Source organism: Haemorhous mexicanus, chromosome 19 (assembly GCF_027477595.1).
Source record: "Haemorhous mexicanus isolate bHaeMex1 chromosome 19, bHaeMex1.pri, whole genome shotgun sequence".
Lineage (NCBI taxonomy): Eukaryota > Metazoa > Chordata > Aves > Passeriformes > Fringillidae > Haemorhous > Haemorhous mexicanus.
The window spans coordinates 5665063-5807672 of NC_082359.1; the positions used below are offsets into that span (position 1 = coordinate 5665063).

Genomic DNA, 142610 nt, shown 5'->3' on the forward strand with positions numbered 1-142610 from the left:
GCGACCGTCCGAGGGGAGGAAAAGGGGAGGGTTTGCTCATCTCAGGCCTTTGGCTTGAATCCTTTCTGTTTCAGCGAGGAAAGGAGATCAAGAACTCCCGGGGTAGGAAGCGCATGTTAACGCCCAGCGCAGGCGGAAGAGAAACAAAAACATTCTCAAATTAAAAGGCTGCTGTAAAAGCAATGACACTCCGGGCTTAGCCGGGGTTGGTTGGTACTGTGGGTGGTTTTTTTTTTTTTTTGGTGTATTTTTTTGTTTTGTTTGTTTGTGTGGGGTTTTTTTTTGTTTGTTTTTTTTTTGGGGGGGGGGCATTGGTGTATCCTCTATTGCTGCTCAATGACTGGGCTGTGCAAATTGCACTAGGATATTTTTTTGCTTTATCTACAGACAGAGGAAGACTGCCCTGCTCTAGTTTATGTCCAAAAGCTGTATTTACAGGATGCAGGGAAAGAAACAACACTGTTTTCATTTCCATCCAGGATTTCACAGAAAGCAGGGAACACTGGAGCTGTACTCTAGAACTATGCTCTCCCTTACACCTGGAGCAGCCACATTACTCAAAAGAGCAAACATTTTGTGCAAGTAGTCACCTCCAGCTATGCATAAAACATGTTCCTGTCCAGACTTGCTCTCTGTGTGCTTTGTGACAAGGTTTTTGCTTAACGAGACTCAGCAATCCGGCAGCTGCCAGCCCCATCCAAAAGCTCTGCAGCTACACAGCCCTGGCTTCATGGCTGAACCGCTGGCAGAAGAAGCCTTTGGGAAACTGAAGCATCTTTATTCTGCTAGGGTTAAAAGCAAACATACTTGCATTGCAAAACTCACCCCCAGGTGAGATCAGAACTGCATATGGTTTCACAACAGAGTTAAAATGGGTATAGAGTGGTGTCATGCCAAGTCTAAGGCCCCTCCTTGTTTAACACAGGGCAGTAAAGGAGGGGGAGGAATTACCATATGAAGGGAAGGAAGAAACAGTCATAGTCCTGGTCACAACTGCAGAGCAGCTACTCATGTTCAAGTTAGCATTATCAGAATAGTAAAGATAAGATAAATTCTTTCAAACACGGCAAACAAACAAATGCATTTGGATTTCTGATTAACCTCTGCAACTCCTCATACCTTTCCATCAAATCATCATGGCTTTCACATCTGCCAGCAGACACGAACGCCCTGTGCTGTGAGGCCATGATTACCTTCACAACAAACACTGGCTCTTACAGATTCCCCAATCACCAAGGCCAGTGCACAACCTCATCCTGTCCAAGAAAATACCACACCACATGCTTAATTCACATCAGACTCAATGGGATTCTCAGCAGTGCTTACCTTGCTGAACAGGGAAAGGATTATTCATATTTAATCACATGCAGATTGCAAGGCATCTCCTGCAAGGACCTGACCTCCAAGAAGCTGCTAACACCACTTGTCAGCAGAAAGCCTGAAGGAGAAACAGTGAAACAAGATAAACAATCCCTGAAATACCAGGGGCTGCAAGAGGATATTTTAAATCCCATTAGTTATGTGAAAGTAACTACTTGATCAGGCTCACATAGTCAAGAGCCTCTCCAAAGAAATGCATGGTCAAAGCATAGAAGAGCAACATCCAATCCACCATGTTACTGCTCTCGCTTCAGGAATTTTCATGGAAACAACCCTCTGACAATCTGAATTCATTTCCCTTACTGGTGGCTGGTGCTTGTTTCTGCTGGCATACAAAGGCTTGTGAAATACTTAGTCAGGTGCTACTGCAGCCTGTGTGCCTCATGGCACCTCTCCAAGCCCTAATAATCAGAATTTAAAAGAGCTACAGAAAACAAAAGCAACTTTCACAATTTATTTTTTCAAACACAAACAGCAATTGCAGACAGTTTTCTGGATCCTCAGAAGCACATGCTTACATGACAACACTTAGTTCCAACTTGTTCCTCCCTTGCCCCCTCCCTAAAATTATTACGATTACTTTTATTTAATTGGCACTAGACAGCACACTATGGTTTCAGAGACCATGAGCGGTCAGCATGGGGCACATCACTTCCTATTATATATCCTGGGATCAAAGAACCTCTTCATTTCACTGAATTAACAGACGTATTATCACAATTGATACAACTCATCAACTACTACAAACCTTTCCATGCATTATTAATCCCCAGCACTTGCAGTCTTATGATAAAATAAGAAAACTCATTTTCTCTCAGGTTCCCTATCGAGACAAAACAATTCCTTTATGCAAAACAGATCCTGCATAGAACTGGCTTCAAGAAAGGAAAATACTGCAGATTTGAGTCAACATTTCCCCAGCTTTGAAGTGTGTGCTGCAGGAGCTACTGTGATTATAAGCAAGATGATGCTATTCCAAACAACGAACACGATTGCCACTTGAGTAGAGCACACATGCAGAAAGAGCTCCTGTTGCTACACAAGATTATTCACTGAGATTACCAGGACTGAGCCTCTCATAAGCACCACAGAAGTCCTTGTTATGTTCACATCTGCGTGGGCCCGACTCAGCTCAGAAGAGAGTAAGCCCATGTGCAGCATGTACTGATTATCATTCTGCTACCTTGCCATGGTCGTGAATCCCTCACAGCAGGATGTATTACTCAACAAAGCAGCTCCAGTTGACAAACTCTATTAGCAGTTGATGAGGCTGTTTCCCCACCCCCTAAGTGGAAAAAAAAAAGTACCTTACAAAAGGAGAGCAATCCAAAGATTTATTAAGCACCGTTTCCCACCCAAACTCACTTCCAGCTCCCCATCTGGATAACCACTGCTTAGGGAATTTGTGCTCTGCATAATATTGGAGAACTTAGTGCTGTGGAAAACAACATACCAGAAGACTTTGTAATTCCTTCCTTTCATAACCACTGGGGGGAAAGCAGAAATGGAGATTTTTAGGCAAACAAATTTTACAATCTTGATTAAAAACAACAGACAAAAAAAAAAATCATGAGTCATTGAACTACACAGGAAATGCATAACTGAATAAGCTCAGAACCTGACTCAGGACTTTTAAATTCTGACACATAGAAGACAGGACTTCACTGCCTGTATTTCAAATTCATCTTAAGCTTAAAAGCTGTCAACTTTATATCAGCTTGGAAGAAAACAGATGGATGTTGTTGCCTTTTTGAAAGATTGCAAAGGCTCCAGACAAACTGAAACACACATCTATGCTAAGAATTTTGCAGGGTTGTATTAGTAAAACATGAGTCAGGATCTGTCATTACCTTTGGAAAGGTGCCCACAGAAAATGCACAATATTGAAAAATGAGAAAGCTAGACTAGTGACAAACTCTCTGGAGGCTGGACACCTGCTGAAATAGATGGTGCACAGTAATGGCTCCAGGTCCATTAAACTGGACTGGTGCACCTGCAGGTTGCTATAGCAAGGCTCATTCACTTGGCAAATCCCAGCCTAATTATGCACCAGTGTCACAAAGCACTTTGGTGTCGTCAAGCACTTTCCAGCCTTATGTTCTTATCTGGAAACAAATGAGATTGAAGCAGTCTTGGGGTACTCTGTAAAGCAAAAAAGGAAATACAGTCGGCTTGGAACCAAGTGCAAAGCCAAACCATTTACAGCAGAACAGAAGGGACCCAGAAAGACTGCAAGAAGCCTTACAGATGAGAAATAACACTGTCATAAGGTAATGCATATACTTGATAAACTGCTTTATGAGAACCCGGTACGTACAGTGCTACCTGTACCAAGATTTGCAAGAGTTCTCGCCTCATTTTTTTTCAGCAGACTGAAAAATTGTCAGGCTGATTCAGTCACACTAAGAATTTCTCAGAGGCCAAGTCCTAGCCTGCCAATTAGGATATCACACATCCAAGCGTAAGCATTAATTACAAGCAGTTGACAGTCAGCCTTGCCAAAGTACTAAAGTTACTCACACTCATTGAGTAGGCATCTGAGGTTTGTTTTTCAGTTTTAGAGTTCAATAAATCAAGGAAATTTCTTGGGCTTTTGAGTAGCTACTGCTGGATTTGCTGGGGGGGGGGGGGGGGGGGGAACTGTTCCTTGTTTCCCACAGCCCAATTAAGGATCCATGTTGTGCTGGAAGTGCCAGCTCTCAGCACTGCAGCTGCTAAAAGACTATTAATCAGAATTAGGTTTTTGACCCTACAATTACTACTGTCTTTACTGTATCATGCCTATTATTTGCACAAACTTCAACAGATTTCATCTGCCTAGAATTTTTATTTTTTAAGGAGCTAATTTACTCCAAATCATTTCCTTCTGCAATGCTACCATTTAATTATAGAGTCCTAAAAAAGGGGGGAGGGAAATGAAGTCTTGTAAAATACCACACCATTACATGAAATAAGAAACAGGACTTACCCCAGCAATGCATTCCTCCTGAATTCCCCTTGTGAATTGCTTGTCTTCTCTGATGCCAGATCTGTATATGCCCAAAGTCTGACAGACCAGGGAGGATTCCCCTAAGGTCTGACAAATAGCAAGAGCCATTTCACAGGAGATCCATACTCTGTTTCTCACAGTGAAAACAAGAGGCAGTAAAAGCCTGTATGTAGTCTCAAGCAACTTACCCTCTGACATAAGCCTGGAAGTTGATCTCCAGATGCTGCAGGCTGCAGCAGGTTCTGCATGAGCAGATCATTCTACAGGACAGCACCAGTCCTATGTCACTGGGGTGGGAATTAGCAAGAAGCTTAGAATCCGCTTTTGAAGCAGATTCTCAGCAAAACAATCTTATCCAAGTTTTCAAAACCTTGGACATCATAAATTCATGAAATGAAGTAAATCCTTCACCTAACCCCTAAACGAGGAGTTATTTCCTGCTGTGAATAACTTCACTTTCAGGGAAGCAGTGAAGTACCTTGGTAACAACAAGAGTTTGTTCCACATTTTAGGTACAGCTGCACTGTATTGGGAATCTGTTTTGAATGCAAGATCACAAAATTTATAAAAACCATTTTACTTAGCAAGAGCTTAAATACCAGGAGAGTAACTAAACAAGACTGTTGATCAGAGCTGGCAGCTTTGCTTTCCTTGAGAGCTCAGTCACTCCTGTAATTAGATTTCGAGACTGAGGCTATTAAGGATCCCCAAGCTACCTCAATTCTCTTACAGTCAGGAGCTGTTCCAGTATTTGATCTAGCACTTCACTGTGTTCCACCATTGGCTTGCAATTGCTACTATAAAGTCAGAGCCCATTTTTAAGTTGACAGGTTGGAAAGTCCTACAGTCATACTAATCCTAGAGCTGGTCTTCAGTTCCAGCTGACTTACCCCCATTTATTTCAACTGGCAAGGAACTGGTTACAAAATAGAAGTACTTTTTTCCTGGAAAATGGCAAGCTACCTGGCTAATTCCTGCAATGAGTAAGTCTGGACAGAGTGGAGATTTTCCTGAACTCATTAGCTGCTCAGCATTTCAAGCTGAGTTGTGAGTGATCAGTACAAAGTTGAGATTAGTACGTTAGAGCAACACTTGGGGTATTCTGGCATCCATCAGGAAGGACGGCTGCATCCCCTTGCCAATGCTGTCATGGTGTGGTGACCAAGGAGACAATACACTCAATTAAAATTAAACACACACAATTAAAATTGTGCCAAAGCACAGTCTGCTCTTACTGATTTCACGACCCTGACAATCTCCACTGGTTTGCATTAAAAGGTGTTTTGCCCTGTTCAAAGTGGGACTCAGTATCAAAGGGTGCAGCTTACCAAAACTACTGCTATGCTGATGTATCTCAGCAGAGAAGACTCTCTCTGTCATTGCAGCACCTCCCTCCACACAGGACTGAAGCTTTCCCAGGCCCATGAATGAAAGCATGAGAACACGTGACTGCCTCCTGCAGCACACCCTCCCCATGTGACAGTGTGTGCTGATGTGTCTGGTGAAGAGACCACAACTCCCTTCAAGTTACTTACTAGGCCTTCCCCGTTATGTGCCTTGGCACGTAAAAGTCTCCCTTTTCCTGCCTGGCATCCTCAGTTGTCAGATTAAGAAACCTGATGCTGAGTGGCAGTATATTACTACCAGCCAGTCCCCACACCCAAGATAGTAAGACTAGAACCACACAGTGGATACTGCAGTTTTACATTTATAATTGAACTTTTATAATATTCAAGATTAGCACAAGATTCATAACCATAAATTATACATTGTTATCTAAGTACATAAAACGTTAATGATACATGTATTTGAAGTGGCACAAAATAATAATATATCCCTGTTGGCATTCTCAAAGGAAGAGGTGGGTGATGGACACGCTGTTGATCCTACTGCAGCATAGCAGAACTGAGTCAGTGCACCCTGGTCACTCAGGTGGTGCTGACTCTGCCCACCAGACAGGGTCAGAACATGGTGTGGCAGGAAGCCAATGCCAGAATCAGTTAAAGGTGCAAATAAAAAGTCAGGATTATGGCCCTCCCTACTGCCTCAATATGGTAGCAGTATGTCCCCGTTCCCAACCCTGACGCTGTGCTCTTGCATCTCCAGTGCTTTGGCAGCCCATGCACACTCCCATGTTCTCTTGCCACACACAGCTGAGGTTTGTTTTAGTACCATTTAACGTCAATAAGTAACATGCTCTCTTCTTGTTAAACAAAAAGGATCTGGGAAGTGTTTGCTCTCTGGCATGAGAAGATTTATTTTCTTCAAGTCTCAGATCTACTCCAGAAAATAGAGAACAGACTCCAACAGTATTAAACCCCAACAGCATTGAACTCCAACAGCATTATTGTCCAGAAAAGGAAACTTTCCCAATATTCCTCTAAACGTTCAGAGCACAAATATTAGAAAAGCCCATTTTCTTTTGCATGTAAGAATGCAAATAAAATGGGGTGGTCAGATGTACACAAGCTTTCAACAATTCATTATTAAAGAGATGTTTCACTGAATTGTTAACAACCCTGCTACTTCAGTAGCTTCAGCTAAAGCTTTAACAACTTGGTGCCAGGCAATTTCCCAGCTGCCTTCAATGGGCTTTTCAAAAGAAAGAAAATTATGCTCTCTTCCCCCTGGCCTCAAGTAGTTATTGCTATATGAGTTAGTGAAATAGTGCCTTAACTTCAGACAAGAGTCTCACAATGTCATTAACAAAAGCTGCCTTTCAGAGGTTGAAATGTAACCGGACAATAATCAATAAATAACAGTAACAGGCATCCTGCTGAAGTCTCCTCACTGAGCTGGGCAGCAAGTGTGTTCAGCCAACAGAAGGTCATCTGTGCCTTGTACACTTCTTGGAGAAGTTAAAAAGGGACGGGAAGGAAGAGAACAGAGACAGTGAAGGTCTGTCAGAGAGCTAGTTACATATTAAAACCATAAACAGGCGGCTGGGTGAATCCTGGTGCTGTGTATCCATATGGGAAGTTTGCCTGGGGAGGTACTGCACTGGGGCCTGCTGTTAACATCAACTGCTGGCCTAGGAAAGTATGAGACAAAAAGAAAGTTAGTTTAAGATCCCAACCTTCCCTAATGCTAGCTGTACAGTGTGATAGGACTATTAGGCTTTAGCTAAAAATCAGCCCCTGTGCAAGCACACACCAGCAAATCACACTATTTCCCCAACATGTGCCATGGAGAAGGCACCCATACAATCTGCTCTTGCTGCCAGGAAGCTACAAAAGAGCAAGGCAGGATGCAGAGGAAAGATGAATATCCACTGATCTTGAGGTCATAATAAACATGGCTTGTTTTGAAGAGACCATACTGAAAGCCAAACTGGTACCATTTAACCCATGCATGGTCAGATCTAGAGAATAAAGCAAGTCAAGCAAATAGTTAGGTCTGTTAGGTCCCACAGTCTGGAGGGTGCTGCAAAGGGTCCGAACACACCTTGGCAGATTTGTTTTCATCACTAGGCCCAGACATGCCTCATGCATCTGTTAAATTCAGGTTAACATTTATATCAGACAGTGAACCAGTCACATCCTTCCTTTACCAGCTACTTCTAGGTGCTTGTTAGCAGAATGCCTCTTCAGAAGGGCTTCTAAAATAGCATCACACTTGAAGACAGCCATGGTGGCTGCACATATCTTAAAATGCGTGAGCTAAAAAGACAGCCTGCCTTTCTACGTGGAAGAGCAGAAAGCAGACACATTCCTCAGACAAGAATAAGAGGAATTTTCATGCTCTGTAAGTTATTCCTGGGCTTGGCAATACCCTGGTATCCCCTGTCCTATTACCATACTGAAACATGATTCCTAAAGTAGAGATCTGAGCCATGTAAGAGGAGCAATACTTTAATCTCAAGAGCAGAAGTACTGTAAGAGTGAGATGTCACTTCAACAATTTACACAGTTCATTGAGCAGAGACAACCATTTCAATTACTATCTAGTTGAAACCAGTTTTCTTGGATAAAACAAAATCATGTAAGCTGCCTCCACAAAGAGAGACCAGAGTGACAACAGGTAATCAATTAAAACCTACCAAATACTATTGGAGTGGGTTCAGCTACTTGTTCCTCTTCTTTTCTTAGGCTTTCAGAAGCATCAAGTTTATCCACCTACATTGAAGTGAACAGGAGATTTATGAAGACCTTGTCTAGGAATTGCACCATTGTGTGAAGCTTTTCATGCCTGGTACTTCAGCCATCAAGTGCTCCTTTTTGGTCCAAGTTGGACACTACTGAAGTCTGCCTATTCCCAGCAAGCTTAGCTGTAAAACTGACTTCCCAGTTCTTTTAGGTGGATTGCAATAAGCAGCAGCTCTCAAATGCAGATGAGGAACTCATTACCTTCAAAGGAAGCTTTTTTGGGGGTCTTATTCTAGTCACTGCTAACTATGACCCAGAACTCAAACCCAACAGAGCATCCATCATCTCAAATGGGCCTAATCTACATTTACCTATTAACCTGCAATTCCTCTCCCCTTCAGTAACACCTCACAGATATTTGCAAATATTCCAGGCCCATGAAGTTTGATCTAATCTAGGACTACAGTCTAACCTGGCTGCAAGGTACTGGTTTAACTATACTGGTATTCACAAGAGACTTATTCTAGGGGAAACTCTAGAACCGTCATGGAAAGTGGCCTAGTAGTATCAGCTTTATACAGATCTCAGTGCTGTGCCACATAAAGCTCTGTTCATGCTAAACAAATTCGTGGAAGTACTACAGTAATGCAAGAGTCCTAAAAACAATTTTAGATTGTGGGTGTGGAGGGCAATCTGAAGAGCAACAGTACTTTCCTTCTTAGGTTTAACAAGTTGTATCTTCCAGAAGAGAACCACTGGGACTGAAGACTACAAGGCATAAAAGTCACAACTTCACATCCTGGTACAGGCAGTACTAACATTGTGGGCAAACCTACATTTAGCCCAATGCTGTATTTCAGCTGTTCCTCATCCTCCCTTCCCACTGCAAGGATCACATCTGGTCTGAGAACTGCTTCAAGAGGGATCTCTGTTACACTTTAGAGATTTTATCCAGATATGGTGTTTAACAGTTTCCTCAACGTTTTGAAGTTTGCAACTCAAACTGGCAACCTGAGTGGCAGCAGGTCTTTTACTGGTTCAATTACAGCTGTCAGCCTAAGAGCTCTCCAGCATGACACCAAATATTGCTGTCAGAAACGCTATCCAAATTACTATGGAACAAAGCAACTGACAGCTATCCATTTCCAACTACTTGTCCTGCTCTATTTATCCCTGGCCTCGGCTCTCTTGGGTTTGCCTTTCCCTGGGGCTGTCCTACAGTGGCTCTGGCCAGCAGCACAGTCCTGCCCTCAGCTGGGCAAACAGCAGGAATGCTGAGAGCAGCCATCCCCAACAAGGAATGAGCAGCTCTAGGAAAGCCAGATCACATTGGCTCTGCTGCCTAGAACTGGTTCAAAAGGTTTCCAGATGAGTGTCATTATACTCTGTGTGCCTGACTCCTGGGACAGAGGCTATTCTGTGCTTTGACATTTTTTTATGCAGAAAAGACAGATAAGTTCTGGAAGATGTACACACCCCACCAAAACTATTCTATTCTTTTGTGCTTTTGAAGTTAGTTACATGACAATTTTAGACATACCACATTTACAAAGCCCATTCTCCAATTTCATGTTTTGCAGTTAATTCAACAGACTAAATTAGTTTCACTGTAAACCACTTTCACCATGCAGATTTTCCTTCTGGCAAGTTATCCCATATTTAGTACACGATTACTTGTAAATCCAACCAGCAGTTTAAGATAAATTATTTTAGACCTAAACCTCGCATGGAAGAGTTCAGGTAAACTTGTGTGGCAAATTTCTCCTGAGTGAAATATGAGTAGGAGATGTTTAAGATCTGTGCAAGTACTTTCATCATACTAACAGGCAAGAAGTTTAGAGAAGCTTCATGGCACTATACAAACTCACCATCATGCCTGAATTATTGCACACTTTGGTAATTTACAGTGTGAAAAGCAATTTGCCCTTAGAACACATCCAGTAACATAGCAACTGCTTTTCTTTGTTTATGAACAGCATCCTCCCTGCCACAAAATATCTAATACAGTGAAAGGGAGCTTAAAGTAAAGCCTTCCTCAAGCACTTGTTTTTGTGTCCCATGAAGAGGAGAAGAGTCTGGTTGGATTTTCAAGTTGCTTGTGACAGTTATCCTTTTAGCATTAGAAAGTGAACAGGAAATGAGTTAGAGCTAAATTACACTGCTCTTCTGGCAGAAGCTACAGCTAGATTCCTGTAAAAGAAACCTAGGATATTGAGGGACACAAATAAACACAAAGAGTTTGAAATCAGAGTGTCACCTTATAGAACAGTCCATCAACCTGCAAGAAAATTCAGAGGGGAATACTTAACATGACTTATTAGCAGCAACCTGAAGCAGTCACTTTTACATTCCTCATTTTAATTAAGTTCTTTACTGTGATGTCCTATACAATCCTACAGCCTTCCAAGGCAGAATCTTAGCTTAGTATCTTAGAGCTGTTTGAGACAAGCATTTCAGTACCACACATGATCAGAATCTCTTTTCCCTCAGTTGAGGACCAGCTCTTATTATCAGTATTGTGCAACCAGACTATGAATCTAAAATTCTGCTTTCCATTTCAAAAAACCAAACACCTTCAGCAGTCTACTCCTATGGCTGATAAAGGAAAAATGTGCACTCAAAACCCTTGTGCTCCTTTTACTCTAGGAAATAAGGAGACTTTACTTTCATAGTTACACAAAGATAAAAGTGATATATGTGTTGTCCTCACCAAGTTTTTAGTTCATCAGCTACGGAGCTGCTGTGAGAAGCACAGTTGCTTATGTCTACTGCTAAAAGCAGAAGTTTAACTAGACCTCTTCAAGTGCCAAGGCATCTCTACCCTCGAGTGATGAAACCTACAGAACTTCAAGAAGACTTCCTTTATGACGAATGGTAATATTCCAAATATATGCAAAGAGCTCTGGTTTACATAATGCTAATCATACAGCAGACTAAAGTCTTAGCTTTTTAGCCTATGCAATACTCACTTTGGTAAGGTACTCTCTCATCACTTGGATGAAATAAGGCATTGCAAAGTCCATGATGTTATGTCTCCATGCCAACTCAAGGACTACATCGGGGTGCAGCAAGTCATAGCATGTGAAAAGGCAGGCTGCAAAGCACTCCTGCTTGCCTTCTTCCAAGAACCACTGGAGCAGCTTCTCAGCCAGCTCTGCATCTTTGGACTCTGCAGCATACTGCATAGCATCCTACAGAGAAGAACAGTTAAGCTTGACTCCTGCCTGTCAACATCTTGCCCTACACCTTAGATCCATGTTATTGCGAGCCAGATAAGCTGAGTACCTGGCATACCATGAAGTTAGTCTTTAACAACACCAGGCATGTTCTGTAGGAGGCAAGATACCACACACAACAACTCTGAGGTAAGCCAAATACTTTATTAACATCATCCAACAAGCTTCCTACAGACTATGCCCAAATTGGCCTGTGAGAACTCACTACAGGCTTGAAGAGCATACTACAATAACTACATTTAATCTGTACCCTTACAAGAGCCTGTGACTTGAGGCCTATGGAGAATGTTCTATACTGATACAGGTAACTGTACAGATGCCAAAGATTGATAGAGACACATCCCCAGATACAGGACAACATTATGAAGTTAGATTTAAGACATGCATTTGAAATTGCAACCACTTCTGCTTTAAGAGTCTTTCCTTCAAGTGAAGGACTACTAATTAAAACTCCAGATTTGAAACTAACTAACATCCAGGAGATTTATGCAGTGTCCTTAACTCACCTTATACAAACGGTCTTTCTTGCACAGCTCCACACTCTGTTTCCAGCGGTTGTTGCCCTTGTACAAGTACGCTGCAATACGCCTAAATTCAATTAGTTCATGCTTTTCCAGACGCTGAGCCAATGTTATGTTATCAAAGTTGTCATAGGCATCAATGGAAGCTCTCAAACCCTGTTTGAGAGAAAGTTGTTACACGTGCTTCCAGATGGCAGTAGGTGAGAACTAGAGTAGAGAAGCATCTATTCCTAAAGCACAAGTGCTTCAGTTCTGCCAGCTGGATGTTGATACTATAGCTACAACTGATTTACCTGAGTGTTTCATGTGCCTCTCCAAAGGATACTTTCTAACAAAGCAAGATGTTGACCTGGTCGTACCAGCTCCTGACTAGAATAGCTAGCTATCATAAAAAGACAAAGCATGTCTTCAAATAGCAGCCAATGGGGCCAGAAGCAAGTTTATTTACTGAAGTGCTGTCCCACTGAGTACATACCTGATACTGACCTTTGTGAGGTCTACTCTGAGAAAAACATCTGTGGCACCTGCTTTTTTGCAAATCATTGACGTCTCAAGACTCCTACCTGCTAAGGACCTGATTGCACACCCTTCTCTCTGTTGCACTGGAGAAGGGTTATCTTCTACTCAAGGACATCACTGTGTCAGCAGCTTTTTTGTCAGAGGACCATCCCTCAGGCTTAGCCATGTGTTTTTTGGAGCTCACCTGGAAATCTTCCTCTTCTGTTAGAAGGTTGTTTAGAGCTTCGTTAACTCCTTTGTTGTTGTGGTTCTGGACTGAACGCAGGTACGGCTTTACTAGAAATAGCTGATTAACCTGGAAAGAAGATGTTGCCAATACAAGACTAAGTATAGCAATCCTGACACTGCACTCTTCTGAAACAGGTTCCCATTTGTTATTACAGGAGTTTGTTCTTATTGTTAAAACCCTTCAGACAAGGTATCTTGTATTGCCAGGAGTAAAATAAAACAGTGTCCAAGGCCAGTTATGCAACTCTTCTTCATTTCCCCTGTCAAGCTAGTACTGGGCTGCTTCTCGGTCCTCCATACCAGTGGCAAAGCTACTAACAGATATCAACTCTGTTTTCCAGCCAGAGCCTGGAGTATCTTAACTTGAGCAAAAGGACTTTTAGTTGACCTACACTCTTCCAAACTTACCTTTGAGAAAAAATTGACTGTCCTGGTGTGATCCAGTCGTGGAGATAATACAAGCAAGAGATCATTGATCAGCAGAGGTTTGTAGTCTAAGTAGAACTGCAAGGCTTTGTAGTACAGCTCTACATTGGCCACCTGCATGATCAGATACTAGTTAGTACTTTAAACAGAATTAAGCCTAAGGTGCTTAGTTCAGACCACTAACTCAGCACAAAGTTTATGTGACTCCTACAAAACAACAGCTTAAGTTTCCTTCTAGAGGTCAGAAGTTTTACACTTACGCAGAATTCTCGTTCAATCTTATGACTGCTTCATGTACCATCTGCTTCCAGACAGTGAAATCACAGGTTACCGGGGCATTACATATCAGTTCTAACCCATCCACTGCAGAGGTCCTGGCACAGGCAGCCACTACAGTTAATATGACCATTTGTCGACTTCTGAAGCCAGTGAAGACTGCAGCCTTAAGAAGTCTTTAAATTGTGTCCTCGAAACCCCCAAGAGCAGAAAGAGTGTACTCGGTCTTAAATCTTGTTTAAACTACTTCTCAACCCACTATTCTCTGCTGTATTCATGGGACTGCCCACCGCACTTCAGACCAAAGCAGCTGGAAACATATGCAGAAATCTTCCAAAAACAGCTACAGCTTCAGACTAAAACAGCAGTCAGCTCAAAGGTATTAAGGAGGTTAGGCCTCAGGTTAGGCCTCTTGCTTGTGACCTATGATCTTGCGCAGCCTCTGAAAACATTCTGTGCTGGCTGCTGCCACACAACAGAATGCGCTGCACAGCATAAAAGAAATAGTGTAATATCAGATTAATTCTTTGTGTTAAACTGATTGGAAGTTGTTTTAAGTACAGCAGAAAAACTGAGTAGTAACTTAAGCAAACTGTTTTCTAAACAGCAATTCTGTTGAGTGTTTTTGCCTCTGTCCTGAAAGAAGCTTTCAGCACTTTACTTCAGTTACCAAGTTACTTACCTTGGCAATTATGTCTTTAAACTGGCCTTCTTTCCAGGCATCAGTGGGATGATTCATCATAGTAATTATTGCATTGTCATACTCCTCATACTTGTCATACAGGAATACAAGTTCTGCCCAGAGATGAGCCTGTTCTGCAGCTCTGAGCACCTAATAAGAAAAACAAAAAAATGCACCAGGTTTGATTCACTGGCAGCTTCTCACCTTCACTTGCAGCTACCTTACTGCATACCTTTGGAATATTAACTCTAGACCAGAAAAGTTCCAGATGTTCCCTCATTTTCTGAGGCTTGAATTTGGAGTATAAGATGGCAAGTTCAGTAAACATCCCCATGTGAGCACGCTCTAGGCCCAAAGCAGCTTCCAAAAGGGCAATAAGGTCTTCAAAGTAGCCACGGTCCTGGATGTTAGGAAAATAAGGATTATTAAAGCTTGCTAAAATGCGCATTTACTTAAATACAACATGCTTTCACTTTCTCTCCATTGAAAGTGCTTAGATTTTTGATTCCAATGAGGTGAGAGAATTATAAAAGAAGGCACAATGGAAACTATTACCTTTCCATTTACTACAGAAAAAAATGCACATTGCCACTAAGAAATGAAGATAGAGGGAAAATGAATTTAAATATTAGCTCCCAGGGTATCTTTTTTTTCTGTGACCACTTTATTAGCAGATACAAGTATGCTGTACAAGTCTTCTAAAATATTGACAGTTACCTGATAGTAACTGATCAGCTCCTCAAGTTCATCAGCATGGATGACTATGTGCAAGCCACAGATCTGTGCCAAGCGGAATTCTTTTCCATCCACGCAGGCAAAGCAGACCTGTCATACAGTCAGCAAATAGTTAACAGAACAAGGCTTTACTAAACTTGAGGTTTACTAAGAGTTCCAAATAGGTACTTCCATAATACTTGTTCTAGAATGAAAATCTACTAAAACCCACAAGTTTAAGTTACCTCCTTCCAAGTTCTTGTGCTATTGGCTTTGCGACCACTGTCCACTGCTGCCTGATACTCCCCAAGGTGCACCAAGGTAGATGCCAGGCGAGCAAAGTTGGATACATTGTTATAGAGAAGTTTTGCTGCTTCATACATCCCCTCTTCATAACAGCGATCACCAACCTGAATGAGGAGTCCAAGGAAAACAAAGGTAGCAGCAAGAATGAGGGGTCAGCTAAGCAGCAAGTCACACTTGGAAACTGTGGATCAAGACATACCTGTTGTATATGGGCATTATTAGGGCCACTTATAAATTCTTCCAGTTCTGACAGACGATTAGTTTTTGCTAAAGCAAAAATAAGTTCTGTCTCTACGTAAGACTCTCTAGCCTTCTTCCTGGCCATCTGCAAGAACTTGACTAGGTCCTCCCAATTATCTGGAAGAGAGCAGAGATATCTAAGATCCTATGTTTAGTCATTCTGTATTGTTTACCTTGCCCACCTTAGGGACAGTTTTCACTAGCAGGCTCAAATCTCTCCTCTACCATGATAATAAGCCATTTGCACTCGAGTTATGAACTCCCTGTCAGCCCCAAGTCATCTTCAGGTAAGACTGGACTTCTTGCTACCATTCCGCAATCCAACTGGCAAGCAACTCTGCCACATACAGCTAAATAAATACATTTTACTTAGTGACAATTTGGACTGTTATCCAAAGTATCTCCACAGAGAGATGTTTGGTGTAGCATGACAGACAATCTTGGTGACAGGGATTTCACGTAACATTGACTCATCCATTCCATGTATTGACTGTTCCCATATTCTCTGAAACAGAATTCCTAAGTTTCAATAGTCCCTGATGGTCAATGTAAATGCAATAACCTAGCTCACATCCAAGCAATCTGAAGTTGAAGATGCTTTGCCTTACCATTTCTATTAGCTGCCTGAACGACTTCCATGTAGGCAGATGGATCATCTGCCTTTATATACGAGTCAATGGCTTCCTTCACCAAGTCCTTCTGGAGCTGTGCTCTGGCCAGTTGGCTCCACACTGCTGGTTCATTACATCTCTCTGCAAATTCATAAGCACGGTCTAAGTTGCCAATGTGCTCAATCAGCACCTGTTTGAAATTGAAGTTCCAAGTTAAAAATCTAAGTTTTGTACCACTGTCCCTTCTAACAGAACTCTTTCCTCAAGTATATACACTGCTCTGTGAAGCAATATGAAGCTAACCGCTCTTAGAACAGCCATTTCTGTCCAGGGAAGCATTCTACACCACCATGCAGAAACCACACCTCACCTGAATTGCTGAAGTATTGACATCAAATTTTCTGAATATAGCAAAAGCTTCCTCATATAGCTCATTACTGATGGCAATGTTTGCAATATCTGGGGCATCATAGTTATCCAGTCGATTGATGTATTCCATCACTCGGGTGCGGTCAGCCTTAATGGCAGTCAGGATCAGCAGATTCTGGAGATTCCTTTGGTTAACAGAAGGCATAGGCTATAAGCAGTGCACAGCAACACCTGCTTAAGTGACATGGATTGTACACGTGAAAAAATAAACCCACTTATTGTCACTAGAAACAACGTTTCATCACCAGATTGAGAACCACTGACATTTAGCTTCAAAAAGAATGTGCTTACCAGTATTAGTGTTCTCCGGCCTCAACACATCACTGCAAATTGCACAGTGTGAACTAGCTCTGTTCTTCAAGTACAAAGCACACCAAATTCTAGCTTTTCACCTAATTATAAACACTGAAGAGTCTTTAGGTCTTGCAACCAAGAGGCCCATGACAACCTGGATCATTCACAACCCAAACAAAGGTACTGAACAGGCTAAACTTGAGAACAAAGCTCTCCTCTTACCTGTGTTCACTGAATACAGAATTATCCAAGACAATTTTTTCCAGTAACTCAATCAGTTCATTTGGCAGATCAGCAGTCATGAAAGCTTTCACAGTTACAGAAACTTCCTCTGGATCCTGTGTCTCTGATAAAGCTGTTTGGACAACCTACATTCAAAGGCAGGGAACTATTAAGTGTTTTCCCCAAATTAAGTATTTGTCCATTTGTCAAGTTATTTGTCCAGTGAACTACAAATTGAAGCTTCAGAATTTTGAGAGCATTTTGATAATGACAGCAAGAAACAGCTATTATCTGTATTTTATACGGAAGTAAAATCACATCTAACATCAACGGGAAACAAATTCCCTAGAGGAAGGTCATTCTCCAGGACAGAAAAAATATCTTACTGGTAGCTAAACCTTCATGGTCAGAATTAATACCTGCCACTCCAACTCTTACAAACTTCTGTATGGTATGATGGGGCTCTAAAGGGTCTTGTGGGAGAAGAATGATACTTTAATGCTCTGTAATGTTTCTGAGACATGCTGAGGTCTTCACATACTGGAAGCTGAGCCTTTTTGCTGTACCTGGTCAATAAGCTGCCGCCTGAATGGGTTGTTTTCTTCCAGTACGTTTGCCCAGAGCTCGGGGTCCTTCCTGCGCACCAGGTAGCGAGCCTCGCTCTTAAACAGGGAGTTCTCATTGCACACCTGAAGGAGAGGTTACAATTATTGGCATTAGTGTTAAGGGTCAGTACCACAAGACAGGCTTAGCTAGCTATGAACCAGACAGTCTAGAAGACTGACTAGAACTAATTTCTGACCAATGCTAAATGCCACAGACAAGTTCTTACCCAACCTCTGATCTGGAAGGCTCATGGAGAAGGTCTCCAGCAGAATTTCTATAGCTTCTCTTGGTTTTGCCCAACACAAACACTCTGACTGTGGCTTCACAGTAACTATTTGCTTCTGGTTGAAGTGAAGACCTGCAGAAGCCTGAAGAACTTGAGTTTTAAATCTAGAAAGGGGAGCCACTTTCCTGGGCAGTGCTAAGTAGTGAACTGAGGAATGGTGCAGTTGTTTAATGCTAGAAATAAGTTATGTATTTGGTATCATTAGCTTTACATGTGTTTATGAGTGCTCAGAATAGCAAGTGGCTTGGATTCTCTTGTTAAGGTGTTAAGTGTACAGAGTAAATGTGAAATTCCTTATAGAAGTGCACCATGGGAGTTACAAGTCATGATCCTATTCGTACCACCAGCTTCAACTTCCAGATAGAAGAGTAGAAACCTGAAGGCCTAAGTCATCTTACAGCAACAGCTCACATTGCTAGTATCCAAATAAGTCCATGGAATCTCAATTACTGTGCTGTAAGCAAATCAGTATTAACACAATTTTGCTTTATGCTTTACATTTATCAGTTGCAGGAGCTGATCCTTCTTCCAGGAGACAACAACATCTCAAGAATAATTCTTACAGGAAGAAGATCTTTATTCCACAACCAGAAACACCTTCTCAGAACATCACTTCAGGGAAGAAACCAGTACAGACAGGCTTTAATGGCTAACTAGAATGGTAAAGTTTATCCTAGCAGCCTCCTAGCAAACAGCAACTCAAAGCCACCTCCGTATCCTGAAATAAAGGAGACAAATGTAGCCAGCCCTTTTTTAACAGCTACAGTAGAAATATTACTTAAAAATTAAACACTTAAGGCTGGAAAGTCATCCACTTTCATCCAGTAGCAAGCCTGGATTATACCACCATTCTAATGTTCATAGCTGACATTCTCTGCATATACCAATATGGAAGTGCAGGTAGGAGGAGAATGTTTTCTCAGCAACCACAAGCACTACTGGCTTAATCTGACATTAAGCTCTGGTGTTCACATTGAGACCGGAAAGTATCTGAGAACCCTGAGAATTTCACCTGCCCTTGAAACTCTGACGGATGTTCTAAGAACAACAAGCTTAAAGATAGGAGAGGAATGCTATTGGAGTAAGTCCTTGTAGTTAAACTGTCAACATTTATTTTCCTCATTTCTGGTTAAGTATTGGAGCAAGTCTATGGGTCAATCACAACAAAGGAAAATTTCCCTGTTTTAGTTTCAGGGAAATTTTTCTTTCATGGTAGGGTCAGGCTAGATGACAGCCTGCTCCTCCTCCTGAGTCTTCAAGGATCAAAAAAATCAAATTAACAAAGCTTTAATGGTAGGCATATTCATTACGTGGGCCTAATAAACAAATGAATTTCAAGCAGAATCAGTGGGAAAGACATGGATTGTACTTCAAAGTTCCAAGTTTGCACATATAGCATAAGTTCTTCTCATCAGCATAAAAATTACTGTCTCCACATAGAAGATTCCCACCTGCCTCAATTCCTGAGTGAGACTGCAAGACAGGATTTGGCAAGTGTTAGACTAATAGCCAGACAGGCTTCCACTTCAGGCAGCAAGTACTTCTTTAATGCATGCTTATAAAATGCAGTTTTGCTAACCTTTATGAGTTCCAGATCACACTGCCCCCTCTCATAAGCAACGCAGGCCAGATGAGGGTCCCTCTTTTCACAATATTTGCCAACTACACGGCTGTCATAGTAAGGATTCTCACGAAGGAAGCGCTCTGGATTATTATTACTGTCAATGTAGATTTTGGCCAAAGCATTATGAGTTGCAGGTTCTTCACAGCCTTCATGAATCCTTGATTCAAGCCATGGCAACAGCAACTTAAGCCTTTGAAGAAGCAAACATTTTAGGTTTATAAGTCAGACTGAGGTATGTTTTACAGCTACCATTCAGTACCTGGCCTTCCCTTCAAACAAGCCTGCTGGTCAAACTTAAAAGCAAACACAGACCAGCCAGTTACTTTTTAATGAGTCTTAAATGAGTGGAAGACAGATCTGCAGCTTAACATCAGGGAAGGTTGCAGATACCCCTAGTTTTACAACCTCTCAACTCCTGTTGTATTAGCTGGCAGCTCACACTTAAAGCCATTTGTTCATTTTACAGGTAGTTAGAAACTAATTACAGAAGCTGCTGTGGGCCTGCAGCTAGACTGCCAAGACAGCTGGATCCAAATTTACTCCAAAGGCACATCCCATGGCTGGCTGTATGGCAGTGTTCAAAAGCCATGTTATACACGATGCAGTGCTGTCAGGCATTCCTACATGACCCAATCAATCAAAAGACCGACCAGCAAATTTGAACTGCTTTTCTACAGAGAAACACAAAACAATTTATCATTTAACAAAATTGCATGCAATTCAATTTGTGTATAGCAGGGGCAGGGAAGCCCGACACTGGTGCCTACAGATGCATTTTCATTACCGATTTCTTTTTTCCACTTCAGCCACCAGCTCATCAGTGGAGAACTGCCCTCTCACCACCATGATCAAGTTCTTGATGACATCTTCAGAACAATCTACATCAAGAAGCCCTCCAACCACGGCTGGTATCCGGCTAGGATTCACCTAGAATAAGCCACCATCATCGAAATTAGTTATCAGCATTACTAATAATGCACCCCAGTCTTCCATATGGGGAAGTTCTAGATAACAATTTCATTTATGCTTCAGAGCAGAGAACTTTGAGTAACCAACATTCGTATATACATTCCAGGAATAATGTTTTTGTGACAGACAAAAGGCTTAATGAAGAGCCTTTGCACTGGAGGAGTGAGAAAAAAGAGGTAGCAGATTATGCTCTAAGTCCTTATAATGAAGTAAAGAGCAAGTCCTTACCTTCTGTACATAGATCTCGATATACTTCTGTAGATTATTGCGATATAAATAGAGCACCAGGTCATGAACAAAGTCAAACCGATCACAGACAATGATCAGAGGAAGCTGATCTGTGAGCTTTGCCTCCTGTATGTTGTGTGAAAGAGAAAAAATGAGAAAAGATTGTTCACAGCCACGCCAACCAAACTTCTTGGTGATTCCCTCTATTAGAAAGCTGCAGTTCTGCTGCTAAGCAAAACATAGAAAAGACACTTCAATCCCCGGGGCAAAATACTTACCTTCAGGAAGTTCTTCACTCGTTCTGGGTTATAGCAGTTACTTTCACGGCAGATTCTTTCCACTTCCTTTATCTGACCAGTCTTGCAAGCTGCCTGGATGTACTTGAAGTGAACATCTGGATCCTGGCTAAAGTTTACAATGGAACCCAAGAAATAGAACAGTCCTGGAAAGAGTCACATGTGTTTAACATTGTTAGAAGTGAAGCAAGTGATGGCTGTATGGGCCTCAGCTTGTGACTTAAGAGTTCAGCCTTGCTGACAGAGTAGCTTTCAGTCAAGTGCAGGGAGTATCAGAAAGATTCTTTTCCCTTCTTTCAGGCTTCATCTTTCTTTCTGATCTTTACTCAAGAAGAGTTATGAAACCATCTAGAACAAAACTACCCCTAGAACTCACTGTGATGAGCTCACTTTCATAAATGTATCCTAAGATCCAGCCATGTGAAAAGTACCTTTCCCATAAAAGCTACTATCCTTACTATTAGCTTCAATCAGTCAGCGTTTCCAAGTAAGCTGCTTCCCTCTAATACTGTACCTTCATAGCTTTTGAAAGATTCAAAAAGCTCCACAAGAGACTGGGTGCCAAGCTGTTCATGGTATTTAGAAGCAACTTGCACACAGAGCTGTAGGTTTTGCCGAATGTTGGCTGACAGCATGGCACGCAAACACTCCACAGAGTCTTCAACTGAGAGAGAGCCAAAGAAGTTCACAAGCCACTGCAAAGAGACAGAAATTTTACTCAGTAACTCACACAGGATTTGACTGATATCTATAAGATGGGCCAACCAGAGAGTTACTACCCCAGCCACTAGAGAGAAGTCTTCCATGAACTAAGACCAAAGATATAAAAACAAACACTCACTGTATTTACAATCACAAAAAATGCATTTGGAAATAATACTTGAAATGCCCACCTGGGGAACTGAGGTCAGATTTAAGCCACTGAAAATACAGATTAAAATTTAATCATTAACTGGACAAATGTTCTTGAATCACAGCTAGTCACGCTACTTCAATACCTACAACCCATTTCATGGCAGCTGCAGAAGTGCTAAAGACTGTTCACATCACTTTCTTATTCTGGACAACACTTACCTCAGGATTCAAGAGGTGAGTATGAACAACGGCACGTTTAATATCATAGAGATCCGTGTAGTGTTCCAAAGCTCGCTGGAGCAAGCCTGCCTTTTCACACAGCTGGGCAACATGAGCACGGTCATAGTGTGTAAACATCTGGTTTCCGAGAATGGCATCTGCAACCTAGGAGGTTACATTTCATATTCACTGTCAAGAAATCAAGACTGCCAAGAGAATCACAATCAAGAGCAGCTTAGCCTACAAGTTGTTGAGAAGTCACAGCAGTGACTTACTTAGTAGACTTTGATGTTACTAAAAGACTTAGAGATAACAGTATCAGACATCCTATTCTTGTGCAAGTCCAGTACTGTCTCTCCCTTTTTGGGGGAACTGGGTCATACCTGTGGGGCATGAATCAAATTCATTTCCAGGAGACGGGTCTGAAGGTGGCCTTCTGCAGGGCGGTTATTTTTCAGAGCATCCAACAAAAAGGATGTGCACTGCTGTAGAAGACTGTGCTCCATGAACACATCCACAATCTGTTGAGATTGGACAAGTTACAGAAGAGGGGTCTATATACACACATGTACATTCTTCTGTGTATACAAAAAGCCTGGCTAGACAGGTGTCCTGGGGTGATGTTATGATACTGCATCCCCTATTGTCTGCTTTATGCCAAGATCCTAACTTGTCTCAAACTGAAAGAACAGGCTATCACAGCACCTACCATGCTGCATTCCCTTGTTTTCATAGTATTACTGTCATGGTAATAGAGAGACAAGTTCCACATTTCCTTTTTCACTAGAATGGAAGAAGTGCATTACTCTGAGCTATTATGCCAGACTTTACCACCCACTCTTATTTAGTTCTACCACAACATGCAAAGCTCATCCCTTCTCCTGCTGGGATAGATGCTAGAAATAAAGCCAGAACTTTTTCCAAGTAGCTTCATTTTTTAATAATGCAAAATGTTCCCTTATTTCTCCATTCATTTAACAAGAAGTGGCCAATGGCAGCCAGAACTGAACTTAGGTTTATTTGTTCATCTTCCTGTAAATTCTCTGCATGAGGAGATATATGCTCCATTAAAGCCAACAGTAGGACAGTAACACTTTATTGCTTAGACTAAGATTGTGGTAGGTTTACTATCAATAAACCAGAAAGCTTCCATTCGAACTTGAGAACACACTTGCCTCTATAAAGACTCAATGATAACCACACTTAACTAGACCATTTAGTCACTCCTCTAATCAAGATGACAAGAGATGTGAACCAGCCTTACCAGTCCCCAGAATGGTACTACACTATTCCCTCTGTCTAGAAAGGGACCAGTACTCTTGTAGGCATCACCTGGTTAATGTTAGCCAGTGGCTCCTCATCCTGTACCAGCATCTGAGAGAACTGCAGGCCTTGTTCTGGACTGACTCTCATCACACTTCTCAGCAGGAAGATCCAGTCAGGGGTATAGCCAACCTAGAGATTTCAGAAAGTCATACATATTTAGGAAGCTTCACACTTCTGTTAAGCCTTCAGATTCTTTACCATAGGGACTATAAACTGCTGTGAGTTTGCAGTGGCCATGCCACATCTTCCAGGAATTCTCAGACAAAAGCATTTCTTGTCTGTTGACACAGACATTCAGTATTCACCTACGTAGTAAATGAACTTGTGCCAGGGCAATTCTCTGGATATATAAGAAAACTGCCTGGAATAAATTTTTCAACAGTCCTAATGCCCTATTTATTAAGTCCTAAACTTAAAAGTAGGCATTAGGCAATTTTTCTTTTTTAATGGATTACAAAACTAAGTCTGAGGAATTCAGGAAGACTCTTATCTTTATTCTGTAGAGTAAGCTTAAGCCAGTCCATTAAATTAATACTTCATAAAATTCTGGACGTTTTGAAGTTTATTTTTTGCAGACTTTTTAGACCATAGTAATATACTATGATTTGCACAATGGACACATTAAACCTAAGACAGAGCCTGCAGTTTGTAATAAATGCTTTACCTTCTTAGCATACAGCACTATTTTCTGGAATTGGCCAGTTTCAGCAAAGCACTGAATCACTTTGTTTGGCACATTAGCTCGAAGGTAGACGCTGAGTGCAAGGGTTGGGTCAGCCGTCTTCACCAAGTCTCCCAGCTCCTCCGAGCACTCCAGCTGAAGTCAGAAGTGGTATTTTGTCAAGCAGAAGAATTCAGAGTTGTAGCATCAACAAAAGTGTTGTTCACACTCAACTGTGAGAAGGCAACAGAAGTAGGCTAATGTCAAGATCGAGCCTACCTTGTCTTCCTTCAGCCACTTCTCCAGAAGCTGTTTGCGGCCCTGCTGCAGGACGGGGCGACAGAGCTCCAGAGATTCAAACTTGTTCAGCTGTCCCTGGTCGAGCAATATTCCAAAGTACTGGAGCAGGGGAGAAGCCTGCCCAGGCTGAGCTGGTACACTCTGGAACTTCCTAATTGTATCACTGGTACGTAGAATTCCCTGAATGGGCACAAGATGGAGAGAAGCAGTGTTTAATTAGTGAAGACTGAATAGCATTAGTAAAAAAAGCAGGTTGAAGGATAAACTGAAGCATCTACTGTTAAACCTTCAGGATAGAGACCATCAAATCAATGACTTTCTAGCACAAAGTCAGTGGCTACAGAAAGTCCAGTCTGGTTAGACATGGATAGCAGATGCTCCTTTACAGCATACAGGGGAATGTATTAGTCAGAACCACTACCAGACTGCAGAGAACTAACACTGCATTTATGTTTTGAATGTCAAGCTCTGAAATACAAGTGAACTAAGCAATCCACTAAGCTTAGGCAAGCTTCCATGATTTCTAAGCTTTACCTTTGGAGTTACTTACCTTTGGTGCAGATGCAGCTACTTTAGCAGCATCTGCATAGTTTCCTTGAGCAAAGAGTGTGTTGAACTTTCTGGCAAATAACTCCTCTGCCCCTGCTAGGTTACTCCGTATAGCCATTCGCAGTCCCAAGTCAGGATTCTGGAGAACATTTGTAGCATAGTTCACAATGTTGTCTTCCTCAACACACACAGAAAGCACCTGGAAAGGACAAGAGGCATATTGAGGAGTACTGTCCTTTCCACAACTACTATGAAATACAACAACAAAATGGCTATGGAGCTCATCAGTGAAGGAGTAGATTAATAAAAAGACAAGTTCTTCTTCAAATGGCTCTGCACTAGGATACATAAAAAACTGATTAATCAAATAGTCACTGGCTCTCTTCCATGACATTTGTTGCATCAAGTCACTCCTTAAGTTTGTTACATTCCATTTGAACTTTAGAAGGCTCAGAAACATAACGGTGGATTTGTTACCTGTCCTTTTTTGTTCACACCAATAATGCCTGAGGTAGGTTCATGAGGAGCTGTGACAAAGATAGTATCAGCACTAATACGGTTCATGTAGATGCATACTCCGGACTCCAAATCATACATGTGGATATATCCATACTTCGTGATCAGATAAATCACACCATGCTTAATTCCAATCTGCCAAAAGACAGGTTTCTTTTAGTAAAAACTAGTAAGATTGTAACACTAAAGACAGCTGCCTTTAGCCTAGTCACAAGAAAGTACTGCAGTGACATGCCTTTGTACTGACACTAAGAACAAATATAGCTTGGGGCTTCTTCCTTTCAGACTCAAAAGCAATGAACAGCTTTGCTGGCCATTTGCAGGCATAGCTCCAGTGAACAGAGGTTGAAAAGAAATTAAAATTCATCTGCAGCAAAGAACATACTCCTCATCCTAATAAGCCAAGCTGAGGAGAAAAGTTTGGGCATAATTAGGATTCTAGTCTAGATATGTTCAGAAATACTAATGAGATAATCCCATTCTCTTCCAACAAAGCACCAGCAGAATCTAAACCAAACTCATCCACTGAGTACTCCAGTTTATCTGTCAAGTCACTGAAACTGGGGAGGCTTTCAAGTCAAAAGGGTCTTCAGACATAAAAGTACTCTCCCCTTGGAACAAGTCTTTGGATGTTTTGTTAATTAAGCCTTAAGCTGAAGTATAGAGCCACATGAATCCTGCCACACAGGCACCTTAGTTATGGGCATCTCTTGGTCTATTTGACATGTCAGCAGTCTTATGCTTCAAGATAGTCTGATTTTATGACACATTTCTAGTCCTAGAGACATGCTAGGTGAAATTTGGTCTGTGATAGCAACCAGCTCTCTTTCCTAAAGAATCTCCCATATATGCCCCAAATTGCCTTTTCTGTGCTGCTGTGACTACAGGAGGTATGCTAATATTCTTATCTAGAACTTGGAACATTAGTAGGAAGCTGAATAGCCAAAGTGATGTTGGATACATTCTCCCTGAACACACTCTACAGGGTTTTTTTTTTTGTGGTCTGTTTCATTGGTTTGGGTTTTTTGGCAGAAGTTTCATTGGGGCTTTTTGCTTATTATTTTTTAAAATACAGGAGCAGTCCATATATATAAGTTACTGTTTTAATGTCCATGCTACCTCCCACAAACCCACTAACACCCCTCCCAGAACTAGGAAGAATGACAGCAAAGCAAACTTTGCAACAGATGTCAGCTCCTTGCCAGGCTATAAAGCTCATTTCTTTTGGAAGGTCAAACATTTACCTGCATTGCCACAGGAAAGTCTGTCTGTGCCTCAGGTGGGAAAAACACATCAACAGCTTTCTTAACAAATGGCTGATTTCCAGTAGCTGGCTGACCTACTTCGATTATGTGGAGCTAGGAAGAAAAGAGTTCATGTCACAAGATTGCCTGCAAGTGCAGCCACATGAAAGAACTTCCTTTCCTCAGATATGCTACTGAAGTCATCTGCCACATTTGGCCAACACAGTCTGGGGAGCTGTGCTCCACATATTCAGAATGTTAAATTTTCTGGAACCTGATAAATTAAAAGCTGGGAGAAGAATAAAAAACCCAAAACAACCACTCTTTTTATGAAAGTGACTATTCCTATTCAAGACAACCCATTCAAGATATTTTGAGTCACGCTTGTCAATTCATCAGTTTTGGAGGACAAGACTAGTAAAGACAAGGCATTTACTGTGGTGTTACCTCAGCCAGCACACACTACTCAGCAGTTGTAGCATATCCAATGCTACTAAATTCCACATTCAGTTTGATGCCAACAACCTACCTATGGCACTACAGGAACATAGCTGTAGACTTTACCTTGCCTCCTGCAGGACTCCTTACAGCAAAACAGAAGAGGGTAGAAGGTTTGGCATTTCCCTCTATTTTGAATTCTGCAAAAGCTGCTGCATGGCCTTCTATAGGTTGGGAGACTTTTCTATCAACAGAGTACAGCTGCATTGCACCAACCACACGATTTTGCTAGAGAAAAGAAAAGGTCAGCTTTTAGAGGTAAGATTTCAAATGTTTGTAGCAAGACCCTTGCAACAGTAAACTAAAAAGCAGCAAATGCCTCTCATCCCCTCCTCCAACACTTGAACCAGACTAGAAGTCAGGCTATTTCTACACAAAAGATAGTTCTGAATTTTTTATTTACAGAAACCAAAGTTAAGCAGCTATTAAGTGAAATGGGGCCAGGGCTCTCCCAATTACCTTCATAACATATTGCTGCCAGGGAACTTACCTGTGCTGAAATTCCTATCAGCAGCAGCCATTTTTGGTGTTCATCTGTTCTGTAATTGATGATTTGGCAGCCTGCAAGACTAGCATGTCTATCAAACATCTTTTGGGGTTGTGATTCTCCCTCCATGCTCCAGTGGTACACTGCTGTCTCTGTCACCAAGGCAACTGTATTCACAGATATCCATTTCCAGAAGATCACTTCCTCTGCCATGGTGTGAGCTTTCATTTTACTTTTCATCTCAATGTTAAAGATCTGAAGTGTTTTCCCGGCTAGTATGACAAAATCCAAGAAACATCACAGATCAATTACCACAATGGCCATCCTGTAGTTTGCCCATTTACAAGCACCCAGTTTAAGCCACTGTTCCAGTGGTGCTACAGACAGGGTTAGCGTCCTGTCACATCTCAGTCTCCTTTGACACCTGACTCTTTAACAGAATCCCCTCTCCACCCTCAACACTTGTACCATCCCAAAACCAAACAAAATCTCCTTACAGACACTCACACAGACATTCCAACAACTGACAAGCACAGACACTTCAATTTACTATAAGCTGCAGTAAAAAGACAGTCTAAGCTACAGAGCTTGTGCAAACTCTTGTGCTACCAGTTGGCAGCACTGGTATGCCAAGTTACAGATGTCGAGTAGATGTCACTCAGTATAATTAATGGAAAGAACAGCTCCACTTTATGTCAATTTAGTAGCTGCTGTAGATGACCTGGACCGAGTCAAACAGCATGAGACTTGAAACAGCTTCAGACAGCCAAAGATCACAGCTCCCATTTTGTTTTCCTGTTGGATGAACTGCCCACTGAACTAAATTGGCTTCCTACAACAACTATCTACTGGAGAGGGCAGTCAAAAGTTCAGAAAGTCTATAGGAAGGTTTGGAGCTTTAGGTCCAGTTAAGATTACTTCTTCATGATTTAGGAAACTACACTGCAGGTTTAGGCTTGATTTTAGTAGTCCTTTTAAACAACCAGAAGCCCTACCCTGCTAAGTAGGCTTAAAACCAATGCTAATTGAACCAAACTATAAAGAATAAGGGAATTGACTCCTTTCATGAAGTCAAAGTGATGTTTTATTTCACTGCAAATGAGACAACTCAGCTCCAGGAATATTCTTTTCTGTTCACAAGACACCCACTCAGACTGCTGGAATACTGGCTTGTAATGCCATTATTTCTATCCCCATTTCAGAAGCATTTCCTGCTAGTAACACTTGTGACTGCCAAACTGGGAGATGTTCGCTGATAGATAAAGGCTGCTGGCCATAGAAAAATCGTATTCAGGAGTTACTAATCCCAAGTTAATATGTAACTGCTATATAATGTTTTAGCATAATTCATACATAAATTGATTATGTTAGTTTAATGCAGTGCCAAAGACAATGCAAGACTTAAGAGCTATCACACGCAGCATTTGCTGCCTGGTTTAACAGCATTGAGAACTGTCAACCTGATCAACAACATCCTCAGAAAGCTTGCTAGCTTCCCTGGGACCAAAAGCAGCCTGCTAATGAACACTTTGCTCTGCACATGCACTTACTCTCTTGGACAACAATTTGTCCAGCAATGGCCAGGTGCTATCAAAAAATGGATTTTCAACTCGAACAGTGTGCAGCCTCACATGCAGCCGGGAGACAAGTAGTTCTGGAAGGGCTCTGGTCACCATCTAAACAACAATCCCAGTATACGCACACAGAAAAACTGCTCTTAAGGACAGACTTCCTGAATAGGAAACACTATGCCTTTCCTAGGTTTAAGAACATAGGAAAAACTGACAAACAGCTAAGAGCTCATGCTTGTCTCTTTATTAGACTAAATTTGACTGTTATGTCACAGTTGGAAATTGCTTCTATAAGCTTCACTAGGCAGTTTAACCCTGGATGTTGGGAGCTGCAGAAACCACTGCTTTGCAACTCCCTAAATGTGGCAACATATATTCAAACTTCACAGTAACTAAAATTCATAGTAACTAAACTATAAAAAAATTCTGTTATTTGGATTGAGAAAGGATCTGCTATATAGTCATAGTGAGGGCAAGTGTGCATTTGAGTCTTATGTCTACTTGAACACTTTATTAGGCCAAGATTCCAGACAAAAAGACTTCAGGTTTTTCTGATCACACTACCAAACTGGTGAATCTATTTAGACTATACAGGTGTAATCAAGTAAGGAGATTTGATTTTTGAATAATAGCACAAGAACTTACATTACAGTTGATTGGAGCATGACATTTCTCTATTACACAAAGAATGGAAGCACCCTCGAATGCTGCATTCTCCACTTACACCCACTGCTGAGCACTCCCAGTACAGAGCAGTGCAAGAGGACCAAGAACACAAGGACAATGCATAAATCTTGATAAGCCAGGAGAATGCCACATGCAATCCAGAAATGAAATTGTGCATACTGTACGTCGGCTAAAATCAAGAACCATTTCATTTCTTTTTCTGAGGGTGGGTTTCTACATTTATTGCTCAATAATCCTAGGATTACGAGCAACTGCCCATCATGGCACACTGAGTCACAATACGTAACCATTTTGACTATTGAAGCCTCACTCGATCAGCAGGGAAAAGTCTGCAATGACAGACTGACTTAATCCATGTCTTCAGGTTATCATGGACAGCATATTGGTTAGGTAGCTCTATTAACCCTCTTTTCTACCCAACCTTCTGATCACTAGATTATTTATAGAAGAGATAATTAAGTTTGCAACACTTGACAACACAACTTTGCATGTCAACATAACATCATTAACTCAACCTTGTCGGTTCAGAGGACAGATTTACTCACTCTGAATGGACAGAACAATACTCCTTTTGAACAAGTTCTAACTGGCAAGAATAAAGCTGTATTCTTTGAAGCTGATGATAATCCATTAAGTTAGTATACTAGTTTTCAAACCTGATTATGTAGTTTCCTTTTAAGAAGTAGATGAAGCTCTGCTAGTGTAGAGAAGGCACTTTCCTTGCCAATACAATCTGTTTAAAGGGGTCCAAGATAAAGGACAGTAAACTCATAACAGATCTGAATTTTTTTTCATTATTATCTTTACCCATACCCAGGGTAAGGCAGTCCTTTGCAAGATGCATAACTATCACTATAAGTGAAGTCAAAGATTCACTTTAGTTCTCACCTGATGTGAGTATAAGCCTGAGATCAAAGAAGAAAAGTTAAAGGTTTTGCACCAGTTCTGAGGACAGTTTCTTGGACCCCTAAGTAATTTCACCATGATTTTTCACAATAAAAAACACACTTAGGCAGAAATGAATAGCACACAGGACATGCTAGCAGGTCTCTCATAAAAATATTGCAACTTCATTTTGTCTATCAACTGTACTTCCATCACATATACACACAAACATTAAAAGCACACTCTCCTCCTTCACTCGGTACAGTCAATAGTCAAAACAGCCAAATGGTTAGAAACAAGCCAATGGAGAACATGATCATTGTAATACCAGTTGAGGATTAAGATTCCCCCACCTGGCCATGAAGTGAACTGTCAAATGGCTACCTTAAAGTTCAGTTCTTTTTATGAGATGGGACCATTCTGTACTACCAAACATACAATGTCAGGACAAAGTTCACTCACCATCTGTTTAGATAAGATGCAGGAAGAAAAGTACATAGTCAGTAAAAGTTATTAAATACCAGATGTTGGTCATTTGAGAAAAGAGCCAGACATGAATTAAAAATTACTTCTTTGAGCTCTGAGTGCTAATTAAAGGCAGTAACAACACCACAGGTAGCAGTAAAGCAAAGGTCTTCTAGCTGCAAAACCTCATGACTGTCAAACTTAAAATGTTTTTTATGTTCAGAATTTTACATTTACTGGCCATCCTTATGACATTTTTGTCATATCTAGTAAAAACTTCAGAGCTACAAGAAAGGGCCAGGACAGAGCAGAAAATATGGCTTTAGACCCCTACTCATCTATACAAGTGTCCATTTTGTTTATAATACCTGATTAAAGGGAAAGTATACCAGATGCTGACCTGGTCCTCAGTGAGGATAGGAAGCTGCAGTACCAGGTCCAAGCAACTCACATCCACTTGGAGGCAAATCATCCATAGATTACTGAAAGATCTACTACCAAAAATACAGCATGCAAGTTCAGGCGAGAATTCTTATCCTCATATACATTCCTCTTAGAAGGTTTACATAAAGTTTAAAAGCATGAATAAGTAGTACAGCTAAACAGTAGTTTTCATACTGCAATCATAAAGGGTGACTCACCTTTGAGCGCTATTACTTTAGAGGCTGGATTCATGATGGCACTTTCTGCAGAAATTGGACGTCTGATGGGTGTTGTTGGATCACTCATGTCAATGATCACTACTTGTGCCTGCTCCCCTACTTTCTCCCTTATGCAGATGAACTTGTCAGACTCCATTGTTAGGGTGCTGAATCCAATATTTGCCGGATTAATGCCCAAATTTTGGAGCTAGAAAGACAAGAAAAGAGTACTTTACTATCCTTTCCATGTTGAAGGTCTAACTCAAGCCTCTATGTCTAAAATCTCCTCCAGAAGGAAATGCAAGACTGACAAGTTTCTCTGACTAGAGTGTACACTATTGAACTCTGATTTATCTTCTGAGTCTCTTTGCTCCACAGGCAAAGAACTACACAACTGTCAGCATTCAGGTCCTAAAAACATTCTGAAGTTGTATTATTGATGCAAACTAAAAAGAGTTTTAACTTATGTGTTTATTACTTAACCTGGTTCTAGTAACGTGATAAAGACTACACCAGCAGTAGCACCACTATTCCAGTTTAGCAAGGCTGGTAAATTTGATGTTCAAAACTTAATGTTGAATGTCATTTGACAATGTTCAGCATCAGAGGGTAGCACAGAAAGAATCAATTACCCTTATGCAACACCCTCCTAGCAACAGCGTACAAGGAAGTCTAAACAGCAGGTCTCAGTTGGCCTACAAGTGGACTTGTTCATCTTACTTCACAGAATACCTAATTCTTACCAGCGAAAGGTAAGAAAGTTGTGTTAAACAATCATTTAATCTCTCCTTGCCCAAGATGTCATGCCATTAGGCTCAACAACACAGGCAAGGGTTGTGATGCAGGCCCCTTCCAGCCGTACATTCAGCTCAAAAAACACAACTTGTGCTCAACCACACAACAGCAAAAACAAAGTAGTTACTCTAATTGTAACCTGGAGTCATTCTGAGCTGCCAAACAGACTCCCCTACAAGACAGCTATGTATATATAAAATTTTAATCCTTTTATGTTCACTTTATTTCCATTCACTCTCAATTTCAGTTAACAGGAGGAGGTGGTAGTGAACAAATATCACTGTTCCATTGGTCCACAGTAAATCAGATTTAGCTATGCAGCACAGCCTGGTTTGGTACATCTGTAAGCTGCATCTCATATAACTGTAACAAGCCTGAGCATCTGCTCTATGCCCCAAAGTGATGATTTTCAAGCACAGGAACTGCATCAGCTTCACTGAAGCTTCTCAAAGGATTAACCTATACTGCTTTTCAGTGCACTGCAAGTGAAAAATTACTGCCCTCAAGGAGACAGAATAGAGTCTACCACCAGCATCACTGAGTCATTATGCTCCTTTGATACCCACCACCAGGAGGCTCAGACAATAGACTAAATCCCTTGGGCAAGAAGTCCCATGATGGCATCACAAACACTGTTTTAGTGTGTTTGAGCTGGGTGATCATGGCTTGTTACAGATTCTGTAATGCTACTCACTAAATCATAAATTGCACATGTAACAGAGATACCTCTAAGTGTGATGTGTCGGGACTGTGTCCAAGAATGCCTCAGGAATTGTTTGTTTTCTGTTGAGCTGACTAATGAAGAGCTATTCCGCTCAGTAATTGCTAATCTCAACAGACTCAACTTTCAGTAATGTAATATAAGCCAAATGTACAAATGCATAAAAAGACATTCACTCATTCCCGTAAGTGTTTCTCCGCAGAATTGAGAGCCATTCAGCTAACACCTCACTTCAGGGGTAAATACTTAATACACAACAGTAAACTTCAGCAGGTGCCATTCATTCCAAAAGAGAATCAAAGTTTAGGCACAAGGTCATCAGATCATGCTTGTACCCAGAGTTTTGAAAACAAATCTAACAGGTAGGTGGCTAATACATGCTTCTGTGTCAGGAAGGAAAGACGTTTTCATATCAAGACAACCTATGTACCTTTCATATGTAACACACAATGTTTCAGCACCCAATAAACATGCAAGTTGTAGCTCCATCAACTTCTGTGACCTTGAACAACAGAAGAATAAATGATAGGCTCTTAATTCCACCGTTCTTGCTTGCTTGCTCTACACCAGACAATGTCCACATATTGCCACAAATTACATGCTCACATATTTGACACTTAAGCATTTTGATGTTGAGTATGTTCTGAGTCCATCTGCCACCAGAGTACAGTCCATTTTAAGACACTCATTAAGAGTCACAAGAGTAGTCAAGAGATTTAACTGCAGCACAGCTAAGTTCCTAACTTGATTTAATTAATCCAAATTCAGATGAATTTACAGAGTATTGAAGCAGAAACACAGCTTTTTCAAGGTCTCTTCTCAATTAGTGTGCTTCAGTCTGACCTACTCTTCAAGAGACAGCCCCTGGACACTCATTTTGCAAAGTGAGAACCTTGAGGCATTTCCTTGAAGTTCAGCTTTAAACCCACCATTATTCAATTCAAAGTCTGCTCCCTGTTGAAGAAAACATTTTGGGTATCTTTACTAAGACAAGTACGATTTTGCATGACACTCTGGTATTAAAATTTCCTGCTTTAACATATGATAAATTTTAGCAAAGGCATCAGAAAAGGTTATGCTAAATTCTGCTGGAGTATCACCGCCATCATTATTATTAGGGAAACCTGTCACATCTTTCAGAGGCTAAATGCCAGTACTCCCTAAAGGATGGTCATGTGAATACTGCAAGCCTCAGTCAATGACGACAACACTTCACAGTGTAACAGTCTGAAAACACTGAAGACTGTTCCTACCATTAGGGGAATGGTATGTATCCTCCTGAGAAATGTGAGGCACTGTAAGGCATATTTATTACTGACTATACAGAAGAATATGAGCAGAATCCCTCTACCATCAAATAAAGTACAACAGCCAGCATCACTTTTACCCAGGATGGGACAAATCTTCCATGATGATCTGAACAACGTTGTTCCAAAGCACCTTCCCCCCTTCCTCAAGAATAAAATTAGTATAACTTTACTACAGGAGGTAGCACGCACTTAGCTATGCATCCTAAAAGGCCTCAGGTGAAGATGCTACAGGTCATTACTGAGGTTCATATTAATTAGCAATTTTTCAGTTTATTTTCATAAAGGAGAGAACAGGCCCCTCAACTACTACTAAATTTTCATTTTTTATTATGCTTCTTAGGCAAGCAGTACCCTCTCTCAAACTAAGGTTGTGTTTTTCTGAAAATAAAGATTCATCACTACACAGTCGTTCCAGATGTATTTATTATGATTTCCATGATTCCATTTACCATCATTTCCATTATTTCACCCACACATTACTTTTGGGGAATCCAGTTAAGCCCTACCAAGCAGCCCCATGCAGGTTACAGCAAGCCTTGCTGTAGGGGAGAGGGCAACATTCTGTTCCACAGGTAACAGCCTAATGGCTCTCCTGCCCTAACACCCATTAGCTACACACAGAGCATAGAATCATTTTCATTATCAGGCTGAATGAACCAGATAAACAAGGGTTTTTGCTTCATAGATATCTAGTACTAGTACAGAGTGGATTAGATACCATAAGACCTTCAAGCATTTTATGGATATTGAGAACTTACTGACATGGTAAAGATTAAACTAACATGTATTATTTGTTTCTCAACATAAATGAAGACAAAAAGATATTCAGGATGAAAGACCATTATTAATATGACATTTAGTCTTTCTCTGTTATTTACCAGCATTGTACCATTTGCTAAGAAATTAAGTCAAGATGTCTTTTACACAAGAGCTCTACTAAATATTGAGCTTTCTAATGCATTTCCCTTACTGTGGAGTGCAGCAATCCAGGCTGAGCCAGCGCAGACCAACTCAGATACCGACATCTCTAGTCTTCAAACTAAGTCTGTTTCTCTAATGGGAAATAATTAAGCCTTACTGTCAAATACTGACACTCCAGTACTTGGGACCTACCATCAGTTAAATGCTGGAGTCAGAACTCTGTGAATTTAGTATATCTTCAGAGTTTAGTGTAAGAATCCCAATTCAGCTTCATGCCACATAATTCTAGCATAAATATCTAGCATAAATACTTGTTAGAAGTGATGAACTATTGTTTCTAAGGCCATTAGAAAAGAGTAAGACTTGGACAGAGGCTGAATGCAGCCATATAAAAACTGCCTGCTAAAAGCTCTGTAAGCACACATCTTTTTAAACATAATAGAAACCAAGAATGCAGTAATAGTTTCCCATAACTCTTACTCATGTTACTACATAAAGCTCTAATCATCTCCAGTAAGGATGTGCATGTAATTGTTGGGCATTCCTGCTCAACTGCTCACCCTCACCTCATCTCCTGCTATAGTTCCCATTTTGACAGCTGAGGGACAGCAAGGAAGTATGTAAGACCTAAAACATGCAAGACCAACGGTCTGAGCTGCAGCTGCAATTAGGCTTTCATCTACGTTGACAGTAACTCCCTACACAAAAATCTATTTCTGTACATTTGTGATGAGGATTGGATCATCTATCAAATGAGTTATCACCACCATGTGCAGGGCACTTCTGAATCCAATGAGCAAACTTAAGCTCTTCACTGAATAGCTGAATCAAGTTATAATATTTAGCCCTACCTTTTGAATACCAATCTAAAAAGTCTCTTACAGCTTGCAAATATTCCTGAGTGCTTCTTAAGTGCACATGTCCAGCCAAAGCAAACTTATGAAAACCATCCAGCACAGTCATGCCTATTGCACAACAGATAGTAATTCTTAGTAAGACAAGTAAGACTATCCAAACAGAAAATGGTTTTGTCTTGAAAATTATGGAAATCAATCGACATCCTTTATGCTTAAACCAGGATATTTTAGCTTGTCAGTGCTGCACCAAGATGTGCAGCACTTACAAATTGAGAGCATATCATGCACACAAGTTTTCTCACAGTAGCTGGCTGTGCTCAAGAGGCTGTATCAGTTACTGAACAGGCAGCAGAACTATGTGCCTGTGCATCGAAGGGATGATGGCTCCAATCTTGGAACCCGAGATCTTGCTTAAGCAACAGTTTTCCCCATAGACAACTGAAGATTTTTGCTAGTGAGAAAAAAGCTCAGAGGCACAAAGAGACAAAAGCAATGACTAAGTGAAGGAAAAGATTAATTTTAGATCAGGAACACTTTGTTCACTGGATTCTAGTAGTACTGCTTCCAGTCTATCTACAAGTATATTTGGTCTTTTACTGCACTTTGATTATAAACTACAATCCTCTTGGAAGAGATCAATCTGATAAATAATTTATATTTCACTGCAACAACAGAAATGCTGGAGTTAAGAACCTGATTAAATCACATTAGCTTAAGTAGTATGCACGAGTAACTCACTGCAGCATAGTAACTTCTGTATGCATGAGTAACTCACTACTTGGCATAGTTTGCACTGCTGCAGCTGGGCAGTCACCAGACAGATAAAAACTAAGTCCTTGTTTTATTCCCCCCTCCCTTGCTACAGAACTTAAACTCCAATATCCTCTGCAGAAAAAATTAGCAAGATGAAAGTTCTTTACAAATTTGTGAAGACTCATAGTGACAGAGTTCATATCTAAAAATAACTGTTCAATTGCATTAAATGTAGCTAAACAAAGAGACTGAATTCCTTCTACCACATCAAGACCTGGATATCTTTTTTTCACTGCAACTATTCTCTATCTTCCAGCTCACACACGACTTGAACACATGAGCTGTAACAACTTCAAATTTAACATGCCCTGTGACTGGCAGTTACTCCTCAAGCACAGGCTTGGAGCTACTACAGTTAGAAGGATGATCAACACAAGACAAAATGAGCTGCACAAAGAATGTAAACAGTCTGCATGATCCCTAGCACTCCTCCAATTCTACATGGACCAAGATCCCTGTTTCACTTCACACTACCATTTATCCACTTCCAGCAAGAGAGAGTGGGAGAGAGGCATTCAGTATTTAGCACTGCAACTTATGTTTAGCTTCTCTGGAGAGCACTTTCTGCACGGTTCAGTTCTTCTTTTAGTAAAGTACATACAACTACCTCGGGAAGACACTGAACTTAAGGGAAATAATGTTTCATCAGCAACAGGCTGAACTTGGAATTAATTATAGCACTAACTGATATTCTAATCACTTACAGCTGTATTAATTAAAAAGGCTACAGGTAGAAACAGTACACAGATTGAATTAAGGCACAGAAAGATCTTACAACTTGGGATCACTGAAACACACAACAATTACATGGAATTTTAACTTTTTTGGCTTTATCATAAAGCAGCACAGTAGATTTACCATATTAATTTAAAATATGATCATTTAACCATAGTAAAGACAATTACTTGAAAGGAATGTGAGGGGGGGAGAGAAATTAATCTGATAAGGCTAAATATGTGTGACAGTGTAGTATTATGAAAAGAAGGCCTAATGTTTTCACAAATTCTCTACCAGACAACAAGCACCATGTAACATTAATTCATGACTTTTGATTCTAGTTTACAACATCCAGTGAGTTAGAGCTGATGTAACTGTACTGCAGATATCCAGCCAGAGCAAACACTATGATATCCTACATTCCTTCCATTTTCCCTCCCTATTTATCCCACCATGTAGGGACAACTGCAGAAGCAGCATGAGGAGGTTACTGCATGCCTACTCCCAGCTACTACTGATTTCAGTCTGACTTCAGCGGAGTACTGCTTTAGGGCTTCTGCAGTCAACCTGGGGTAGAAGCAGGAAAGAGTGAATGCTGAAGAAGTTTGTTCCTACACGGACACCCCAGGGTTCTCCCTGCTCCTCCATGCAGCTTTCATGCTGAGAAAAAGTAACTCAAGCACAGGTTTAGCCTTTTCAATAAGATCAAATTGCTTAAGAGCAAAAAATAGAGTATGACTTCAGTACAAAACCCTTGAAAAGCAGGTGGGCAGGCCCCTCACCCAAACCTGAGGTAGCACAATGCTGATATTGGCAGTGTTGCAAGACACACAACACTGGTAATCACAGAAACAGTCATTTAACATGCAAAGCAGCACAGGACACCTCTTGCATATTAAGTGGTATGTCCTCACATTGCTATTGTATAGATCAAACACAATCAGCAGGATTGGTTATGCTTGCCAGTTTTAAATGGTGAGAACTATATGCTCTCTAAAAAGAGTCTGACAACAAAATCACTTTGATCCCAAGTTTCTTACTTAGACAGCTGTTCCGCAGCTCTTATGAACCTATCTGAGATTACTATAATCACTGCTATAGTGGACACTGGCAGGGAGGGGGTGGTAGAATTCTTCACCATTTTAAACTCTCCTAACCCATGAAAACTCAGAGGACATAGGTTTGTCTCCTCCCTTGGACAAAGAGATTAGATATTTCTGGAATTCACTCTAATTACTGGTTTTTTTCTGGCTAGAGCTCCTTCTAGGGTCACCAGGGCAGTTCTTCCAGTTAAGCAAAAAAATACATTCCAAAGGGAGCTGAAGTGACCATAGCCATTTCCCAAGCTGAAATGCCCAGAGTGGCATGCAGTCCACACTGGGGGACGATACCTAGTTCGTATTTTGAAATGGATGCCTGATTTGACAGAAAGGGGCGGTACAGCGACAGAAGGATGACTTGCCAAGTCCACTTCCTGTTCTCTCATTCATTTAGCAAATTCCTTTAATTCCTGCCTCAAACTGCACGTTCAGAGACTGCTGTTCTCTCATTCCATTTACAATCCTCCCTCACCACCAGGTCACACGGAAACACATAAACCGGTTTGTCTGCGCTGCATCCATTAGCTAGGGATCTTTTCCAATGCTAGCGTTATGGTTTTCACAGGATATTAAGAACAGAACCATGTCATTTTGGGGGAAGATTCTTTTAATATTGTTATGTTTGGAAGGAGGGACAGTGGCTGTGCAGCTTCCAAGTCCAAATGGTTTCTTGCACTTCATCTCAGCAATTTCCTCACAGCTGCACAAAAAGAGGTTCCCAGGAACCTTCGCGATCCAGAGGCTGATGGTCGCTTGGGTGAAAGGGAAAAACCACAATCCGCCTTCAAGACTGCGGCGTCCCCCCAAGCCAAGGCGGGGGAGAGCCCGCGGTGCCCGGGGCGAGCAGCGCGGCTCCGGCGCGGCGCCGCCCCCTCCCCGGAGCGGGAGGTCCCTCAGGCGACGAGTGACTCTGCACAAATCGCGGCCGCTTCGCACGCCGCGGGGACGCAACTCCGGGGATGGAAGGATGGACGGACGGACGGATGGATGAGCAGAAGCGGCAGCTCGGAGTCCGCACCGGGGGCGGGCTCGGCCCCGCACGCCTTCCCGCGGCGCGCAGCGGGACGGCGGCCGCGCTCCGCAGGGAAGGAAGGAGGGGACGGAGAAGGTCCCCCCGCGGCCTGGCCCCCTCTCCCCGCCCTCAGCGCTCCCCCGGCCCGCCTAGGCCGCGGCCCCCCCCCAAAGATGGGGTGAGGCAGAAGAGGGGGTCCCCAACCCTATGCCTTTTCTGCTGCCCCCCTGTGCTCACCTGGAAGTGCTCCTGGAAGCGAATGGGCAGTATCTGGGCCATGGCTGGGGGCGAGGTCCCCGGGGCAGGGGCGCGGGGCAGGGGCGGGTGGTGAAGCGGGGCGGCCGCCGGTGCTCCCCTCACGGCGGCGGAAGCGGCGCAGGCGCGGAGCCCTCGCTGGGATGGCGCCCGGCGCGCCCGCCGCCCTCCTCGGCCTTAGTGCGGGACCGCTCACTCGCCAGGATCACTCCGCACCTCACCAGCCTGCCAGGGTCTCCTCAAATAGTCCCTCCCTTTCGCGCTTCTTCCTCCGCCCATCGCCGCCGCCTCTCGCCCGCCCTTACCCTCCCGCCTTCGTCAACCCCGCTATCTCACTACTGCTGAGGCCACGGGCTGGGGACGGGGCTGTGAGGAGCGGGTGGTCCCCGCCGCGGCTACGGCCAGCGGAGAGGGGCGGGAGGGGTTGTCAGAGTGCTGGTATCCTTCCGCTACTGCCGCACACGCTCACATGACGCGCCCCCCTCCCCGGCTCCCTCTGGCGCTGCCCCCGGCCGACCCTTACCCCGGGCCGGGGCTCCTCCTGACCCCTCCTCACCCCGGCGCCCTGGGGCTGCCCCCTGACCCACCCGATCCCCCGGGACTCCTCCCGACCCATCCTCACACCGGCCCCCAGGGTTCCTCCCGGCCCACCCTCACACCGGCCCTGAGGGGTTCTCCCTTCCCTTTCCCACAGCCGCGCGGCGGTGCAGGGGCGACGCTCCCCTCAGCGCTCCGGGACTCCCGCCGGAGGTGAGGACTGAGACGGGGAACACCCAGGACCTGCCTGGTGGGCACTGGAAGCCGGGAGCCGCCTGCCTGGCACCTGCCGTGGTGGCTGGCTGTGCCAAACTGGGGCACTTCTCTTCCTTGGCAGCCCCAGAACCCCCAAAGGCACTAGGTTCTGGCTGGGTCAGGTGGTTGCTCTTGGCCGACCACCCACCGACTTACCCTAGCACCATGTGGGCTTTGCTCCCTGAAGTCATGCCCAGAGGTAGGTGAGGGGGTTTATGACCAGTTAGCAGCTATGAAAACCATCCAACTGTTCTGCCCTGTTCAATTTCTAAATAGAAGTAGGGCGCCTTTCCCAAGAGTTGACATTGTGAGTTGGAAGCTCTTCAGTAACCGAGAAGTGAAGGGTCCAACATGTAGGAGATTCATCAACCTTTTTTTTTTTTTTTTTTTTTTAACTCTCCCTCCTAGTCAGTCCATTAGCATTAGATGGGGGAGGTGAAGTTAATGTTAGTGCTATTATACTTCTCCTAAATTACAGTAATCCTTTGAGGTGGAAACAGCTGCAGTGGTACTGGCTCCAGCACTTTTATCCAGAGCGTTGTATTGTTCACATTTTCCCAGAGAGCTCAGCTCTGGGAAGCACAAGATTATAGGAGAATCTCTAATATAAAGCTGAACAAAGGACCCCTGAAGACTCAAAACCAGAGGCAGATTAAAACAATTTCATATACATTACAATTTAAAACCTCATTATTTTCACTTAACCTGATTCATTTTTAATACATGGGAATTACCAAAACTGGGTTAAGTTTCCAAAGGGATAATAGGCATGGCTTGCTGAGACACCTGGGCTCCTACTGGCATACGCAGTCACAGGCTGCAGCCATGGGGATTCCCTTGGTGAAGAATGGTCTGCAGTGGGACTGAGGAAATGCTGAACAGCCCATTGAACAGGTAGGTAGGAATGAGGTGCTGCTAAAGCCCCATCCCTGCAGAAATCTGGGATCTGTAGCTCTCCCCAGAGGACTCAGGATTTGGGTTATGCACCACGGTCTGGTCTGTCAAAAGAATGAAGAAAAACTGGAGGTAAAGTGGAGACAACCTTTATGTGGTCCAAAGGGGTTTGAGTAGCATCTGCTCTGTAGGTTTGTTAGTTGCAGTTTAATTTTGGTGGATTATGAGTTTCTAAATGAGGGCAAGTCAGCAGTGCTGCAGAGACAGACTACCAGTGGGACATCAGGACTTATCTGTCACCAGCCCATTTTGGTACAGTGAGCATGTTCTGTCAACTTCCCTCCCTCACATTCACTTTATGGATGCTAATTAATTACATCTAGAGCTCCTATTTTTGCTAATTTATATCTATTTCTTAAAATAAAAAAACAGCAACAAAAACAAAAAAAACCCCAAACCACATATTTTCATCATTTATTGTACAAGTTGAGTAGTACCTCTTAAGTAGTGTACATAGTTATAAGAGATATATTTTTATATTATTAATATTTTAATAATCTAAAAAGAAGCAAAGACAAAGAAGCAACATATTTGTCTCTGAAATATTTTTATTAAGAATTACAAATGCTCAGAAGTCACTGTGTACTGTGTGCAATCTTAGTAGTCTGGCACTCGACTGCTGCCATGAGCTAGAAAGATCACTGGCTAAGGAAACTGAGGCTCTTTTAAAGTGTAATTAAAATTAAAGGTCTGTGTTACTTCTTCACTCTAATTTTAATAGTATAATCCTTCATGCCCACTCCCAGCTGGCCAAATCCTAATTACAGCATCCCATAATTTCTGTAGTAAAAAAAGTATCTCACTTTATGTAAAAGTGCTTTGCCACACTTCTGTCTGCTGATGTCTTTCTCATTTGTACCTTCCTTGCACTGCTGTGTTTAAATATCTGTCCTTTACAAGACCTGGCTTTGCTGATCCCAAGGGTTGGATTCTTTGCAGGTGTGATTGGCTCTGAAGAGTGAGCTGAAAGCGTTGGACATTTTGGCACAAATCAAAAAAATAGGAAAAGTATTTTGCCATCTTTTCTGCACTCTGCAGCCTGCTGAGCTTCCACAGCTAAAGAAACTGACCTCTGTACTGTCAGCTGTGTGCATGGATGTTTTAACTGAGCCTTTTAACCTTGTTTTCTATATTTAGTTTGGGGTCTCTCAATGAAAAGGCACTACTAGCCTTATTTGAGGTATTTTTCCTACAGTCTATAGTCTGTTAAAAGGGAATGTAAAAGGTCTCTAATGGTTTGCTGTGTTAGTGCCCCTGTGATTAGCTGACTGTTACACCCCTGCTCCTTTATACAAGGCAGAGCCACAGCACTCAGCAGCTGAGAAGGGTGTAATCCCTAGCAATCCTTTAACAATGCAAATGGAAAAGCTTCTGGTAAATGTTTCCCTATTTTTTTCAGAAGTTGATCTCATCCAAATATTTGGGTTTCTGGCTCATCCTATGGATGGCAGCCCGATACTCTTTTTCCAGTGTTTGAGAAGAGCTACATTCTTGTCTTGGAGGGGCTGTTATTTACATGAAAAAATGTTATATGTGTGTTCCCAGTGTTCTTCCCACAGAATCAGCCAAGGAAGTCTCACTGAAAAAGCACTGTGCATTTCTCTTAAATGTTTCTCTCAGGTTCTTGCCCAACAACATCCGTTCAAATCACTGGTTAACTACACAAGTGCTCGATTTCCAAATGTTTGGCCACTTCCCTGTTTTGATTCAAGAAGGTAAAAAAGTCACTGGCACATCTTCTGGCCTGTATGAGAAAGCATCCACTACAGGAGACCTGCGTGAGTGGGAACACCCAAACACTTGGAGTGTTCCTCAAATTGCAGCTCCAAGATACAAGGAATCTGTGGGTTGGACTTGCACATCCTTGTGCATGATCACTGCAAACTACTGGAGAGCTGCTGCATGTGGCAAAGCACTGAACACAGGGTGTTGGTCCACATCTGCTCTCAGCTGAGTGCTGCCTGGCACTGTCAGAGCATCAACGTTTTGCCTAACAGATAAATGCAAACCTTAGGAATGCTGCATCAGCAGTCACAGCACAAAGATGTTTTAGTGCAGCAATGACAGTGTCACAACAACTCATGAAGTTCTGATTTGGTCTGTCGTGGAGAAAATATGCATTTCATGCATCTCAAGGCCCTCACTGACTGCTCTGTTTGCTTGAGAATCCAGTTTGAAATTGTACTCCCTTGTTTTTCAAACCACACCCTTGCTCCTTGGACTCCTTTCCAGCTTGTCTCCTGGAGACGGCGGAGTCTGCCCCTTTCCTTCCCTCTATCTCTTCTCTGTCCTTCCAGCAAACTTCTTGGTGCTGAGTCAAGAACTGTCTTCTATCACTGTCTCCCTTCCAGAACTGACTCCTTGTACATGTCCCACGGTCCTTCATTCTACTGCAAAGCTCCATTCAAATAATGCTCTTTTGGCCTGGAATTCAATTATCCTTTTCCATCTGTTCTTACTGAATGCATAACTCTGGGTCATACAAAGCACTCTGAGGCTCTGGATGAGTTTCTTCTGTGGTTTTTGTGAGTCATTGTGCAAGCTCCTGAGATCAAGCTGGTGAAAATTGTGATGTTTTTGAAGTAGTTATTTGAAATGTAAAGATTATGTTGTAGAGTTGTTAAATATGTAATTATTTGATGTCTAATTCATTCTTTGACAAGAGAATGGTGTCATACATGCTTAGCATTTCAAGAGAGTCCTGTTTTGGTGGATTTTACTCTTGACGTATCACTTTATGAATTTACTTCAGTATGTGAGACTCCATCCTGTATTCCCTGCACATGAAAGCTCTGCTGGAGATTGTCATCTCCATCTCTCCATCATCTCAATCAGCAGAATCTAATAGCATGTAATGTCAGAATGAACAGGAGTGTCTAAAGCAGTGCAGGCTGGAGGTCTTTAGTTTCCCCACAGAGGATGCCATGGTGATACACAATTTACCTGCCATGTGCAAACAATATGCTTCTCTTGCCTTCCAGGAGCATTTTGTTTGAAGAAGCCATTTCTGTTCATGAACAGAATGCCAGCATTGATGCTCTCTGTGCATTTGTAGAGTTGTTTGCTCCTCCCTGGGCACTGCTGTTCTTCAGGCTCTGCAACACAGGTGCTGAATTCCTTGCATGGCAGTTTCTTAGCTGAAACGGCAACTCCTCCAGCCCAGCCTTGTAAAACCAGGGGTGTAGTGGTCAGTGATGCAAAGCTGGATAAAGGGCAGGGGAGTCAACATCTGTCTTCAAAATCCTGACAAATGCATCAGGGCTGCATCCTACATCAACCTTTTTAGAAGCTGAATCCCTCCAGAGTGTTTTCTCTGGCAGCTCATTCATCAAGCAGGTAGAGAGTGAATGTGTTGTTTGAAAGTATGAGCAATGACAAGAGATGAGGTAGCCCATATAAATCCAGCGTGCATCCCTTGCTAACTTCACTAGGTTTGGAACAACAGAAACCAAGCTATGTTTGTATATAGACCAAGTAAAATTTTAGCCTAAAGGATGTGATCCTTAATTACCATTTAGGAACAGAACTAGTCAATGTGCCTAAACAGGGGGTGGGAAAGGGCTGGAAAGGACCTGAAGGGGTCTTTGGTTATCACAAGTGTCCTACAGCCAGGCCAGTATTGTCCAATTGCAGATTAATAGGGTGATTTGAGAAATGCTGAATAAATTGACTGTTAGGGCCTTTTAGCTATTTCCTTTGAAATAGACCCTTCAGAGGGAAAACCTCAGTGTTCATTTTCTTAACATTATTATATTATCCAGGAAAGAGAATGAAGCCAAGAAAAGCAGAAACCAAATTACATTTGAGAATACACTGGTAAATCATAGGGATGGTAAACAGACCTTTTATTTTCTAAAGGGTATTTACAATATATTAACCATTCTCCTACTCCTGGAAAGAAGTACTCTATAAAATCATCACTGAGAATTTCCCCCATCCTCAAAAGGAAGAAGTCTTTATGAGTGTGCTTTTGCTATGTTTACCCATGTCCTTTTCCCCAGCACAGCCAGTTTTGAGACCATTGGCCAAATTCAACCATATGTGATAGAGAGGAATGAGCTCAAAGATACTGGATTCCAGCAAGTTTCATGAAAACAGGCAGCCAGAATGGAGGGACTTTTATTTAGAAGGAATGGCTGAAGTGGGAATTCAGCTTTTATTGGCAAATTTATGAAGCAGTCAGTGCAAATCGTGAAAAAAAAAAAATCTTTGACCAAGGACAGTACCTTCTTGAATTAGTTTTATTGTTCATGAAATATTTTTGTTCCCTTTCCTTATGCCCTTTTATATGAATCTGTACCTTTGCATTAGCTTTAAATACAGGTTCAAAAATCCTCTCCCAAAACTACCATTATTTTCTGAACTGTGTTCTCCCCTTCAAAACCAGGTTTTTGTTAGACCATGTAATGCTGTTTTATGTAACACAAAGGCCCTGGGTTTTTTTTCTATCCGCTTATAGGACTTCGGGATGCTGAAGATAAAAGTCACTCTCATTTTTTTATTCACTCCTGGCTTTCTCCGTCTGGAGTTGTTTATGGAACAGGTTTTAATGGACATTCTCTGCATTTCTTGCTTCCTAATGACATGTATGACCTGAATGTAACAGACTGGCTCTTCTGGAACTTCAGTCTTAACTGGAATACTCAAGATGCAAACACAAGACAAAGATATTTCCCAGAGAGGTTGGAAAATCACACATCTACTACCTTTTAGATTATTGACAACAAGCAAGATGGCTGAGCTGTAATAAAATGTAGGCAAGCACAGCCTTACAAGCTGGAAGTCCTCATAATGAAATGTCTACCTAAAAAAAAAAAAAAAAATCCTACTAGTGCTCAGTGCCTAAAATGCAGAAGCAATACATAAGCACTTTGCAACCCTGTCACTAGAATGAATTTAGATGACACGAGATGAAGACAGCCATGCCCCTTTATGCCAGAGCTTTCAGTGTAACTGATGCTACTTGTGTGAGGGATGTTGAAAAAAGGGAGAAAACCTGTGCAGAGGCCTTAACAAGCACCAGAGGGAATTCACAATGCTGTCTTTTTAGAGTATAATTAATCTTTTTAGAAAGATCTTCCTGAATTTAAAGAGTATTTGGTACTTTCTACTTTTCTAAAGGCCCGAGGGATGCCCTGAAACATAAAAAATTACATCATATTTTTGGCAAACTGTGCTGTTCCAGATATGCAGTGTATCTTAAGCTAACAGAAAAAATGAAAGGGGAAGCATACGAAGTGCTAGCTAAATAATTTATTTAGCATTTTGTTGTCGTGTTTGTTTGCAGATTTTTGGTCCTTATAATGAAAAAAATGTGATCTAATTAAGTACTAATTTCAAAAAGAATACATGAAAGTTGTTATGGAGTAGCTTTTAGTTGCCTCCTTCTTTCTATACCAAGCCATACTGCATCCAGGAAGCAAAGGGATGATTTCTACCTCCAGTGCCAGAATTTTCCCTCTTTCATCTTAGCTCTCCTCAAGTCATTTGCTCCAACTCAACCAGAGTCCAGTGCTTAAAATTCTGGATGGAGTAAGGCTCGAGCTACAGCACACCAAAAGTGAGTCATCTTTGTGTGTTTCTACCCATATAATGAAGACTGAAACATGTTAATAATAAGCAGCTCTTCTTTTGTTTCTTTGGTCAGGCTGAAAGAGGCAAACTAAAGAATTGAAAGAAACATGTTTAGTGTTAAAAAATAAGGACTTTCATGGGCCCCAAAGATCTTTAAACATGTGCATATTTCTCTTCTAGCTCATAATGGGACTGAGACAGCACATGATATGTTGCCTGATGCAAGAACTATGTTCAGTTAATGCATATTGCCAAGTCTGTGTCTGCAAACACGAGCTTGATTTGCTATGTCTGGGCTGTGACTGGTCATATTCCTTTTCACAAAGGCAGCAAAATAGAGAATAAATAGTAGAAAATAAGGAACTCTTGAGCTTTTTGATCAATTCTAGAACAAGGGTGGTCAAATCTAGGCCATAGGATTAAAACACAGCCTGAATCCATTCTCATTTGTGACATAAACATTTTGGAATGATCTGTCCTTTCCCAGTCCACCCACTCATGTCAAAAAATGATGTGGTTGGATGTGCTGATGATGCCAAGGTCACGGTGAGCTGTGGGCAAGGTCTGGTTAGGCAGGGCTTTCTGAAGTCCTGCCTAACCAGAGACCTGTGTGTTAGACCTTTTCACTCGTGTGTTACCTCCTCAGCTGCTGGGTTACAAAACAACAAGGCAGCATCTATTACACTGCTGATCTCAGATATCACTTCCTCTGTCATCTCCATTCATAGTTACATATGACATGCAGAATTATTTTCAGCTCTACTTGGCTTGCATGTAATCCAACTTTGCAGCTCCCCTCTGATACAACAGCAGGAAGAAGCCACCTTTTGTCCCCTTGGGCCAGGGGGACATGCCAAACATCAATGTGGATGTGTTCCTGAAGACCAAACTGCTTTCTCTAAGTCTGCTCACAGACTTCATAATCCATCTGTTTTCTGTAAAATGCAGTTATTTACAGCAAAGTTCACTTCACAGTACAGTAGCTGCTGTTTATGTTGCTATTTCTGATGAGGCTCAATATTGTCTATTTTTCATTCTATCTCAATGCTGCCTTTAATTGCCTCTTTCCAGCAGATTTATGTATTATCCCTCCCGGCTGTTCACACACAGACTTCCCCTTACTTGGCAATCTTCCAGTCATTCCATACTACAGAGGTACTAAAACAGCAGAGCAGTTGATGAGAGTTAAAATAAAACTGCATTAGGTTGTACTACATGGCCTACAGCTGACTGAGCAATTGGGCAGCAGAGCGTCCGAGACTCATCAGAAGTTCTCTTCCTTCTCTTGATTTCTCATCTTATACTTTTGGGCAGGTACAAAAAAAGGTGGTAGAGGCTTAACAAATGTATCTTGAAATGTTATCTAATGCCTTTATTTGTCACTACTCCAGGGAAGGGTATCTTGGAATTAATGATTCTCTCAAATAACAAACGAAAATTGTTCTCACAGGAATCAGCTTCATAACCCTGACACCTGAGACACGTGGGGAAGCAGAGACATTCCCTGGAGATCTACTGAGGTCATTAACACAGCCAGACTGACTCAGCAGTACATCTGCATGTGCCCAACTGCAAAGATACAAGGAAACTTAATGGTTTTAATGTGGTGCTCAACATAAATACACACCTATTTCCTAAATAAGTACATTGCTAATTTAAGGCTCCAGTGTCTTGCTGTTTAATGCACCCAGACCCCGCTGCTCTGTCATTGCCAGTAGCTGCTGGTGTCCAGTAACACATGGAAAACAGCAGTGTGGGGCTGTGTCCCACAGAAGAGCTGCTTTGGTTGTGCTCTTCACCCTACCTCACTTGGGCACAGGTGAAGCCCTTGGGCCCCTGGCAGGCTGCCACTGTAAACCCAGCACAGCTGGCTTGAGTGGAGAGTAAGGCCTCAATATTGCATTTCAAACACCGATTAGTAAAGCAGGTGATTGTAAAAAAGGTGTTTGTTTAGCTTATGGAGATTGGAAAAGAAAACAGCTCCAGGAATCCAAAGCTGGAAATGCTACAGCAGTCAGGTACATGGGATTCCTCTGAACGAGCTTCCCTCCCTCCACCTTTGGCTGAAAGTCTTTCTCAGACAAGTGCTCAACAAGCAGCTGAAATCCAGCTCAACAGAAAGCTGTTCAAAAGGGTCAAGATCAAGTATTCAGGCAGTAAAATAAATACCTGGAGATGGAAAAATCTTTCTCTGTTTTTCCTCCCACATGTTTTGGAATTATTGTGCCAGGAAATTATTAAATCACACAAGTTTCAGTAATGAATGTATTACTTGGATGGCATGGAAAATTGCTGAGGGATATAGCTTATGGAGAGTAACTTTCCAAAGTCAGTGACGAAAGATCTGATAGATAAGCAGGACCACAACTCATATGGACTTCTGAAAATAGTACTGGTATGGGAGGATATTCTTCAAATTAATCCAAGTGAGCATTAAGAGGAGGCATGTGCATAAGAATCAGAGGGATCTTTGTTCAGTATTTTCTGCTGTCATTCAACACAAAGGTTCCCAGTGATATTTTGGTTTAACTGGAAAGACTGACACCTTAATTAGAAAAGGGACAAATCAGGGCTGCTAAAGCACTTCTGTATCTAGAAGGCCACATAGAGGGTGGCACATGTGCATGGCCTTGGTGGCACATTCCATAGTCTTGCTGCCCTCGCTGACCCTGGCAGGCTGTGGGACACCCCAGGGCTGGCCATAGGTTTGTTCAAGTGACAGAAATTCAGCAGCTCCTCAGAGTGCTGGCCTGGGGTAGAGCTCAGCACTGGCTGGTGACCACTGTCATTAACAGAGAGAGCAGATTTACAGTTAATGTGGAGGAAAAAGAGTCCTCTTGCATAGACATGCCAAGGAGGCCCACTGTGTTCCACAAAACAGCCACAGCTAGAGCTGGAAGCCCATTTTCTAGAAGGTTCTGCCTTGCCAACAGCAAAGTCACAGTCCATCTAGACTTTTTGTAGTGGAGGCAGGGCTGCACAGTCACTGTACTTAGTAAACCGTGCCTGGCATTCAGGGATCTTCCTGATTTGGCAGCCTGTTTATTCTGGGGCACTTCCCTGCTTGCTTTCAACTAAACCCTACCAATCCTTCAGTTCTAGCCCCAGTGGGGTTTGGCTTCATATTTTCACAGTTTGGGAATTTGTAGTAAATTTATTTGGAAGCAAACAAACCAACTAACCAACCAACCTACCAAAATGAAATTAAAATTGCAGAACTCCCTCTTTAAAGCCAAACGTCTTTTCAGAAGCAGGGAAAGTGGCCGGCAGAACTATGGGGTCCTTCATTCCAACAGCCCCTGCCCTGCCTGGTGTTATGTACTTGGATGAGCATCCTTTACCTCCCCTTCCTCACTCCCTCCCCAGGAGGGCAGGGACTGCACTGTAAGCAAGGAAGTCCTTGAAAGAACACAAAGGGTTGAAATGCCTGACCAGCCATGAACAAACAGCTATGGGAGAAATATCCTTAAAACTCTGAAACTGATTCTTATGCCAGCAGAGCAAGCAAACTATTAATATTCCTAGCAGATATCCAGAATCCACTGCACTGCTCCATTCTCTGTCATCTCCTACTGTGCTCTTTGTACTATTTTGATTTCTCTATATGCAACAATTAAGTGCAGAGATGGAAGCACTCTCAATTCCCATTTGTTGAAGAACTCTCAGCAAAAAGGCAGCAAACCAAAGTTATCTGAATTTAAAAAAATAAAAAATCTGTCAGTCTATTAACTTTCAGTTTTTCAGAGCTTTTGTAATAAATAGCACTTCTGAAACTGTGTTACAGTATCAAACAAAATTAAACTCTACTGAAAAAAAATTCAGAAGCCAAGTTCCTTCCTTCACATACAAGTAAGAACCTACCTGAAGGTCAAGACATTCACAAGTTTTCTACCATCACCAAATTTGGGACCACACAAATACCACAAGAGGGTTTTCAAAAAGGTTTGTATCTTTTTTTGCCTTACTCCTGTTTCACCTGTCCCACGTTCATGCATACATCCAGTTCCTGATGTTCCTGATAATACCAAATACTAGGGCAAGGTTACTTTTTAAGCAACATCTGGAATTATTTTATCATCACAAATAAATTCTTTTGTAAAAATAAATGCTGCTTTACATTCCTCTCTCAGGATCCAAGAGAATCTACTCAAGAATAACACAGAAATGTCACACCCTCTTTTATTCTCAGAAAACAAAACCCACCAGCTGCAAAATTATGTCCATGCTGGTACAAACTTAACAGAGTAGGTCCTGTGTTTTAACAGATATTAAGGGGAAAGAGCATCAATGAAGTTGTAATAAAACAATTTGGGAAATAAATGCAACAACTCTTGATGAACAATAAGCACCTTTATTGACTGTCTTACCATTCAACACTCATTCCATTCAATCTCTTCAACTGCTGAACTACAGTTCAGTTTAGCATTTAAATAAAAGATAATGCAATCTAACTTGTACAAAAAGTGTTATACCTGGGTGGCACAGAATTAAAGTTCTATTTAAAAAAGCCATAGACACAAATAATTACCTCCTGTGGTTTGAAAATTAAGTCCTATGTATTTCAAAGTAAAAATTAACACATATCCTCCATATGATGTTATGCTTGTAAAAATGCCTCCAAAAATGTTTGTTCAGAAGGCAGACTGGTCGGAAAGTATTTTCTATTTCACCATTTAACAAATGACATCACTTCACAAGAACTACTAGGCAGCAAAATATTTCAGGTGAATTTCACACATTAGAAGAACCCCTGACATCATCATATCACAATGATTTCAGTAGGGGCCATACAGCTCAGCACAGCACAAAAATCTGTGTAGTACAGTCTAAAATTCAGCTACACGTCATTTGTTACAAGATTTAATTCAATGCTCAGGAAATTTAAAAATCAAATACACATAGGAGTCTAGTCATCAGATACTGGTTATTCCCATACTTTTTCCTTGCTGCTTTTAGAATTTTATATCTGAGTTATGAAGGGCATATGCTACTTCCCAGTGTTTAAGATCTCTTCAAAATTAATTAGCAAACTTTTTGAGAAACTGGAAATTTGCTTTTTATAAAGAATACTTAAAATGGGTTTTTTTGGGGTTTTTTTGCCATCTTCTTCTGACCTTATCAAACTTCTACCCAAGCCAATAAAATTAACCAGAGCTATTTTGCTGCAGGAACACCAGCTTATATGCCAACATGAATATGCAGGCAAAATAATTTATTTTATCAAAAATTAGCACATGAGTGCAAATAAAACTTCTTCTGAAAGTCCTGGACTCTACACAGTTTAAGTTTTTCAACAGTATCCAAGAAGAAATAAAAGTCCATCTGAGGAAACAGTAAGAAAAGCTACTGAAGTAAATCCTTCACTATACATGCAAAATGGCATTTCCTGGAAAAACAAAAATCATGTGGTTATTTTCCTTTATATTTCCTTTTCCTGTAGGATGGAAAATTATTCCAAGAGATAAAAAACATCATCACTATTATAAAATAGTGGTGTCTCCTCATGTCAGTTGGACTGAAGTTTGTTGTCAGCAAAAATCAATATGAAAGCAGAGACAAGCAATTCAGTTTGTAGCAGAAAGTCTTTTATAACCATGCACCATCTTTTTACCCCTGCAAAAGAAACCCAGTGTGGGAAATGATCCTTTAAAACAAGGCCATTAAAACCAAACAAAAATAATCAATAGAGCAAGAAAACCTAAGCAAAGGCAGGCACACATTACTGAGGCAGTGGATGGGATTGTTAGGAGGAGTTAGACCTCTGTAGAGATTCCACATGGCTGAGATCCTGGGTTTCTACTCTGCTTGGATCAGGGCATTCTCAAAGCACAAATAAGGATTTATTTTTTATTTCCCTTCCCTGCCTGTGCTTTTAAAGGCATCAAAGATATCCAGGATGCATTGATTATTTCATAAGGCCAATACAACTAAACATTTGCTCAAACACTTGAGTTAATTCTGTGAAGAAATCATTAGACTAAAAATGGAATAGCTTACATCAGAAAGGCAGCACAGTTCACCTTTAAATCAAAGATGTTTGCTTGGATTCAAGCTTCAGATTTCTTACTACACATAACACAACCAGATCCTCCAGTGACATTTTTCCTCCATGTGCCATAACTTACTCAAGAAAGTCTCACTCAGTGTCCACCCCTGTTATCAGAGCCAACACAGAGTTGTGACATAGTTGCTTACAGGTGAAGGCAAATTTCACACTAAAAGGAGTGCTAATTAAACAAATAACAGACTAAACCAGGTATAATCAAAATTTTGATCTTCCTTCACTGAGGTACTTAACATATGAACACTAACAACTATATAATTTACAAAATAAATGCATCAACTGCCTTGAGACATCAAATTATATAATTAATAAATATTCTAACAGAGTAAGATAATTAATCATGGTAGAAACCCAAATAGTAAAATGATATATTAATATTAATAGGCTATTTATAATTCTTTATGTGCATAAATGATCCAAACGGAAAAATTAAAAAGCAATTAAAGGTACTCAATTGCTCTTGAAGTTTTATGACCCTCCAAAAGAGATGTTTTGTGGGGGGGACTGAAATCAATGCCATCAGTAACAAAGGGAACAGAGGTTCACTTTAAATCTAATTCACCCTCAACCCTGCCTGTATGCCAGAAATAGTATTTTTTCCCATAACACTGTGTCCACTAAGTGTAGCTTTTGTAGTGACTTATTTTTCTACAAGTGAACACAGTAAAACAAGAAAGGCTCAGTTTCTCTTATCTCCTTTAACAACTGGATGCACCTTGTGGCAAGTGAGCTCAAGGAAACACATCCCTTGAAAAAGGAATGAGTGGGGTGTGAATGTGACATCTGTGAAGGGGACAAGCTTGACAGCCCTGAACACCAAAGTCTCTTTAATTCATAAGGCAATGTGGCACTAGCTCAAAAGAAGTAACAATCTCTTCCTAGCCACACACTGTCACCTGTGATGTTCCAGTACTGACACAGGTCCCTTGGCCTCTCCAAAGAGGAGCACCTTGCTTGCTTTCAAGACAGAAAGCTCTCACTGTCATGTCTTCAGGCTGGAGCAGAATTGTGATTTTGTTCTACAGTGACCCTTACAAAAGAACAAAACAAAGTGAAAGCCCAAATTCTATCTGGAAGACTCAAAAATGCTTTTGGGTTTTTCTTCATTTGCAGGAATTATTCATACCTGCTGAGCCAACACAGATGCATGTGAACCATAGTGGAGTTTCTTAACAGTCACATTACTCAGCAAAGTACAGCATCTGCTCCATCTGTAATCACATCTGAAATAAATGCTAAAGAACAGTCTTCTACAATCTGTTTGTGCTACCAGATCGACTCTCCATTTCTAAAATGGAAGCTGATTTTTCAAATAACCACCTAAATGAGTAAGGTGAAAAAGAGAAGAAAATTAAAAACAAATAGTGACCATTTCTGGAAAAGAATCTTTGAGAGCACACACATTTAAATCCTGATTTTGTTACCCAAACATTTTGGGTCACTGCCAATGAACATTTCTTGCAGACCAGAAAATACCCTTAGAGATCTTTACTGACAAGACTGTAAAGGCAAAAGTATTTAGTTACCCAAACATAAAAACCACAATCTGTGGATACACCATTTGGGCAAAATCATCTCAGGAAAGGGAACACACAGAGGATATTACCATTACTGCATGACACCCTTGATATTTTACAACTTCCACAGAACAGTTCATTCCTTAAGCCCCAGAAATGCCAGAAGAGTCGCTTAAAAATATTTTTACAGCTGGAAATCAGCATTTTTCCTGAATTTAACATATCTGTAGGTAAACAGAATTAGCAACATTTCTTCTGAACAAAGTAGCACATTCTGTTCCCCCTGCCCCCTCCCCAAAACAGAGGCAAAAATGCAGTTCCTTTTCTCATCACAGCTCCCAGGCCAAGGACACTGCAGCTCTGTGGAGTGTGAATCCCTCCACGCACACCACGCAGTTACACCACTGAGCAGGGCATCCTGACCCAGTGCTGGGGGATTCACTCCACACGAACTTTTCCCATGTAGACTAAGAGGAAATGTAAAATATTGTGCTGACTTAAGGCTATGTAATTTTAATGACAAAATCCAGTAACAGAGCAAAAAAAAGGAGAAACAGATACCACCGAAGATTTTTTTTAAGAGATTGGCTGAGATGAGGGATTCAGGATGAACCAACACTGGACAACAGAAATTCTAAAAATCCTTTAAAGCTGTCGGACTTTCCTATCAGTGTTTTTAATGTTGACATCCAGTGTCTCTACTTTCTTTGTGAGCCGATCCAACATATCATCCTGCTCTTCTATTTCAGTCTGCAGGCCAAGAGCAAGGCTCTTCAGGCGACTCAGCCCAGAAGACATCTCATCTGTCAGGGCAGAGAGGGACCACAAGGAATCAAAGTGCTGTAACACAGATTATCTACATGGACACTATCAGGATTCCTTCTTCTGCAAAAGCCTGGGTTAGAAAACATTAGATATAATTCCTCAAGTCTGAGTGTTACTCTGAAATAGAGGAAGCACTGGGATGTTCATAGTTGTACCAGAAATGGTCACTTCCTCCTTTTTTACATTTTACATTTGGTGTTAAGCAAATGCTTAACACCAAACTGGATCTTTATCACATGACATACCCTGTAATGTAGTTTTTACTTTTTTTAAAAAATGTATTTCTTAGAAAATTGGGTACATATATTCTCTGCTCAGCATAGACAGTATGCTCACTACCTCAATTGTTTTTCTTTAAACTTCATGCAGAGATAAGACCAGTGCACTGAAGATTTAAGCAGTTATTTATCACAGATTAAAAACTCCCATTTCTAGATTTTCTAAGTGACCAATAGGTGAGAATTTCATTGCATGATTTTTGGTATAAATGCTTCTTGAAGTTAGTAAGTTTTCCACAGCTTGTGAACAGAAAAAATGGGCTTCCATTAGCTCTTATGGCCGACTATTTCTCTTGGATTTATTCCTTTCTGATTTTTGCCCAACATCTTCTTTCTAGGTCAGTTACACAGTGACACATGTAAGCAAACAGGCACTTTTTTCTACATGCTACAGAACAAAGGAAGGCAAACTCAGCTGAATGGTTTTGCGAAGTAATAAAAGAAATGCAGCAAATCCACAGATTAAATATTTAGTGCCTTTCAATTCTTAGCAACTTTTAACAAAACATGTACTTCAAGAGCTGTGCATTGCTTTAAATTATTTGAGTCTAAACTGATGTACCATGTAGATAGTTTTGAAATGCAAGTACAAGAAAATTATTTTTTTAATTATAATCAAAATTTACATGTTAACTAAACAAAAAACTGATGGCAATAAATCACTTAATAATTCTATCTGGCTTAGGAATCAAAAGTTCCCAGTTGAATGACATCAAACAGCTTCAGTTTCCTCACTCACCTAAGTTGGTATCAATTTTCTGGTGGTAAGCTCGCAGTTGTTGGTTCTTTGGGTAGGCATCCCTTTGCACTGAAGAATCTAAATCTGCTTTGCTGAAGTCATTGTCTGTTAAAAGTATAGAGTACAGAATATTATATAATGAAAAAAAAGCATGTGGGAAGAGGTTTTGAGGTTTTAGTAAGGCTGTTAACAATCAGTTTACACACAGCTGCCAGGTAATCACATAACCAGAGTACCAGGAAGAGTCCGGGACCATTGTCTATAGCCGGCTCTCAAGATGAACCCTTCAGCTACAATGACTCTCTTTTGGGCTGCCACTTGTAGTTGTGGCAGGGAGTCGGGAGAGAAAAGCAAAGCGAGCCCCCAGCGCCCACCCAGCGGGACCAAGCGCTGGGACGGTCACCGGGAGCCGCTCTGCCCTCTGCTGGACAGAGCTCGGCACTGCATGGAGCCTTCATTCCCTTACTCATACATCATCAGCATCATCATCGACATCCTGCTGCTTTGCCACTCTTACTCTGTGAAATAACCCAGGCTCACTTGATAAACTAACAGTTATTTAGTAGGGAAAAGCCCTCGCAGAAGTTAACAGATTGAGAGGAGGAGGAATGAGGCCAAACTCCTCAGACACCACCCTCTGAGAATCAAGAAATAGCTTCTGTGTGAAGGGTTAGATTCCTTGTCTGAAATAACAAGGACAATGTATCTGAAAACGATGACAAACAATGGCTAAAAGGAGACCCTCTGAGCGTGCAACATTTTGGCAAACTTAGGGAAACCCTGTCTGCTCACTGTGAGCATTCTCTGCAAATATAAGCACTGGGTGCTTTTAGTCTCTAGCAGGTATAACATCTTCACTATGGAGAGAAAGAGTTTAATGGAAACAATTCCCTAGAATTCAAAGCATGAAGGCTGGGATACAATCTCCAGATGGTAGGCAGCAAAGTAAGTCAGCAGGTGGGCAGGCTGAAGGGTCTCTGCCTTCATCACTCTGCAAGTTTGTCCCACATAGATGACAGGCATTCAGTGTAAAATAGAGTTAACAAACCTGAATAATCTAGCTTCCTCAAATTTGGATGGCTTTCCTGGTATTTTGACTCTTGTTCTTTACTAGACATCATTGCTTCTTTTAACCTAGGAAGAAAAAAAAAAAAAAACAAAAGAAAGCATTACTAATGACTTTGGCATTAAAGAAAACAGGCAGCTAGACCACCTCAGGAAACAACGGAAACAATCCCCTAGAATTCAAAGCATGAAGGCTGGGATACAAATCTCCAGGAGATTTTTCAGGAGTTTACAGCAGTTTGAAAGAACCACCAGATGTTTTATTTCAGAGATGCTGTGGGAGACAAGTCCCAAATAAAAAGTTTATGTCACGTACCTGCTGTTAGCATAATATTCAGGGGCTCCATTCTGCTCTGGCTTGCTCTCTGGTGGTTTGGCTTTGAAGTAGTTTACCAAGCCCCCCCAAACACTCTTGATGCTGTTGATGTGCCTTTGGCTCGTTTTCAAGTCCTGGTCCATTTTATCCACCATCTGCTCTGTGCGCTTCAGAGCCTCTCCCTGCCGGACGAGCTCCTGAGGGGCGTTGACAGAGAGAACAGATTTGACATGAGACATTGACAGAGAAACAGGATAAACTGAGACACCAAGCAATTAACACTGAAGGTGACACTGAAGAAAAAGAACAGCGTTCCTTCATCTGCACAGTTTATTTCTGAGGGCAAACAGCTTTTCCCTTGCTTCCCCTTCCTCCAGGGCACTTCCACCAACAGTTGCTTGTCAGGCACTGCATTAGGCAGCTGTAAAATCCTCATCCCTGTGACACACTGGGTTCCTGGCACTGACCACAAACAATCCAGGACTTTTCTGTACTCATCTTTTGTCAAGCTGACATTTTCATCTATGGCTGACCACCAGACGGGTGATGTGGTGGAAATGCACAGGTTTATGGCAGGGGAATGAGCAAGCAGGACAATTTCTAATTATGAATGGCACCTTAATTGGGAAGGGATTCTACTTTCACCTTACTGGGATGTTTCTGATAATTTAGAAATAAAATAACCAAAGGAAATAAACACAAACAGAATTTCTTCAGACTTCAGGAATATTTTAGTTAATTTGAGCAGTGCAGGATTTAGGAGTTTTTATATAGAGAAGTACATTATTTTCTAATTCAGCAGCACAAGCACTATTCCAAAGTAATCCAAAGGTTAATGCTAGCAGGAAAGTTGCCTGCAGCTACCACCAGTGCAAAACAAAGAACTTGTGTTCGTATTCTTGCTAAAGGCTGGGAAATTTTAGTCGAACATTCTTTTTTTTCCCCCTCGCAATAAAGCACAAACACACAGACTTGAAGTTTTACCACAGGCCCTGTGTCAAGCCTGAATTCTTGATTCCTCACTTGTGATTTCCCGCACAAACAAATCACGAGTCTGAAAGTTCACAGAAGTCCCACCAAGAACCCTCTGAGCATAAGGACTGGCTGCAGCTTGGGGATGCTCTGGGGTTAATTTAGGCAACCTCATCACCCAAGGAACATCCCATTACAGCAGGTGACACAATGGACAAGAGCTGAGCCCGGGCACTAAGTGCTGAAACAGAGCCTGAGGAATGAAGGAAATGATTAATCAGGGTGAACCGAAGCACATCACAAACAAATAACAGGGAAGGCCCTTCATCTAACCAAGCGAGCTGCTAAAAACTTTTTAGTCAGCTAAAAATCAGTAAGAACTGCTGAAAGCAGCTGAAAACACGGCCGAGTCCCAGCCTCAGCACTGCTCAGACACACAGGCTGTAACCGGGATTTTCCCCTCGAAACCCAGAAAACACAGGGACAGGTTGGCTGGAAAACCGCGACTAAAGAGGGACTTTTCAGGAAACTGCCAGGGGGACAGGGAGAACAGGACTCCCCTCCCGTTTGAGGGAGCGCAGGGGCAGCGCTCGGGCCCTGCGGCCGCTCCCTGCCCGACCCACCTCGGAGGCGGCCACGCCGATGCGCTCGGACTCGTAGAGCAGCGACAGGGAGCGGGAGGTGCTGTCGGCGGTGGCGGCGGTGCGGCGCAGCACCTCCTGCTGCAGGTACCGCTGCCGGTCCGCGCCGCCCGCCCCGCCGGGACCCGCCGGCGCCACATCGTCCTCCTCGTCCTCCGCGAACGGGTTGTAGCTCCTCGGGAGCGCCGACATGGCACCGCCGACCGCGAGAATGTCCGCGGGGAGTCCTCGCCCCTCACGGAACCCCCCGAACCCCCGCCTCGGGCCGCGGCCGCTCCGCTGCTTCCGCCCACGGCACCGAGCGCCGGGCGGAAGCGCTGGGCGCAGCCACCGACCGCCTTCCCCCCGCGGGGCGGGGAGAGTGCGCCGCAGCGCCGCTGGTGAACAGGCGACTGCTGGGCGGAACCACTGCGGCGGGGGGGAAATATTCGGAGGGATAGCTGGGCTGGGAGGGCGGGCCACCGGGCGGAAGTGAAGCCGCGGTGGGCGCCGCCATCTTTGTGGCGTGATTGGTGCTCCGTGCTCTCGCGGGAAGCGCCGGTCTCGAGGGCGGGGCGGGGCGAGCTGGCCGGCGCCGTTCCCGCACAACATGGCGGCCGCGGCGGTTGCGGCGGCAGCGGCGGCTGCGGCCACGGCGGCCACGGCGGCGGCGGCCGGGACGGCGGCTGCCACGGCCGGGACCGCCGCGGCTCCCTCCGCGGGCCCTGCGGGGCGCGGAAGCAGCGCGGCCACGGCGCGCGGCTTCTACTTCAACACGGTGCTGTCGCTGGCGCGGTCGCTGGCGGTGCAGAACCCGGCGCCTCTGGAGAAGGTGAGGGGCGTTTGTGGGGAGCGGCCGTCACGCTGGGGCGCTGCGTGTGTGCAGGCTGCGCGGCTGTCACGCGTGGAAGCCGCGTGTGGCGGGGGGGCCGTGCCGTGGGAGGAGTGGCCCCTGTGTGCACAGGACTCTCGAGTAGCCGCCCGGCGCCGTTCGTGCCCCTTTTGGGCACTGTTCGAGTCGTGTGGGGGGTGTCCGGCCGCCCCTGGCACTGTCAGCTGTGGGAAGCGGGTTGGGGGCAGCGAGCGTGCCCGCGGGCCGGGAGATGCCCCGGGGGCTCTGCCCTGCCCGGGCGGGGCTGTCTGTGTGCTCTGAGGGGTTCTGTCAGCCCCGCTTCGTCCGGCCCTGCCTTCGGGGCAGCTGGGCCTCAGGGATGCTCGTGTGGGCCAGCCTGAGCCAAAAATTCGGGTCAGCAGCGCTCGCTCGGGGCAAGGAGCTGGATCTTGCTACGTGTCCCCCAAATCTGTAGAATAGAGTCTTGTGGGAATAATTAGTCTCAACCTAATTAGGGCTGGCTTTCCTCCACGTATCTGTTAAATCTAGGCGACACAATCAGTGCCGGGTGAAATGTGGGCGAGCTAAAGCTCTGCTGAGGGGAGAACGGCGGGGATCCGTGTGTGGGCAGTGCCCCCGCGGGGCTGCCCCGCTCCCCGGGCAGGTGCTGGTGCTGCTGCCCGTCCTAGGGATGGACAGCCTGCTGGGCTGGGTCTGGCCACCAAGTGACAGCATGTCCGAATTGTATCAGGCAGCAATCGTGACTAAATAGCTGAGAAAAGCTCTGTGCCGATGAAAACTATAGTGCTTGTTCTGGGCCAGCTGTTGCATCCTTCTTTTCTTATTTCTTGTTCTGGAAGTGTTCCACTGGTGTGGCAGCCAACGGTGAATAATTTTTCTGTGCCCTGCTGTTGGTTCACAAATATCCAGGGTTTTAATTTTTTTTTTCCAATTTGACAGAATACAGCAGTTTAATTATAGTAACAGCTCATATCTAGCCAGAGTTGCTCACTCATGTTATTGTAAATATAAGCTGATGTGGAACACATGTATCAGCAGTCATCTTCCAAAGTTCATATTTCCTCTACTATATTTTATAGTGAGCAAGAGGATTATCTGTGTTATACTGCAGGTCTTGAAATTAGGATGTCCGGCAGCTGAAGGACCAGAACCTTGAATTCCACTGAGCATCCAGTCAATTTTTCTAATTCTCTAGGGATGTTGTTTCTTGCTTTAGAAGTTTTGAGGAGGGATGTTCAGAGAGTTATCTAACTAGGAAGTGACTTGGCATTCAAACATAGATGAGTCAAGCATAGTTATTTATTATGAAGGGCCTTTCTAGATAGAATTTATTAACATTAAGAAAACAATTAACATTAAGGAATATTAACATCAAGGAAATTTGTAAAAGACAACATGCTTGTTGCATTCCCATTTGTTAACAATTCTGTAGAAGAGCAAAGTATTTGTGAGGTTTGATGTGTTCTTTAAATGTGTGTTTGTTAAGTATGGAGTAAAGTAATAGGTGAATAGTGTGAAAATATTAATTCTGAATACTTAATCTGTTATGTTGAAAGAATTTGAGCAGGAGTCATACACAGGTTGGTTACAGTTAATTGTTCAGTGCTGTATATGTAGGAGGCAGTGGTGCAGCTGTAATCAAAACTCCATCCACCTATTTTTTATTTACAAGAATTGAGTAAATATAATAAATATGCCTGCTGCATGTTTCCTGCACATCTGAAAATGAAGTAGTGGAACGAAGGCTTTATCATACTTCAGCACTTTGATCAAGTGTTGAAGAAAACCTTTAAATTGACCCACGTTGTAGTAAAAATGTTTGACATCCACTTGAGATTTTTCTGTCTTTTTCTGGTTTCTGTCATTCCTCACTTTTTCCTGGCCCTTGGATGTTCTCAGTGAGATTGATGACTGAAGGAGGGTAACGTTGCCAAATGTATTCCAGAAGGTGGAGAGACCACTGTGTGCTTCAAACAAGCTTCAATTTGGTTTCCATCTTGTTCCACTGTTCTTTCCTTCTGCTGTTTTTTAGGTACAAAAGCTGCTCTGTATGTGTCCAGTGGATTTCCATGGGATTTTCCAGTTGGATGAACGTCGCAGGGATGCTGTTATTGCTTTAGGAATCTTCCTAGTTGAATCTGACCTTCAGGTATTTTTCCCACTTAGGCTCCCTATTTGCCTTCAAAGATCTTGGATTAATTCAAGTTTAGTTGTTCAATGGATGAAAAGTTGGTATTTGCTCTTCATAAAAGCAGATAAAAAGATCAGAGATAAGAGATGGATGCTGTCAGCAGAGCAAGGAAATACTGTTAAATGTGATAGGCAGTAGCCATGGCACTGCCACAGCCAAACTGCTGCTGTGTTTTCTGGTCATCCAGGCTTAAGCAGAGAAAGGAAAGTGTATTCAGGAGGATTTACTCAAACCAGGTGTGTCATTGCATGTTCTTCCCACACGTTCCTGACTGACAGGGATGCTCCGATGCACTCCTGAGGGCCAGGTTTGCAATAGGCCCTTTCATGCCAGGATAAACAGACAGACAGGGCACACAGGCTGCATTGTACACAAGCATCCCTTCTGTGTCTGCCAGCAGGGCCAGCACAAGCTGCTTCTCTTCCCTTTGACTGCTGGGCCTGGTATTGTTCTGTGTAGAGGAGGGGGAGCATGGACAGATTCCCAGGTGCAATGCTGTTAGACCTCACTTTAAATTCTCCCATATTGCTAAGGTTGGCATCAAGCCTGAATTGCCTCCTGTTTAGTACCCATGTGCTGTGGTACAGCTTGCATGGATATTATTGACCTTGTTCTTTTTTCTTTTTGTGTTTGGCTGGGGTTTTTTATAAGGCATCTGTGCTGTGCTTTGATTTGCAGGTGAGGAAGCTGAAGTGTTACATGGATGTGTTAAGTGGCTTGTGTAAGGCCCTGGGATGAGTCACATGTACTGGCACTCTGAATTTCTAGCTGTCTTAAATTTATTTTGGGAGCTTGCTGTCAATTAATAAAGTGTTTGGGGTTAGCTACTGTTCTGGAACTTTCTTCTCCAGCTTTTACAGAGAATGAACTGTTGCCTGGAGTGAAAGGCTTGGGTTTAAGGCATTGAATTGGGTTACTTTCATTTGCTTGTTTTGAAATCAGTTTTGCAATAGTCAAGAAGCCTGTGGAATAATCATTAGAAGCAAGTTCTGTGTGTGCTAATGTAATTTTACCATATCTCTAAAGTATCTTGAGATTATATGGTTCAGCTTTTTGTCTCCTTTTTAAATAGAATATTTTTTCTTTAGCACAAAGATCATGTGGTTCCTTACCTTCTGCGACTCCTGAAGGGCCTTCCCAAAGTCCAGTGGATAGAGGAAAGCAATGCACGGAAAGGCAGAGGTGATGTTTGGAGCTTTGTATCTTTGTCATGGAATGCCAGCCAGGAGGTAGAAATAGCAAAGGTTGTTTAGGACATGGTTCAAGGGGAGGGTAGAAATCCTGCTATGTTCTTACTTAGCTCTTGGCTTGACAGCTTTTAATATTGATTTTCTTTAGAAGCCAGAGGAAGTTGAATAAATCCCTGTTTTCCTGCTTTGCTGCTTTTGATGAATTGCACTTTCCAAATAGTTCTGTGTTCAATATATTTTGTTACTAAACTGGAGAAGGTTGTCTAGTAGCTGGAGTAGAAGAGTGGAACATGAGATTTATTGTTCTACTTTTAGCTTTGATGCTTAGTTGCTGTTTAAACCACTTCATTCTTTGCTCCCTTAATGTAAGAATACTTTCACAGAGTATTGTATAATTAAGGTTTATTTCCAATAAGTTGAAAACCTGGCAAGGTTTTTAATTCTGATTGTTCTTTTAAAATTTATGCTGAAGTTATGATGGTTAGAGTGCTTCTAAATTTTGTATGTAATACTATTTTTGTCTACAGTCTTCCTTAGAGCTTTATGACATGGAAGTCACTTGTGTCCTCTTGCTTTATTATAGTTTTCTCTCTATGTTGGTTCTCTCTAATGAGGCTTAAGTGGCTGATTTTCTCTCTATTACTTTGCAGGTTTGCTTCCAGTGGCAGAAAACTTCAGCTTCTGCTTAGTGACCTTGTTGTCTGACGTGGCTTACAGGGATGCATCTTTCCGAGAGCAGGTGGAGTTGAGTTTGTGCTGTTGTATTACCCAGATCTCCAATGCTGCAATCCTGACAAATGTCTGGAGAAGAGCACAGCTGCTCCCTGCCAGCAAGGGGCTGATTGCTTCAGCGTGTGCACTGATGCTTTAATTTGCTTGTATTAATAGTCAAGTACCTAGAGGATATTCATAGGTCTGCAGTTACTTTTGGGTGTCAGTTGCTGAGCCCAGAGTTTTAAAATTCCAGTTTTGGTACTGAGGTTGGGAGTGCTGCAGTTTCATTGTGTAGTACTTGCAGCTCACTGCAGACTTTACAGGAGAGACTCTGCAACCTGAGTGAGGGCAATGTAATCTTTCAATCACACATTAAGAAATCTTCACTGAGGTGCTTACGTTAATGTTTACAAGTTTCATTCGTTATAATGATCTGGTGTAAGGTAATGATATCTGTTTACCAGAAGATATTTTTGTATGTCTGTCTTGATGACTTTAGATCGTGGATACAGTCCTACAAGTAATGCAGTTCCTGTTGGGAATGTGCCAGACACCACAAATGCACGATAAAGGTAGTGATAAAATTATTACTGTATTTCTAACTCCTGTCCTCTGAACTTCTCTTGTGTGTGTTTGCTGGTTATCAGGATCAATCCCGGAAAGTGAGTTTTGTCTTTCAGCTTCCCTCAGCACTTCTCTGTTGTGATTGTTGCTGACTGGAAAATATGGAAGCAGAATTGTAATTGTAATTTGGGAAGCTTTCATGGTTTTTCCTCTGCTTGTACAAATGAGTTGTTGTAAAACAGTTTAGGTGAAAGCAGTTTGGTGAAGTGGTAGCAAAACCATGAAGAGGAAGTTTTAAGTTACTGTTAATTGCTGTTACATGTGTTTTTCTTTTCCAGAGTATTTATGCAAGTATGCAGTGCCCTGCCTGATAGGAATTTCTCGAGCCTTTGGTCGCTACAGCAATTCAGAGGAGGCTCTCCTTTCAAAGCTTTTTCCTAAAATTCCCCCACATTCCCTGAGAGTTCCAGAAGAGCTCGAAGGAATTCGCCGTCGATCCTTTAATGATTTCAGATCAATTCTTCCCAGTTCTCTGCTCACTGTTTGCCAGGAAGGAACACTGAAGAGAAAGGCTAGCAGTGTATGCAGCATCACCCAGGTGACTTGCTCCGTGTTGGAGTCGGTATTGAGATGATTTCTTGGTCTCAGTGGAGTTAAGACTTAAGCCTGGTTATGCAGAGAGTCTCTTAACACATTGTTTGAACAGATACAAATGTCTTTATTGTGATTCTACAGCTGAGTTTTAAAATAGTTTTGTAGTTTCTAGAATTACAGAACAAGCAGTGACAGTTAAAGTAGCAAATGTCCTAGTAAATCTTTACATGGAGCATTTGGCAAATCCCATTCCTTGTGTTATTATCATTAAAAGGCGTTGTAATGTATGTCTATAAAATTGAGAAGCTGACACTTAATAGCTAAAGCTTTCACGAGAGGATACAGGAGCTCTTCCTGGTTTCACCAGGAGCTGTAGATGTTCATTGTCTTGGGGGAAGACTGGATTCAGATGGTGGTTTGAAACTACAGTTTGTTACTGGCATAGTTTCATACAGTAGTGGAGTCATCACTGTTCACTTCCCTTTAGTCAAAGACACTGAACTGGCATTTTTTAACTTCCCATTTTTGACTGGAATTGAATATGTAGTTCCTGTTAGTTTTGCTTGAAGCCGTGTTTCATTTTAAAGTGTACAATCTATTCCTTGACAGGTGTTTAAATGTTTTAAATATTTTCTAAAATACTGCTTTTATGCAATGTTTCAGGTTAGTCCTGAACGTGGGCTTCCTGCTCCCAGCTCTCCTGGAGGACCTGCTGCAATTAATTACTTTGAAGGTAGATTACCTTAAGGAACAGTCTGTGATTTGGGGTTTTGTTGCTATTTATAGAAAATTTAAAACAAAACCTTTTGACTCCTTCCTCTGCCTTTTAGAATTCTTAAATTCAGTGGCACATGCTCGCTAGGATTTTTTAAAAAATTGTGGTTTAAAGACAGTAGGAAGTAATTCTTAACAGCAGTAATTCCCAGGCTCTGTTTTTTTTTACTTGTTTCTTGATTCCCTTCCTGCTAGGCAGTGCCTAGTACTGAAGAACTTAATTCAGCTAGGCCAGAAAGATTTCAGGAGATTAGGCTGAGTAACTTTGAGGAACAAGAGTTAATATTGTGCTTTAGTAGACAACTACATTGTTGATCTGGGGTCTGGAATTTTGAGGCTTGTGGCACATTGTATAAATCCAAAACAACTGCTCCATTTGGAGTGACTGTGGTGTCGGCCATTGTGGAATACCCAGTAATTTTCTGAAGCAAGAAATACTAAAGAAGACCCTGGAGTTTTCACTAATGTGCATTGGTTACTGTATCATAAAAGGCCAAAACCTGAGAAAGCTTTGTGAATTAACATGCAAACTCTTAACTCCTGAGCTGTGGTAGAGCTCCATCTGTGAGTTCTAAGTCAAAAGAGGGCTTAAAAATAAATTCTCCTTCATGAATCATGTGGAGGACTCGCTCTGCATCTGAGCTGTTTTGTGTCTCTGGTTTTGTCTGGCCCTTTCAGGATTTTAACAGTTTTGGCTTTCTCTGTTTCTGGGCCATTCTCCTCTCTCAAGCCCTGGCTTAAATTAATTTCTTCCCCATTGCTTTTCTTTTTTCTTCACATTGCTCTTTCTAGAGGCATCTCTTCCTCGGTCATATAATGGGTTTACAGAGTAATTCTTAAATTGCCAAGTAGGAACAGACCTCTTCAACTTCTGTCTCCTGGGTTGAACCAATGTATTCTTCAATGTGTGGTCTTCATGGTTTGAATTAAAAAGAAATAAACAAAACCCAAAGGTTGTGGGTTAGAGAGTTACTATTGCAGTAAGCAGAAATAATCTTAAATCTTTAGGTGGACAGCTTTGTAAAATCTTTTGGATTATTTTAGTTGTCTCTCTGGTAGAGTTATGATTATTCCAGTCAGGATTATATTTTCAGTACTAACTTCTTCCAAATATTTCAGCTGCAGTCAGTTCTTTTATTACTTCTGTTGATATAGTTTATGATAGTCTTGCCTTCTGAAGAAGATGAGTAGTGACCTTGGTTTTATTCTGGCCAAAGCTAACAGATTAAAAAAAAAAGAACTGGGGACCTTTTTTTTTTTTGTTGTCAATAAGTAGTCTTGCTTAAAAGCTGTTAATCACAAGAACATTGCTCTTGCACAGCCAGCTGAGCACTTCAGAAAGGCATGAGATGTAATTTCTCTAGAGGAAACAGAGCCAAGAGCAGTTTGCTGAGCAAGTTGTTTGCTTAATAGAGTACTTAAATCTGAAAAATAATTTGATTCTCTTTGCTTTCAAATTGCTGTGGTGAATTGGTGCCTATTTTAAGATGAACACTGTGCCATGTGTTCATTTCATCTAATACAGGGGAAAACCTTGCAAGATAGTTTTGACTTAACCTGTTCTTTGCATCTCTGTGCTTCTGATCTAAGGGGCATTTACAAATGTTTTCAGGTAGATGCACATCAGTACATCTGGAAAGGCTTGTCAGAAATATCTCTGACATGGACACAAGTTATTGTAATGAATTCTCTGTCGTGATAGTAAACTTCTAATGACAATTGTATCATAGTCTTCTGTCTTAATTTACCAGTAGATGAGCTGAAATGCACCTCTGGCAAGGTAAAGACTGTGTTAGAAAGAACTCTTTTGTAATGGCTAAATGTTTCCATTAAAGAAAGTTAATATCCTTTCTCTCCTCAAACTTGTATTTCTATAATTTTTTTTCTGATCAGGTTCATATCTTCCTGATGGGAGTGCACTGGATCCTGATTATTACTTCTCCACAGTCAGCTCCAGCTTTTCAGTTTCTCCTCTCTTCAATGGTATTAACAATAAAGAGTTTAACATCCCACTGGAAATGCTCCGACAACTGTTGAACATGGTAGGTGATGGCTCCTTATGAAGATTGCAGTGACACTGTGCTCTAGATATTTGCTAGAAAAAGATGCAGTTTGAATTGCAAGTAAAACAACAGCCTTTGTCTCTCAAGCTTTGTGTAATTTTATTTTTATGGCATTTAATGTCATGGTTCAGTAGCATTCTGGAAAGCTCCCATAATAACCATGGAGAATTTGGAAAACTAAGTAAGTTTGTGTCAGTTGCTTCCTTCTTGAGTCTTGCAGACCACTTGTTCTGGTGTAACCTGCATACTGCTTGTTGCTGAAATAGAAGATTGGGTTTTGCTGTGAGAGTGAGACTTTCTGAAGGGTTGGCTGGGAATTCACACAAGTGACAGAAGCTGCAGGCCCTGTCTGCTTCTGGCATCAGCTATTCTGGAACAGCAAAGAGGCTCAAATGTTCTTGTTGCAGCCTTTATTTCATCTGAGGCTTCATAGTGAAGTGACTTGTGTTTTCTGTGCATAAGCAAAATTTTATTCAATGATATTCTACTCCTATCTAGAGTCACTAATAGGAAACATCCTGTTTTAGTTTGGTTTTTTTCCCTCCGTAGGTAAAGCAGATCGTTGAGGATTCTCTTTTGAAGACCTTAGATGCAGTTATAGCTGAAGTTGCAGAGGTATGGTTTTACTACCTTCCTCCTTTAATGACTTTAATCTTAATTTTTTGCCTTATTACTTGCAAAATTAGTATTTTACCTATGTAAAGTGTGCCTTCTCTTTGCAAAACTATACTAATTTCCTTTCTGAACAGTTCTTTCAGTGTTTTAAATCTAGCCTTGGACTGTGTAAAAATGGTAAAGGAGGTGATATTTCTCCTTAACATAGGAGGAAATAGTTATTTTCCTCCATTAGCTCTGTTGTCCTAATAAATTACAGCATTGGCTGCCCAAAACTGGTCTATTGTAGACAAAGGTCTTTCTTGCATATTGTAGTGACATTGTCTTTTTTCACATATATGAAATGCATTGGTTGTTTTCAGTTTGTGGCTTGGAAATCACTGCTCCTCTTTTAGGTGTGATTTCTGTGAGTTTGGCAGTGCTGCAGCTCATGGACTCTCAGAGGTGGCAGATTTGGTTCTTTAGGTCTGTGAGTCCTCGTTTCAGAACAAGGATTTGTTTCTTCTTCTCCCCTCCCCTGGGTGCAGTTCTGTCACAGCCTCCACTACTTTTTATGGAGTTTGCCTCATTTCCTCAGGGCATAAAGCTGTGGTGAAAGGGGTGTGTGCTGAAATGTGTGCAGAAATGACTCTGCTTTGCTCTCAGCCTCCCGTTGAGCACTGCCCTGTTCATAATGTAGGCCTGAGTGGAGACAACTTCAGCCTCTCTTTTTGCCATCTCAGTAAAGTGAGAGCTTTGAGTCCCCCCTTTTTTTTTCTTTCTTTTTAGCCCCATCATCAGAGAAACAGGCGTTCTCTTCAAATCAAACACTGACTGAATTTTGTTAAATGCATTGAATGGCTGTACTTTTATTAAAAGTAGAGGGGGAAAAGCTGTGAGGTTACCTCTTGTACCTGTTTTATATGCTTGTTTACTTTGTGGAGGTGGATTGAGATTTACTTATTTGTATAATGGAAAAGACTTCCTTTTGAATCTAGCAAGTTGCTTCTTTTGTCTTTCAGACGTGTTGTAGTGGAGATCTCTATTACAAAACCTTCAGTGACCCTCTTTACCTTGCTCAGTTTAAAATGCTGAGAGACACACTATACTATATGAAAGGTATAGTATTTATTTATTTTTATTTATCCTTCTTTATATTTAGGATCACAAGCATCATCTGCTTTGTATTGAGTGCTTGAGCATTGGGTTTGCATTTCCAGGAAACTCTACTTTGGGTAATAAATTTGTATTTTGAAATGTTTCCATTTTAAAAAGGTGCAATGAAAGTAGAAAGAATATTTTGGCCACCATTAAAAGGATTAATAGGTGGCATTTGAATTGTCTGTTTAGTGGTGGACTTTTTTATTATGATATTTATCTTTTAGACAGAACATAAACTTGATTAAATAATACAATTTATAATGTAGCAATGACTTTTATATATGCTGTTATTCTAATACACTGACTTCCATCTTCCAGTATAATATTGATTCCTTTTCTTTCTTTAGACCTTCCCAACTCATTTGTGAAGGAAATCCATGATTTTGTGCTGGAGCAATTCAACAGCAGCCAGTCAGAACTCCAGAAGATCCTCCACGATGTGGATCGACTGCACAGTGAACTGAGCCCTTTAAAACTGCGCTGCCAGGCCAATGCTGCCTGTGTGGATCTCATGGTGTGGGCTGTGAAAGATGAGCAAAGTAAAAAAATGCTCTTTGGTCTCTGCAGTGTCTGTTCTTTCTGTTCTAATTTGTAGAAATACTTATGAGTAGATGGTGCTCAGAGAAATATGAAATTACAGTGGAATAATTTGTTCTTTTAGAATACAAGGGTAAAATTTCCATCACAAGATTGTCAGATTAGTTGGCTGGGTAGTTAGACATCTCTTTCTAGAAATGGAAACAGAAACTTCCTATTACTTATCTCCAGGGGATGCTATAAATGCTGAATTGCATGCAGCTATTTGTTTTCTAGTTTTATTTATTGCTCTTAATGTCATAAATATTTCTCAGTGGTTCTTTTAAATAAAACATTTTTTCTTCATTGCTAGCTAGCAGGACTGGGAAGCTCTTACTTTTCCTCTGTTTTCTTTCTTATTGTATAAATCTTACATCTGTGAATATGTGGAGGATTTTTTTCCCTTTGAACATTGCAATATTTAATTTCTGTTCAGTATGAAGTATGTTCAAAATCAGCTTTAAGTACTGTCATTCTTTCAGTCACAGTGTTTGACAGAGCTGTTTGGTGCAGGTGCTAAGTTTCTAAAACTGTTTTTGTAGAAGCAGCACTAGGTCTTATACCACAAGATTGAAGCTTATAAATTGTCTCCATTATTTTAGAAATTCCAGTAAGGATTGGGTTGTGTGTGGCCTAATAACAAACTAAAAATAATTTTTTCTGTTGGATTTTTTTATTTAAGGTGCAGAAAACCTGTGTATCAAGTTATCAGAGAAGCTACAGTCAAAAACCTCAAGCAAAGTCATAATTGCTCACTTGCCACTGCTAATTTGCTGTTTGCAGGTCTGTCTTTACAGTATTTGTCATTAATTACTGCAGTTACTCACTGTATCAGTGGATGAGAATTTGGGGAGTTTTACAGGTTGCTAGAACACTTTATCTGCTCTTTTTATTACTTTCCATCCTGTGTTCTATATTTGGATTTCAGAGATCTGATGTGAAAACTAGGAACTGCTTTTAGAATTTTCTTAGCTCAGCTCCTTCTTGAAGAATAATATTCATGAGGGGTTTTTAACCAAGATTTGATTTTTGAGCTTTTTAGCTTCTTAGTCTGTTACCCAAATAATTGAAATATTGGGACTGGCAGGTCACTGAGGTTTTAGATTAAGCCTTGGTTATTCTAATTTTGTCTTCTTCGTGGGCACTTATCCAGTCTTACAAATGTGGTGTTTTTCACCACATAAGTTGTAAGTTATCAGGTTCCTGTTAATGTTGGCACTTGTACAGTACCTTTATTTTTGGAGAATGCAGTTCATTTCTTGGAAGTCCTGTGAAAACACCCAGGAAGAGAGCAGCAAGGCTTGAGTGGAATAACCTAAAACAGTTAGAGGCTTAAAATATCTTAATCTTCTGCTAAAAAATGAACCTCTCAAACCTGGGTAGGATTTGTTTTGTTTCCTCTTTGTATTGAGCTGAAGTTGCAAGCTTGCAGCTGAAATAAAAATAGTACTGTTTTATTCTAAAGCTATGTTTTGTTGGTTTTGTCTTGGTTTTTTTCCTTTCATTTTTAGGGTCTGGGTCGTTTGTGTGAGAGGTTCCCTGTTGTGGTTCATTCTGTCAATCCATCATTGAGAGATTTTCTTGTGATACCTTCTCCAGTGCTTGTGAAACTTTACAAATATCACAGCCAGTATCACACAGGTAAAGAAAAAAAGCCCATGCTCCAGAATTATTGTTTTCCAATTTTTGTGGCTTTTTCATACTTTTTGGTATTTTGTGGTGATGCAGCTGTAGGTGGAAATGGGGATGGAATTGTGTAATTTTTTTTTTGGAGATGGGGAGGAGGGAAACAAATGAAATTCTGGTAGAAGTGTATCTAAGGGTAAGCAGCAGAACTGCTGTGTCTCTTCTGCTGACACTGAGCACTTCTGTCTTGAGTGAGACTCTGCAGCCAGAGCCAGTGCATAATTATCCTCACAGTGAGGGAAAAGAATCACATACCCAGTTGGAACCTCCCTTGTTTTGAGTTGAGGCTGTTGTGTCTAATTCTCCTACAAAGGCTGCTTGTCTGCCCTGTAGCCTACTTTGCAGCTTGGGAGGCAGCCACTGGCTCTGTCCAAAGCTGCTGCTTCAGAGTGAGCGAGGTCATGTTCCTCACACTGCCCATACCCATCCTCTGCTCCAGCCGTGTGACTGTCTTGGCATTTGGCAGGTTTTTGTTGTTGTTTTTAGATTTTAATATTGAGTGATGATTTCCAGAAGAAAAATGTTCAATTCAAATCACTTGCTGATGCAAAAGCAGCATTGTAATGCTACAGCAAACCAGAAAAGTAGTAAGTGGCTAAATTTAGGAATAATAATTTAGGAATAGTCAAATGCAATAATGGCTTGTATAGCTCATCAAGTGGTATTGATTGCTGTACTCCTGTGTTCTTAGTAGGTGGGAATGACATTAAGATTAGTGTCACCAATGAGCATTCAGAGTCTACTCTAAATGTAATGTCTGGCAAGAAAGGTCAGCCATCCATGTATGAACAGCTGCGTGACATTGCCATAGACAACATCTGCAGGTAAGAGGGGGCTGGCACCATGCTGGACATGTGCTGTTTCCCTGGCACCATGCTGGACATGTGCTGTTTCCCTGGCAGAAAAGTGCTGTGCCCATTTAGAAGGTTCTGCTCTGTGCTGCCATGAAGTCTTTGTGTCCTGTTTGGTCGGGACTTCAGGCATCTCTTGGTTCTGTTTATGTCCTAACTAAAATTCTTATTCAGTCTTACTGTTTTGCTTCCCATGTCTGCTGGTTACTATTTTCAGTAGGTAGGTGTTTTTGTAGATATTCAATAGGGTTTTTTTGTTTTTAGCTTAGGTTGTCACATTGACTGAGCCTCATGTAACGGAGGGATTGTCACACGCTCGTGTAGGCAGTGATTATTCTTCCCTTTTAGCTGCAGAGACCTAGAGGGAAGACATAGTTGGTGACTAGAGACAAGGAATTAAAGTTTCAAACCTGTGGATTCTGAATTTTCCTTACTGTATATTCCTATCATTATTGTTTCTGGAGAAAGCAGAAGTAGAAACTTGGCTCATTTTTTAAAATGCATCTACAGTGTTCCTTGGCAGTCAGTTCTTATTCTCAGTATAAATCTGCTTCCCTTATATATAGATATCATGAATTACAGTAGTTAAAAGTGATATGTTTTATTGATGCATTATGTTTTTTCTGTCCATTTTTGCTGCAGGTGCTTGAAAGCTGGCTTGACTATAGATTCAGTGATTGTTGAGGCCTTTCTTGCCAGTTTATCCAACCGTCTGTACATCTCTCAGGAGAATGATAAGTAAGTTGTCAGTCAGTCATAAAACCAATTTTTCTTTCACTCCGTGAATCTGAGACTTATTTTAAGATATAAGTACTGGCAGTATTATTTTAGAATTAAATGTCTCTGAGAATAATGGGCTTGTGCATGGGGTAAGATCTTCCCTTGCCAAGTCTTTGCAGAGCTGAGCTCGTTTTCATATTGAGAGGTATGGATTCAGTTTTAGCTGAATCAGCAAATCTTTGGTGAAGATTAGCCAATTTTGAGTCCTCAGCTGAGTGATGCTTTCTCTTCAAGCTTCAGCTGTCTTTTTTTGGCTAGACACATGTTGTCACTTGTGGCATTTTGCTCTGCTTTAAAGAGCCTCACTAACCAAGAAGTCTCATGAGGGAGGTTCTGTAGTAGCTGGTCTGACTGTCTTAGTATTTTGCCCATAATTTTTGCCTTTTTTAATGTTGTTTTTAGAACAGTTTAATCATGGGTTAGTGTGGACTTCCTCAATAATGAGTTTGGGAGAGGTTATTTTTTATTTTGAAAATCAGCTGGTGCAAGTATATCTTCTAATGTTGGGGATGTATAGCGTGGCAGTATTAAAGCTGCTGGTGATGTTTAAATTTAGTATAGGAACCCTTACTTAACTGAAATGTAACTGAGGTCTTGATAACTTGTTGAACAGTTCCATTTATCAAGTTGGGATTTTTGTTTGTTTTCCTAACAGGGAAGCTCATTTAATTCCTGACCACACGATTCGTGCTCTAGGGCACATTGCAGTGGCACTGAGGGACACCCCAAAAATGATGGAACCCATCTTGCAGATCTTACAGCAGAAGTTTTGCCAGCCACCTTCTCATCTTGATGTACTCATCATTGATCAGCTTGGCTGTTTGGTCATCACTGGAAATGTAAGGAAAGAATTGGCCAAGAGAATGCCAGTTCATGATTCCTTCCTTTAGTTAAATGGAAATATATTTTAGGAAGTGCATGTGCAGAAGGCTTTTAAGGCTTCTCTTTTCTGCACTACAGGTAGACACTTGTACAGTCTTTGTGATATCAGACAGCAAAAGCTGTGATAATGTGTAAAGTGCTCTCCCTGTAAAGAAGATGAATCCCCACAGAAAATAAGAGTCTTTTTTAAAAAAAGACTATAAAGCCCACCAAACTCAATGTTTTCAAAAGTTACTAAGTTTTTTAACTTGGCCTATCACAAATAAGTGGAGAGTATTTTCTTTTTGTATCAGGAATTAACTTTCAAAGTCTTGTTGGTTCATACATTTAAAAGTATGGAAGATTGTCTTCTTCAGTCATATGAAAATTAACTGACTTTTTCCAAATGTTATTTGTGCATCTGAAAAAGCAATTAACTGTCAGAACTCAGAAGCCTGAAAAAATGGTTTCCATCAGGAAGGCAGAATTAAAGAACATAATAAATTTGCTTAAATTTGATCCATTAAAAACATTCACAAAAGCACTTGTACTGTTTGCTTCATGGAAGCTGAAACCATTGCTCAGGCTGTGGCTGCACACTTATCTGAAGAACTTGGTAGTACTTGAGTATTTTACAGGGCTGATCTTTAGAGAGATTGTATTCAATAAGCTTTACTTAGGGATTTGGTTTTGGTTTTTTTCAGCAATACATTTATGGTGAGGTGTGGAATCTATTTCAGCAAATCAGTGTTAAAGCAAGCTCAGTTGTTTACTCTGCCACAAAAGACTATAAGGACCATGGATACAGGTAACACTTAGCTGTGTCCCTTAAATGTGTGAAAACTATATCAAATACCCTTTGGGCTGCTTTGGGGTTTTTCACTTTTCCCACTATCAAGTTTTATTACAAGGTTGTAAATTGTACTGTTCTTTGATGTTAAAAATAAATATGTTAATTTAGAAATAATAGCCCTTCAAAATGCAGAGATTCCTGAAAATGCTTTTCACCACAGGTGGCATTGATAACTTTTACCTCTGGAAGGAGTGTTTGTGAAAGATAATTGGCATTGATGACTTATGTTATCTGTAATTACAGTAATTAATTACTTAATTACAGTAATAATTACTAAATCTCTTAGCCCAGAAAAGCTGAGAGTGTGATTTGTTTTCTTTTTAATGTGATCCTCGTACTTGTTAGGGGTTTAATGCAAACCATTACCAAATTAATTCTTTGTATGTAATTTATGCATTGTTGTCCCCACTAAAAGTAAAGATGATCACAGACTCTGTTGGTACTTGGGGTGGGCTGGATACCTTTCAGTGCAGAATGGGAGTAGCTGAGAGGACTGTTCCTGTCAATGTGTTTTAACAATGCAGTCCCAGCTTCAGCAAATGATATGAGTTGTGATTCTTCTGCTCAAGAGCTTTCCCAAAACAGAAACACTGCCCTTGGTTGCTTTTTGACTGCTGCAGGAAAGTACTTAAAGTACTTTCCTTGTGGCCATGACGGCATCATAAGTGGAACATCCTCCAAAGGCACAACTTAAAAATAGTTTTTCACTTAAATACCAATTGCATTTCAAGTGTCAGTAAAGTGATGTGCTGCTCATAAAAACAGCAAGGAAAAAAAAAAGGGTGAGAATATGTCAGTAGCCTTATTACAAGAGTTACTGTCAGTATTATGAAGAAAACACTAACAATAGAAAACCTGAGGAATTGCTTGTTCATAACTGTTCTTTCTTCTCAGGCACTGCTCCTTAGCAGTCATTAATGCCCTGGCCAACATCGCAGCCAACATCCAGGTGGAGCACCTTGTGGATGAGCTGCTGATGAACTTGCTGGAGCTCTTTGTTCAGCTTGGGCTCGAAGGAAAGAGAGCTAGTGAGAGAGCAAGTGAAAAAGGACCAGCACTGAAGGTCAGATATGCACTGGTTTTTAATTGTGTGCAGCTGTGCTTTATGTGGGTGGCACTGCTGAGCACACCCTTGCTGTGCTAAGCCTGAGAGTGCATTCTGGTGGTGGAGTGTTAGTGCAGGTCTGGATGCCTGACCGATTGTGTGGAGTGTCCCACATAAGACAGGGAATAGCTGCAGTTCAGCTGAGACTGCCTGGAGTGTCAGAGCTGCAAAGGGAAACATGGGATGCTCTGGAATCAGTGTGGAAGCATGCTGCACTGACTGAAAGCTGTGCAGCTCTGCAAATGGAGAAATGACAAAATTCAGATGGACTGAGCTAGGAGGCAGTGTTTCTTTAGTGTGAAGATCCTGAGAGCAGTTCTCACTAGAACATTCTACTCAATGCAGAGTACAAGTTATGAAAGGTGTTCTGAAGACTTCATTTTCAAGAAGAGATAAACAGGGTAAAATACTGCACATGCTGTGCTCTCCAAACAAAAGCAAGCTTTTCTTTGTTAATTTTCCTATGTCTCTTCTTCTCAACACACTAAAATTTGCTTGATAACCATTAAAATGTGATTTTTTTGGTTCTGTTTTCAACCACTTAAAAGTGATTTCTGTGAGGAGAAGAAAAAATATCTTATTTTTCTTTTGCTATTGCTGATAGTTAACATGGATGTTCTCTGAGTATGCCCAAGAATGGAAATCAGTCCATCTTTTTCACCCTCAGTGCCATGTATTAGCATAAAGAGGCTGATATGCTGATATTTCATTTTTTTTAATAAAAAGTGCTACTGGAAAAATGGATTTTCTACAGAAACTGTGTAGTTTTGCTGGGTTCTGGCTATTGCAGTTAGTTTGTATCTCTGTTCTGACTGTGAAGCAGTGAGTCAGGTGCAGTGGATTGTCCTGAAGTTAACAAGAAAACCATGGTGACTTTTCCCAGTTGTCCCTACTCCTTAGAGTGTCTTCTGTGCTATTATTTTATTCCCTTCAAAAATATTTTAAGACCCATCTTTTGTTTGCTTTATCTTGCCTCTCCAGGAAAGATAACTGAAATTTGTTTTACTTGGGTTGTACCATTATTGTTTCATCTGAAGACTATTTGGCTTTGTTTCTCTATTGCTCTCTTCTTTCCTCCTTTGTTTTTCTTTTTAAAATTGCTTCCTTTTGGTTTATTCCACTTCATGCAAAGCTGTAACCTGTTAGCCCATCTTCCCTGCCTCATCTCTGTGGGTCCAGCAGTCTCTCCTGTAAGGAGGGAACTGGAGCATTCCCTCTTTCCCACATCTGCTGTGGAGGGATATGGGAGGTGGGAAATACTTCAGAGAGATGTCTCAGTGTGGTGTGTGTGCCATCACTATTTGCCTGATCAGAAAAGGTGAGAAATTATGTGCTGTGCTCAGTGAATGTTTTCAGTTGTTTAATATTCTCCTTGGCCAAGAGCAAACACATTTTAAAAGTCCTAAAAAGCCAAAAGAAATGGATGTTTTCCTTATCCTGTTTATATTTCAATGGAAAAGGCTGCTCCTCCTGCTTAAATAAATTCTTGGAAACTCTGTCTTTTTACAGGCTTGTTATTTTTGGCTTCATTTTGATAGTAAAATGAAACTTCTGGTAAAAATTTGATACTTGTTTGTGGCCACCCATTTAATGTGATCATTTTTCTAGCAGTTATTGAATATCTGTAGACTGTGTGCTGTGAGGGGAAAAATCCTTTCAGTAGTCCATGAGGAAAACCTGAAAAGCTTTGTTAAAAGATTCCAGGGTGTGTTCAGTCCTGTGGATTTCATGGGTGCTCTCCTGACCACCCTGTGCACATCTCTTTGAAGATACAGAGTTGTAATTGTAATTCTTGATGCTTCAAAATATGTCTTTTAGCAAATTCTTTAGAAATGCTTTTGTAGATGTTTTGAGCATTTTTTTTTTTCTTCTCAGGCCTCCAGTAGTGCAGGGAATCTGGGTGTGCTTATTCCTGTCATTGCTGTGGTGAGTATCCAATGGATGATTTGTTGCAAACAATAATTTTTCTTGCATTTATCAAATACTGCTGCTATTTCAAGCAAAATGGTTTGGTTGACTGGTAGTGCAGAGGTTACCATCCAGGAGAAATGTAGTACTACTGTAAAATAATACACCTAGCTCTAAGTGGGGGGAACATTCATTTAATAATGGCAGATCTCTTGCAAAAAAAGAATCTTTTGTGATTTGGGGTTAGATTGTTTCAAGCCATGAATTCAGGAGATTCTTGAGCTAAATAATACTGCAGGGAATATTACTTTGATTAGTATTTGGCCTGCAGTGTAATAAACAGCACTATCCGTGGCCTGAGGAGAAGTGAAAAACAAAAGTTAATAGTAACAAAGTAAAAAATATTAGTTTGGCAGCAAAGTGAATTCTGCTTCTTAAAAGGAAAAAAAAAAAAAAAAATCATTGATAAAGAAGGGGGTAAGTGTCCCATGTCTTAAATGAGAATTGACACTCAGGCTGAAAGCATTTTAGGGAATGGGCAAGGACACTGATGGCCATGCCAGACTCATTTATTCTGAAGCATACCTGTGTTCACTCTTGGATGCCTTTTTTTCTGGAGAAAAAACATTTCTTTTAACAACGTTCAAGTGCTAATTGAGGAAAAAAATTGCAGATCTAGATCTCCAATGGAAAATTTGATACGTCCAAGGCTTGTTACCAGGTCAGTAGGTCTATTTGCCTAGCTGCTGTAGCTTTCACAAAAAAAAGTCACATCTGAAAGATTCATAGACAAACTTCCTGAAGGACAAAAGGCATCATGCTGCTTGTTTCCCTCCTGAAGCTGAATTATTCTGTGGAGTTTTTCCTGCACAGCTGCTGAGGCAAAGGGGAAAAACATATCCCATGCTTGCAGTAGGGATGTCTGCTTGTAATTTGTTCATACTGCACATCCATTAACAGGCAGGAAAAAAGCATTCATTTCATACTCTGCCCCCTCAAACCCCTTCACTGAAGTTTGTCAGAGAGATAAGTCTAAAATTAGCACTAGTTAAAGATCAGAGGACTGTTCCTTTCCTCTCCATACCTCTTCCTCTGGTTTTGTACATCAGCCCTTCCCAAATTCAGCAGTGATCACCAGTTCCTTACTTTAAAGAAATGTGTTTATAAATGTCTTGGATCACTGTTAATCAATAGTTGCTCAGATTTTGCATGAGCCAGCTAGTCCTGCATTGAGATGTTCTAGTGGGTGGCATTTTTCAGCTGTCAGTGATGCTGATTTGAGTGAAAGCAGAACCATTCCTTGCACATTGAGAGAAGATTAGTGCTTATTAGAGACTTAATGTACAAGTAATGGAAGTACTTTTCTGTTTCAAATTTTTATTGATGGTATATTTGTTCTGAATAGCTGGGGATAACTGCATTTTTCTTAACCAATGTGACCTTTAAATGCAGTCAGATAGTGCCAGAATCTGAAACAAGAGTTAATGGTTACATTATGGTTGTTGAAGCAAATATTTGACTTTCTTGCACAATGTATGAAGATCATGAGTTTTGAGCAGTAGCTGATTTGCTTTTCTGCTTGACCTCTTTGCCTTGAATAATTGTCTTTACTGAAGTCCCCCAAAACCTGTATTGCAGATGCTCCAGCTCATTCAATCATTGATGGACTAATTAAACCTAGGGCATGAGTATTTCAGCTTTTGCATATGCTTTTCTTTTTTGTATATGCTTTCCTTTTTGAATACAGATAAAACAATAAAATGTGTATATGAATGTTAATTTCTGTTGTGCACTTCCAGGACTGAAAATTGTCCATCCCCTGATGGACTTATAAGACAGGAATAGGGGAAATCATCTCAGTTTCCTGTTCACTGTCAGCTCTTCAACATTGATAATCATCAAATACCAGTATTTCACTGGCTGACAAGTTGAGAAGCTTTGTGTATGGAGCATATAACTGGAGTAGATGCAACATTACAAACAGCAGTATATAAAAGCAAAATTAAATCAACAAATTAAACTTAATATTGAAAACACATCTTTTTAAGAAAAATCATAATTTTTAAAATAATGGTTGGTTTAAAGGTTACTTGTGTGTTTTTCCTTACATAAGGCAAACTTATATATAGATAGAATGATACAGTATTTGATGCTGTAGAAAGTAATAAAAATACTCTCACTGGATTATGAGGCACATCTTTTTAAAAGGTATGATGTAAAGTAAGGTATGCAGAGGTGAGTATGTTCATTGTCTTTAATAATTTGAATGTTTGGTGCAGCTCTGTTCCTTGTACCAGGTAGGCAGTGACATTCTACAGAGTGTGGGTAAATCTTCTCATTTTCAAATGTGGCACATTTGAACAGAATTTGTGTTGTTATCAGAACGATTCAGAAAGTTTGCAGTGACTTGAAAGGTTTCATCCATTAAATCAAGCACGGAGAGTGCACTGGAATATTAACAGAGTGGTTGCTGTAAATGGCTTTTTTTGTAGAGAGGATTAGGTGAAAAGAGCATTTTGCTGACTGCTCTCCCTCTAAAGGGTATTGTGGGGATATTTATATCATTTACCAGGGTGGCATAATTCTGATACCTCTTGTACCAAGGAAGATCAGAGGAAGTATTGAAGCAATACAAGTTAGATCAGGGAAAAGTAGTGGGTCCCTTAGTATTTCATTCCTCCAAGATATTTCTTTCTCCTCATACTTGATACACTGGTCCATGAGGCTCATTGTGTGCATCAGTCTGAATGTTAATACACATCGTGTGTATTCACTGAACATTAAATGATGCAAGCAAAAGAAAGAGTGGAAGCATTTATCTGTTTCAAGTTAGATTGTGTAAAAGGCCTAGGAGAGGCTTAGGTGTCTATGGCTGGTCAGGTATTCAGGATTTCCTTACTCCTATTTATAAACAGACATCCTAGCACAAATTTAGAGCTAGATTTCAAGACTCCAGATAGCCTAAATACTTTATTGATTACATTTTATACGCTGTTGCAAAACACAGAGTGTAAGGTACTTTGTGATTTTTTTTCTTTTTTTTTGCTAGTAATACACTTGTATCAGTACATGGCACTAATTGCAGACAAATTATCTGCTGCTGTGAGTCCATTCATGAGAAGCTACCTGTAGATAATACGTTTTCTTTTTATACCAGTGACTTTTGTATTGGCTAATACGACAATAAATTTTCCTTTATGATACTGGTATTTTAACATATAATCATACAGCCCATGTGTAAGAGAGTGTTGGAGGGTCTTCTCTGCTTTTAAGATGTGGCTGGGTTGGCCACTCTGCCCATGAACAGGAGGCAGCTGGTGCGGTGCTCGTAGATCAGGAACAGGAATGGGCGGTCCACGATGAAGCGGATCTGAGTGGAGAGAGGCATGAACCCCACCGTGGTTATTGTTGCAGCCTCTGTGCCCTCCTCATTCACTGTGATTGTGCCTTGGTGATTGAACTGTTCAGACAAACAAAACAGGAAAACAATTGAGAGAAATTGAGGCTCTCCTAAGTACATGAATGGTGCGCTCACAGCCTTCCCTGCTCCGTGTCCCACACCCCTGCTGGTCGCCCTACACAGCCCCAAAAACCTTTGGGGTTTGTTCTGTGGAGAAGCCTGTTCCTGACTGACCACAACACTCTTAGTGCCTTTGCATCTGGTTGAACATGTGCTTCATTATGTGGATAGATAAGGACAAACCCACAATCCTCCCTCCTATGTCCTCCAGAAATCTTGTTTTAGCTTATTGTGTAATATTATTTTTGAGCTGCCATATTTTTGGGTGATAGAGTTTAATCAGAGAGGAGGTGAAATGAGGAGTAAATACCCTGTTAATGGTGATCTTCTCATCTGATATACCAGAGTAGTCTCCTTTTCCATTGAACAGTTCTTCTATTCCCATGGATCTCAGATAATCAATCAAGTTATAAGTCTTCTCCAGCTTAAATTTAGGCAGAACCACTTCTCTTGTTCTAGTAAAAATAAACACAAAAAGGAAAAATCACTTAGCAGATATTTATATGCATGACTCCTTTCTCTACAGACCTAGTATGGTTTGGATTTTTTGCTGTTTTCAGCAAGCAGGACACAGATATATAGGACTGTACTTTTGCTTTCAAAACTTGAGCATCATGACTTTTAAAACTGTGCTGTAACAAGTTAATTCCCCTGTGAAAACTGTTTGTTTGCCAATTTGACACTTCATTTATAATGATTTGCATTATTTATGTGTATAAGGTATGTGACTTTGAGCAGTTCAGTGCTCAGAGTCACAGCTACAGCTTGACACTTGTAGCAAGTGTCGAGCTGTCAGATTTTCTGAAGTACTAAACTGGAGATTTGTCACTTATTGTGTACAACAAAAATGGGTTGAATTCCTGGATAGCACATCAAATCATCTCCTTTTGTCAAGTCTGAAGACAGATACACCTGTCATCTTTCTCAAGGGAGGCTTTATTATTTTTCTCCTCCCATAATTGTGATGTCCTTTGATTATGGAATGTGTTCCTTTATACACAGCTCTGTTGAAAAGCTCAGTGCTGAATGGAACATAACATTATTCTGCACCAATAATCTTGGTCTTATTTTCACAGTCTTGTTTTTCCTTCTTATTGTAAACTTAATCAGTAAGAACGTTTTCTTTAAATCTACATCATTAAATATTCAATAGAAAGAATTTTGAAACTTCATTACAATTTTCTACCTCAGTCATCCTTGATTTCTTGATGGTATTTTAATTTTGAGAGGTCACCAATCCTGATTTTTAATTCAATAAAACAATTTTTTTGAGGTTTTGTTTCATTTTTTAAATCAAAATATATTATCCTCTGCATGCGTTACTTACCCTCATCAGTCTCATCAAGAAAATACATTTGGACTTTACCAAGATATGCTTTTCAGCAGATACCTGTTTGTCATGCTCTTCTGCCACTTTTCTACCACTTGAGGCGTGATCTGCTTTTCCAGGGCTTTCATGCCAGCCAGTTTGTGTGGGAGCACCACGAGCATGCTGATGTTGCCCACGAAGGGCAGCTGGATGATGTCACAGTCCAGCTCGGGGTCAGCAGCAGCCAGGAAGGTGCCCTTGGTCTGCATCATGGGCACCTTCACCGTCTGCTTCTCGTTCAGCCGGAAGCTTCGCTTCGTGGTCATCTCCACTGGAAACTTGTTCTCCCAGGTTCCTGTTCATACAAGGCAGAAGACAGATAAACCCCTAGGTGGCTGTTTAATGAAAGTTTCCCAGAATAGATTTACACCAAGCTTTAAGTCAGCTGGGTTGGGATTTACTGTAGGAGACTGTTGATTTCAGTGAAGCCTGAATTAGAAGACAAGTTTTAAAGTGACTTTGAAATTCCTGGCTTTCTAACTTAGCATTTGTCTGATTTGAGTGTTCTGAATTACAAAAGCAGGTGAACACAAACCAGAAATAAGAATTTGATTGGTGTGTATTATTTTTCCCTGTGAGGAACCTCAAAATTTAAACAGATGGGTTTGCCTCTAGCAGAACAACTGACCTTGCTAAGTTTTCTGAGAGTTGTGATGCTTGAATCCATTTCTGAAGGCACCTCTTTGGACAATGTTAGTGGTGTATCAAGCTAAGCAAGGGCTGTATTTGTTTTGCATAAAGATGCTATGCTGAAGGCATTATGTTACCTTAGTCCATTCAGAATGGTTCATTTTCTGTCTTAACCTGAAGAATTGGGGTGCTTAATTCTATGGTCCAGTTTGATGGGATAACAGGCTCCTGTAGATGTGCTGAAATCTGACAAGTTTATGCCCAAATAATGCTGGTCCACACATTTTGCAGCCCAGAAGACTTTGCTATCAGGGTTTGAAGCTTTTTATGTGGAGATACTCTGGATGCCAGAAGTATTTATTAACTGTTTGAAAGAAGTTTTTTTAAATGCAATGTTCTATTGGTCTTTTTATAGAACTGTGGCTCTGGAATAAACATCATTTCTTAAGGGGCAGACAAAGCTAGAAGATTATAGTGGTAGTAGTACTAGTATTTCCTGTAAAAACTGGAATTTAGATCATCATTGGCAAGCAAGTATGTGAGCAATGTGACTGTGACTGTGTGGAGAGCCTACAATATAACCTTAATTGGTTCCTTAGTCTGATTTTGCCAGATTTACTGTGAATAAGAAAAGAAAAGCCTTAAGTCCATCTTTCATTCTAATAGTTCCTGCACAGGTCTGGCTGATGGGGACCAGTTTGAGAAGTGATCAGACTGTGGTTAGTAGTCTGAAAGGTATGGGGTCGAAAATGGATTATGCTATTCCCAAACAAATAGCCTCACTTCCAAGGAAAACCCAGTATCTGGCTGTTATTCAGGGAGCAGAATTTACAGGTGAAGGACTCCAGCTGTCCAATGACACAGGGCTGCTGTGGGCCAGGGAAGCTTCAGCAGCTCTGCCATTCACTGAGGGGTGGGAGACATAATCAGCTCTTACTAGTGAAAGAGAGGAGCTGGGGGAACATTTTTCTTGGATTCAGTTTTGCAAATGTGTTTGTCTTGGGGTAGAATACCGATCCCCAGCAGGAGCTGTGTGGCGAGCTGAAACCAGCTGACACTTTGACTTCTGTGACTTTCAGTTCTGAATCTTCCCCCAAGATGTCTTTTGGATCCATCTGTGGTGGCAGATGTCTCCATTGAGGTGTTGTCTCCATTGTTGTCTCCATTTGTCAGTTACCAAAACTGTCATGGCTGAAATAACCAGGTCCTACTTAGTAGGAAGCTCAAAAATGATTACTCAGAGCTGTGCAGAATGGGGAGCAGGCTGGACATCTGTACAAGATAAAATGTGCTTCATACCAACATAAATAGTTTCCAATAGTTTCTTGAAGGTCTTTAATATAAAAGGAGGTTGAAACCTCACAGTGTTTGTCAAGTATCCCACTACTCAGTCTCACTTGTGCTGAGCATCTCTGTATATCTGGAAATGCTTACAGGTTTCTTAGTCCTGAGGGCTTAACAGAGCTTTTCTGTAGTGGTACAAACAGTGCGGATGGAAAGATGTGGACAAAATTTGGCATGTTAGAAGGAGTGCTATGGAAACTAAGAAACCTAGGTGAAGAACTTGCTTTTAAATAGTTCAGTTCAGACAGGATACTGTCACTGTAAGACAAAAGAATGAGGGCAGTAGAAAATGGATCTGTTTTGAGGGTTAGAAATTACAGCCTTCAGCAGATGGCACCAAGGTAATTTGAACTAAGAGGACAGAAGAAAAACCCTGAAGTCTTTTTGATCTTGATAACTCAAGAGTTCCAATACCATAGCTGTCTATTTTTGTGGTGTTTTTGTTATTTTGAGATTGCACAAGCATTTAATAATTTCAGAGTGAAACAAAAGGGTAGACCAAATGATGGGAAAAAAATGTATCTGTTTCACTTTGTATAGTCCTTTTGTTAGGATGGTTTAACAGGCAGTAAAGCCCTGTATTTAGTATGATATGATCATCAGGGATGTAGTCAAGGATTTAAGTGAGTGCCTGTTGGATGGTACCTGAGAATAGGAGATTACTCAATTTAATGCTAATGATTGCTTCAGATTCTTTTGGGGGTAAGTGGCATTATTCAAAGAAGTAATTCCTTGCAAGTGAGTGGGAAAAGCTACATTTTATAGGAATGTTGCTTTTATAGCCTGCTGAGATGGCAGGTGTTAGAGGGGCCTTTGTTTCCTGGAAGCAGGGACATAACTGGGGAAAAATAAACCCCTTTATGAATTATGGAAAGGAGTGTGTTGTACTTGCAAACACTGTTACCCTTTTGGGCTAATTTGTCCTTCCTTACCCATGTTTTAAGTCATTGATTTTCATCTTAAACAGTCAGAAACAGATTTCCTTTTATCCTCAGTTCTTCTTTCATTGGCACCTCCCACCTCTTGCTCATTTAATATAATTTTAAAAGTTGGTTGAAAAACTAACAAACTTTCAGCCTTAGACAGATAACTTATCTTGAAAATCTCACCACAGGCTCTTAGTTTAAGTGTAAAGACATTGAAAATAAGGGTTTATAATAAGAATATATTGTAGAGTCTTTACTTCAAGCCTCTTTAACTGTTCAGCCTTTACTAATACATGAAGGAGCCCATATCAGCAGACCATTCATGTTGAATTAACTGAGATATTCCATGTAGTGAATGGGTTTGGTTTTAGTTGTAGAAGAGCAGTGATTTGGTTATTCTCTTAGGTCCCCTATATGGACTTGTTGACAAGGATCACACTCTGATCATATTAAAAAATTGCTTCCTTCAAGCTGAAATTCTTTCTAGTCATTTGTTTGAGTCCTGAATGCTTCAGAGATATTAAGTGCTTTAATTGAAATCAACCTGTAGCATTTCAGTGACACCGAGACTGAATGTGACTAATGACTTGCATATGCATCTATACCTCCCCATCTGATACTTCTACAAAGCTTATGCTTTCTGGGGCTATTCTGCATTCATGTGTTGTTTTTCTGTCTCACCGTGAGTCATTAAGGTTTTGGAAGTAGTAAGCATTTGCTGTATGTATGCAACACCCACTAACTTCAGAGCATTGTTGTGCTACAGAAACAGGCAAAAGTGGGCTCATAATACAGATTTCTAATGAGGGAGTCAGTAGGTTTTTTGTAGTGTACATTAGACTTAAGTTCTGTCTGGGATTTCTAATGACATTGGCAGTGCATTGCAAACTGAGAAAATCCATCACTAAGATTGAAATAATAGAGTCTTACCTTTAAAGTAAAGACAATTAAGAATCATCATCAGTGTTGTAGGGTTTATATTCACAAGAGCTTCCTTTATTAATCCCTTGGTCAGCTTCAAGATGCGTTCGTTGGTTTTGGCTATGAAGCTGGGATCTGAGAAATCAGCTGGTTGGGCATCAGCAAAGTAGTATGTTTTCATATTGGTTTTGAAATCATTGAGAACAGAAAAGTCTTTATGGATATAAAGGTCATTGACAGACCTCAGCGTGAAGCCAAAGTTGCGCCTGAAGAGCCGATGGGTGAGTTTGCGGAAGAGGTTGTGAACGGTCATGAGCTCGTATTTGCTGCTGGCATTAATGAAGTCTTGAAAGCCAAGAACAGACAACACTTCCTGCTGGGTTTGATCCTTCAGACCCAGGGAAATCATAGCCATTGCAGTGGAAATACCAACAGGAGCCATGATAATATTGTCTGAGGAGCTAGCCTTGTCTGCCACGCTGCGGTAAAGGTTGAAGCCAAAGTCTGCATTGAGGATATTGAGGCGCTGGATTCTGGTTTTGCCTTGGAATAGTTCAAGAATATTTCCTTGTTGAACTTCAGAAACCATCTGTGGGGCAGCATCAATAACATCACTGTAGTCATCTTCATTCAGTATCTTATCAAAGTCTAGGTAGTCCTCTTCCTCCTCCTCTTCAGGAATCAAGTCATTAGTGATGGTGTTTTCTCTGTGGAACTCGGGTGGTAGGTTTGGCATGTAAGTCCCATTTTCGTGTGGCTGTGCACCTTTTAGGCTTTCAAAGTGCTCAGTGACGTCCTTGACTCCGCAAAATGTGGAGGTTATAATGAGAACAAAGGCAAGCAATTGAAATAGGAACTTCATTCTGACCCGTGAAAGCCTGGAAAACATAACACAGTTGAGAGAGTCAAGGGTAATTGAATTTTAGTTATCTATTCCCTGATTTTAGGTTCATACTGATTTCTGTGGCAGCAGCAGATCTATAGTTACCCTGTTTGACAGCACTGTATTTTAGTGGAACAGATGTCAATTAGATGGGAAAGTCTGTTCTGCTGGTAATTGGTTTTTGCTTCCACAATGCCTCCAGCCTGCCAAAGAAGTGGTTGACCTCTTCCCATACAAATAGTCATTACTGGCATATTTCAACAGTTACAAGCTCATTACCCAGAGTATGTGGGACCCTTTATTTTAAACTGTTACACTTAAACTGTGTACTAACTGTGTGAGTAGTGTGTGCTGAAAATACAATGTGAAGTTAGATTTGAATATTTGAGCTTGGTGGGAAGAACAGGGACTCCTGATCCAATCCCCTGCAGAAACATACCAGAAAGCTGAGATGTACTGAAAAATTTGAAAAACAAACACCCTGTAGCTACAACAAAAATTGAAGTTTTGTGGGAGTATTTTGGAAAGGCAAGGCAGCAATCTGGTGAATAAGGGTGATCTGGACATGTAGAAAGACGTGTATTTGCACTGAGTACCATTAGTGGGACTGCAGTGGGGGGAGTGTTGGGCATAAACATCTCTCCTGGCCTGCTCCTGGCCTTACTCGGGCATGTTACTCAATGTCTGTGCACCCTTTCTGCAGCTCTGTCCTCATCTGCCACTTTTGTAATGGTTTGGCTTGATTCTGCTTTTGGCTTAGTTATGTTTTGTTTCACTTTTCTGCAGAACTCATAGTGCTCTCTGTTTTCTTCGTGATGTGAAGTCTCTGTGGGCTCCCTTCAGAGCTTTGTTTCTCTAGGGTTACTGTGATCCCAGTTCTAGATTTGTAATCTCACTTTTTTGTTTGACAATACATTTAAGTAGAACCTGTATTTTTCTAAGGGAAACTTAATCAATCTCTTCATCTGCTGAGTACTGGGCTATTGCATTTCAAAATTATTTTTTAAATCAAGAATTTTCTTCAATATATATTTTAAGAAAATCCATCAGACTTACTCAGCTGTAAAACCCTCCACCAAGAAGTAGCTCTGAGAGACTTTTCGCCATAATATTGAGTGCAGTAAAGTGATCTTAAAAATAAAAATATATGAAAAAGTGTAATTGCCTTCTGCAACAGTCAGAGATGAAAATGTAGGTGTTCAATAGATCTATTACCTGAAATTGATTGGGTGTCTGAACGCCAGGCCGGGGGGTTTGCTCAGACTTAACTATAAAGTTATTTCACAAATTTATAAAGTTAATCTCAATTGATACACTTTCTTGAGTAAAAGGCAGTTATTTACAATATAATACAGACAAAATACTGAATACAGTTAAAATAAAAATCTTACTAAGGTGTTGATTAAAATGCTTTTTAAATTAGGAAAGAGAGTTGTTGTGTAAAGTATAAAGGTTCACATACCTGTACCTGTTCACTGACCTGTATATCAGTGAATAAAACCTTGAAGGAAAATATTTTCAAACATGTTGTAACAGGATTGAAATAACTGAGCTGACAGATTAGTTTTTGAAACTCTCCCCCAGATTAATTTGCTTTAAATCCTAAAACCATTTAAGGTGATCCTCCCATATAAAAGAATACATTGTTTTGCAGAAAGTATCCAAATAAGTATCCAAATAAGAATTTGTTTTACACTGTGACTGAGCATCTCGAGTCAGTCTTTTTCTTATTGTTTCTCCATAAATTCATTGTTTTTTTCCCCGCCCCCAGAAGTCAGGCCCTTAGGGCTGAGATACTCTGTCCAGTAACCATTGATAAACATTTTCTCTCTTGGCACAGCAGAATTTGCTGTCTGTATTCCCAACTTTACATTCTCGTCTTTACCCAACTTCAGTTAATTGCTCAGCTGCACTTGCACAGGCAAAACTTCTCCCTTCTCTGCAATATATATGTCTTCTGAGATCTACCCAAAATCACAGAAGAGGTAAATGAAGCTTACCTTTAAGCCACTGTATGGGAAGGATGTGTTGAAAAGCTCAAGTAAAGGGAACAGCAGGGTTTAAATCTGAACTTTGACGCTGCTTTTTTGTGTATCTCCCAAAGTAAACATTCTCTAAACCAAACACTGCTAAACTTACTTCGTCAGCCAAAATCCCTCCCTTGCCTAGTGATCTCTGCTGAATTCTCTGTTGTTTGTTGAACTACTTTTATGGCTTTGCAGGTACTTGTTCCCTTTTGAGGAAGGTCTTAGAGCAAAAATCAGTGTGTATGTGAAGTTTCAAAGTCAAGCCCGCACATAAACTTGACTGTTAATGACAGGAAAAGCCATGTAGCTGCTGTTTGTGCTGAAATGGGGGACAGAGGAGCATCTTAGTGCAAATGTATTTCAGACCTCTGTGGTTGTGGTGGGGGTTTCTTCAGCTGGTGTGATATTGGTGCAAAGATTTCCACTGCACAAACAGCTTTTTACCATAGTGTTGTTCACCATCTTAAACTCAGACTGATTTTATTATAATAGAGAGATTTTTTTCATGCTTTTCCTTTTTAAATGACTCATTTCCCTCATGATTTACAAATGCATCTGAAGTTGGCTTTATGTAAGGTTTCACTGAAGTGCTGCTGGCTCTCATATCTTGAGAGAATGATTGTGGTTAGAGAAAACTTCTTCCAGCTAGATTAGAATGTAACATTTTGTTAATAAAGTTTACAGTAGTAATATACAGTCATATTGAATAAAGCTTGTGGTTTAATGGACAATTTCTTTTACTTCTTTTACACTGCCTGTGCTTTAACTCTTTTTAGGATAACACACTATGATCTTTGTTATATAAATGTATCTAAAATTGTATATCATGTTGGCTGAGAGGATATACTGCTCCTCTGATGGTAGCAGCTGTTTGTGCAAAAAGAACCAGAGAATTTTAATAAGTGTGTTGAAAATAATGCTCTTTTACTTGCTTGTTTAGATAGCAAATTCTTCAGAACTGATGTCATTCTGTGCGTGGGTGCAAACAATGAAAGATCCCCAATTGGTGCCTCAATGTATTTCCACCAAGCTGATAAACAATAGCAACCAGAAGTGGTTTTGACTAATATTTATTTGGTTTGGAGTTCCTTTACACTGAAGCAAAGCTGCATGGCATTGTCTTTGGGAAGTTTAAGGACCATGTGGTCTCTTCCTCCCTGCAGTGGATAGTATACTAATATTATGTATTCTCCTCAGAGGTTACTGTATCAGCATGGTGTTATTCCTGTGTAAAACAAAGGAAATTCTTTCTTCAGGCATCTCAAAGTTAGCCTTTCAGCTCTCCAAAAAGAACTTATTGCTACTGTTATATAGGAGGAATTATAATGTTAGTTTTCATAGGTGACAAAGAATATTACCTTTGAAAATCATAATAAAGAAGGTACATGAATTGATTCCTTGGAATTCCTTGGAATTCCTTGGTGTGGAATTAATTTATTCTAACTCCCCCCATTTTCTGATGTTAAATTTAATTTCTTTGGTAGCTCACTAGACGCTTGCCACCCATCAAGGAGGCCAAGCCCAGGCTGCAGAAGCTGTTCCGTGATTTCTGGTTGTATTCGGTGCTGATGGGATTTGCTGTGGAAGGATCAGGTACTCTGCATTCTAAGGGCACAGCATTGCTGCTCACATTTCAACTTCTGATAAATCTAAATACAACTCTGTGTAAACCATTCCCAGTAGCTGGAAGAAAAATTACAGGCATATAGAGACTTCAAAGCAGATAGCTTACATGACAGTTCTCTGGTGGGATTTCTTTAAATCTTTGCAGTTTTATTGTCAGATTCAGCATGGTACAACTTGTACTTATTTTTATTCCTAATAGCCTTAGTTATGAGTTTTAGTAGCCAGATTCCTGAAATGGAAGATAAGACACATGGGGTACAATGGTAATTAAGTAGAAACTTCACCCAAGTGAAGCTTATTAAGTTTGGAACATGGATCATGTGTGTTCAGTGTCTGTGCTTAAGAGCATGAAAAATCTGCCCCAGAAGTAGTGCAAAGCTTGGTAATGCAGGTAACTTTGTGCAACTTGATTTTTTTTTTAATCCTTCATTCCACCTTCCTCTTTCTACTTCTGTTCCAGGTCTTTGGCCAGAAGAATGGTATGAAGGTGTGTGTGAAATTGCCACCAAGTCTCCATTGCTCACATTTCCCAGCAAGGAGCCACTCCGATCTGTTCTGCAGTACAATTCTGCCATGAAGAATGACACCGTGACTTCTGTAGGAATTAATTTCTTCTATTGCCTCCTTCCATAATGTCTGCCAGTGTTAAATGACATGGTACCTGTGATATATTGAAATAGCACACCCCTTCAACCTGCCTCCTATTAGTGAAACGAAGCTATCTTACACTTCTTCTGACATCAGGGTGCATAAGTGACTTGGGGTCAGTTTTATGGAGTGTTAATACAAGTGTTTAGGGGGGTAGCAACACCACCTTGATTAGGTGTAGAAGCCAAGTCTTTGTGGAGATGGAAGCCTCTTAGTGCTTTTTCGTCCATTTTGTACCTGACAAAACTTGCACTGATTAAAAAAAGAAAATCAACAAAGTTTGAAACAGCACATTGAGGCTTTCAGAGGAATGTTATGTTTGTTCTGGTTTGATACTGGTATTCTTCTCTCTCCCTAGAATTTGTAGGATAGGTTTTGCAGGACAGATTTTGCCCAAGGGCTCTTTTTGGCTTATGAAATCTCTTTGGCTCGCAAATAATACAGAAATCTGCACTGGTCCTAGATACATAGTTCTGTGACACCAAAGACTGGCACCAGCCCACGAAGTTTCAGGAGCTGGGCAGTGCTGATGTTGGTCAAACTTGCATGCATTTAGTGTAGAAATTGCATTTCTTCATTGGAATAACTGCATGAAAAGTACCAATTATTTCTGCCAGAAGCTTGATTCCAGATTTAATTCTGTTCTGTATTTGCATTATGACTTGCTGAGTCAGGGGAGTTTGGTCTGAATCTGTAGGCAGAAGCATCCTGCCATATTGTTTGTGAAAGTTGAAATGTTAACCCATAGGTGAATGAATGTTTGAGGACACAAACTAATACAGGACTCCCACTTCAGCTAACTTCATGTATTCATCTCTAGGCTGAATTAAATGAATTACGGAGCACCATCATCAATCTCTTGGATCCTCCTCCAGAGGTGTCAGCGTTGATCAATAAGTTGGATTTTGCCATGTCTACCTATCTCCTTTCTGTTTACCGCCTGGAGTATATGAGGTTTGTGTCTATCTATATTTCGTTTTTTCACTTATGAAACAGAAAAAACCCTAAAACAAAACAATCAGTAAGGGCCTGAAACAAATAAAATCTGAAATAAAAAAAACCTTAAGCAAATAAACAAAATCCCAAACACACCAACTTACAAAACTCTCCTTCCCCAGGGTGCTGCGTTCAACTGACCAAGATCGCTTCCAAGTTATGTTTTGCTATTTTGAAGATAAAGCAATTCAGAAAGACAAATCTGGTAAGATTTACCTGTCTGTGTTTCCTCTCAACTTGAGGTATAAGGCAATTATCTCCAGGCCTGCAAAGCAGAAACAAATCAAGCAGCTATATAACAAAATGAATCATGTTCACCAGAGTGCTGCTGCTTTATTCTTGCCAAGAGCACTGGTTTTGTTTTGAAACAAGTTCAATATTGGCTGAGTAAACATAAACACTTTTTAACTGTTAAGCCTGGTTTATAAAACAAATGTAATTTTGACAATGAAACCTGTCACTTCTCTCCATTCCTCAGGCATGATGCAGTGTGTGATAGCTGTTGCTGATAAGGTGTTTGAAGCTTTCCTGACAATGATGGCTGATAAAGTAGGTTATCTGGAAACTAAAATACTGAATTTGTATAAATGTTCTCATTTCAGTTTATGAAAGTGAGTTTGTTCCTTTAGGAGCTTCATACTTCTCTTTGGCATGTTTTTTAGCCTAAAACTAAGGAGAATGAAGAAGAGCTGGAGAGACATGCTCAGTTCTTGCTGGTAAACTTCAACCACATTCACAAGAGGATCAGGAGAGTTGCAGACAAATACTTATCTGGACTGGTAGACAAGTGAGTATGGATTTCATGTTTCTCTTTTCACAATGACTGTTTAGTGGTTGCTTAGGCACTTGGTTACACTGGTCAAGTGGATTTCTTGGCTGCTACCTTGAAAAATTACATTCAGTGGTATTTTTAGCCTGAGCTCAGAAACCCTTGGTTAAAATCTGTGTCTACTTAGTATTGCCATGGGTGGAGCAAAGCCAAGTGCCCATGATAGAAATGCAGTCTCAGCTCCTGTGCAATAGCTCTCCTCAGCTTTTGGCTCAGGCTGTTGTGAGGCTTTGTGGCTTCTGTTGAGTATGAGCTTGCCTAGGGATGTTTAAAGCTGGCTCTTTGAGCAGCTCCCTTGATAAAATAATGCCCTTCCTCAGCTCTCCATGGTTATTGTATTTCTGAATTCTGTCTTGCTCTAGATTTCCTCACTTGCTGTGGAGTGGAACTGTGCTGAAGACTATGCTAGATATTCTGCAGACATTGTCTCTGTCTCTTAGTGCAGTAAGTGCTTTTCTTTCCTAGAACTTTTTTTTTCCTTTGTTCTGCATTTATTTGATACTTAATTGAGTTTGTAATTTGGTTTTCCTTTTACTAAGATTGATAAAATCTTAATTTTAAATTCTGTGAAGCAAGAATTTTCTTTGCAACCCTATTTCATAAGTAGTAAAACTAGTGCTAAAAAGTTGTCAGATGTGGTTTACAATTGTTGAAATGTCTCATTTGAAATAAAATCTCAGTGGTGTTTTTCTGGTTTGTGGTTTGTTTGATCTTCTGTGAATTATGGTTTTCAGATTGTATTCTCTCCAGTCTGTGTATGTGTATCCATATTTCTTGAATCTGTTACATACTAGAATTTTTGAAGATGAAAATGCTTTATAGAATTTCATTTTAATATGAAATGTTGAGGAAAGTGCTTTGGATTTTTGAAATTATTATTCTAAAAATCAAACTGGAATGCAAACAGTTTCTTTTAGAGATGTTTGAATTGAGAGCAAATGTCAGCAAAAAAAGTTTGGTAATCAAGCTTCTTGTTTGCTACCTGTAGTGTTAATGTCAGGTGTTGATAAATTTTGTCTTACTGAGAGTTGATAAGTGTTTCTTTTTAGGACATTCACAAGGACCAACCATACTATGACATTCCTGATGCTCCCTACAGAATAACAGTCCCTGACACACATGAAGCCAGAGAGGTGGGTGGCCCTCCTTGATTTATCAAAGAATGAAATAATGTCTTGTTTCATAGCCTGGAGATAAATCAGTGAGCTACTCTGAATGGTCATTTTTTAAAAGTCCTTCCCTAGGTAAGATTTTTCTAATAGGATATGACACAGTATTTAAGGTTTTCTGAATTTAACTATTTTACTTGACTTAAAGTGTGGCAGTTCTTTTCTAATCAAGGACACATTCAACTGTTACAGAGAATTTTAACTGTGTCATGTTGCTACAACTGTCTTGCTCCCTATGTTACTTATTACACCCTTAAGACCAGTTCCTCTGGTTAAGTGTCCTGTATTTTACTGATTGTGTTGATCCTTTTTATTCTAGAGTATAGTCAAGGACTTTGCTGCACGCTGTGGGATGATTCTGCAAGAGGCAATGAAATGGGCTCCCTCTGTTACAAAATCTCATCTACAGGTAAGGGGTCTGCTTCTGTGAAAATTTGATTTTTACACATCTTGGACACTGCAAATCTACTGAGGTTTATATTTCCTTCCCTAAAAAAAGAGCCTCAAGGGATTCTATCCTTGTGTGAAAGGACAACTAATTACTTTCCCTTCTTCCATGTAGTCCAAAACACTTCATCTCATAAGGGGTTTTTTTGTCAGAAGTGATTCTTTTAAGAGAAGATCACAGCCTTCAAGCATTTATCTTGATAACTTTATTCATTTTGAATATAGAAGGGGTCTTACTCTTTGTGTAATTAGGAGGACATTCAGAAAATCTTATTGCCAGGGGAACAATGCCCGGAAGGGATGAGTAGAGACTGTCTTTTGTCACACTTGTAATCAAGTTTCCTGTAGTTGGCAGTGATACAGCACTTGTTTATGAGCTGCCTTGTTCTGAGGATAATGAAGTATTCTGGAGTTTGGTTTGGTTTTTTTTTCTAGGAGTACCTAAACAAACACCAGAACTGGGTATCAGGGTTGTCCCAGCACACTGGACTGGCCATGGCTACGGAAAGTGTTTTGCACTTTGCAGGCTACAACAGGCAGAACACCACTCTGGGCGTGAGTATTGTTTGTTCCTTTGTGCACCTGCAGAGAGACCTTGACAAATTACAGGGCTGAGGAGATACCTCGTTGCTGCCTGAAACTTCCTCACAAGGGGCAGCAGAGGGGCAGGCACTGATCTCTCTGGTGACCAATGACAGGGGGCAATGTCATGAAGCTGTGGCAGGGGAGGTTTAAGGCTGAGTATTAGGAAAAGGTTCTTTCATTCAGAGGGTGACTGGGCACAGGCACAGGCTTCCCAGGGAAGTGGTCACAGCACCAAGCCTGACAGAGTTCAAGAGGTGTTTGGACAATGCTTCCAATGGTGTGGTGTGATTGTTGGGTTTGTCCTGTGCGGGGCCAGGAGTTGGGCTTAATGATCCTTGTTGGTCCCTTCCAGCACAGGATATTCTGTGGAAGAAATACACATAGTCCTTGCTTGATTTTGATCTGTCCTGGTGCTGTTGTATGTAACAGTCCTGATACTACTACGATTATAAGCATAAGGAAATGTAAAACATATGTGAAGGAATAAAAAGATAAAGAGACAAATGGTTTGATATGAGCACCTTGTTATGGTCTGGCCGTAGGCAACCCAGCTAACTGAAAGACCAACTTGTGTGAAGAAGGACTACTCCAACTTCATGGCTTCTCTTAACTTGCGCAACCGTTACGCAGGAGAAGTAAGTACAGGGTTGTCCATGAATGGGGGCTGTCCAGAAGCTCTGGCATCACTTCTTGGGATGATGTCCTTCCAACCTATACTGGTGTATGGGTCTGTGTTCCATGAAATATAGTCTATAAATCCCTTCAGGATAAAGAGTATAATTTTCCTAGCTTATTAAACAGATCATTTTAGTGTTAGTCTTGCAGATAAAGCTAAAGATTAGATAAAGCTAAAGATTAGATTGCAGATAAAGCTAAAGATTTGATAAAGTAGTAACAAAAGATGCCTCTGTTTGTGGAGCTCCCTAATCAGCATGTGACCAATACTTAACTGGATTCCTAAAAATACTGTTCTTTGTTGAAAACCCCCCTCAATTTTACAGGTTTCTGGAATGATTCAGTTCTCAAATGCCACAGGACGAACATCTGACCTGAATAAACTTATGGTCAAAGACCTGAATGCTGCTCTTGAATCAAGCAATACTGAATTCTACACCCAGGCCATGTTTAAGATGACTGCACTGCTAATAAGCAGCAAAGGTAATGAAAACCAAATGGAGTTCTGCTTTCTGATGGTGAATGCCAAGAGTAATAAACTACAAAAACTACCCATATACCAACCCAGTATGCACCAACTTGCAGCAAAACTGTGTTTTGAATTTTTTCAATTAAGCTTCTACAGGGGAAAAGCCTCCTTAAACCAAAAGCTATTTATTATTAGGAACTGATTATTACCTATGGTGCATGCCAATTTCAAGCTGATGTGGAAAGCAGTTGTTCTGTTGGAGAAATCTGAGTGAATGTTTGTTTTCAGACTGTGATCCCCAGCTCCTTCATCATCTGTGTTGGGGACCCCTGCGAATGTTCAATGAGCATGGCATGGAAACAGCAATTGCTTGCTGGGAGTGGCTGCTTGCTGCCAAGAATGGAATAGAAGTGCCGGTAGGAAGTGATTTAATTGCTTGTTCTCTGCCCCTGCCAGGGGGAAGAGAGAAGATTTTGGGAGATTCACAGATATTGTGAGTCTGTGTCAAGGATATTTAAATGCACTGTTAATCACTTTAGCCTGCCAGGAAGCCTCTGTTCCTGTGTTGTTGGAAGTCTGAGCACCCCCACGAGGTGGACTGTGGGAAGCAGACCTTTCCCAACAGCATAAATGTTACAGCAAAAGGAACCTGTTAGAATCCCAGCTGTAGAATTTACTTTGCTGATGAGATGCCTGAGCTGTTCATAAATTGACTCTATACTATCACAAACTATAGAATGGTGTTTTGAAATAAAGAGAAATCAGTGTCTCTGCTCATTAATCAACCTTTGGTATCTGGTATTGCACCATTACATAAAAATACAGGCTTGCAAATGTCCTAATCCTGTAACAGGCTAAGCCACTTGTATTTTGTGAGATGGGGATCAATGTAATGGTAATAAAGCAACTCAGCATGGTGTAGTGACAGTCCACACAGCTGAGAAAGCTGCCTCTGGTAATTGCTTTGCTTATGGAGCACCAAGTGCTTCACTTGCTGGAGACAACCATCCATCTGAATTTACTTAGTTGAGTTTACTTGCAGGTTTCAGTGGTTAACTTCTTATGCATCAGTTTCATTTTTTTTCCATTGGGCATTTGGGGAAATGTCTTTGTATCTGGTTGAGGATGAGAGAGAACCACCCTTGGTTGCTCAGCCCTCTTACTACAGAGGATGCTGCTCCTGAGAGCAGGATCAATAAAACTGAATTAGGTGCCATCTTTATATTGTGCTTGATCAGCCAGAGTGTGTTCAGGGGCCAAACCATGTCCTGCAGGTCACGGGAGCCTGGTGTGTGCTTGTCCCTGCTGGGCTCATGTGGGAGGCAGCAACCTTCAGTGGAGCAGGAGGATGGATGGCATGGGCTGATCTAACAGTTCAGTCTCCTCAACAAAATACAGTGCCTGGCTGCTGCTGCCTTCAGTCTTTCTGTTACTAGCTGAGATTCTGGGGGAGTCTCTCTTCCTTTTGTAATGTAGTATGTGAAAGAAACATTTTCTTTCATGTGGAATGTATAGACTTGTCTCTGCCTCTCTGTCAGCACTGCCGTGAATTTTAATTGATGTAGTAGGTTCTTGTGTGTGCTGTGGGGAAAGGTTGTGCTTTCCATGTAAGAAGATGCTCTTGAAACAAGAAGCTCTGTCACCTCCCTTTTTGCAGTTCATGCGGGAAATGGCAGGAGCCTGGCAAATGACAGTGGAGCAGAAAGTTGGGCTGTTTTCTGCAGAGCAGAAAGAAGCAGATCCATTAGCAGCCTCAGAGGAGAGCCAGCCAAGGCCCTGTCCACCAGAGGTGACCCCACATTACATCTGGATAGAGGTGTGTATTTTTTCTGAATGTCCCACCTGTGGCAGTCTGTATTTCCCGTTGCTGTGATTTGGGGAAGGACTGGAGTCCTGTGCTCACAGCCAGGAGAGACACTCTGTTTAGATGGGCATAATCATTGAGGGGGAGAAAGGTGTTTGAAACAGAGAAGTCTAGGGGTGGGGTTTGAAATTCAGAAAGGTCAAAGGAGGCATGGCATGTCTGTCTCTTGTTCTCAGTTTTTGGTGCAGAGGTTTGAAATAGCCAAGTACTGCAGTTCTGACCAGATCGAGATCTTCTCCAGCCTGCTCCAGCGCTCCCTGTCCCTGAACATCGGGGGCGCCAAAGGCAGCTTGAACCGGCACGTGGCAGCCATTGGGCCCCGATTCAAGTGAGTGCTCTTGGGTTTTTCCTTCTGCAATCGCGGAAATAAGAATTAAGGTTATAGGGAGATGGAAGAAAACAGCTAAACACTACATGTTTAGCTTGGCTTCAGGTGCTGAGAATTGCTTTAAAAGCCTGCAGTGATGCAGTCTAAGCTCTGTTTTCAAAGCAGAAGTTGATCACTTCAGCTTGAAAGTACTTTTTTGGTGTTTCAGGAAATTTCATGGGTGATTTCATATAGTGAATAGCCCACATCGTGGATCTGGTAATGAATCTAGTCTTTGCTTCATCAATTATTTTCATCTTTTGTGACTTGAAGGCTTTCACTTTCTGTAGTTCAGCGCTCAGAGCTTTAAAAACAAACTGGCAATAATGTGAACAGTTGCTAAGAGCTCTGAAACAGACACTTCTCAGACTACACTTTAAGCTATAGTTGTGGTTTGCATGGTGGAGTATTGGTCACCATTTTGGGAGAGCCAACATTTCCATTCTCTATTTTGCTTATTAGGTTGCTGACCCTGGGTTTGTCTTTGCTGCATGCTGATGTGGTTCCAAATGCAACTATCCGAAATGTTTTGAGAGAAAAGATTTATTCAACTGCCTTTGATTATTTCAGGTACTCTTTTATTTGAAACAACTCACTGAAAATGTGTTTGTGTTTTTCCTGGACCTTCAGTGATACTTCAAAGCAGCAGCTGGTCTTGTAGTGATTTTTCTTCCTTTCCTTTTTTACCCACTTTAACAGAAACTTGTCTTGTGCTTAAGTATGGTTCATAAATGATGTCAAAGAGGCTTATATATTAGTTTCAGATTTTATGTGTGATTTAAAAAGCAGGAATGTTTCTGTTCTTTTCCCTTTTTTTTTATTTTTAAGTTTATTCAATGCTCAAAATTGTATCTAGATTTCTAAGGTTTAAAGAACTGCTGTTATAGTATGTGTGGCTGGAATACAGTTTCATTGTTTTCAAAATACAGACACATTGAATCTGATTATTTCAACATTTGACACAGGCACAAAAGAAAATTTAATTGATAGGAATGTCTGAATGTGAGGAGGTCACTCAATCCTAATAACTTTCAAATGAATCCAGGAGGCTGACAGACTGCTGCCCTAATTTTCAGTTATAATTGGAAGTTTGTGCTCTTCAGTCAGACATAATAAAGCCATGAGGATAAAATGTAGTGATGTGTGGTCTCATCCTTGTAGATTTCAGTCAGAATAAAAAGTACAACTTGCTTAGGCTGGTGAGGGTTTTTGACTGCTGTGAGTTTTTTTCCCCCCCCCAATGCATTCAATATTACATTATTTGTGTGATTTCTTCAAGTTGTCCTTCAAAGTTCCCTACACAAGGAGAAAAGAGGCTCCGTGAGGATATCAGCATATTGATCAAGTTTTGGACAGCAATGTTCTCAGACAAGAAGTATCTGACTGCCAGCCAACTTGTGCCACCTGGTGAGTTCCTTCAAGTGCTGTTTTGAAAGTGTCTGGTTTCTTTGGATTCTACATCAGGTCTGTGCTCTGTTCTTAGATAATCAAGACACCAGGAGCAACCTGGATATCAATGTTGGGTCTCGGCAACAGGCTACACAAGGATGGATAAATACTTATCCCTTGTCCAGTGGCATGTCAACCATATCTAAGAAATCAGGTATTTTTTTGATAGCAACCAGCTCATTACAGCCAATTTTACAGCATGGTTTATGTTCAGATATTTAAAGTCAATATTTACATTAAACATCAGGCTCATATTCTGGCATGCTATTTAACTACCAGTGCCAAACTCTGAAAATCAAAGGCAGAAAAAGTCTCACTGGTGACAAGTGGGGAAGTTCTGATATCACCTGAGTTTTTTGATAGAATGTTCAATTCTGTTGTGCAGGAGAAATAAGACTGGAAGAGATCAAGTTGTATTGAAATCCTGTAAGGAATTTTTTACTTCATGGAAACATGCCCCTAGTGTTTTTTGGGGACAGCAGAGTGACATTAGATCATGGACTGTATTTTTGGACAGTTTTAAAGCTACGTTCTCCTTCTTTTTATAAGACTCTCATGTTCCTAAAGTGAATGCACTGCTGGCTACAATAATATCTCTGTAGCCTGTTGTACTCCATATATTCAAAGAACACCTGCACGATGAGTGGCTGCAGTGCTGACTTCCTGCTGCCAATCTGATCTAAGTTACAGGTGTCCTGTGGTTATTCAGTTCTTCTGTGTTCATGTTTTCAGCTGTGGACAGTTTAAAAGTACAGTTTCACCTACTGAACAAAAGCCACTGAAAACCTTTTAATCCTTTTCTCCAGGAATGTCCAAGAAGACAAACAGGGGGACGCAGCTGCACAAGTACTACATGAAGCGCAGGACATTACTGCTCTCGTTGCTGGTGAGTCATCAGAAGGATGGGCAAACTGCATGAATTTCTAAGACCCTCTTATTGTTGCAGGATATATAAACTAAAGTATGACATTGGGAGCGTTTTGCTTCTTCCAGAAAACCCTTTATTTTTCCTGTTTCCTTCAGGCTACTGAGATCGAACGCTTGATCACATGGTACAATCCACTGTCTTCCCCTGAGCTGGAGCTGGATCAAACTGGAGAGAGCAGTGTAGCAAACTGGAGATCTAAATACATCAGTCTTAGTGAGAAGCAGTGGAAGGATAATGTGAATCTGGCTTGGAGCATTTCTCCTTATCTTGCTGTGCAGCTGCCTACCAGGTGAGATATTTCAAAAGAAACAACTGATGCAATTACTGCTGCCTTAGAAGTTGAGTGAGTATTTACAGTAAATACTGATAGCACTTGATGCTGGTTGCAGCCTCTTGCATACTGTCACAACTGTTTGAGACCTTTGAAAAGAACTAGATTACTTAATAGACTCATTTGGCTCAGTCACTCATGAAGTCCACCTGCCTTTCCTACCATCTGCTTTTTGCCAGCGCTTAGACAGTGTTTGATTCAGAAGAAATCAGGTTTGTTTTTTAATAGCATTCATTTTGCTACTAAATAGCATAGCATTTAAGCAGTGCTAAAAGTATCTTGGAATGCAGTGTTTTTGCTAGATATTGGTTTGCACTTTACTATTATAGGCGAATTAGCATAGTTGGCTCCAGAAGGGAAAGGAAATTCTTTCCCCCTTACGACAGTGATCGTTTTTGCCAAGTAGAGTTCTGTACACTGCTTGCTGTGGAATTCCAGACAGAATATTTCAGCCAAGAATCCACTAGTGGAAGTGGGCTGAAATACAACTGGTTTATACAAAAGCACTGGATGAGGATCAGTTGTTTCAGAAACCCCTTTCCACAGCATATTGGGGTATGTTATTTCATAGTTGGACTATTTGTTTATTTAGCATATAGTTTTCTGCCTTCTGCTGTTCTCATCTTCACATAAATAGAAGAAGCCATCAAAATTTTCTAATAATGTTATTGTGTTCCTGGTTATACTTAGGTTTAAGAACACTGAAGCTATTGGAACAGAAGTGACCCGTCTGGTCCGGTTGGACCCGGGAGCTGTTAGTGATGTTCCTGAGGCCATAAAGGTACCTGGGAATGTTTTTACTGTTACAGGGCCCTAGGAGGCCCATTTCACTCAGATACATTGGAAAATACAGTCTTGACTTACCACAGTGTATGTTCTAGTGCTACCCATATCTCTGGTAGGAGAGAATAACAGAACAGCTGTGGAAATAGGATGCTGAGAGGAGAATCACGGCAGTGAGAGGAGGTAGCCAGTTAGCTATTTGTACATTTTGCTTCTGGGTATTCTCACTGTGGCTCAAAACTCATCACTTGCACTTCAACCACCATCTCTGTTCCTTTGGCAAAATAAATGAAAAGATCACTGGACCAAGCCATGATGACTGCTGCTGAAGTTATTTCAGGCATATACTTTTCTGTGTATCCAGAGGCCAAGGTCTAGAAGTGAGGAAGACTCATCATGCTGATCTGCAGTAGAGCACTTTAGTCCTGTGAGGGACAGTCTTGTCAGAACTGTGTTCTGTACATCACCTGTAAAATAGATAGCAGGAAAATTGAACTTTTTTTGACCCTTTCAAAATGACTCATCCTTTATTTTTTCTCCCTGTTCAAGAACTCCTGGACTGTGCTTTTAGTAACTTCATTTGGTATTCTGGGAGTTGAGGTGATTCTAACAGCTAGGTTTCCATGGAAAAATATGCATTAGATAAAACAGCCATAGTTTTGTAAAAAAGGAATGTTCCATATTTCACTTGTCCTGCTGGAGGGAGTAGATGACAGCATTACTGTCCGATGTGTGGTACCCACACATCAGTGAGTGTTACAAACCCCTAATGTGTCTGACCTGCTTTTTCAGTACCTGGTCACCTGGCACACCATCGATGCTGATGCACCTGAGCTCAGCCACGTCCTGTGCTGGGCACCCACAGATCCACCAACTGGCCTGTCCTACTTCTCCAGCATGTACCCACCCCATCCTCTGACAGCCCAGTATGGAGTTAAAGTCCTGAGATCTTTCCCTCCGGTAAGAAGAGTTCCAAGAAAGTCTCAACACTCCAGGGGAAGTTATGGCCCTGGTCACTGTGGCCACAAGTTTCATTTTAATGCCATGGAGAGGCATGTGCTAAATGGGCATAGCACACTGCAGAATGTGCACAGAGTGGGATAGAAACATGAAGTTGATTGTCCCATGTAAACCTGGCTCATGCATTTGCAGCTGTGCTGTAAATGACACTAAGCTGAATTCTTCAGACTGCCCTTCTCAAATCATCTCTTTTGCCTCTTCTTTCAATGCAAAGTTGTTTCTTCTAAGGCACAGAAAGCTGTTTTTTAGCACTTGTCAGACTTCTATTAGGACTGTGAAGTACATGATTATTAATTATATTTTTGAAGAGAGTAACTAAACAGATTAATACTTAGATTTGAGAGAGTTGCATACACAGTTTAAAATGAAGAGGCAGTGGGATTTTGTTTATCACCTAACTGAAAGGAGCTTTTCTTTGTGTATGTGACTCATCTTCCCTTCTGACTACTAAACCAAAACAGTAAAACCCTGCCATCCCTTCTCTTTCAGGATGCCATTTTATTCTACATTCCACAGATTGTTCAGGCACTGCGGTATGACAAGGTGAGATTATGAATCAGCTGCATGTGAAGAAAAAAAGATTTTTAATGCAGCTTTTAGATTTAAAGCAGTAAATAAACAAAAATTAAGCTTAATCTAATGCTGCTTATTATTTTGCTATATTTAATACATAGAAGAAAAATTATTGTCTCTAGAGGGTGGCTGGTTTTGGATACATCTCTTCTATGAGCACATAAACTTGAGAAAGGCTATGTAGCTCATCTGTCAGGAAAGAGATTTTGTTATGGGAAACCTAAGGTGAGGACTCTGTTTGAATAGAGCTTTTGGAGGTCTGCATGAGACAACTTCATTAATGAAGTTAAATCATTACCCTTAATCATTTTGCTGTAGAGTTAACCAGAGAAGACATCCAGGGGTGTCTTGTGCTCTATCACACGTATGAAATCAGATCTCAGCCTTATCTTGCAGAAGCCAAAGTAAAGCTAGACAGCCAAGTTCAGAGTTCATTAATGTGAGATCGTTCTACCTGCCAGCGAGGCAGTGAACTCTGGTCAGTGCTTTAGTTTCAGGTGAACATATTCCCATCCCATAGTGTAGGTGACTGACTGTAGTTCTTCTTTGAGAACTCTGCAATGCAGAGCACAAACATCAGACACCTGTCTGTTAATGTCAGTCAAAGACCTCTAGGAATACCTAGAGACTACAAAAGCAGTTGCAGGTAGAGGAAAGGGAATGTGGCTCCTGGAAGGAGTATGATTTTCTTGGACACTTCAACTTCATAAGTGTCTTCTTACTTTCCAGAATTTCAGTGGAACTGTGCCAGCACATGCAGTTCTTGCTGCCAGACTGTACAGTCCCTGTGACACTGTGTAGATTTGTGGTATTACAGGAGCACAAAGTGATGCCAGGCAACACCAGTGTCCCTGCTACACTGTGCTTGGTACACATAGTAGAAGATGCTCTGAGCTCTAAGAGATTTGAAATCCAAAAAGAACAGACAGAAAATGGCCTAGAGGTGGGGAAAGGCTGATTAGAATAACAGAATAGGTCAGTAACAAAGCTGAAAACAATTTAAGATCAGTTTGCCACCTTTTAAAATACACTGTCATTCATGTCTTTTTAGCAAAATGGGAGGGTGCAGAGGTCTTCTTTCCATCCATTTAACACTTTCTGGGTTTGTAGAATAGCTGTTAGAAGCAGTAATACTGTGTCTGAGAGTTGTAGAACTTTGATCCTTACTGGTCTGCCTGTGGTTGCAGATGGGTTACGTTAGGGAATACATCCTGTGGGCAGCTTCCAAATCTCAGCTCTTGGCTCACCAGTTCATCTGGAACATGAAAACCAATATCTACCTGGATGAAGAAGGACATCAAAAAGATCGTGAGTACTTTAAAATATAATCTGACTTGACTCCTTTCCTTTTCCCAGTCCAGTCTAAATCTTCCTCTTGCTGCTTGCTTGTCAGGAAGAATCCTTTTAGCTGGGAAATTCTCTTTTACTTGAAGAGGTAGGGCCCATTCTGCATCAGTGCCTGATAGTCTATCAAGAGAGACAGGGTGCTGGTTCCCTCAGTACCTTTTTCTGAATACTATCCAAAGGTGCTGATCTCCATCAGTCATATCATTTTACTTTCTGAAATAAGCTTCTGACACAGTTGCTTCCTTTTTTTCACATGCAGCTGACATTGGGGAACTTCTGGAGCAGTTAGTGGAGGAGATAACTGGCTCATTGTCTGGCCCAGCCAAGGAGTTCTACCAACGGGAGTTTGATTTCTTTAATAAAATCACCAATGTTTCAGCCATTATCAAGTAAGAATTGTACTTCAGAAATTGTGCTCAGTTTGTATAAGTTTGAAACAAACTTGAGGCTACTGTGTAGAGTAATATATAATATGCAGATAATTAAAAGGTAATTCATCTTTCTAGGCCATTTCCTAAAGGAGATGAAAGAAAAAAAGCTTGTTTGAGTGCTCTGTCTGAGGTGAAAGTGCAGCCCGGTAAGATGTGATTTAGTCATATAAAATTGTGGGCTTTTACATTCAACATGATTATTTATTTTCTGCAAGCAGATCTTGAAATCCCTACAAGTGGCAGTTTGTAGAGATTTCAGTTTTGGTGCTGGTGTATGTTCTTATTTGATTATTTCTTTCTTGAAAAAAAATCAAATATTTTTGTTTATCCAATAATTTCTATATAGTGCATCAAAACTTACCCAAAAGCAAGTTAGGTAATACATATAGTGGATAAAAGTAGAAGTGTGTGTCTGAAGAGGAAGGATAAATAAACTCTTTTGCTTTCTATCACCTTCTTTTTTAAAAAGATGTGGTGGTTTTGAGAAGTTTTGTTATTTCAAGAATGAAGCATGTTCCTTTAATTCTCCCCTTTCTCCCATCAGGCATTCCTTTGAAATGTCATTATCTGAGGGTACTCTCAAATCTTGAACATAAATTTTCCCAGCCTGAATCTTCTCTTTAAAATGGAGTTTAATGAAAGCTTTTCCTGACCTCTAACAGGTCTCAGACCTTGTACCATGTGTTGGTGGCTGAGGGCACTGCCCACTGGGGCTGCTGCCACAGCTAATTCAGGACTGCTGCAAGAGATGTCCTCTCTGGACCTTTCTGTGGTACAGGTTCTGCAGTATTAGCTCAAAACTGTCAGGTTCTGGGAATCTCTCTCTAATGCAAAGGATACCACATCCTTCATGGCTCACAGACTGTAATCTCCAGTTTCTGTCTAACATTAATTCAAAACTATGTACTGAAGTTGTAAGCACTGCCATCAGTTATTGTCCAACTTGCATTGTCTCACCGTGGATTTGTTCTCAGCTGTCTGCTGTTTTGCAGGCTGTTACTTGCCCAGCAATCCTGAAGCAATTGTTCTGGATATTGATTACAAATCAGGAACTCCTATGCAGAGGTACCATGCTCTTGTTTTATTTATATATATATATATGTGTGTATATATATATATATGTATATATATATGTGTGTATATATATATGTATATATATATATATATATATATATATATGCTTGTTAAGTTAATTAATGATATTCAAGTATTTTTCTATAAATATTTGTTTGGCTAGTTGCACTCATCATCATCATCTTTGTTTCTTCTGTATTTTAGTGCAGCAAAAGCACCTTATCTGGCCAAATTCAAAGTGAAACGATGCGGAGTCAGTGAGCTTGAAAAAGAAGGTGAATAACTGCAATTTAATCACTGATATTACTAATTAATAGTCAGCAATGCCTTTAAATCTGCCTGCTTTTAGTGACCTGTACCACTGCAGAAAAAGTATTTCTGTGTTGAACTTTATCTGCCATGATTCAGCTGAGAAATTAAACTGGATTAAAGGAAGAGAGAAGAAAATGCTGAAAACTTAATTTTTTTTTTTAAGTTCCAAGAAGCAAGCCACATAGAGCTCTTGAAGAAATTATAACAGTTACTTTAGACTAAAATAGAAATCACTGGCCTTTTCTGGGTTTTTAGACAGTAGCAAAATCCAGGTTTTGGCAGATTTTCTCTCACAAGACGTTTTGTGGGAGTCTCCAGCTGTCTAGCTCAACGCAGTGCAGGCACTTATTAGATAAATCACAAACACTGGTTTGAGATGTTCTAATTCCACTAGACAAAGGGAACTATCTTATGATAGTTACCTTGTAAAGCAGAAATATCTGTGGTGCACCTGCAGTGGAATGCTGTGGGTTTGAGTGCAGAGGGCTTGTCATGACAGAAAGTTACTACTTCAAGTGCATGTCTGGGTTTTGCTTGGTTCTCTTGTTGCAGGTCTGCGCTGTCGCTCTGACTCCATCGATGAGAGTGAAGAAGAGGATGAGGACAGTCAGAAGGTCTGCTGGCAGGCTGCAATCTTTAAAGTGGGCGATGACTGCAGACAGGTACAAAGCTGTTGGGCTTTGCACTTAGAGGAGGCAGATTTTTAGGTGATAATACATAAGAAGGAAATAATTTTAATATAGAAGTATTTTCCTTTGGAACTTTGGTAATCAGTTATGGACTGATAGGGACGACTGTGTGGTACCACTAGAGAAATTCTGGTTTGGAAATAAAGGTCATTCTGTCAAGACAGGTTTACCAAACCTTAAAAATTTTTTTACAGAATTTATTTTTCAGTTGAGCTATTGGTAATATAGCTTTAGTTCCTAAGGTGGGATCTTGTACATTGAAGTTTGATTGATTAAGAGGGAATGCTGGTTATTATCCCTGGAGTTATTAATAGCCCTTTTATGAAAGGGTGATAGGCAGTTCATTCTTAGGTCAGCAGTTAAATCATCAATGTTGCTTGCTGCCCATTCACACAGCATTTATCAGTTCCCTTTTTGATTTCCCCCCTAGTACATACACAAGCACACATCTGCACACCTGCTTAACTTAATGTGCACTTCAGAGTTCTGCAGAGCATGTTTATAATCCAGTTTATGACCTGTAACACCTGTAATGTTTGTGCAATTTTTTTCTTGTCTGACAGGACATGCTAGCTTTACAAATCATCGATCTCTTCAAGAACATATTTCAGCTGGTAGGCCTGGATCTTTTTGTGTTTCCATATAGAGTGGTGGCCACAGCTCCTGGGGTAAGTGAGCAATTAACTGTAGTGCTGTAAAAAATTCAAAAATACTTTCTTCCAGCACACATAACAATTCCATTCTACAAGGAAGTACTGCTCACATCACTTATGCCAAATATTTGGAGTACCAGCAATAGAAAGAGTCTTTCCTCTCCTGCTTCCTGCTTTTCTAAAGCTTTTGGCTCTGAAAGTCTGCTGCTTGCAAATGTTTGGTTTGATTTCTGGGACTACGTTGTGCAAAGCAGTGGAAAGTCACAGAATTTGTCTTAGTTGCATGGAAATCCTAAAAGAGAGGATATACTTTTTTCAAATTAATAAGCTAGAAAATTTGTATTTGATGATCTATAGGCTTCCCCACATTTCCCAGAGAACCTGTATGACTGCCAAGAGCCATGAACAAAATATATTTGGGAGCATGCTTTACAAAGCTGTTTCTCTTCTTCCCCTCCAGTGTGGTGTTATTGAGTGCATTCCTGACTGCACATCCCGTGACCAGCTGGGCAGGCAGACAGACTTTGGGATGTATGATTATTTTACAAGGCAATATGGAGATGAGTCTACCCTTGCATTCCAGAAGGTAAAATATCAGTGGGCAAGCATAGCAAAATATCAACTGAGAAACATTCTACCTATAAGAAGTAATGACAAATAATTACATAATGACTACTATAATGCTGTATCTAGTTCCTGATGCTGATAATGCTAATAATAATCCATTTTTAGCTATTAGTGAGTTGGCTAAAGAAGTAATTGCAGCTATAGACGTATGGAGAATGTCACTGGACATTGCTTCAAACTAATCATGAATGGAAGAAAAAAACTTTTTTTGTCTGTCTCATCTCCTGATGGAGAGTTATTAAATTCTGTCAGTTGTTCTGATTTGTTTTCACTTGTTGTTTGCACAGGCCCGCTATAATTTCATCCGCAGTATGGCTGCCTATAGTCTGCTCCTGTTCCTGCTCCAGATTAAAGACAGGCACAATGGCAACATCATGCTGGACAAACAGGGACACATCATTCATATTGGTCAGTCATATGCACCTCTGAATGTCAGTTATTACCTTTGCTTTCTGCTCTGAAGTATTGCTGATAACAGACAATAAGCTATTTCCCCTTTGAGATCCTGTATGCTGGTTTCACTGTTTGTAAACATACATGGAAGGTTTTCATGCCTTCGTGCCTAGTGTTGTGTGTTTGTGTTGGCTGCTTCTGTTAATTTAGCTCTGTAAAGTTTTGTCAGGTTCCGGAAAGTATATACACACAGATGTATGACATGGCAAAGCATATACACACAGATGGATGACACATGTTTGTGTACTCATGCATGGATACGTGTGTGCATGTGTGTAATTATAGAAATGTGTCTTTGGATTCCTTTCATCACTGCAAGGGTATGAATTAAACTTGACAAGTAAATTTATATAGTTGTGTGAGGCTGTAACCTCTGCTTTAGCTTTGTTCTTCTGGAACTGCACCAATATTTCAGCAGTTTATTTGATATCACCATTCTTACATCTGTTCTCATGTCATGTTGATGATGCTTTTGTTGGTATTCTTACACTTCACCAAAGCTTTTTTCCAGTTGGAGTTAAAAAGTTTACATTAATACAAGCAATCCACATCTCTTGCTTCTGTCAGCTTTAACAGTGCACAATTAACCAACAAAGCTTATGAGGCAGTTTATCTTTTGTGCACAGATTTTGGATTCATGTTTGAAAGCTCACCTGGTGGAAACCTGGGCTGGGAGCCTGACATTAAACTGACTGATGAGATGGTGATGATAATGGGAGGGAAAATGGAGGCAACGCCATTCAAATGGTTTATGGAGATGTGTGTCAGAGGCTATCTGGCAGTCAGGTAAGGTGTTCTTAGCTGCTCAGAGTGGAAGTTCTTGCATGCCCAAAGCCAGATGAGAAGATAAATAATAACAAATGTTGACTTGTAGGGAGTCTGAACCTGGTAGTCTTGCAAACTTTGAAACAATGTAATAATCCTGCTATTTTACAGGTTATCGTTGTGGTATTTTATTTTTGTCCTTATGTAATATTTTAAAATTTTATATATTCAATATATAAATGTGATGTTTCACACATTTCCTCACACAATTTAGTGCACTGTTAATACAATTAGAAACTATTGTCTTGGAATCAAGTTCATTTTGGTTCCTTGAGGGGAAACAGTCTGGACAAAGTTCTTGTGGCAAAGCAAATGTGTGTCACTGAAGTAGCAGAGTAATAGCCTGGTAGATAATAAATGTTCTGAGCAAGAGGACAGGAAGGAGAAGGGAAAGTGGGCTGATGTAGCAAAGAATTACCCAGAGTAATTAAGATTAAAAGGTAGTATGTTCCTGTGTGGTGTTGCTGGTTTCAGCCTTTTATGCTGTTTTGGTGCACTGCTTCACCTTTCTGATGCCAAAGAAATATTGTTTGCTAAAGCATTACTTTGCATAATCCTTCTTGAGACTTCATCTTGCAGCATTCTGAGTATCTGACAGTCCAGCATAAAGGAGTGACATTTAATTAAAGTGACAGATTGTAAGCAATGGTGTAGCTTCACCAGCAAATGTAAGAGGATTATCTGTGTTGATTTAATTACAGAAAAAGGTGGGATCCAGCTCATTGAACTCCTCGGCCTGTGTGCTTTAACTGCTAAGGCTGCAGGAGTTTGAATGCTCTGACGTTTTTGTCCTCTTTCTCTAGGCCTTACATGGATGCTGTGGTCTCACTGGTTACCCTGATGTTGGATACAGGGCTGCCCTGTTTCCGAGGGCAGACAATCAAGCTGTTGAAGTAAGTCAGCAATAAGTGTGAACTGGAAAATGTTTTTTATTAGAATATTATGTCATTTGTACCAAGTGGTTTCACAAGAAGTAGCTACTTGCAGGAAGTGAAATTACACCTGGCTGAGCTTGTGCAGAGACACATTTGTACCATGTTCAAAGGAAACCTCACTAATTTTCTCTTATTTGATTGTGATTTTCTGCATATAGACACAGATTCAGCCCCAACATGACTGAAAGGGAGGCTGCAACTTTCATCATCAAGATCATCCAGAATTGTTTCCTCAGCAACAGGTTTGGCTTCTATGCATGTTTTCTCCCTCTGGCTAAAGGAAGGCCATCAGGCTTTGAGCAGAGCTGAAAAGTAGAGTTTTATCAGTCAGATGCCAAAAATTTTTGAGTCGTTGCTAGTGCAGGGCAGCACTTTGTTTCTGAATGTGCTGCATCTCCTCTGTTTTGTGCTGGGAAGGAAGACTTAAGTCCAGGATGGTCAAATAGCAAGGCTGGTTAGACTAAAGAATAAATGTAGTAGTTAAACATCTTAAGCACATGTTTTATTATGCTAGATAATACAGACTGTGTGGGCTATATTGGAGAGTCTGTTACAAACTCTTGTGTTGTTCCATATGGGGTCAGCTTGAGACCAGTGCCACTCACTGGCTCCGATCCAGCCCACTAGAATGGAGGTGCAGGTGCTCCCTAGTGCCCCTGCTCAGAATCTCAGATTAATAATGGGGGGTGAAGGCAGTGACACTGCTGTGTGAATGGCCAGAACCAGCTTAGTTCTGACAAGCTTGAGCTTTTCTACCTGTGGCATGGTTAATCTGTGACCTGAATAAGCTCTACCCATGGATAATTGAGTTATCTCTCACAGGCTGAGATTTGTTTGCTCAGTCACTCATCAGAGATGCTGCTGTTAATGCTGTGATTTCCTCTGCACTTTTTTTTTCATTATTAGCATTCTCCTTAATTAAGATGACTTCTATTTCCATATAATCCTGTCTCCATGCAGCCCTGATGATCTTGATTCATTCATTATGCATTTCCTTCTCCTAAAACAAACTGCAAATGCCATGTGATGTGCTTGTGGCTTATTCAAACACAGGATTCGAGCTGCTGATGCTGTTGCCATGCTGGGAAGTGTGGAAATACTTTTTAAAACTAGTTTAAACAAGAGCAGGATGTTTTGTGCTGTCCATAACAGTAACTGGGCCTTCACAATGCCTTCAAAGGATGGAGGACTAGTTTTGATTAGCAGCTGATTTCCTTCACCCATGTTTTGTCTCTGTGAGATCCTGATGAATGTTTCTTGACAATGGGTGCAGTGTTTTTTTAAACTTTTCCTTACCTCTGGTTTGCTTTTTTTCTCTAGGAGTAGAACATATGACATGATCCAGTACTACCAGAATGACATCCCCTACTAGACACTAGAGATCCACTGCTGAAGTGAAACGTGCAACCCCGTGCCCTCACTCCAAACTTGTGACAAACAGGAGATGCTCGTCACACCTCGCTATCTTCCACCCTCTGTGTATGTGTGTGTACGTGTTGGGTACGTGTTTCCTGAGCACTGCAACAATCAGTTCTGATCCATTCCTTTCTCTATACCAGGTTATATATATTTCTGTTTTTCCCTGGATTTTTGGAGTTGGGTTGCAATCACAATAAAAATTGTATTACAGTTGTGAATGTGTGAAAGTGGTAAAGCTTGAGGAGTTTGATAATTTTTCATGCAATGCAAGGATTTTGTAATGTCTTTAAAAAGTAAATTAAACCCTTTCCTGCACAATCGCACAAAATGCCATGGAAGGGAAGGGTATGGATTTCTCTTTGGAAACAGAAATGTTAACTTGTTCCAATTTTACTGTAGAAAAAGCTCGATAATCATCCAAGGTGGTGATGTCTGTGTAGCTGTGTTCATATTTTGCACTGTACATGGTCCCTGCTACATGGTCAGTATTTCATATGTACATGAAGAATGTATTTTTTCCTTTTGTGTGTTTTAAAAAGAGACTCTACTGAAGATATATTTAATCTATAAAATATAATAAAATACCTTAGACTTCGTGTCTGTTGCAAATATTTTGTCCTTTGCTGTTTTTAGTGTATGTACATCACTCTGCACATTTGTGTACTGTTCATTATATTACGCCCTTTCTTTCTAATAGAGAAATCTAATTTCTTCTTCAGCTGCTTGTCCATCTCAAGTGACATTTTTTATTCATAAAATAAATGTTTGGTGCAAGAGCTGGAATATAGGACCAAGGTAAAGCTCCACAGCGTTGCTGACTGAGGGCCTCTATCCTGGGCTGGGACATAGGTCTTTCGGGGTTTTTTCCCTATCTACATGCTTGTCCTGCTACATGGGCTCTTCAACGCAGGGGCTGTTCCCTCTTTAGGGGATTTTTTTTTTCTCTCTTTAGGGGATTTTTCCCTTTTGGGTGCTTTTCCCTAGTGTCCAAATCGTGCCCTCCGGGAAGGAAGGGAGTGCCCGGCCTGGGCAGATCCCCGGGGCGCCCCCTGGCGGCCCCCGCCGCTGCGCGAGCGTGAGCACCGGCGCGAGGGGCCGGACTCGGCCCTGAGGGACAGCCAGCCCTGAAGGGTACCCGGCCCTGAGGGACAGCCAGCCCTGAAGGGTACCCGGCCCTGAGGGACACCCCGCCCTGAGGGACAGCCAGCCCTGAAGGGTACCCGGCCCTGAGGGACACCCCGCCCTGAGGGACACCCCGCCCTGAGGGACAGCCAGCCCTGAGGGGTACCGGGTCCTGAGGGACACCCCCCCCGGGAGACACTCCGCCATGAAGGACGCCCAGCCCTGAGGGGCACTCCGCCTGAGGGACAGCCAGCCCTGAGGGGCACTCCGCCTGAGGGACAGCCAGCCCTGAGGGATACCCGGCCCTGAGGGGCACCCGGCCCTGAGGGGCACCCAGCCCTGAGGGGCGAGGGCGACACAGGGTATGGCCCCGAGAGCTGAGGGGGACACAGCCTCCAGGGGTGAAAGGATGGAGGCGTCGCGAGGGAGAACGAGCCCTGAGGGCTGAAGAGGACGCCACACATGGTCCCGAAGCATAAAGGGTGAGCGGGTCACGGGTCAGCGCCCCGAGGCGGGCTCAGCGCTGAGGGGCGGTGGTATCGTGAGGGAGACCCAGCCCTGAGGCGGGGCCTGGCCGTGAGGCGGGGCTCTGTCCTGGGGTGGGCGCAGCCCTGAGGTGCGGTTCTGTGGTGTGAGCAACGCCCAGTTCCATTCATCTAAGGGTCACGCTTCTGGACGCAGCTGTGACCCTGAGGAGCATGGTTCGGGGTTGTAGTTGCCCAGGCCGGGGGGTTCCTCAGAAGCTGGGCTGCTGCGGCAGATCAGGGTGGTCTCTGTCTCAGGGGATGGTAGGTCGATTATATGGCTGTGCCCACGGTTTCCCCTTGGGAGTGTGCATTTGTGAGCACCTCTGAGTCAGCTTTTAGTCTCCCGGAGTGTCCCTGGGGCCCAGGCAGCGAGAGCTGCTCAGGGGGACCTCCTCAGCCCGAAGCCAGGGTGACTGGAGAAGGTCCCTGCAGAGAGGGGAGCATCACTGAGCTCACAACTCAGGGAGCCTCAGAGGGGGGCAGCCAGGGCAGCGTGTTTTGGCTCTGCCTTCAGGGTGCATCCTGTGCATGGTGCAGTGGAGGGCCTGTCCCTTTTCCATTGTGGGTTGCATTCAAAATTTACACCTGCTTTTGCCATGGGTGTTAAAGTGGGTCTTGTCTCTTGCCTGTGCAGTGGGTGGCTCACAGAGAAGTGGGCTCTGAGCTCCTTTTCTCATTATAGGGAGGTGCCACTGGCTTTCTAAAAAGGTTTGGAGGCTCATCAGGGAGAAGTAGCATGTAAGAACTGCTTTAATTATTGATTTAATTCAGATTTATTATATAACCAACTGGGACATGGAGTAATTTTGGTGCTCTGTGCCTGCAGCTACTTGAACCTATTTATGCTCCACAGCAAAGGAGCTGATTGACACTACAAATGTGGTAAACTTCCTCACACCTTTCCTTTAACGAGGAACAGGTGGAGTGAGGAGATGTGAAGGCTTCTTCTCAGGGGAGGGGGTGAGGAGTTCTAATATTTTGTTAATTCAAGTCAGTGCTTATGTGCATGTACTTTCCTGTACCTCAGAATCAATGTACCATGTTAAAAATATCTAGGGCTAGAAGTGAGTAATTAGCTGGTGAATAATAATATTAGAAATAACAAATGGAGCTTTGGTAATCAGAAAGTCACTCCTAGTTGCAAATCTCAAACCACATAGCAATTTGTGTGTATTCTAGCATAGAATGCCCAGAATTTGCTGGAATACAATTAAGGCCATCCAGGTTTTGTATCCGGAAGTGAATGAGTTTGAGTGCTCTTCACAGTGCTTGCTTGCTTCAGTCAGGCTATCTGGAGAGCTGATGTGGTCTTAGTTTCTTTTAAGTTTGTTCAGAGAAATGAAAGCTACTGAAGACATTTGAGTATAGTTACTGTAAGAACAAACTTGTTTACAGTATGGTCCTAAAAACTCAAATGGCTGCATTCGAGATATGGATGCATCATTTTGTACTGCTGTGAATCTTGCAGAATGTTGTGAATATGTTAAATCTCCATGTTAGCAGAAATTATAGGCTCCTGTGACTTCTGATCTCTCTGCAGTGTCAGGTGCACATCTGACATCCACAGATTTCGTTTTCTCAAGTGAACTGCACCTTCTTCCCTTCCCCTCCCTTCAGGGTTCCTTCCTGCGGCACAGACATGGGAGAAAACTCCCCTGTAATTGAGTGTCCACTGAGATACGGATGGGATTCGGCTGTTTACATTTAATCATGCAAGGCAGTACCCTGAAGATTCCTCCTAAGTGGGTTGTGTGCTGTATCTTCCTCCAGAGAGACTGAGGAGGCAAGAATACTGAGACACCCCACAATACTGCAAGTGCTTCTGAGATACTGAATCAATGCAGTTGGAGTCACCACAGACTTACTTCACCTTCATCCTCCCACCAGGGAAGGATATGTCCTTGACACATGGAGGCTGGCAGGACTTTCAGAAGTTACTCAGGTAATTAAACCAGATAGAATTAAGACCTACATGAAGGTACTGTGAAGGATTTTGTCTCTGAACTTTATGCCAGAATATGTCCTGATGCCTGGGCAGCCTTGGGAGAAAAGACACATCAAAAAAAAAAAAAAAAAAAAAGGGGGAAAAAACTGCTCATTAAAAAAAATAAATTAAAAATCTAGGGAAAGATGCTCCTGTGGTTTCTCCACTCTCAGCAATTCCCAGTCATGGTGAGAGACAGACTTCCTGGGCCAATACCTACTGCAGTTCTTTCTGCAGTGGCCACGCATATAAAGAGCTTTTAAGAAAGGAGCAAAATTTATAGTGATTCATTTGCATCTGGTGGTCCCGGGGTTCAGAGCCACTGGTAACTTGATCAGCACTATTCAAATGCTAATCTCATTCTGTGCGTTAGAGACTGAAGCTCAGCAATCCACCTCCGTTAGCGCAACGTGCCTGTGTGATCTTCTGGCTGGTACGCGGGGTCGCGGTACCCCCTGCAGGCACCCAGCACATGCTGCATAGCAGCATCAGGGCTGATGTGGGCCGGGAATGGGAGCTCGGTGGAGGAGCCATGGAATGAGTCAACATAGGAAGAGGAGCTACAGCTCTTTTTGGAAAAATGCTGGAGAGGGGGGAAGGGATTGTGGCCAACGGAATGGTTTGGATGAGACTTTTTTTTTCCTTTGTATCATAAATATGTCCATCTTTTCCCTTTGCTTCCACATGAATGCTATCCAAAAAAAACCCCAAATAAACAAACAAAAAAAACCCGAAAAAACCAAACCCCACCAAAACCGACCAACCAAACAAAAAACCCAACAAAAAACCAAACCAACCAACCAAAAAAACACGGCAACAAACAAAACAATTTGCCCTGAATATACATACAGCTTCAAGCATGACTAATTCTTTGACTTTTTGAAAAATATTTTGCCTGTGCTGTTTGGTGTTAAGACCTGACAGTTGCTTGTTTCATGTAACAAGGACTAAAATCTACTGAAATGAGAGTGTGCACAGATATCCTTTCTAGATAAAGGCTCTCTGATAGAACCTTGTTACTGACATGTGCAAAGGATGCAAAGGATCTCTGCCTCACGCTGTTACCTAGAGTTTGTGGGTTAGTTTGTTTGAGTTTTTTGGTGCCTCATCTGTTTCTGTAAGGATTCTGCATTTGGGAGGCCACAGGGGTTGTACTCCCAAAGAAGCAAGATTGGTAAGGTGACATGGTGTAATTATTAGATAAGCTACTTAGCTGGCAGGAGCAGATGAGCTCTGGTAACCTGCAGCCCTGGCACCAGCTGGTTTAGTAACTAGCACAGCTTCCCCAGAAGAACTGGGTTTCTGCTGGGCCCTTGCCACTGCAGCAGCCCTGTGTCTAAAGCTTTGTAGTTATAGGTGATGCCTTTGTGTTTATTTCTGGTACGGTATCAGTGGCCTAATAGCAGTGATAGTGTTGCTGGGAGTCATGTTACTCTAACACAGACCTCTCCAGGGTCAGCAGAGCCATGGGGAGCCTCAGTGCTTACTGTGGCAGTGAGAAATGTTCCACGTGGCTCTACCGTCTGACAGGGGAGAGCAGAACAGGAGGGTGACACAGTGACACAGATAAGTAATCACAGTAATCACACAGGCAAACAACAAAGGCTGGCAGTTCACTGAAGGGGGAGGTTACCTACCTGACTGTATTCAGGTATCTCTTCCCAAGGAAAGCATGGCAGACAAAAGGGAAAGGGAATTGGAAGTTATAATAATAAGTGCCCACACAAAGACTGCTACATACCCTGATGCTCCATATATACCTTTTGGAATTAAAAACCCTTCAAGGGTAACAGGCAGAGCTAGGATTGTGTCTTAGTCTGTTCTTAAGCAAGTAGTCCCAGCTTTGCAGTGACAAGCCTGACAAAATAAATTGTGCTCTGCTATTAGAGAGGAGAAAATGTCTGAATTGTAGCAAATCTAGGAGACAATTCTAGCTGTATGTATTGATTAGGAGTGAACACTTGGAGTGTAACTTCTATCCAGATGTAAGAAGGGAAGAGTCATGGAATTCTATCCTTGTAGAGGTATAGGAGCAGTATTTCACAGAAGAATCTGACTCTGGATAACAAAAATAAGAGGTAAAATAATATATTGCTCTCATGTAGTTCTCTTTCGCAGTGCAAGTTACATTTTGACTGCAACATCTCAAAATTTTTAAGATGCTTGCTGTTAGCACACAGGTGAAGGCTGTATGTGTGCATCCTGGCATGCACACCTGCAAACATTCTCTTGCTGAGAACTTCACAGGACTCTGGAGCACAGACCAAACAGCTTTGCAGTACCTGACCTCACTGCACAGAGGATCCTGTACATGCTGCAAAGTTATTCCTTGAGCAGGACAGTGCTGAGCCTGTGTGGCAGCTGATTAAGCATGAGTGAGTGATCTAATAAAGATACTTATGGGTGTTGTGCTTAAAAGAACTTTATTGAAAGAATTGTATTAACCTAGGTAAGTAGAAAATCACATTATGTTCTGGCATTGGGAGTCAGAAACTTCAGTCTTGGTGCCAGGTTTGGCTGCTTGCACCAGCTTGAACAGAAAGGGGTAAGGGTAGAATCAGGATTTTTGGAATTGTGAGGATGATGGAGTGACTAAAGAATTTTGCCTGGTAGTATTGGTTGTAAGTTAATAAAACCTTCTAGAATATCTGATATCTCTGCAGTTTTCAGAGGCCTGCTGACCTCCAAATGGATTTCTAGCTCCCCAGATCTTGGACGAGTCAGCTTTCCTATTTTCCTTTGGAGAGAGGAGTTACCCATCACTTAGATGAGGTGGGCTGGGTGGAAGTGAAGAGTAAGCTGCCTCCGATGGCTCCAAAGGAAGAATCCCAGCAGTGCTAATGCAAGGGGCATGTGCTGTTTTTTCTGCCTCAGATCCTAGATGAGAAGAACTGGGCAAAAGCTTTGTGAAGCGTGGGAGATGAGCTGAGGTAGAGTTGACCTGAAAAATCAATTGCCTCCGCAGCCCGGGTGGGTGGCAGTGCTTTGCAAACTTTTAGAGCTCAGGCAGTCAGACCCAGCTGCTGAATCAGGGCCCGGCTGTAGCGAGGGCCTCTGATGGGCCCGTGAAGCTGAATGGCGCTGACTGCTGTCCGTCCTTAGCCGAGATCCCTGCAGGCTCGCAGCTCTGCGGGCTGGGCGGCAGGGGGCGCTCCAAAACAAGCCACCGTGCTTGGGACACGACCGAGCAACCGAGCAGGCACGAATCTGACGTTCCTGTAAAGCGGGCAAGTCTGGCAGGAAAAACCTTGCCGTGACCTTTACTTGTGACATATCTGTCACGGCACGCACTGAGTGGTAGAGCTAGCGAGTACCTGAATATCAGATATGAAATTGCTCAAGAGCCTTGCTGTTTGTATTCCAGCATATTCTGCTGGGGAGGTTTTTGACCTTCCAAGGGACAAAAAGGAAATGTGTTTTGCTGGCTCTGCATTGTTGTCAGGTGAAGCCTTTAAATATATGATGTCCTCTGGTATAGCAAACGTGCAGAAATCCATAGTGCATTTACCAAAAACCCAGAGGTTTATGGTGGTAGCTCTCCTTGTTGCTATCACACTGTATTGCACGAGCCACAGCTGTAATCAGCTCCAGAGGTGGCTACATTTCTGTGTTGCTGTGCATGCACATTTTTGGAAAGCTCTGGGGTGAAAGGTGCTCTCTGTGCAGGCTCTGATGTAAGTTATCTGTTATTTCTAGGTTTGTGTACTTACTAAAAATTAATACCTGCACCACATAACAGTAGGTGAACATTCACTCTTCCCTTTGAGAAACTTGCCTTGGGCTTCACCTTCCTGGGAGACCTAGTGGGTAGATGGCACAGTGAAGTCTTCTAGCTTCATAGATTAAGTGGAACACAGGTGATAGGATGGGGGAAGAAAACAGATCCAAGAGAAGAAAGCACTTTGGTGTAGCTATAATAAGTTCATTGGGTTTGGATAATTCCTGTGGTCATTTTGAGTCCAGACAAGAAGTAGTTAAAACTCTTCCCTGTGCTGTCTATGACCAAGGTGGAATGGGGTGTGTGGAATCCTCTGCTGTGAAGATAGCCCTGGTCTGGTTTGTTACCAGGCTTAAAATTCAGTGTCTCAGGACAGATCCCAAAAGAAACCAGGGTTCTGAAAAGTGCTTTCTCCCTCTTACCCCACATGTAAACTGCGATTTGAATATCATTGTTTTTAGCATCAAACCTGTCCTTTAGGCTGCAGCTCTAGACAATAAAGAAAGAAGCAAATCCAGCTGTAGCTATGGTTGTGTCACAGATCAGAGCTCAGAGGGACACATAAATATACAGTAATTTCAAGCTCATTAACTTGCAGACAGAAAGACTAGATCAGAGGGAAGGATTAAGCTCTAGGTAAGAAGACAAACATGCCAAGGAAGCACTTGAGCTGGATCCATGATGAAACCTCAGATAGACCTCAGGAACCTGAAAACCCACTTCATTTCCAGGACAGTGCTGAAATTGGCAATTTTTTCTTGCCTCTCTGCTGACACTGAGATCCTTCTTCCAATTTGAACAGAGCTTTCTTTCCTTTGAGATGCAGCTCTTATCAGCTTGTGGGACAAGTGACTCAGTGCAGTGCCTGAGGTTATGGGAACTCAGGGGCTGATGGTGTCTCTGTTCCTACTCATCAGCTGAGCCTGGAAAACCAATCATGTTTGTGTTCCTACTTTGTTTTAGCTGAAAGGTAAAACTCCTAAGCTTAAATTTCATTGAATTAAAATGAGACTAGGTTTAAGAGCAGAGGAGAAGGAACTCATGTTGCCAGAACTCTCACGCAGAATATATGGTGGGTCAAATCCCTCTAGAAATGCTTGAAGTGAGACCTAAGGCACTTGACCTCTTGCAAAAAATGTTCTGTGACTTTGGGAGCTGCTTCAGCTGCACTGTTCTTGAGCTTGCCCCTAGTATGACATAAATTTGGAGCCTAAAAATCAGCTGCCCTTTCTTGAGACCTGGGTATGTGTGCTTGTGCAAGAGAGCTCTCAAAGTACAAATTGAAATTGGAGCCCTTTTCCCTCTTGTACCTATGGTTTTTGAGCATTATTATAATGTAGGTAAAAGGGACATTTCAAGAGATGCAAGTTCTATACTGAAAATTACTTTTGAATGTAAAATATATTCACAAGTGAGTTTGCTGCTGACTGTTGTCCCTCAAAGTTACTGTGGCTTGACCTTTCCCCAGGAGGTTGTCTTCTAGTTGTGTAGAAGTGATGCAAAGTTTGCCCTTCACTTTATTGGCAGCCTTTGCAAAAAAGCTCTCCTCGAGGTGCGAATGGCTTTTACTGAAATGATGGTGCTGTTCTGCCTTTGAAAAAGATGGTGTACTTTGGAAGACATTTACCGGACCTGCAATTGCACTTCTCTCTGTGGGGATGTTTGTGAAGTGGAGGTGGGTACCGTGTGTGTGCCCATTCAAGCTGTCACCACTAGATGACACCATGACTCTGGCAACAAGATCCAGATGAACCCTAAAGGCAAGGCCATTTTGCCTGTTTTGGGCGGTTTGTTACAAACCCAGAACATGGGCTGGATTTGTGAACCTTTCTGTGAACTGGAGTCAACTCTTCCCTGCAAGCTGAGGTTTGAGCAGAATGGGCTCATTTCCAGATGACAGAGTGGGATTTATGATTTGGGGTGGAAACCATCTAAACCAGGCTGACCATTGTTACGCTTGGTGGACCTGGGTGTATTTGAAACAAAATCTCAGAGCAAGATTTGGGCAATAGGAGCCTCCTTGAGCCAAAACCAGAAGGGATTTGCCTAACCCTGTGCAGAACTGTTATAAGAAGGTTTCACATGACTTCACTGCTTACCCCAAGTGGATTTGGGCATGAACTCCATGAACTACTGGTCAGCAGTAGCCCCACTTCTCTTTTAACCCATTTTCTCTGTGGCTGGTAGATAACTAAAGAGCTGCCAAGGAGCTGGCTGGCACACATTGCCATGCTGCTGTCATACCTGGCTTAACAGTCACCACAGTGTAATGGTGGCTCAGCCACTATTTGGGCAGCCTTCTTTCCAGGAGCATGTGGCTTTCTGACCATCTGACTGACTACTCTTACCCACCAGCAGAAGGGACCTGTTTCTCTCTGGGTCATCTTTCTGGGCTCTCACCCTAAATTGCACAGGGTCTAGCAGGTAAATCTCTGCAGCTGGTCGTTGAGTTCTTGCTTGCTACCTCATTCTCTATTTTGGCAGAGGAAATGCTTTTTTATTCCACAGCCTGAAAAAAATTAATTCTGCTGTAATTACTTTCTATGTACACCTACTGAGGTTATCCTTCTGTTGCTCTTTTTTATCCCTTTCCATGAGATTCAGAGTGTGTCCACATGAAGCATGTTAATAAACCAACCTGCTTGTCTTATGCTCTTGCAAAGGGCATTTCTGCATACTGAAATATGGCAACTATCATGGAACTATGTGGCTCCAAAGATAGATTGAGGCAATTGATAATCTAAGAGATGTTTGTACAATGCTTTGTCTCCTTTGAAATTCATCTCCTTCCACTACCACTTCAGGACAATCTTCACATGCAGACTTGTTAAATACCTTATAGCAAGGAGTCAACAAGACTCAGGGCATTTCCCTAATGAGCACATTGTGTACAAGCTACCCAATTGTCACTGTGTCTCTCACTAGTCCTGGCTTAGAGGTGTCCCAGCAGTTTGAGAGATGGGTGCTCTTGTTATAACTGTGGCTCCCAATAGAGCTTGCTGATTTGGATTCTGTTTTAGTGAACTTGTGGTGCATAGACGTTTCCTTATTAGCTTCATAAAATGATTTTCTCACAGAATGCTCACATAGCTAGCTCAAACAAACTAGCTGTGTTAATAAGGTTGTCTTATGCTAATTTATTATGTGTGTAGAAAATATTTTCAAAATACCATTTGTTAAAGCTTCCTTACTATTGTAAGGTTAAGCATCACAGAAAATTCTACTCCAAATGTTTTGGTTTACTGTTTGTTTTTTATAGACAGATAGTGGAGTGTTTACCTTGAATCATCCCAAACCTTTGCTGTGATTGGGATATATTTTTATGGTTATCAGTTTTTATGGAAGGCTGAAATTATTATTTTTGGTGCTTGATAATACTGTCTTTTGATATATTCACTGATGCAGTCAGAGAATTCTAGGTTTTGCCAAGCCTTGGCATTTCTTCTGAAGGACACTCAGGCCCCTAACCTTACTTCTGTTTGTTAGGCCTGCTGGGGTGCCAGTAGGGAGGGATTTTCATCTTCTCTTCTACAGTTGGGAAAACAGAGGCTTAAAAAGACTTGAGTCAGTGATGCAGACTCCTACGTGCCAAGCTGTAGCCCAAGAGCTGCTGGTCCCCTTCTTGAAGGGTTTCAAAGCTGAAGAGCATAAGCGAGGTACTGAAGCTTTTCCTAAACTTTAACCAAAAGGTTGTGTGGTCATTCAGTGGGGCCCCAACCAGTGAGTAGTCAGTAGGTAATGGCAGTGTCAGTTGGACAAACTTTCCTGATTCTTTATGGGAGGAGAGTGTAAGCACAGAGAATGAAGAAGTAGGCACAGCTTGAAGTCCTGCCTGTAGAAAAGGAGCTCCAGCAAAAGCTGTCACTCTCCCATTTGGTTTTTCTTTCTGTCTCTCATTCTTTCATCTCCCTGTCTGGCCATTTGTGCTGCCTGCCTGTTTGTTGGTTGGCTGAGTGCTTGCTGAATTATTTACCAACTTGACTGAATTAAGCAGCAGCAAAAGCAGGCGAGTGAATCCCACCTGAGACTGTTTCAGCAAGGCGGGGGGGGTGGGGGGATTTGAGAAGTGGGGTGTGCATATGTGGGTGTTGATACATAGTGCTTAATTAAATGTATCAGGAAAAACCTTGTGGGAGGAGAAACTCCTCTATTGCCCTGGGACAGGGCTGAAGGGAGCAGAGCACATGGCTGACGCACCAGCTCAGGTGGCAGCATGCCCCATCTCCAAGCTGGGTGGGGGTCCTGCCTCTGGGAGTTGCCTTCAGCCCTTGCCAGTGTCATCTCATGCTGCTGGGATGTGGCAGGGCTGTCAAGCATCCATTCCCCTTCACTGCCTCATTTGTGTTGTTTGTGATGGTTGTTGTGCTGTGTGGGGTTAATTGGGTTAATGAGCGCATTGTACATTATTAGAGGCTGAATTGACAATTATGCTAATTATTGTGTCTTCGTTACTGAGGATGTTTAAAAGTACAGGGATTCTTATACTATACACACTAAATCAGACCTGAGTACCTGGACTCACTTTACCAAACTGAGGTGTTCCATATATTTGATGTCAGGAAACACCTCCTGGTTGGCATATCCCTTCCAGCAAGAATGTGCAAGCTTAACACACAATCCTTAGCTCATGCAATTCCTTGCCTATGTGTCTCGGCTGTTTAGTCTTACAGATGGGGAAAATGAGACATAGATCTTTCTGTGACGTATCATGTCTGGGTACTCTCTCACTAAAGCATGCATGCTCCAGTGTGGTTGCTTGCTCCAAGCCAGTGCTCCTTACCCCATAGTGGACACAGCCTTTTGATTCTGAAACGTGCTCTCATGACAGTTCTTCAGACCACAGCAGTTGGTTCAGATGCCAGAGATCTTTCCATGACTGTTCTTCTTATCAAGTTCTGTTTGTGCTGAAAAGCAGCAATCTTCCCAGAGGTCACTATCGCAGACTGTGATTTGTAGATATGCTGGTTTGGGCTGCTCTCTAGGTTGCATCACTTTGTCATGCAACTGTTACTGTCATGCCACTGTTGTAATGCCATCCTGACTATTCCTACCGTGCAGTTGTCCCATTAAAAATAGCCCAAGGATGCATTTGTGCGCTAAAACCAGCTATGGAACATTATTTCTGGATACTGAGCAGTTGCAAGCTATAAAGCAGTATTGGGCTTGAATAGAGTTATCTTCCCTGCTTCCATGGGGCTCACATGTAATGTTCACCAGAATTACTGCTGACTTCAGTGGGAGCAGATCTAAGGCTGAGAATGGGGAATGCCCCAGTGTGCTCCAGGTCATCTTTAATGCTGATCCAAAAGGTGTATATTCAAAGCAGTGCAGTACCAGTATGTGGGCTGCACAACCATTCCAAAGTCTGGTTGGTATCTGGTGGCTCACCTGTGCAGGACGCCATGGCTGCAATGCCTCTAGTTACTCCTTAGGTGTAACTTATTTAGAGTAATTATGAGCAGGGAATGAATGTAGACTGAAGAATTTATCTCAAACAAGAACTTTTAAATCTATAGACTTCTATAGACTTCTCTCTTTCAAGAAAGAGTTAATCTCTCCCAGTTTAGCAGGGAAGGTCATCTGTCCATGAAGTGCCTTGTGAAGCTGGGAGTACTTTTGTGCATGTAGAGTACAGAGCACCTTTGACTAAAGCCAGCTGATTGAAAACTCGTCCCCATCAGCTCTTTTTTCCTTATATGAATGTGCATGCTTGAGTACGTTAGGAGAGATTTAGCCCCTCCAAGCAACCTACTTGTACTTACATCTCCTGGACTTCTGACTTCTTAAAGTACCTCTTCCCTTCCAGAATGAGACATTTCAGCAGAGGCAACCAATGCAGACTAGTCCTGATTGTCCTATAGCACTTGTTTACCCCATGAGGTAGAATAATGTCTCCAGAAGGTGAATATAGAGCGAGCTGAAAATGGCAATGAGAAGAGCACGGCATGATCAAAAGCTCATGCCTCATGAATTTATCATGAACTAATTCTGTTGCACTTGCTATATAAATCAACTGATAACTCACCATGTAAAAGATCATATACAACAATTCAGCACTTCCCTCCCATTTCTGCTATAACCCTCTTTCTGAAATTCACTTTACGATTGGTGTGAGCGTGCTCACGCATTCTGCTCTGTTACAGAGACATGTATGTGGCACATCAAGGTAATGGATTTTTCTTGAATACCCTAGCAAGTACTGTCATGTTTTGCATCAACAAAAAGTGATTTTATATAGCATAAAGCAAGGAGTTTAAAAGAGCTGATGACCCTTTTTGGCCTAGTTCCAGATGGAAGTCATGTCTGGGTTACTGCCCAACCTTTTCCAGTAAGTTAATTCCCACTCTTCAAATTGTAATGGCTACATTGAGTTGTGCTCCTCTCTATAATGATTACTTATAGAAAAGAAAAAGTGCTTTTTCACTGAACTCCAACATTCTTCCTCCTGCATTGCCAGAATTTTGTGTAGGTGCTTACACTTTATACTTGCTGTGAAAACTGAGGCATCATATCGAAAACTGCTGCTGGCATGGGCATACATGTGTTCTAAGACTCTACAGCAACATTTGAGTCTACTAGTTCTATACTGTTCACATGTCCACAATCGTTTTAATGTATTTCTTTAATAAGAAAGCTTAACTGTCTTGATTTATCAGCAGACATCAACTATCTTGTCTTCAGCAAGGCACTTTGTAAGGTATCACATAGGAATACTGTACTCAGAAAAAACAGGGATTAGCACATGGCTTGTGCAGTAGAAGAGAGGCTAATGACAGGAGGCTGCACAGGAAAGAAAGTGCTAAGAGAGGAATTCTTCCAGTAAAAGGTTGAGGTATTTGCAAATGTTAGCTCTACTACTTAAAGTACAGATTCACCAGACAATATTAGGATTCTGCAGAAACATCTGTCCATACAAGCATATCAGAGGAGCTGGGGCCCCTTTTCCTTTGCCTTTATACCCACTGAACAGCACTTGCCTGCTCTAGTCTCTGCAAGAGGAAATGACCCTTTCTGGTGCTGCCATCCCCTGCTGAGTTTCAGAGAGATTTACTGCTCTCTGCTCACTGACTGTACTCAGGAGCTGGTATAAAAGCAAATACCTCAGGGATGCATACGTCAGCAAAACTTGTTCTTCCTGATCATTCTGGTTAGGCCAAGGATGGCCCTTCTGTTAAAGAAGGGTTTGTAAGTCTGGATCTGCTTATTCAGATGAGGTCAGAATTGTCCCCTAATTCTTGTCCTGCCCACATATCTGAGCGTGGAAGGAGAAGGGGATAGTCCTACCCAGCATGTCAAAGAAGGGACAAAGTTCCTGACTGATGCCAAAGTGGAATGGAAACCTTCTTTCTGTGACATGTGTGATTGCTGTATGAGAGCATCAGAGTCAGCCTGCCCCAGACTCACAATAATCAGTTCAGCTGCCACTGCTGTACAATGGTGAAGTGAGCCATTTCCCTGTTTGCCAGACTTGGCAGGGAGGTGATGGAAGAGATGCACCTGGGGAAGCAGGTACTTGGGCTGAATGACTGATGGAGTCCTAGATAATACAAGAGAGAGAGATTCAGAGATTACAAGGAAGAAAATACTATGTGGGACTGGAAGAGAGGAAGGAACGTATCCAGAATAAAATGAAAACAAGGGGTGGAATATTGTTGGAGGATAGAGAAAGGGATTTACCTTGGCAGAAATCTGGAGAGCATGGGGTTTTTTTCTCTTCGTCTGTCTCAACCTCTACCCCTTCTCATCCTTCCCACACAGATATCTTAACCATCTTTCACCATGGCAAGTCAGTCCAGCACACATTCTATACTGCTCTGCTCACAGTGACTGGTCAATCCGCTGGCTGTTTTTGTTGAGATGCTCTTCTCCCTTTTTCCATCTTCCTGTGTGGAGATTTGAAACCAAGAATGAACCTTTCACATCTGTCTCAGAGACAGGAGGTGATGTGTTAACAGGGAGAAGTGAAGGGAGCCATCCATGCCGAGCATTTGGAGCCTTTCCTGTCCCACTTACAGATGTTTGCTAAAGAGGTGTTTTGGTTTAACTGTAGCTTATTGGATTATGTGATTATAGCATTTGAATTCTTTATTAGATCTTTTCTGTCTTGGTCCCTGGGGTTGAGAGGGGCTTGTTTTCTGGCCTTTGATGTGTTTGAAAAAGTCAGGCTATTTGTATCACTGCTTCTTTGCTTTGATTCTTTGACTCCTTCTCTGGGGAGCGTTCTGATGTGCAGAGCTCAGCTTTGTGCGTCTGCTGCATGGGATGTCTTTGTGGTTTATTTTTGTACTGGGCACAAATCACCCCTCCTGCTCCCTTCTTTTGCACATTGCCATGAAAGCAGGTTATTGCTGACCAGTTCATTTGGAAGACTTGTGCTTGCTGACAGCTGTGCAGAAAATTCAGTATTTTAATGCCTTTAATTTTACCTTTGCTTGGATGGCATTGCAGCAATTGTCCATTTTCCCCTCAGGCCCTTTCTCCTGGAAAAAAATCTTAGCATTATAATTCATTTATCAAGAGAATATTCTTCACATTCTGCTGTATCTGCGTTCTTGATGATTTAACTGAGGTGCTGGAAGAGGGCTCCTCTGAACCCCATAGTGGGAAGTGAGTAGCTTATACTCTGGTTCTTTGCCACAAAGCAGCACCCTGTGAGCAGAATTTCAGAGAAGGGAAATTTGCTTAGCTGGCAAGAAAAGGTCAGGCCCAGCTGGGTAAACCCTGCCAAGAAGGGTCCGTGTGGTGAACCAACTTAGGCTTCATTTGTCACCTGTCAGTGCTGAGCACGATACACTTAATAGCATGGCAGTGGAAAGGACAAAGAGGTTTTCTGAGGGGAGAAGTGAGGTAAGCCATAATTAACTTGAATACTGAAGGAAAAACTCCATCTTGGAGCCGCTGAGTTTCTCTTGTGAGCTTAGATGTTTTCATACACACTTGTAACACATGAAAACACAACCTCTCCTGTATGCTCTAACACCTGTCTATGGCTGTGTTCTCCACAGTGTGTCATGTCAGGAAATGGGACCAAATGTAAGGAAGCCTGAGTCTTTGTGACTGGTCTTTTGCCCATTGCCTGGGCACAGGCACTGAATGCAGTACTAAGATCTGCAGTACAGTGCAGAGCTCAGGCTCAGTCTGACTTGTTGACCAAGGAAGCAGAGAGGACTTTCCCATGCTTATGTTAATTCTGGGATTAATGTCCCCACCCAGCATGAGTGAAAAAAGAACTTATTGACCCCAAGGAGAACAGTTTTGTTAATTGTCCCTCCAGCAACAAGAAACAAGGTGTTCCCCCACACTCTTTCTTTCCCTATAGGATGAGCTATTGCCTATACCTGTGGTACCTGGTTTATCTATCACCTCTCCTGCATTAAATGTTACTACCATATTCTTGCTTTTCCCAACAGAAAACAGTCATGTTTTGTTCTTTTGTTCCTGGGTAGTTTCCAGCCAGTGTTATATCCCTGTAGATGTATGCTCATGTACCCCACAGCACAGGCTGCTTCAATGTTGAAGCATAAGCTGATTGGAAACAAGCTATTTGGTGGCCTCTTTTTCTTGCCAGGCGTAGCTTGGAAATATCTGCAAGGGCTGCCAGTGCCCAGGCAGTGATTTGGTTCCCACATCCTGCTCATCCTATGTGAGAGCTGCTTTTGTTTTGCATGGCAACAACTGGCAGAGCAGGCTTGGAACACTGAGCCTGCATTCTACTTCACCCCAGAGCTGGAGTGTAAGTGGACCTGAACTATTTTTCCATTCAAATGTCATTAACAAAAAAGTCATAATGGTAGCCTCTGACACAGCTGGAAAACATCTGCAAACACTTGGAACAGGTAACAGTTTGATGAGGGCAAAGTTGTATCAAACTGCACACGGCTTGTGAGGAATAAAAGCCTTAGCTAGTGGGGTCAGCATGACCTCTGGTTTGGCTTGGAAGCTCCTTTTGTTCAGGAAATATTGGCAAAACATGGCAGCTCCTCGCTTCTGGAGAGTGTCAGGATGTAGAACACCAAACAAAAAGATAATTTACCTGACAAATGTAGCTCTTCTCCATGTAAATTTTTTGAATTTGCTCATTTTTCAAAAGTTGAATTTCTGTACCATTTTGAAGGGTATGGAATGAGTTTTTTGTTTTGTTGTAGGTTGTCTTTTAAACAGCTGCCTGCACTTGGTAAACTGCAGTCGCTGTGGTTAAATGACTAATGTACATTCCCTAACACTGAAAAAAGTTGTGGTGCAGATTTTGCTGGAATTAGTTTTGTTGTTCTGTTTCTGTAAAAATCTTAGGCAAGTGGCTTTTTGCTGATGTAGACAATCACGGAAAGCATGAAGCTTCATTATTCACAGAAATTATAGCAAGAGCACAGCAATGACAAAAAGAGCTGAATAAATATTCCTGATGTTTCTTTTGCTGGAGCAGTGTGTGTATGGCCAGGATCTCATGAGTTTTGTGTTTCTGCTATTTTGCCTTGAGGTCTGTATAGTGCTAAACTGTAAGTGAGGACCACACTGTGTTATGAATATGGCAAAAAACAGGGTTGTGTTTTGTATCCTCTCCACCTGCCACTTTAGGATTACCTTTGTCTCAACTCAATTTTATTTGAGATGCCAGGTGAACAAGATTTGGAAATCTAGGTAGTTTTCTGATTGTTATGGAGCCAGTAAACAGAACTGTAATTGCCCCAGACATGATGCTACTATTTTTGATGTCAGGAATACCACAGATGCCTTTTGTCTTCTCAGTTTTTTCTCCTGCTTCTCACCTGAAGCAGGCACACTCTGAGCACGGACCACCACCTAAATACAAAAAAACCCAACCTAAGCTGTTCTAGTAAGAGATAATACCTCACTGACTGATGTTACTCCCTACACTGGTCACTGGAAGAGCCCCAGGCTAAGCTGAGTGTCTGTTTAAACAGTTACAGTTGTTGGCCACAGCAAAATTGTTGGCTTTGGAGAAAATTGGGGAGTGCTTACAAGAAGTGTTCCTTTTGCAAACTGGTGGAAACACAGTGCCAGTAAAGACAGAAAAGATGGGAGGAGTAAGTAGCAGGTGTAGGAGGTAAGTGCTGCTTCTGGGTGATGATGGCCACTGTGTCCTTTGCAGTACCACTGCAGTGATAGCAGAAAACTGACTGCATGTAGACACATCTTTTGTTATTGCTAATAAAGGAAAGTTTCAGCAGGTCTTAGATTACTTCTTTACATCTCATAGAGGTAAAGCAAGGTTGGGTAGCTACCACTTTTATAGAACTTTCAAATGTACCTGCCCAGGGTTATGGGAAATCAGTGACAGTGACAGACCTAGAAACAGAGCATAGGAGTCCTGGCTCTTTAGCTGTCTTCACTAACCATTAGATGATACTTCCTCCAGATGTTTCAATAAGGGGTGCTATAAAAAGTTCTTTGCATTGCTGTTGCAATTCCTTATTTCCAAAGGGCTGCCTGCCTTTATGTTTTTAATATCATTGCTTTGAAGCACCATAGCTAGAAGTGACAGTGCCAGAAATAATAATAACAATAATAATCTGCATAGCACAACGGGCATTTTACCAGCATGTAGGAAGACAAAGGTCTCTGTGTGTTTTATATTAGCACAGTGAAAAAGTCTTATTGAGTCTATCTGGAATGCATAGGTGGGAACCTTAACCCCTCATATGCTGAGAAGAAAATTATATGCAGACCTGAGAGCTGAAGTAAATTAAAAGGGCAGAGCTTCATTCCTTTGGCAGTGGGAGGTCTTTCTGGACCATATGCCTTGACAGCTTTGTTCAACCTTATGTATTTAATATCCATGTGACACCAGTGTAGTTAATTTACAAGTAATTTTTTTTCCATTTTCTTCAGTTGTATATAATTGCTCTTTAATATAGACCAGAAAAGACAGAAAAAAGGCAAAAACCCAATTTTTTTTTTCTCTGCCAATTCAGTTCTTATTTCTGCCATGGCCCATGTTCAAAACCCAAACAATAAAACATACAGCTGTGACATAGGGGAATTGTCCAAAAAGGACGATGTCTGCAGGTTTATGATTAGGTTTTATATTCCCTCTGTCTACAGAGCAGCACTTCCTGAATGTTTCTGTGGTGGGAAAAGCATCCCAGCCATTTCCCCTTGTGGATGATGGTGTAATTAGAGCTGTAAAGAAAGAACTCATGACACTAAAAGGCTATAAGTGCTGCAGATTTAGGACAACAGGTTTCTATGGAAACTGAAGTGAAAATAGGACCTTAAATGGGTGAATAACAATAATACAGAGTTCTCAGTTTGGATCAGTCTGTAAGTTGCAGGAAAATACAGCCTGCCTTTCTGGCAGTTATTTGCATAATCTTTTCCATGGTGCTTTCAATGAAACATTGCCCCTCCAACTCTTAATTTCTATAGAGAAATATTCTTTCCTTAAAAAGAAAGATGAGGATTTCCCAATGGATGGTATGCATCCATTTATAGATGTTATCAAAATAATTCAAGCTCAATATAGGCAAATAAGCAACATAAGTGATGGCATCTATTCTCATCACTGGTACTACTCATTGGAGTCCTTGGTAGTAGCTGAACTTTTTCCTGCACCAGATGGAATATGAAGTCTACTTATATTCTCATTGATGCACTGGAAAGATGAGGCAGCGCCAGTGGAACCTTTGCACATGATATATCTGTCATTCACTGTGTGCTGTAGTTGCCAGTTCTTGATAACCAATTGTCTCTGAAATTCTGACGGAGTGTTTTTCAGTCTAAGGCTGGGTTTCATGTTTGCAGTGGGAGATCCTTTCCCTCAGCTCTTCAGTTTCTGAGGAAGTTCGGAACAGTTTCTTACTGGCAGGAAGTTTTTCCAGGATTTTTGGTAAACTGTCTTGCATTTCCTGTGCCATGCTTTAAGCAACATCTGAAAATGCCACAGTTAGAAATGCTCAAGGAAAGAACAGAAGGGGACTTGGCATTCTTTGCAATGTTATTTTTTCTTGTTGAGCATTTAACCACATTGGAAGAAATGAAACTGCAGTGAGGGAAAGATTGAACTGCTAGTGACAGAAATACCCATATGGTCCTGTTTGTTTCTGTAGAAAGAGCCATGCAAACTTTGTATCGTTCCTAAATATACAAATTTAGGAATATTTGGGTCATAGATTACATCTTTCTCTGCAATTAATCTGTATAGGCTAAATATATAGAAATATATATGTAGCATTATTACTAAAATGAGAGGCAGCCAAACTGGGGCACATCTGTACAGTAATTGACCTAAGAGCTTATCATCCCCATGGCACTCTGAGAGGTTCATGGTGCTCTACAGCCTGAAACATGAATTAATTGTGCAAGCTGTGGCTAAAAGTCACATAAGCTGCAGTTTAACTCTTTGAAAACTGTCCCAGAAGAAAAGTCAGCTTTATAATGTGCTGGGTCTCTTCTCCTGGCCTCATTGGTACCAAAACACTATTCCAAGTAGGAACCACTTTGAGCAGTCTATTGCCAGTCATTGAGCCTGAGCCAAGATCCTGGTTTGTGGGAGTGTCATCTACAGCAATACCAATGATTTCTGGTCTGAAACTTGTGTTCTACCATTTGAGTTTTAATTAAATAATACAGGCTTCCCTGACTCTCCAGCTTTATGTTGCCATAAATGAGGGAGAAGCTGTTTCTCTGTGCATGTGTCCAGAATCTCTCCCTGCATGTCAAGCCAGGCAGATCCATGATTCTGGCTGCTTTGCTTGTGCAGGCTCAGGGCATCATCCAGATGCTGACACACTGGCTCCAGGCAGGCTCCCCGCAGAATAAATCGTGTTAAATTCTTGATCTGATTGGCAGCCCTGGGAATTCAATTCAAGTCTCTGGGGAGAGGCAAGAGAGCATTTCTTTTCTCTATGGCTATTGTCATGAAAATGAATAAATCCTTCTCCCTCCCCCCCATCCTCAGGTTGTCACTGGCCTGGATTAATTTTGTGTACATTTTTCATATTCCTTCCCTAGCTGTTTCCTGAGGAGGGGATGGCCTAATTCTCTGCTCAAGTTTAAAGCAAAACTGAGCAGCCTGGTAGGTGTTAAACCGGGGAGGGAAGATGAGTGACCTGACTGAAGCCTCTGCAGCCTGCCGGCTCTGTGGCTGCCTGGTGCCCCAGTAAAGACAGAGGCTCGTTGGGGCCGACGGGGGCAAGGCTGGTCACATTCTCCACTTCCTTTAGCACATCCATCTCATCATCATTCTCTTCTTGTTAAGATATTACTTGGTGATTTGTCCATGGATTTACTCATCCTTTTTGGCAACTAGAAGTTATCTGCAGCTGGGCTGGGGCCTGGTGTGCCCCCCGTGTCTGCCCCCGTTATCCGTGTGGTACCAAGCCCGGGGCATTGGCTCCGGCACAGCCCGGTGAAGGGAGCGAGCCCCGCGCCGCAGCGCGGGTTAGGTCAGGCACAAATGAATTGGAGGGGAACGGCAGCTGGGACCCCGCGCAGGGGCTGGGCTGCAGCTCTCGGCAATTCCCGAGTGCCTTGGGGATGCTGTGCTGCAGACCGCGAGCCAGCCCGCAGTGTCAGAGCAGGGACCGCGGGGAGCTGCCCGAACACGCCGATCTGAGGAAACCCATCCAGCCTTTGTTTCAGCAGAGCATTTAAGCATGGTTAAGCTTCACGTTTACTACAGTGCTTGTAGGGGGAAAATGGAAAAAGTAGAATTTTGTATTGTATTTTTATTAGCTGAAACTTTCTCATCTATCTCTTCCCTTTTGAAGGCAAAAAATTGAAAAAAATAATTCCTTTTGGGGGAAAGAAATTTGATCGTTTTGAAAATTCTTTGTTTAAATATCTGATTTATCATTAGTGAAATAAAGTTTTTTATTGAAAATTATAAACTTCCCCAAATTTTTCTTTTGAAAAGGAACCAGTATTTCTCAGTTTTATTTATATGTTTAAAATTACTTACATGTTAAAGTGTCTTGCTGAATCAGAACTTAAGAAGATAAATCTTGTCTTAGCTTAGCTGCAATACCCATTTGAACTTATGTAGGACGTGTAAGTGTAACAGTTATATGCTCTCTCTTTTATCTCATAATTATAGGTCTTTAAAAACCTCTTTTAAAAGTGTATGTAATTATTATATAGAGCAGAGTTTTTTACCTTTAAATGCCATGTATTTGCAAAAAAATTTACATATATTAATGCTAATCAGGGACATAGGAAGAGAAACAGAATTTCGCTAAACTTTTTGCTTTGAATTAGGACACCAGTGTCAGAGGTTGGGCTGAAAAATACAGATGTTGATACCAGCTGTGTTCCTCAAATCCTCACACAATGGCAAAATAATCTAATGTCTCTGTTGGTCATCATTCTGTCAGGCAGTTTGGGAGTGCTGACACCTGGGTTGCTGTTGCTGCACCGTGCTGTTAACACCTTGTTGAGCTGAATGAGAAATTTGCACCTCTTTTTAAGACAATTGATTTAATGATTTATAATCTGCGGTCTGGAGACTCCCAGAGATTCTTCTGAAAGGGTCAAAAGGAAAGTGAGCCTGTTGACAGTGTGCTTAGATTTCCTATAAAAAGCCTAGGACAGCCAATGGAATTTTTTTTGTAACTGCAACGTGGAAATGTTGATAACTGTTGATTTAGTGTGTCAGCAGTCTCAGCAGCCAGAGCTGCTCCTGATTGAGGTCTGGACATTTCCTCTCCAGCCTTCACATGGGGTTCTGGGTCTGTTCTCAGTCATTCTGTGTTCATAAAAGCATTATAAAAATAAAAAAGTTCAGGGAGAAGTGATTATTCTTAGAAACATGAGGCATCTGACACAAAAAACGATTATTTAAGTTGGAGAGGGGGGCAATAATGGAGAATTATTTCAATTCCAGAGAATTTAAAAATAAATCCAGAAGCATGTGAAATGAAGGACTAGCATGATGATGGTAAGGAACCCCACTCTCTGCATTTTACAGTAGAAGAGGAAGGAGGTAATGGATTATAAATGTTAATTATAAACCTATCTTTGATAGGTAACATCTTTAAAACAGCTAAAGAAAGTATTCTAGAGTCACATGTTGCAGAACATCTTGACAAAATGTAGCACTTGACAAGGAATTCAGCAGGATCCAAAGTAAAGAGAAGTTTCTAAGGCAGGAAAAACAAGGTGGGCATCAAATTCCCTGTATAAGTCAATTGAATGTTGAAGCTGCAGTACTTGATACCTGCTCATTGTCTTTAAATGCTGGGAACATCAAGAGCTGGATAAAAAAGGATTAAGTGAAATATAATGATAAAGCTACAAGAACAATGAATGTCAAGGCATAAACCTCTGCCTTGTGCCTGCTAGGAAGGAGCTTCCCTCTGAGTAGGCTGGTGTGTAATTTGCCCACTGTGAAGCTCCAGACATCTACATCTTTGCAAGGGATTGTTTAGCAAAAAGGAAAACAAACAAACAAAAATCCAGTTTATGAGGCACTGAAATCCCGGAGTGAATGAAATCCTGAGCTGCTGAACAGAATTTGACTCGTTCAGAAGTGTGGCAAAGGCACCACTGTGCATGCAGGTGGAGCTGTGCTGCACTGTCTGTGGCACTCTCACCTGGCACTCTGACTTGGATTTGGAATGGGAAGGAAAGCTGAGACTACTTGAAGGAGAAATTATTTTTCTGAACTTGTTAGAATGTTGTTGTTAATCTTTTATGTTTTGTGATAAATACTTCAGTATCTGGAAGCTTTTCTTCTCCAATAGTTAGTGAAACAGATCTGCACTGACCCAGAGTATCCTTTTCCAGTACCTAAATATCTTAGAGAAGGATTTCTTTCAAAGCACAAGCCTCTTGCATACAAGCTAAATAAACATATTCTCATTTAGGAAGTAATTTATGATGAGTGAGGGCTGAAAAGGTAACTGTTGCAATGGAGGCACTGCAGCCAAGTAGTGGCAGCGTTGGTATCTGTAGATAAATGACAAGAGCGTTGTTCGGTCCATCTGTGTAACACGAGAATGGCATATACACAGCTGACTGTAGGAAAGGAAACAGTGCTGTTTGCTTTGAGATCTGCCTTTGTGCTATTTTAAGATGGCATCAGTTTTGAATAGTGATAGTGGCAAGCTTGCTGTGGCTTATAAAACCTTTAACTCAGCAGAGGTCCAGGATGAAAAAGGAGCCCACCTACCTGCATAAAAGTCATCCCCCTGCATCTTGCCTGCAGTTTGAATACTAGAAAAGCAGGGCTTTTTTAGCCAAATGAATATGTAATAGCTGAGCTATATCCAGTTGTGAGACATCTGAGGCAATTTTAGCCTCAGTCTTTGGGATTATGATTTACACCATGTATTCCTTTTTACTGTGGCACAGAATGGCTTTAAAGTATGCTCTGGTTGAACACGTGTTGCTGCCATCTTTGTACTGGTATGGGGACAATCAGAAGCCATAGACATCTAAAGTAGAACTTAGTGTCTTTATTAGAATGTACATTTTTTTCTTTATGGCTTTGATTTACAATTTTTTCTCTCTTGAATCACAGTGGAATTTTTGATAATTTGTTTTAGAAAAAGGCAAGAAAGTGTTATGTTTCAAAATCTATAGGCATTGTGAAAAAAAGAAGTTTTGGTACAGATGAAGCCTATGTACATTCAAGGAACATTTCAGAAAGTTTGGTAAATGACATTACTAGAAAGGGACACAAGAGGTGGATGAATGCATTTCCCAATTTCCATTTGTGTGCATGATTCCACAGCTGTGGGTAGCAGTGTGTTCCAGGAGAGCTCTGATTGTCCAGCTGGAGAGAAGTGAGTGTATCATCATGCCCATACCTTAGATGAGACAGGCAGAATCAGGCCCAGTGAATGCTGAGAGGCAGAAAAAAGCCAGTGGTATTGCAGGGACAGGATCTTGCTTTTGATGCTTCTGTTGATGTATACAGCTGGTTTGTGCAACACACTGCAGAGGATCTGTGCATGTTGTATTGCTGTAGAGAACAGTGCATGCCTTGGCTTAATTGTTGTTACTGCTCAGTGTTAGGTCATTATAGTAATTTGCTAGATGCAGAGCAGTTGCTACAGATTACATTGAGGGCATCTGAACAGATTACTAGGACCTGCAGTTTGCTGCAGGGCAGCAACCCATGTGAGAGAGATTAAGTGTCAAATTCTGCTCCCCAGTATAACATTGTAAACATCAATAATCCAATTGATTTTATCAAAGTAACTCTGGATTTAAACTGGTGTAATTAAGGGCATCTGACCTCGTTGTTTTGTTATGTTTGTTAATACACACGATACTTTACAGCAGAAGTCTTTGTGGTGGGTAGGACAGGAATCTATAAAAGAGGTTCCAATACATTGCTAAGATTTTTGAAGGAGTCCAAATAACTAATGTGAACCCTTCCTTCACTTCACTTATCCTGTGTTTAAGTGTTTGAACATCTCAGCCATACAGTGTAAAGTGAAAATTATGTTATAATACAATTTTATCCAACAATTGAAAGATAGTGCCCCCATTTCTGACTGAGTTGTGAGCATGATGCAGGATTGCAGAGACACAATGATGCACAAGATACAGAACGCTGATTATGCAAGATGAATAGGCTGTAGTGAATACAAGTAACATTAGTGGTTACTCGTGGATTTAGTACTTGATCTTACTACCACCAAAGCCTCTAACAAATCTTCCCCCAGCTCTAGGAGAAGAGCTGTTTACTGGGAGAGCACAGCCAGCTTGTGTGTGCTGCAGAGAGAGTAGTGCATCGTAATGCACATTACATTGGTTTGCTGCAGTGTCAGGGAATCTCCCGGTGGTGTGTGCTCTGTAATAGAAGTGGCGCTCAGCCTGCCTGCTTTAATAAATAAGCGAGGTTATTTTAATACTACTCTTGTTAAATTTGCAGCTGCTACAGCAGCTCTGAGTGGCAGGGGTATGCAAGCTTCACCTGCAGCCACTCTGGATGGCTGCAGGATTTTCATGCTTGTTCATTCAAGGAGGAATGCCAATTTTCTTCTCACACCTTCCACCTGACCTTGCAGTTCTCTTGCATAGCAAGTGTTGCCGGGAGGCTCATGGTAAGGGTGTGGAACAGACAGATGTCTCATTGCAAGGGGGAGCAACCTTCGCCCTGTTGTCCTCCAGCTCTGCTGAGTGCTTTGCCTCCCTGAGTGGAAGGAGCCAGAACAAGTGCCTCTATTGGCACCCCCTGGCAGCGTGGGGGGCAGTGTGGGAAGCTGGGGATTACAGAGGAACAAGTAAAGGCCCTGCTAAACCTGTGTCCAGGGTCTTGTCACCTGCCCAGAAGCACTTTTGCACGTGGGTTTTGTACCTCTGGCTGCATCCTGCCTTGGGCTTTTTGCACTGTGGTAGGCCAGGCTGGCCAACAGCTGCTGACTAATGATTCCATAATGAATGTACCAGAATTTAATTGGATGGCTACTGGGCCCTGTATCTGACCCCTTCAGGAGACAGTCTTTCTTTTAGCCTTGTGATCTTTTGGTCTTTGAATTTCAGGATTGTATAAGTTGCTAATTCATCCTGAGAACTTGGTCCTCCCATAGGTGACCAGCTATCGAAACAACAGTCACAGACCTGATAATTAATGCTTAATGTTCTCTGCTGCTTCATACAGGAGAGGACTTGCCTCCTTTTCCATTTGCTAGAGGCGCTCAATGCCAAAACACTGGACTGATCGGAGAAAACAGTGCAGGCAAGCACAGTATGATCTTACCCTTGTGTGGTATCTTGGCAAAACCCTGAGCTAGAACACAGGAGGCTCAAGCTCTTTCCCAGACATATTTCATCTGTTCTATTGCCTTAACTCCTCAATTGAATGCCTTGTTCTCTACCTGTCTAGTGAAATTTTAAGATTTCAGAGCCAAAAACAGTAACAGGATAGTGTGACATCTAATGGGATAGGTAGGGCTTTAGTCTTTAGAGTTTTTAGGTCAGGTGCAAATGGGACCAGTGTTTGTGGCCCCTCTGGTTTGTTTTAAAATACCATATCCTGTGAGTCCAACTAATTGTGTTTTCACTCTGGTTCTGCAAGACAGCAATGAGGAGCCCAATCTATTGATTTTAACTGAATAGAAGGAGCCCCCCAAGGAAGTGTTAAGGCTTTAACATCATAGAGAAGAAAGCTGTTGTGCAATGGCAGTGATGAGGGCACCAAGCCTGAGTTTGCTTGCAGGTCTGAGGAGTTTCTGTTACCAGATCCTCCATTCATGAAAAGAAAATCCCACTCATCTTTCTCATTCTCATTTCTAGACTCTGTAGGCTACAGGAATTTAACCCACAGCATTCAGAGTAGGGATTTGGAAGCAGACTCGTTTGCTTCCTTGACTGACCCATTGTTTGACCCTGACTAGCAGCTGTGTACTAGGACTGCTAACCTTCAGTGCGTTAGTTTCTCTCCCGATTTTCTGCTCTCAAGAGCTAGGCTCTGTAATAGGCCAGGGAGGTTAGAATATCTGTGTGAGCATTAAATGGATTTATGCAGCTTTGACACAGCCAGAATGAGTGCTGCTCAGCTCTGTCATTGTTACTATAATAACTTAATTATTAGATTTCC

The 142610-nt window shown here is 41.5% G+C and overlaps 4 protein-coding genes across 8 annotated transcripts; 1 reads left to right on the top strand and 3 right to left on the bottom strand.

Annotated features, from left to right (window-relative positions):
• Nucleotides 1-6061: 6061 nt before the first annotated feature.
• On the bottom strand, nt 6062-40746 carry CLTCL1 (clathrin heavy chain like 1). 4 transcript variants are annotated; one of them, XM_059863263.1, is made up of 34 exons: nt 40555-40746; nt 32072-32279; nt 27826-28094; nt 27402-27563; nt 26838-26951; nt 25555-25728; nt 25079-25276; nt 24508-24708; nt 24232-24384; nt 23574-23696; nt 22625-22762; nt 22242-22406; nt 21682-21862; nt 21150-21313; nt 20872-20997; nt 20459-20601; nt 19630-19864; nt 17725-17847; nt 17159-17304; nt 16584-16767; nt 16211-16403; nt 15562-15719; nt 15302-15466; nt 15060-15167; nt 14575-14742; nt 14343-14492; nt 13367-13498; nt 12915-13025; nt 12197-12367; nt 11424-11645; nt 10712-10732; nt 8409-8484; nt 7920-8003; nt 6062-7400 (listed from the first exon to the last, which is right to left on the bottom strand). In XM_059863263.1, the coding sequence occupies exons 1-34, from the start codon at nt 40594-40596 to the stop codon at nt 7285-7287; spliced, it is 5124 nt and encodes a 1707-aa protein (XP_059719246.1). In that variant the 5' UTR covers nt 40597-40746; the 3' UTR covers nt 6062-7284. The 4 variants fall into 4 exon arrangements, with proteins under 4 accessions (XP_059719246.1, XP_059719243.1, XP_059719245.1 ...); XM_059863260.1 differs by lacking the exon at nt 7920-8003 and having other exon boundaries at nt 40555-40744; XM_059863262.1 differs by lacking the exons at nt 7920-8003; nt 8409-8484 and having other exon boundaries at nt 40555-40743.
• Nucleotides 40747-52223: 11477 nt separating this feature from the next.
• On the bottom strand, nt 52224-60629 carry SNAP29 (synaptosome associated protein 29). The gene is made up of 5 exons (XM_059863161.1): nt 60292-60629; nt 58697-58893; nt 58364-58449; nt 57316-57420; nt 52224-56276 (listed from the first exon to the last, which is right to left on the bottom strand). Exons 1-5 carry the CDS (start codon nt 60499-60501, stop codon nt 56119-56121), a joined length of 756 nt encoding a protein of 251 aa, XP_059719144.1. The 5' UTR covers nt 60502-60629; the 3' UTR covers nt 52224-56118.
• A 267-nt stretch (nt 60630-60896) lies between these two features.
• Nucleotides 60897-115359, top strand: PI4KA (phosphatidylinositol 4-kinase alpha). Of its 2 annotated transcripts, none has more exons than XM_059863813.1 (55): nt 60897-61120; nt 63174-63290; nt 64421-64514; nt 65173-65261; nt 65736-65808; nt 66139-66398; nt 67058-67127; nt 69062-69210; nt 69781-69846; nt 70848-70944; nt 71334-71525; nt 72245-72345; nt 73074-73203; nt 73940-74072; nt 74742-74837; nt 75535-75718; nt 76445-76548; nt 77488-77656; nt 79574-79624; nt 92711-92819; nt 93313-93449; nt 94321-94454; nt 94619-94701; nt 94975-95045; nt 95159-95283; nt 95688-95769; nt 96375-96458; nt 96814-96903; nt 97377-97496; nt 98069-98161; nt 98528-98684; nt 98959-99086; nt 100328-100486; nt 100711-100862; nt 101364-101471; nt 102181-102308; nt 102385-102504; nt 103157-103236; nt 103374-103567; nt 104300-104390; nt 105185-105352; nt 105902-105955; nt 107173-107293; nt 107592-107721; nt 107839-107909; nt 108756-108828; nt 109042-109112; nt 109702-109811; nt 110402-110506; nt 110952-111077; nt 111406-111526; nt 112198-112357; nt 113200-113289; nt 113490-113573; nt 114652-115359. In XM_059863813.1, exons 1-55 carry the CDS (start codon nt 60899-60901, stop codon nt 114701-114703), a joined length of 6378 nt encoding a protein of 2125 aa, XP_059719796.1. In that variant the 5' UTR covers nt 60897-60898; the 3' UTR covers nt 114704-115359. The 2 variants fall into 2 exon arrangements, with proteins under 2 accessions (XP_059719796.1, XP_059719797.1); XM_059863814.1 differs by having other exon boundaries at nt 60966-61120; nt 73943-74072.
• SERPIND1 (serpin family D member 1) lies at nt 82558-91359 on the bottom strand. Its single transcript, XM_059863815.1, has 5 exons — nt 91200-91359; nt 88326-89194; nt 84517-84790; nt 83437-83581; nt 82558-83066 (listed from the first exon to the last, which is right to left on the bottom strand). The coding sequence occupies exons 2-5, from the start codon at nt 89176-89178 to the stop codon at nt 82875-82877; spliced, it is 1464 nt and encodes a 487-aa protein (XP_059719798.1). The 5' UTR covers nt 89179-89194; nt 91200-91359; the 3' UTR covers nt 82558-82874.
• Nucleotides 115360-142610: the final 27251 nt, after the last annotated feature.

Bases quoted from the DNA above. Each gene is read 5' to 3' on its own strand.
- CLTCL1 (XM_059863263.1), bottom strand. From the start codon at position 40,596: ATGGCCCAGATACTGCCCATTCGCTTCCAGGAGCACTTCCAG. The intron at 28,095-32,071 runs GTGAGTCACCCT...TTGTCATACTAG, and splicing joins TAAAGTAATAGCGCTCAAAG to CCGGGAAAACACTTCAGATC. The intron at 15,720-16,210 runs GTAAGGCAAAGC...GCTCTCTTCCAG, and splicing joins TCAGGCAGCTAATAGAAATG to ATAATTGGGAGGACCTAGTC.
- SNAP29 (XM_059863161.1), bottom strand. From the start codon at position 60,501: ATGTCGGCGCTCCCGAGGAGCTACAACCCGTTCGCGGAGGACGAGGAG. The intron at 58,450-58,696 runs GTACGTGACATA...TTTTCTTCCTAG, and splicing joins GAATATTATGCTAACAGCAG to GTTAAAAGAAGCAATGATGT. The intron at 56,277-57,315 runs GTGAGTGAGGAA...CTGCCCTGACAG, and splicing joins GAAAATTGATACCAACTTAG to ATGAGATGTCTTCTGGGCTG.
- PI4KA (XM_059863813.1), top strand. From the start codon at position 60,899: ATGGCGGCCGCGGCGGTTGCGGCGGCAGCGGCGGCTGCGGCCACGGCG. The intron at 79,625-92,710 runs GTGAGTATCCAA...TTTCTTTGGTAG, and splicing joins TTATTCCTGTCATTGCTGTG to CTCACTAGACGCTTGCCACC. The intron at 109,113-109,701 runs GTGAATAACTGC...CTCTTGTTGCAG, and splicing joins CAGTGAGCTTGAAAAAGAAG to GTCTGCGCTGTCGCTCTGAC.
- SERPIND1 (XM_059863815.1), bottom strand. From the start codon at position 89,178: ATGAAGTTCCTATTTCAATTGCTTGCCTTTGTTCTCATTATAACCTCC. The intron at 83,582-84,516 runs GTATCTGCTGAA...TATTTTTACTAG, and splicing joins CAGAAGAGCATGACAAACAG to AACAAGAGAAGTGGTTCTGC. The intron at 83,067-83,436 runs GTATTTACTCCT...TTGTCTGAACAG, and splicing joins AGAAGATCACCATTAACAGG to TTCAATCACCAAGGCACAAT.